The sequence below is a fragment of the Scyliorhinus canicula genome, chromosome 19 (assembly GCF_902713615.1).
Source record: "Scyliorhinus canicula chromosome 19, sScyCan1.1, whole genome shotgun sequence".
NCBI lineage: Eukaryota > Metazoa > Chordata > Chondrichthyes > Carcharhiniformes > Scyliorhinidae > Scyliorhinus > Scyliorhinus canicula.
Genome location: NC_052164.1, coordinates 25,815,945 through 25,960,123, shown reverse-complemented (window position 1 = coordinate 25,960,123; position 144,179 = coordinate 25,815,945). Strand labels below are relative to the sequence as shown.

Genomic DNA, 144,179 nt, shown 5'->3' with positions numbered 1-144,179 from the left:
CAAAAGGGCAGCACGGTAGCATGGTGGTTAGCATAAATGCTTCACAGCTCCAGGGTCCCAGGTTCGATTCCTGGCTGGGTCACTGTCTGTGCGGAGTCTGCACGTCCTCCCCGTGTGTGCGTGGGTTTCCTCCGGGTGCTCCGGTTTCCCCCACAGTCCAAAGATGTGCGGGTTAGGTGGATTGGCCATGCTAAATTGCCCGTAGTGTCCTTAAAAGTAAGGTTAAGGGGGGGTTGTTGGGTTACGGGTATAGGGTGGATACGTGGGTTTGAGTAGGGTGATCATTGCTCGGCACAACATCGAGGGCCGAAGGGCCTGTTCTGTGCTGTACTGTTCTATAAGTCACATTAATGTTATAGTTTGAAGAATAAGATTTCCCTTATTTTCCAGTCGCTACCTTCATAAGGTTAATTCACAACATTCAACAAATAATTTCAAAGTTCTCTTGGATATCTTTTGCTTGGGTAATGGCTGGCTTTGGAAGCAACTGGCTGATGGGAGTTATTCTGTGTGTTGACTGTCTCTGCATAACTCACCCAATAGCAAGGCAGAGAGTTGGGTGGCCAATATACAGCCCTTACAGTTCTTTGGTTACTAGTTTCTATAACCAAAAAAATCACAAGAGTCGCACTGACCTCCTGCCCCATTCTTCATCAGCTTTCCCACGAATTAAACCTTGATCACCTATTCCTAAATTTACCTCGGCAATTCTTTCGAAGTGTTCCTCTCAAATAGATGTCTACACTCTTGAAAAATATTCGCAAGAAGTCAATGGGGGAACAGAAGAAATAAAAATAATTTATTAAATCTCATTCTTTGCAATTGCTTTTTTGAAGATGACTGATAACAACAATGAGGATGGGATCTACCGGTCGCATTTGCGCCCAAAAAGCAGCGCGCATGGTGCAACGCAACCAGTAGAGGCCAAGGGATTGCACTTCCAGATCTACCCAGCTCACCATGCCTTGGTCGATCTAACAAATCCCACAAGACGTTGCGATGTGAATCCTGCCCATTGTGGGCGGGATCACATTCTGGCAAATCTGCATATTAGAGTGTGACAGATAATCTCACTCTAATATGCACTCCAGAGGTCTAATCAAGGCATGGGATCTAACCCCTTTGCTTTGGATATTTTGGGCAGGATTCTCTGACCCCCGCCGGGTCAGAGAATCGGCGGGGGACGGCGTGAATCCCGCCCCCGCCGGCTGCTGAATTCTCCGGCACTGGAGATGTGGTGGAGGCGGGAATCGCACCGCGCCGGTCGTCGACCCCCCCCCCCCCCCCCGGCGATTCTCCGGCCCGCGATGGGCTGAGTCGCCCCCCCCCCCCCCCCCCCTGTTTTCGGCCAGTCCCGCCAGCAAATACCTGGTGTAACGTACGCCGCCGGGACCTGGCTGCACGGGTGGCCTCCATGGTCCTCGGGAGGGCGCGGGGGGATCTGGCCCTGGGAGGTGCCCCCACGGTGGCCTGGCCCGCGATCGGGGACCACCGATCCGTGTGCGGGCCTATGCCGTGGGGACACTCTATTCCTCCACTCCGGTGGCTGTACCGGTCCGCCATTGTCGGAGCGGAGACGAACCCCTCTGCGCATGCGCTGGGATGACAGCAGCACATGCTGGTGCTCCCGCGCATGCGCCAACTCGCACCGGCTGGCGGGGGTCCTTCGCCGCCGGTTGGCGCGGTGCCAAGCCCCTTCCCCGCTGGCCGGCGTCGCGCAAACCACTCCGGCGCGGCCTAGCCCCTGAAGGTGCGGAGGATTCCGCACCTTTGGGGCGGCCTGACGCTGGAATGGTTCATGCCACTCCTCGGCGCCAGGACCCCCCGCCCCGCCGGGTAGGGGAGAAACCCACCCCTTGGGTGAGCACCGTTTAGTGCTGGTCTCCACAAATGGGGATCAGACAGAACAGCACACTTGGTGATCTCTCAGGGGATTGGAGGCCCCTAGGTGCATGCCCTCTGGGCAGGTGGTACCTTAGCACTGCTGGTGCCACCTGGGCAACTTGGCACTGCCTGCATAGCACCCTGGCAGTGCCACCTGAGTGCCTGCCTGGTGGTGATCGGGCCGAGGGGTGTCGTGTGGGGGAGTGCAAAGGAGGGGCAGGGGGGTGGGGATCCCCTTATCGTGCGTTGGGTCTTGAGGAGGCTGAGATCCAATAGCCACGCGGCCAGAGGCCTCCACGGCCATGGGGAGTTAGGGTTGGCCGATGGGACAGGCGGGCTGTGGCTGGGGTTGCTCCAGGAATGGGACCACGCGATCGAGGGGTTGGCATGGTGGAACCATGGGCACTGAAACCCCCACCCATCCATCCCACTCACAGCTGAGGGCTTGGGCAGACACCCCCCTCCCCGTTCCGCAACCTCCACCACCCGATTCTGCCACACCCCAACCAAGGCTGTCCCCCGGGGGCTCCCCCAACCTTTCCGAGCACCAGGGTAGCAATCCCAGAGCCTTTGGTCTCTATACTTGTGAGCGAAGATGGTCACCCACCTCCTCGGGACCTGCATCAGCCCTTCCACAAACTTCATGTTTTTAAAAAGGATTATTAATCAGCGTCCACGTGACCACTTGTTGGGGAGGCCATTAGATCATGGGAGGTCGATGGATAGGGGGTGGCTCCCGTTAATTGTATGGAAATTGGGCTTAAGTGGTGATTATTGGTTTCTCTCCACACTATAGCGGGTTCTGATTTCGCCAATGGGGCGGGCTGGTTAGATCGCAAACTGATCGGCACCCGTCGAGGTTCTCGTTTTTGGCCTCTCTCGCGATTTAATGGCCTTGTCGCGCTCTTGCTTAAATGCGACAGTCATTAAATCATGCCCAATGCTATTGAATGTCAAGGAACAATGGTTAGATTCTCGCTATTTGGAGATGGTCATTGGTTGGTACTTGTGTGACCCATACGTTACTTGCCATTTGTCAGCCCAGCAGTGCACATACAGATAGCTCTGTTGCCAACGTGTCCTCCAGCTTTCTATCAATGTGTTCCCATGTGCCTAGTTTAAATAAGTGAACCCGCAATGTGTTTACACAATCCATTGTGAAAGATTGTTGCCTTCATATCATTATGAAAAGACTATGTTACCTTCTTAAGACTTTGTAAAGGTGAATAATGAAGAACCCATACAACATTCACAGCTGCAGGCACACATCAAACGATCAGCTGTTGGCAGGAATAATAAGGCTAAGAGCAGCCGTAACTACTGCAGAATATTTTGACTGAGAATATGGGATAGTTTCTATTGATAAGCGCATTGTGCAAAAGCAACAAAACAGTGTAGAAGGCATTTGAGGTTTAGAAATGTAGCTGGGTCGCAATGAAGATTGTCACTCTCCTCAAGACTTATTGCACATGGACCTTCCAAACATACACAGCTGAAAAGTAAACTACTCTACCAAGCACTGCTCCAATAAAGGCAAAGGGGAAATCCTGCAAATGCTGAAAACCTCAAAAACACCACTTCAACACTCTCGCATTGGAATGGCTTTACCTCCCAGCTCTTGGCTATGTGAAATGAGGTATTTTTCCAGCCACATTCAGAAATGGTAGTCTTCCAAATGGAGGAATGAAGGAATTGAACCCATTCAAGACTGCATTTATCCTTGTTTTTGGTGGACTCCAGCCAATGTGAATTTTCAGGACTGAACAGGCATATGTCCAGATTGGCAATGCCAATGTTCTATCTCCAATCTAAGCCCCATTTATTCAGTGACTCCAATTAACGTATTTTGGGCATTACCGTCTGCCACAGGGTATTACAGTGACCTCCGAGGCTCATTGCAAAGACATTCACAATTGTTTGTCTGGCCAAACAGCCAGGCCCGAATTTGTAAATATAGTCCACACTTATTTGGGAGTTCAGAGTCTGCATCAGAGAAAGAGAGAGAGATCAGTCAGGATGTACGTTAATAAAATGATCAGAGAATCATAGAAACAGAATGGCACAGAAGGAAGTCATTCAGCCCAAAATGTCTATCGATCAACGAGGATCTCGATAACCACCCGAATTCAGAAATTATAAATATAAAGTATGTCAAAGTTTGGGGAAAAAGAAGAGAAACATTTTCTGATTCTGTTTTATATGTTATCCTATCAAACCCCAGAAAGGTAATAAATTGAAAAGTAGATAGGTAAATTGGAAGAAGGAAAAATCTGCAATGCTGATAGAAGATAGCAATGCTGAGTACAGTTGAAATTGAGAGTTACGTTGTAAAGAGCATCCTCATCACAGATAAAATCAGAAACTTTAATTCAAAAATGATGAATATTAATTCTTGATCTTTGCAAAGTTACGTTTCTTTATAGTCAGAACAGAAGTTGTCACACGATGACTCCTGAGTTATCCTTACATCAGTTATAAATTCACGCGGCTGTTTTATTGTGTACTGAAGACCAGTGACCTGAAGACCAATACCATCATAAAATATTGGGCTTAATAAACACTTGCATTGAAATGACATCACTCTGAAACATTAACTCTGTTCTCTCTGCAGATACTGCCTTCCCCACTGGGCGACTTTCAGCATTTTCTGTTTCTATTTCTGATTTTCAGCATCCGCAGTATTTTTACTTTTGTTTTCTTTCCAGTAGAGTTTCAGTTGGACTGATGACTCATTTTCATTGTAGGCAAATGCTCATTAAAAGAAGCCTTACGTCCCCTGCTAAACACAAATGCGTTGTCGATTAATGTGGGCTTTAAATTTCACATCCTTCTCTTTGCATTGGACATTCCAATATTGGACAAGATGCTGGAACAGACTTTCCCCTGGGAGAGAACTGACAAGATTTGGGGTCAGATTACAATCCTCAGGGGTTCTCCATTTCCAGTTAGCTTTTCCACAAGCCAAAATTAGGATTTTAATTCTCAGTCTGCAGTTGCTTTTAATCAATTTGTTCTTTCAATGATTGATATGAAGAGCTGAAAATGTTTGTGTCAATCACTTTGTGAGCTCATTCCTCCTGCTTCGATCCCCCGACCTCCCAATCCTTGTGGCTCTGACCTCTTGCGCACTATCCTCCTTTGCACCACTCCACAACTTCCCCCCCCCCCCCCCCCCCCCCCCCCTCCCCCCCAACCACCAAATGACACTCAGGAATTCTGACCCTAAAGCTCCTACTCCCTCTCCTTCTTAAAGATCCACCTTAAGAACCATGCATTTGGTTACCTCTCCTACCTCCTTCTTTGGCTCAGGGCTCCCCCCAACCCCTGACCCCACGCCCTCTCTGACCCCCCACATTTTATGCCATTGGAATTATCGTCTCTGAAATTCCAACCTTGATGTGGACATAAAATGGAGGGTGGCATGTGCAGCACCCCTTTGACACCCTAAGAGGATCATTCTTTTCATTGAAGTCATTTGAAAAGGAGGCACAGGGAGAATGTGCAGACTCCACACGGACAGTGATCCAGGGCCAAGATTGACTCCGGGTCCTCAGTGTCATAGCAGCAGTGCTACCCACTGTGCCACTTGATAAAGCTATTGAAGAATTACGTTTGCAGATTGTTAATGGCTTTATTGTACTGCTGGCTGTTCTGGGAGCCATGTGTTTGCTTGCTGTTGTCTTTTTTATTTCTGTGGCCTGGAGCAAGGAAAGGGAGGAAGTCAGATGAGCTGCTGTTGGTGCTGGAGGAGGGGAAGAAAGGGTGGCGACCTGATTCAATTGAGCAACTTGCTAAAGGTTTTGAAGAAATGCTGTTGCAGATTTCTGGTAACATTACTGATCTGTCGATTGTTTATTGTTTAATATCTGGAAGCCATGTTGATTGCTGGTGACTTTGTTGTATTATTGACTGTTCATTGTTCAATGTCTGGAAGCCATGTGTTTGCTATTGTAGTGTTGATTGTTTAATATTTAATGCCTGGAGGCTGTGTGCTTGTCTGCTGCTGCCCTTCTTTCTTCTGTAGCTTGGAGCAAGGGAATGGGTGGCAGTAAGGTGATCTGCTGCCAGTGCTAGCAAAGGGAAAGGGGTGCTTGTTCTTTCTTCTGCCTTGCTCAGTGTCAGTGTGACTTTCCGATGTTTTGTTACACTACCCTCCACTATAGCAAGTCTACTTCTGGAGCTACGGGAAAAAGTTATTGTGCTGGTGACTGTGTAATGTTTACTGCATGGAGGCCATGTGGTTGTCTGCTGCAGCCGCTTTTGCTTCTGACCCCTGGAGTATGGAACTTACTGCCACTGCCTGAGAGAGGTAAAGGGTGCTCTCTCACTCTTCTGTTGTTCTCTGCATCTGTATACCTTTCCTGTGTATTGTGTTACCACTGAGTTGTTTTCTACTGATGCGAGTCTACTGCTGGGAGCTGCGGGAAGGGGAGAGAGCAGTAGGTTGATTCAGATACTGGCGACTTCATTGTACTGTTGACTGTTTAATGTGTGTTTAGTTTTCTTTGTATGAATGTACTGTTGTAGTTTTGTGTTTACTGATATTCTGTAGCGGAAAAGTGCCTGTGTGTATGTGGCACGGTGCCTTTCCTTGTCACTTAATGGTTATTGTGATGTATGGACTGTTCAGTAGTTTGTTTTTATCTGTTCGTATAAAGTTATTCTTGACCGTTTAATAAACAAAATATTATCAAATGGCTTCTCATGAGTACACATGCCATATCTCAGACGATGATTACTGCATCACATTTCAATCAAACTTTGAAGGCTGAAAACTTTGTCTGACCTCTGGAAGTGTCAGCACCAAAGAGACAGCAGCCAACATTCAAACACTCAAGAGCCGGGCTTCAGCACTGGGGGTAGCCTCGTGAGCGAAGGATGAGTGTGTGGATCAGGGGAGGACGCCTGAGAACGGTCTCCCTAATGTTCCCTGCCAGGGTCTGGGGTCTAGAGTCTCCTGATGTGGCCAGGGGGGGGTGAGTGTGCAGAGTGAGATTTTCCAGCACAGTTGGCTAGGTAGATGGCACTCTGAGAGAAGGCGGGACATGTGAGGGATTTGAGCCTCCCGGGGTGATAGCCCTAACTGATTGTCAGTCACTCTCCTCCAATTCCTTAGCGAGGCCACAGTGGCTGGTGTTGTTGATCTTGCAGAGGATGCCCTCGCAGTGCTCGTGGCAGTCCAGGTGGCCATAAGAAGGCAGCAACGTCGACGCAGTCTGGAGGTGACTCCTCATGTGCAGGGGGCAGCCGCACACCCTGAAGACCCAGCGGCCAATCAGGCCAAGGGGGACGGCTCAAAGTGTGGACGTGGCACCCTGTGGAGGAGGAGGACACCCTCTCCTGGTGGCCGTGAATGTCACCGCAACCCTGAACTTTTATACACAGGTACATTTCAGTGCTCCAGCAGGGATTTGTGCGGCATTTCACAAGCTACAGCCCAAAAGTGCATCCGTTATGTCACAGATGCCCTGTGTGCCCGGGCATCAAGCCCACCAAGATGCCCGGGCTGCGGGATTTTCCATCATCGCTGGGTGCCCAACAGGTGGTAATTATAGAACATAGAACATAGAACAGTACAGCACAGAACAGGCCCTTCGGCCCTCAATGCTGTGCCGAGCCATGATCACCCTACTCAAACCCACGTATCCACCCTATACCCGTAACCCAACAACCCCCCCCCCATTAACCTTACTTTTTTTTAGGACACTACGGGCAATTTAGCATGGCCAATCCACCTAACCCGCACATCTTTGGACTATGGGAGGAAACCGGAGCACCCGGAGGAAACCCACGCACACAGGGGGAGGACGTGCAGACTCCACACAGACAGTGACCCAGCCGGGAATCGAACCTGGGACCCTGGAGCTGTGAAGCATTTATGCTAACCACCATGCTACCCTGCTGCCCCAGGCATGCATGTCACCTTGCGCGCACCGGGGCAGCAGGGAGTGTCCTTCATTAGCAAGAACGGATTCCACTCCCTTACTGTTCAACTTGTGTGCAACCACCACCTGTCTTGCACATGTGTGCACGTTTCCCAGGAAGCATGCATGACAGCGAAATCCTGGGACACTCGGGGATCCCCAGTGATGACCACCCCATGATGTGGCTCCTGGGGAATAAGGAGTACCCACTGAGACGCTGGCTGATGACACCACTGTGAAAGCCGGAGACCGAGGTGGAGACCTGATGTAATGAGGCCCATATTGCCACAGGTGCTGTTATTGAGTGGTGCTGAAGCCCGGACCACTCTGGTGGTTCACTGCATTACACCCCCCAGAGGGTCTCCTGCTTTGTGGCGGTCAGCTGTGCCCTCTACAATCAGATACAGCAGCGTGGCAACATGCTGGACGAGGAGGAGGAGGGACATGCGGCCTTGCCTGAGGAGGATGAGGAAGAGCCAGACTACAAAGGGATGAGGGAAGAGCCCGGGGAGGACCCGCAGGAGGAGCCAGAGGATGGAGGGCAGGTGATGACATGCACGGAGGACCAGGGAGGCCCTCATCCTCGCCCAGTTCTCATAGGATGAGGCTTTGACCGTCAGCTCTATGTCCAGCACTAAAGGCCATTTATTACGTGCTGCGATCTTGGTGTGACCATAGGGAAACACTCAGACAATCATGCCGGGAATGAAACTTACAACATTTTCGTTAAATTACACCCAAGGTACGAGCCAAGCAAGTGCCAGACAATGTAAGCAGTCTAGGCTCTGGCTGGAACCCATATAGTAATACGCCAAAATCTTCCAGCTGTTCCCGCTGGCGGGATTTAACAGTCCCGCCGACATTCCCACCCCCTAACTGCCGTGGGCTCACCGGCAATGGGTGGAGGGTGCGGACGACAGGAAAACCCATTGACAGCCGTGGGAGCGGAAAATCCCACCGCCGGCCAATGGCAGGCCACCTCCATCAGGACTGGGGGGTGGGAGATGGGAGGGTCGCGGAATGTTCGGATCAGTTACTATTGAGTAAAACATGAACCATTTCCTTTCAATTCGACACCTAATTGTTTTTGTCACCACATGTAGAAAATATTTATTTGTATCAATAGGTGTGGCCTATTTATCAATCACAATCAAATGAATCAAATACATGATAATAGTTGGTGATAAAACCAGATAATTAATGCAGGAGTTTAGGCAGCCTGCTATGCAGCACTCAACTGGAGGGCTGTTGATCTTGCTGACTCTTCGAGAGTGGGGGAAGTGGTTGGAAAGGGTAAACAATGATGTTTAACTCGGCCAACTTACCAGCGTGGGAATAAATGTTTCAGTTAAAATGCAGTATAAGACAGTGATCCTTAATCTAACTGGGAATTGCGAATTCCATCATGCCAGTTTTATTTTGAGTTTATGAAGCTCAGTGAGAACATTCCAAGCCAGAGGGAATCCGCTCTGAAATAGCAGGCCCAGGTAAAATCCGATCGAGTAAATGGAAGAATTCCGTCAACAACAGCTGTCATATCTTTGATGTGACACGTTCCCCCCCCCACCCCCAATCCCCCCCCACCCCCCACCGCCAACCTCCCCGGAGGACAGTGGTAAATTCTCTTAGATACTGTAACAAATAAAGAGTTGTGGACTTGTTTACTGCCCTGAAGAAAATCAGTTATGCAGATACGTTTAAAATAATGTGTAATCAGCTCTGTGTTTTATTTTGTCCTTGCAACGAAGGAGCCTGATGTACCATCAATCGGACACGAGTCGTGAAGAAGTTCCATATATCAGGCTTTAATCAACTAGTTGTGTGCCCGACAGTCGAATTACAGAGAAAATCCGACTGCCGGGTCCTACGGGTTCTTATACCCCGCCTCATAGGCGGGACTACTTGCCTCTCGGCCAATGGGTGAGTAGTCACATGACTAGCCTCAACCAATCAGCAGAGAGGCACGTGACCGACCTGAGCCAATGGGCAGCGAGTGCTCTCCACCAATGGCAGATGGGTACCGTAATCCTGCTAGTTATACCACCACATTCACCCCTTGTGGAGAAAGAGGCCGGGGGGGGCAGGAGTAAGGGGGGGGGGCTGTAGGACTGGTGGTATGACTAGAGAGAACGAGGTGTACCGAGGTAAATGGTGGCTGCCCACTGGCTCGCGACGACTGTGCAGATACAATGAACAGCAATGAACAGTACACAAATAGAAAAAAAACGAAAAAAAATGTGCAACTTGTACATTGGAACTCTGAATGACACAGGGAGTCTGATAAAAGTCCAGTGGAAACATCAGATCGACACGATCAGTCTGTCGGGCGCCCTCGATGTTCTGCTAGACCGTCGCAGCGGTGCCGGTGACGTCGGGCCGGTGGCCATCCTTGACTCCGGGAGCGGCGGTCGTGATCCTGTGTCCGTACCCCTGGTCGGTGCTAGCGAAGCTCTGGCCGGGGGACGGAGTTCCTGTGCGCTGGGTTGCGGGGGCGCCGGGGGGGAGGGGGGGGGACTGGGCGGAGGGTGTTGATGTGGGGGGTTGGGGCTGCATGCCGGCGGGTGCCAGGTCTCGAAGGGACACCGTGTCCTGCCAACCGTCGGGATACTCCACGTACGCGTACTGCGGGTTAGCATGGAGTAACTGGACTCGTTCCACCAACGGGTCGGACTTGTGCACCCGCACATGCTTCCGGAGCAAGATGGGCCCGGGTGTGGCCAGCCAAGTTGGGAGAGGGGATCCTGAGGACGACTTCCAAGGGAAAACAAGAAGGCGTTCATGAGGCGTTTGATTAGTGGCATTGCAGAGGAGAGACCGAATTGAATGGAGGGTCATGGGGATGACCTCTTGCCAGTGGGAGACAGGGAGATCTCTGGATCGTAGGGCCAGTAGGACGGTCTTCCAGAATGTGCCATTCTCCCGCTCGACCTGCCCGTTACCCCGAGGGTTATAACTGGTCGTCCTGCTAGAGGCGTTGCCCCTGCTGAGCAGGAATTGATGCAGTTCGTCACTCATAAAGGAGGACCCCCGGTCGCTGTGGATGTACGCGGGGTAACCGAACAGGGTGAAAATGGGGAGGAGGGCCTTGATGACGGTTGTCGTGGTCGTGTCGGGGTAGGGGATGGTGAAAGGAAAGTAGGTGTTGCAGTTGTTGGAGGGGAGGGGACCCCTGAAGTCCATACTAAGACGTTCAAAAGGGCGGGACGCCTTAACCGGATGCGCTTGCTCGGGGCTGTAGAAGTGCGGTTTGCACTCTGCGCAAATGTGGCAATCCCTGGTCGCGGTCCTGACCTCCTCAATGGAGTAGGACAGGTTGCGGGTCTTGATAAAGTGATAGAAGCGGGCCACCCCCGGATGGCAGAGGTCCGCATGGAGGGTGCGGAGGTGGTCAATCTGCGTGCTGGCGCAGGTACCGCGGGACAGGGCATCAGGAGGCTCGTTGAGCTTCCCAGGACGATACAAGATAACGTAATTATACGTGAACAACTCGATCCGCCATCGCAAGATCTTGTTGTTCTTGATCTTGCCCCTCTGTGCATTGTCAAACATGAAGGCCACTGACCGCTGGTCTGTGAGGAGGGTGAAACTCCTGCCGGCCAGATAGTGCCTCCAGTATCGTACAGCTTCAACTATGGCCTGTGCCTCCTTTTCCACCGAGTAATGGCGGAGTTCGGAAGCGTGGAGTGTCCGGGTGAAGAAGGCCACGGGTCTGCCAGCTTGGTTCAGGGTGGTCGCCACAGCTACGTCAGACGCGTTGCTCTCGACCTGGAATGGGAGGGACTCGTCGATAACACGCATCGTGGCCTTCGCGATATCCGCTTTGATGCGGCTAAAGGCCTGGCGGGCCTTCATCGACAGTGGAGTCGGGACCCCAAGATGGCGGAGCCCATGGCCCGCACGTGGGATCGGGGCCCCAAGATGGCAGTGCCCGGGACCCACACGTGGCGTCCGGGACCCAAAATGGCACCGCCCGTGGTTCAATCGTGGTGGCTAGAGGCAGGGGCAAAGAAGGCCGTGGGTCGCTCGTGGTGGCCGGGAGAGGGGGGCAGAGAGGCCTGTGTGGGGTCCTGGAGGGAGGAGCGCGGGGGGGGGGGGGGGGGGGGGGATCCACGGTCGCTGCGTGGAACAGCAGCGACCGGCTTTGATTGGCAGGCCACTGATTAGTGACCTTTCTTACCGCAGCTCTTACATACTGCGGAGCGGGCCAGACAGCGTGGGCGGGGGTGCTTGGCCAGGCCACAGAAGTAACAGCGGGGCCCCGTGAGCTTATCGTGGCACCCCGCAGCGCAAGCCTGGGGTGGGTCGGAGTCGGCGGGCGACAGGGGGGTTGCGTGCCACGTTGCCCAAGGGGCTGCCGCGCGGCCAGGGGCATATGTGTGGGCGTTTCGGTCGGCAAGCTCCAGGGAGGATGCGAGGGTCCATGCCTCAGCGAGGCTTAAAGTGTCCGTTTCTAATAGTCGCTGGCGTATTGCAGAAGGTTGCATGCCTGCAACGAAGGCATCCCGAATTAACAGTTCCGTATGTTCTGCCACAGTAACCTGCGGGCAGGCGCAGTTTCTCCCCAAGACGACGAGGGCCCGATAAAATTCATCAAGGGACTCACCGGGGAACTGTTGCCTTGTAGCCAGGAGATGCTGTGCGTAGACCTGGTGAACAGGCCTGAGACAATGTCCTTTCAGAAGGTCCATGGCCGCGTCATAGTCTTGTTCATCCTCAATCATCGAGTAGACGGCGGTGCCCACGCACGAGTGGCGGATGTGGAGTTTCTGCTCCTTGGTGGGTTGGCTGCCTGTGGTGGAGAGGTAGCTGTTGAAGCACGCCAGCCAAAGTTTAAAAGTTGCTGACACATTTGTAGCATGCGGGCTGATGCGGAGGCAGTCTGGTTTGATCCAAAGCTCCATTTCAAAATTCTAGTTGATTAAATTGATGTACCATCAATCGGACTCGAGTCATGAAGAAGTTCCATATATCAGGCTTTAATCAACTCGTTATGTGCCCGACAGTCGGCTTACAGAGAAAGGCCGACTACCGGGTCCTACGGGTTCTTATACCCCGCCTCATAGGTGGGACTACTTGCCTCTCGGCCAATGGGTGAGCAGTCACATGACTAGCCTCAACCAATCAGCAGAGAGGCACGTGACCGACCTAAGCCAATGGGTAGTGAGTGCTCTGCACCAATGGCAGATAGGTACCATAAACCTCCTAGTTATACCACCACTGAGCCACAATCGTTTTCCTGGGGAAGTGAATCAGATGAATGTCTCCAACGTTAACGTTGATTGCTACAGAGACCATTGCAGAGAAAATGTGTTTGTTTGTCCCAATCCAACCTCTTCATTTCCACACAATGCAAATTATAAACCTCCATGTTGAGGCACACTCACTCTATCTCTCTTGCAATTACAAATCTGCACCTCTATGCGGGGCTGCTGATGAAGGCTTCCAGTATATGGTGCCTGCCCCCCATCCTTAACTGGAAGCTGAGCTCGCCCCCTCCCATTAGTTGCCCTGGTCCTTTAAAAATCCTAGTGGGCGTGTCTGGAACACATCACCCAGGACCCCAAATTCAAAGTGGCAGCCGGGTTTCCAACATTGAAAATCCAAAGCAACTTATCATGTCGACCAGCCGTCATTGGGACTTTGTTCTCTCAATCTGGCTTGGGTTCAAGTCAAGGCCTAAACGCAAAAGGAGTATACTCATCATATAACCCAATGGAACAAAGGCAATTTAATTCAGCTAAATTAACTTAATTCCGCACTAAATCCTGTGCACCAATGACAGACAACAAACAAATTTGAGCATGGCATGCTGCAAAACCCTCTTTTAGATGACCCTACGTCTTTGCTAATCAAATAAACAAACACAACAGTTCAAAGTTTTTTTTTTTATTAAGGGGCAATTTTAGCGTGGCCAATCCACCTACTCTGCACATTTTTGGGTTGTGGGGGCGAAACCCACGCAGACACGGGGAGAATGTGCAAACTCCACACGGACAGTGACCCAGAGCCGGGATCGAACCTGGGACCTCAGCGCCGTGAAGCGGTTGTGCTAACCACTGGGCCACCGTGCTGCCCTTAGTTCAAAGTTAAAGCTAAACACTGGGCAGAGTTTTCCACTCTAGGGACTAAGTCTGGTGGCGGAAGGGAAAGTCAGAGCAATGGGAAGTGGGGCAGCTGAACACAAAAGATCTTGCGCTGATTAGCTCATGTGTAGCCGCGATCACCACGTGGCATCTGGTGATGCAGCAGGCAGTGCGTGGTCCACCCCCGCGCCACCTGATAGATTTCAAAGTCCCGATGACATATTTGGCATCCAGGGTACCATTTGCTCTTTCATTCCGCTCATTTACTCCCAACCTCAGTCCTCCCCCCTCCCCGTGGGCAGCCTTAGCGTAGCTCATGCTGTGGGCAGCTGATACCTGTCAGTGACGGAGTGAAAGGAAGGCAAAAGCAACGTCTACTGACCTGAAAGGGGGGGGGCGGGGGCAGGGGAGGAGATAATCAAGATTCTGTTGTGTTGCCATTTTGTTGACCACTCACGGGATGCGAATGGAGTTCCTGGTATAATTCAGCGGGACCTCAACCCGTTGTTTCTGCCTCCATGACAGTGGAAGAACAAGATTCAAAACTAATTTCCCAACATTGGGAAGGGGTAGATTTAGGAATAAAAGGTAGATTTAGGTATAAACCTATATTCTAGGTTATATACAGGAGCTCCTGCTTGCAGACACAAGGAAGGGCCTGCGGACAGATAACCTCAGGCCATTGCTATGGCAACAGATAAAACTCACAAGGATTTGTCGCAGAAAAAATGCATGCACACATAAAATTAATTGGTATCAGGCAGCTGCCACTCACGTGATCATCATAGAACACAGGACAATAGAAGGGAGTCTGGTATCTATAGCTTAGGCATATTCTTCAGCTAATAACTGTCCCCAAACTGTCTGGAAGCTTGTAGATAAGTAGAGATACCTTTGCGCCTGACGATATTATAATATTATGTACGTGCCTTGATTATGATTGGTAACTATACACATGTGCAATGCATTACTTCACAGAATTTCACAGAATTTACAGTGCAGAAGGAGGCCATTCGGCCCATCAAGTCTGCACCAGCCCCTGGAAAGAGCACCTTACCTAAGCTCATACCTCCACCCTATCCCTGCAACTCCACCTTACCTTTTTTGGATCCTCAGGGTAATTTAGCATCGGCAATCCACCTGTCCCTGCACATCTTTGGACTGTGGGAAGAAACCGGAGCACCCAGAGGAAACCCATGCAGACACGGGGAGAATGTGCAGACTCCGCACAGACAGTGACCCAAGCCGGGAATCGAACCTGGGACCCTGGCACTGTGAAGCCATTATGCTAACCACTATGCTACCGTGCTGCCCTATTATGTAATCCTTATGATTCATTGTGAGTGGACATAGATAATTTTTGAACAAGTGTATTCTGTTGATTGGTGTATGTTAATTACTTCAGATAACAGGGAAAAGTATAATTGACTAATATTTACAGTGCTCTGGGAAATGGCAAGTCATCTCGTGATGGCTCAGCGACTTGCTATAGCTTGCAATAATAAGTTAAATTGAACTTCAACAAGTGTCGTCTGATCAGTTTGAGAGTGAAGTACGCTATAGTTGAATAGCTACCAGGTGAAACTCCCACAACGAGCCTCCCACAAAATCACACTCCCCTACCCACCACGCTTCCCACTGCTAGCGAGACTAGAACAATCTGTCCATTGACTTTAACAGCTGATGGTAGAGTGTGAAAGGTTTGTTTGAACTGGTCCACAAGCACAAGATCTAATGACACATTACTCAAATTCATAGTTATGGTGCGTATCTTTGTCAGCGAGCAGAGGGAAGAGAGTTAGAGAGGTGGAGAGGATCAGGCATCTGAAGGCAAAAAGAAGGGGAGGACGGTAGAAAGAGGGAAAATCGACCGTGGATATCTAAGGAGATAAGGGAGAGTATCAAATTGAAGGAAAAAGCATACAAAGTGGCAAAGATAAGTGGAAGACTAGAGGACTGGGAAATCTTTAGGGGGCAACAGAAAGCTACTAAAAAAGCTAGAAAGACGACTAAGATAAATTATCAGAGTAAACTTGCTCAGAATATAAAAACAGATAGTAAAAGTTTCTACAAATATATAAAACAAAAAAGATTGGCTAAGGTAAATATTGGTCCTTTAGAGGATGAGGGAGATTTAATAATGGGAGGTGAGGAGATGGCTGAGGAACTGAACAGGTTTTTTGAGTCAGTTTTCACAGTGGAAGGCACAAATAACATGCCAGTGACTGATAGAAATGAGGCTATGACAGGTGAGGACCTTGAGATGATTGCTATCACTAAGGAGGTAGTGATGGGCAAGCTAATAGGGCTAAAGGTAGACAAGTCTCCTGGCCCTGATAGAATGCATCCCAGAGTGCTAAAAGAGATGGCTAGGGAAATTGCAAATGCACTAATGATGATTTACCAAAATTCACTAGACTCTGGGGTGGTCCTGGTGGATTGGAAATTAGCAAACATGACACCACTGTTTTAAAAAGGAGGTAGGCAGAAAGCGGGTAATTATAGGCCAGTGAGCTTAACTTCGGTAGTAGGGAAGCTGCTGGAATCTATCATCAAGGAAGAAATAGCGAGGCATCGGGATGGAAATTGTCCCATTGGGCAGACACAGCATGGGTTGATAAAGGGCAGATCGTGCCTAACTAATTTAGTGGAATTTTTTGAGGACATTACCAGTGCAGTAGATAATGGGGAGCCAATGGATGTGGGATATCTGGATTTCCAGAAAGCCTTTGACAGGGTGCCACACAAAAGGTTGCTGCATAAGATAAAGATGCATGGCATTATGGGTAAAGTAGTAGCATGGATAGAGGATTGGTTAATTAATAGAAAGCAAAGAGTGGGGTTAATGGATGTTTCTCTGGTTGGCAATCAGTAGCTAGTGGTGTCCCTCAGGGATCAGTGTTGGGCCCACAATTGTTCACAATTTACATAGATGATTTGAAGTTGGGGACCAAGTGCAATGTGTCCAAGTTTGCAGATGACACTAAGATGAGTGGTAAAGCAAAAAGTGCAGAGGATACCGGAAATCTGCAGAGGGATTTGGATAGGTTAAGTGAATGGGCTAGGGTCTGGCAGATGGAAAACAATGTTGACAAATGTGAGGTTATCCATTTTGGTAGGAATAACAGCAAAAGGGATTATTATTTAAATGATAAAATATTAAAACATGCTGCTGTGCAGAGACCTGGGTGTGCTAGTGCATGAGTCGTAAAAAGTTGGTTTACAGGTGCAACAGGTGACTAAGAAGGCAAATGGAATTTTGTCCTTCATTGCTAGAGGGATAGAGTTCAAGACTAGGGAAGTTATGCTGCAATTGTATAAGGTGTTAATGAGGCCACACCTGGAGTATTGTGTTCAGTTGTGGTCTCCTTACTTGAGAAAGGACGTACTGGCGCTGGAGGGTGTGCAGAGGAGATTCACTAGGTTAATCCCAGAGCTGAAGGGGTTGGATTATGAGGAGAGGTGAGTAGACTATGACTGTACTCTTTGGAATTTAGAAGGATGAGGGGGGGATCTTATAGAAACATATAAAATTATGAAGGGAATAGATAGGATAGATGCGGGCAGGTTGTTTCCACTGACGGGTGAAAGCAGAACAAGGGGGCATAGCCTCAAAATAAGGGGAAGTAGATTTAGGACTGAGTTGAGGAGGAACTTCTTCACCCAAAGAGTTGTGAATCTATGGAATTCCTTGCCCAGTGAAGCAGTTGAGGCTCTTTCATTAAACGTTTTTAAAATAGAGATAGATAGTTTTTTGAAGAATAAAAGGATTAAGGGTTATGGTATTCGGGCCGGAAAGTGGAGCTAAGTCCACAAAAGATCAGCCATGATCTCGTTGAATGGCGGAGGAGGCTCGAGGGTCCAGATATCCTACTCCTGCTCCTAGTTCTTACGTTTATCAAAAGTTTTTCTCATGATTCAGGCTTCTGAAAATTCCCTGGCGCTGTGAGGCAGCAGTGCTAACCACTGTGCAACCCTCAGTGTATCTTTTTACCAGTTATGCCACCTTCCTTATATATAACGGTGTACTTTATCGAGAGCTTTCCACATCTAGACATGCTGAAGTTTTTTTTAAAAAACATTTTATTAAGGTATTAAGGTATCGGTGGCCTAGCCCGCGATCGGGGTCCACTGATCTGCGGGCGAGCCTGTGCCGTGGGGGCACTCTTTCCTTCCGCACCGGCTCTGTAGGGCTCTGCATGGCCGGCGCAGAGAAGACACCCCCCTGCACATGCGCAGGAACACGCCGGCCGGTCTGCGCAAGCGTGGAACCACGGCGGCGGTTCTGCGCATATGCCAACTCGCGCCGGCCCTTCGGCGGCGGTTGGCGCAGCGCCAACCTCTCTGGCGCTGGCCTAGCCCCCGGAAGTGCAGAGGCCCGACGCCGGAGTGGTTCGCGCCACTCTTGGCGCTGGCGTTGGGCCATCCGCCCAGCTGCGGGAGACTCCCGCCCTCTTTTTGTCCAAAAATATATTTTAACTTCTGTATCACATTCGTATTGTCATCGCGTGTAGAAAAGATTTATTTGTAGCAAGCAGTGTAGCCTATTTATCAATCACAATCAAATGAATCATAGAAATGATAGAAGTTGGTGATAAAACCAACTAATCATTGCAAGACTTCCAGCAACCTGCTATGCAGCCCTCAGCCTGAAGGCCTGTTGGTCCTCCTGACTCTTCAACCATAATGGAGAGTGGTGGGGGTGGATATAAAAGAGTAAACATTAAAGTTTAACACTATTTGTCATCTGAGCAGCCACTATACCCCGCTGAACATCAAAGTGGGCTTTGAAAATATATTAAATGTGTTTCCTGTGTAAAACCATTAAGCTAATTTAGACATCAGTTTCCAATTTGCATTAAAAGACACGTAAACTTTAAGAGGAATGGAAAACCTTTGTGCTCGAGTGCCTCCATTTTCTCTTCCCACATTGCTTTTCAGCTCACGCCTAAAGACATTAATTTATGTTGGACTAAAGTTCCACCGGCATCAGCTGCTGTCTGGAATCTCACCCAGATGGCATAATGAGTGACTGGTCAGGTAGGGTGGGAGAGGGAGGGGCAGTTGGGTGAGGGACATCACAGAAAAACCTGTCCACCTCCAAAATACACATATGTGCGTTTCTCCGCACAGGTATTTAGATAGCAATCAGAAGCAGGTACCAAGTCTGCACTAAGGCTAACTGTTCTCCTTCTGAACTGTCGGAGCCACTTTTAGCAACCACAGGTGAGTCCGAGGTGAGTGGACATAGAAGAATTAGCTTTATTACAAAATAATATATGCAATATGTGATGATATGTATAATGTAGGGAGTGTAAAAGGTTAACAAGATGATGTTCATGTATCTCAACACTGGATGGCACCACAGAGTAGTCATACAAATATACTGTGACTACTGGGATTCGGGGAGGAGGTGTTAGTGGCAGGTTAAGATAGGTTGTTCATTGTATTAGAGAGAGGTAAGCCAGCATAGTTAGATACTATAGATTTCTGTAGCATAGATTTAATACTGTTCTTTTCTTAACTATTACTTAGTAAGGTGTGCAAATCATTTAAAGTAGTGTAAATAAACTAGCTCTGTTTGAAATACATAGCTTGATGTTCTTTGTCAGCACTATGACTTTTAGCCATCTTGAGGGACTCCACAGATCAACATCATACAATACTCTGCAGATCCGTGTTTTATATCAAAGGTGACTAGAGTGTCCATGGGCTCCCTGCCCCTCAGCAGGGGAGCTCATACTCAATGACGCTCATGGGCAGACTAATTTGTTCCGCCCCGGAGGTCTTGTGCGGATTATAACATTCCATCCTCGTTGCTAGTTTAGTGACCACAGACAAGTCAGATGTGAGATGGTATAGACAAACTAGTTTTATTACAAAGTAATATTATGTATAATACTACTCAGATCCCAGCTGGGTCTGAGGTGTTGGTTCCAAACCTGGCCGACTTTTATATCAACGGTCATTAGAGTGTCCAGGGGCTCCCCACCGGAGTTCATACTCTACAAGGTTCATGGGAAGACTAATTGCTTCTACCCCTTCGGTCTCTTGCGGGTTATAACAGCACTGAAGCTGATTGCAATGTTGCGACTGCTGCTCCAAATAATCTCAGCACAGGTTTAAAATCAATCCTGAGATTTTCCAGCTCTCTCTGATGCTATTTATAAGGGGCAGGATTCTCTAAAAATGGGGCGATGTTCCCGCACCGGCTGAAAAACCAGCGCCATCGACTCCGGTGTCAACGGCCCCCGAAAGTGAGGAATTCTCACGTTTCTAGGGGGCTAGGTTGCCGCCGGAATCATCCCCGCAGCTGTCGCCGGCGGGGAACGGCCCGCGTGAGTCCGCGCATGCGCACATCAGTCAGCAGGATCTCGCACATGTACAATCCTTTGTACAGGTTTGGCTCATTTTGGGTGTAATGATGATGTAAAAGCCAATGCAACCCATCAGAAACCCCAGGCACATTGTGCGTTAAAGTTAGTTAATCAGTTCCAGAAAATATTTGAGAGGCCCGGTGGGGTACTGAACCCCTTAATTAAACAAAGCTATTAAATTGTTACTGAATTCGGAAAACAACATTGGATCTGTGGTAGAAATTTCCAACCCAGCTAATATCATTCTGTGCACAGCTAGCAATCTGCCTGTGAAGTTTCATTGCGCTGTTGGATTTTCCAAGAATAGGTGATGTTTGAAACAATGTGCTGTAATGAATTTTCCCTTGTAGTCCAACTGCAGGTCTGCATCAAAGTCCCTCAGTAGAATTCCCTGTTCCTGTCACTTTACCGGAGTGTATGCTTATGAATCAGTGTACGAAAACCATCTCCTTCACAGCCACTGATTATATTCATCTTCGTTGTCTAGAGTAATGGGTATTTAATTTATTTAACTACAAACACTAAATTAAGTGCCACCTCCATTTACTTCAACCTTTTCAAAAAAAAACTCCTGTTAGTAAATCTACTGAACAGATGTTCGGTCAATGGTCCATTTTTATGTTATTTTTCCACATTCATATTTCCCCTTTTATATTCATATTAACCTTACTTTTGTATAAAATGGGAATTATGTCTTGGTGCCTTCATACTGATGATGTTAGCAATGCCCTTATACAGAGGTGTACTTCACACAATGTTCACCCAGGACTCCATTGTATCTGCTTTCCTCATCTGCATTCTTCAAAATTCCGAACATGAAACGACTTGCTCGTGTGAGTGCACATAATGAAATGGATTTTGTCAGTTTCTTCCTAATATGGGTTGCAGACATTTAGCCATCTCAGTTACACTTAATTAAAGGACTGAAAAAAGCAGGAGAGAAATATAAACATAGCTCACCTGAGTGCTGTGCTTCAACACAAGCAAAGGTTTTTCCTGACTTATGCTTTATTATGTTCTTCTGACATCAAAGAATTCGGATTTTTTTTTCACCTACTAAGGTTTTACCCGAGTGCAGAGCGGGTGGCGGGTGCACTGAGCTCACTGGGCATGTAAACATCATGGCGGGATTCTCCGCCCCCTCGTGCCACGTTTCTGCCCCGACCAGCCAGCGAGATTCTCCATTATGCCAGCCGGTCAATGGGGTTTCCCATTGTGGGGCAGCCCCACGCCATCGGGCAACCCCCGGGTGCCGGCATGACGAAGAATCATGCCGGCGGAGAATCCCGGCCCATGGCTACAGTAGGGTTCAGATCATGGAGAGTTAGTTTGCAGGGCTTCTCTGCAAGGAATTGACAAGGAAGAAGAAAAGTAAGCATAGCAGGGACTTTTCTGCTTTGGAGACCAAGGGCGTGATTCAGGGGCCTCATTGTGCCTGACTTGGTGTCGGAACGAGGCTGCTGAATCTAACGAGAGATTTGCGATTTTTGAACAGTCTCACGCGATTCAACAAAATTTCACGAGGTGTCACGATCTGGATCTCGTTGGGCTGGATTCACCCTGTGCCCAGTACTCAATAGCCACGCCCGCGAGACCTCACCATGGCGCCTTTAGTACTGGTCCCCAAATATGTGGACCAGACGCAGCGGCGCATGGGGGTGTCTCCCAGGCCATTGGAGACCTCCGGGTGGTCAGGCACAGGGCAGAGTGGTACCTTGGCAGCTCCTCTGGCACCTGGGCATCTTGGCACTGCCAGCCTGGCACCCTGAATTACCACACAGGCAAAATGGCAGTGCCACTCTGGCTCTGCTATTGTGCCCAAGTGGCACTGCCAGGGTACCAGACTTGCAGTGCCTGGGTGCCAGATTGGTACTGCCAGGTGTGGTCTGGGGGTGCCTTGTCAAGTAGAGGGTGAGGAGGTCACACAAATGGGGTGACCTGAAAGTGGGTGCCTTACCGACGAGTGCATCGGTAACCTCTCGGGTGGATTTATGAGCAGATGTTTGCCACATTGGAACCCTGGTATGAGCACCTTGCAAAGATGTTGAGGGCAGCAGGAGGCACTTCCTAAAGAATGCTGATGATGGAAGCCACCACATGCCTTCACAAGTAAGGCATATTTTGCTCATCTGCAGATATGAGAAGCATCTTTGGTACACTTTTGATGGTGTCAAATGACTCAATGGATTGTATCTGTCAGCCTTGGCTTCTGGGTCTTTATGTGGCTCTGTTGGTCCATGTTCCTCAGGGTACGGTTATTCCCTTTACTCAGCCTGAAAGTGACGGGCCTTCTCCTCCTTCTGAGTTACTTGAGTGCCAGGAAAAAGGCAGAGTTGCTTGCTGCATTAATTCTCCACTCCTGCTCATCATGGTAGCACAGTAGTTAGCACTGTTGCCTCACAGCACCAGGGTCCCAGGTTCGATTCTGACTTGGGACACGGTATGTGTGGACTCTGCACATTCTCGCCGTGTCTGCGTGGGTTTCCTCCGGGTACCCTGGTTTCCTCCCTCAAGTCCCGAAAGACGTGCTGTGAGGTAATTTGGACATTCTGAATTCTCCCTCAGTGTACAGGCGCCAGAATATGGCAATTAGGGGATTTTCACAGTAACCTCAGTGTCATGAAATGAAATGAAATGAAAATCGATTATTGTCTCAATGTGAAAAGCCCCTAGTCGCCACATTCTGGCGCCTGTTCGGTGAGACTAGTACAGGAACTGAACCGTGCTGCAAGCCTGTTTTGGTCTGCTTTAAAAGCCACCAATTTAGCCTTGTGCTAAACCAGCCCCATGTTAATGTAAGTCTACTTGTGACAAGAAAGCTTAGTATTATTATAGAAACATTAAACTAAGCATGACTGAACATAATCCTGCAATGATCACCTTCCAATTGCAAGCCAGGGAGTCACTGTGAAGCCCTTGGATTGCCCTCATTCCAGGCATTCCAGGCCCACATCATCCCTTGCAGCTGTAGCACAGCTTTGAGCATCAATGAATGTGATGCCCCCGCCACCACGTCTCCTCCATGAGACCATCGTGTGCTGTTCACTGTATTACCTATTCCCCATCTACAAGCTGCAGATGCCTCTCCTGATGGTGACTGTGCCATCTGCAGTCCAGTACCAACCTAACAACCCCTAGAACTGATGTTTGTGGGTGAATGATCATGCCCTGCAAACCACACGAGGCATGACTATCACAGAACAGACAGGTCCTTCCCCTCCCTAGACTGGGCCCAGGACAGTCTTGTTCAGCACAGCCCTCTAATTTGGTGCGCTATTGCCCAGGACAGTCTCCGTTTCTGGCCGCGACTAACTTCCCTTCCGTCCCTAACCAGTCATGTGTCTCTGTGCGCCCTTCCACAGTCATCGCCCCAGTCTGTCCACCCTTCTTCCCGGTGTCCCGTCAAACCCACCTTGGCCCACCCCAGTCAAGAGTTTGCCTTTCAGCAGCACTGCACCCCCGACCTTTCCACTGGTCTTGCCTGAGCAGCCATGGCACAGAGTTGAAGCAACTATGAGCACAGCGCTGTGAAAGGTAGGCGAGCGTTGTATGTACAAACCTTGAGATCATGAGTGCATGATCGCTTATACCGAATTATGATTCATGCCAGTCTATTTTGCCGCCAGTGTGTCCATTTGATCTGGAAGCGTGACTGCAGCCAGCTGGATTTCTAATGAGCACCCATAAAATCCAAATCCATGGAAATACCTCTCCCAACATGGCTTGGCGGGCGACCCAGCCTGCTGAGAAAGTCAGGAGTGGAAAATTTCAAACTATTTCAATGTCGGCAGAAAACTAACTTTTGGCTACATTCCAAATCCTCCTGTCTTTCCCACAGCGCTAATGGGACCAGGAATTCTGACCATGAATCAACAGATCCCAGAAGCAGCCTGAGGCCCACACCATACACAGGGAGCTTAATAATGCATCCAACATCAGCAGAAATTACTCATTAAGAGCCCAGAAATAGTTTAGTTTACAGGTACGCAACCTATTCAAAGGATTCCAAGGAGACCAATTCTTTAATGGCATTGTTGTACCCAACCCATTAAAGTAAACAAATAGCAGCACCATTCTGGGACTGGCATTTGCCGTTCCAGTACTCACCTATAAACCAAGCCCAACAGATCATAGGCTACCCGTCAGGACTATCACAGGAAAATATTCACACCCAGGATGAGTTCATTTCAACACAGGCGCAATATCATCCCCACATGTGTGATTGAATCTCCAGCGATGTAAACTGATTGAAATTATAACCGTAAAGGACTTGTGTTTAATAAATCTGATATAGCCGATAACACCACAGGACAAAGGAGCAGGAGTAAGGCCATTCGGCCCATTGAGTCTGCTTTGCTGTTCAGTGAGATCATGACTGATCTGATAATGCTCAACTGTTATGGGCCAGGGTTTAGAGAACCCCAAAGTGTATCATGGAGTTCACCTGACCCACAACTTTTGCTCGATTGTGGTTATGGGGAGCACACGGCCCACTCTACAGGTGTGGTACAGCAGAAATGTTAAAGTACTTTTTAAAGCAAAACAATGTTTATTCTATGAACTTCTTTTTAAAACAAACAGTGAACATCTGAGCAACCATTAATTCAAATACAACCCCCAAAGAATACAACATTAAGTAATCCGTAAGCTGTCCTTTTAACATCCAGAAGACTTAAAAAACCAACCTTTAAACAGAAGCACATTAGGTTAAAGTCACTGCTGCGAGCAGTTATTCATTTCAAATCACCAAAGGATTGTTTTATATTCTTTAGATTACAGAGGGAGACTCTAATACACCTTCTGGCTGTGACTGCAGCAATCCAGCTCTGAAAATGAAACTAAAACACACAGCCGAAAACCAAAATAAAAAGCTGACAGACAGCCCAGCCCTACCCACTCTCTGACATCACTTCAGCTGTAAACACCCATTTCGTAAAGGTACTCTCACATGTCACCTGCCACCAAGAAAAAAAAATAAACCATCAACTTCAAGATGATTTCATTTTTCACTTTTTCACCATCCTTTAAGAAATGCACACAGTAAATATACTTTATCGTTTCAAAAAACAACACACGCAAACAGGTATAATAATATAGACCATTTTTCTTTCTTCATCCAACTGAAATCCAATTGACAGTCTCTTTGAACAAGAAGGTCTCTGCACGATCTGTGCATTTCTCTGCCCCTCAGCATTTCTCTTTAAAGTCAGATACTTTAGTTCTATCTGCTCACAGAGTTCCCTGTAATTCTCCAACACAGGAGCATTGGTTATCACAGCTTTCAGGCTGTCAAATGGCTGTTGAAACTCCGCTGTCCATTGGAATTTGTTGCGCTTCTTGAGCAAGTCCGTCAGTGGAGCAATCACGCAACAAACATTTTTCACCAATTTTCGAACAAATCCAGTCACGCCAAGAAATTGCATTATTTCCCTTCGTCTTGAGGGTATCGGAAACTCCTCAATAACTGTTGTCTTCACATCCCGTGTGACCATTCGACCCTGCCCATTTGTATGGCCAAGGAAAGTGACTTGGGCTTTTCCAAATTCACTTTTGGCTAGGTTTATCACCAAACCCCCATCCTGAAGTCGATTGAATAATTCCATCAAATGTTTTAAATGTTCCTTCCATGTCTGGCTGAAAATTACAAATCGTTGATGTATACCACACAATTGTAATCCTAAAACGACTTTGTTAGTTAACCGTTGAAATGTGGCTGGGGCGTTTTCATGCCAAATGGCATAACTTTGAATTGGTATATACCATCTGGAGTCACAAAAGCTGAAATCTCCTTCGACCTTTCGGATAAAGGTACCTGCCAGTAACCTTTAAGTAAATCCAGTTTGGAAATAAAAGTTGATTGTCCCACTTTCTCAATGCAATCCTCAAACGTGGGATAGGATAAGGGTCCGTTCTTGTAACTGCATTAACCTTTCTATAGTCCACACACAACCGTTGGGTACCGTCTGGTTTTGGTACCATCACTATGGGTGAGCTCAATTGGCTGCAACCCACTTCAATTATGCCATTTTTAAGCATACTCTCAATCTCTTTGTTAACCTGTGCCAATTTTAAAGGGTTAAGTCTGTATAGATGTTGTTTGATTGGAACTGCACTTCCCATATCTACATCATGTATAACCATTTTAGTACTTCCCAATTTATCTCTACAAACTTGCCTATGTGATATCAATAACTCTTTCAGGTCAGTTTGTTTTTCCTCAGGAAGATAACTCATAATTTATCCCAATTTTTAAGAACATCCTGGTTTTCCAATTTAATTTGAGGTGTGCCAACTTCACAGTCATCTGGATTTGGATCGTCACTTTGAGTTAGAATCATTAAAACCTCCTCCTTTTTCTCTCCTTCCCTTACAAAGTACCTTTTAAGCATATTCACATGACACACTCGGTGAGTCTTCCTTCTATCGTTTTTACCACATAATTCACCTCACTTAATTTCCTTTCAATCTGATAAGGGCAACAAAACTTTGCTTTTAATGGTTCACCAACTACTGGTAACATACTAAAACTTTATCTCCACTGGCAAAACTACGAACTTTTGATTTCATGTCCGCTACCCATTTCATCACATTTTGTGCAACTTTTAAATGTTGTCTAGCCAATTCACCTGCTCTATTTAATCATTCCCTAAATTTGACATGTAATCCAATAATGTAATTTCCGATTTCTCACTCACCAATTTTTTCTTAATCAATTTAAGTGGTCCTCTTGCCTCATGACCAAACATTAGTTCAAAAGGACTAAATTTGGTTGATTCATTAGGTGCATCCCTAATTGCAAACAGTACAAATGGAATTCCTTTATCTCAATCCTCTGGATAATCTTGACAATAAACCTTCAACATTGTCTTTAATGTCTGATGCCACCTTTCTAATGCTCCCTGCGATTCTGGATGGTATGCAGTTGATTTAAATTATTTTATTCCTAAGCTATCCATAACTACTTTGAATAACCTTGAGGTAAAATTTGATCCTTGGTCCAATTGTATTTCTGCGGGTAGTCCATATCTAGTAAAGAATTTAAGTAACTCCTCCACAATCTTTTTAGCTGTAATATTATGAACTGGAATGGCCTCTGGAAACCTAGTAGACACATCCATTATAGTCAAAATATATTGATTCCCACTTTTTGTTGTAGGAAGCGGTCCTACGCAATCAATTAGGACCCATGTAAAAGGTTCCTCAAATGCTGGAACAGGTATTAAGGGCACTGGTTTTATCACTGCTTGAGGTTTCCTTATCACTTGACATGTGTGACATGATTAACAAAATTTAACTGCATTTTTATGTAGTCCAGGCCAATAAAAATGTTTCTGGATTTTAGCTTGAGATTTCCTTATTCCCAAATGACCTCCCACTGGTACCTCATGTGCAACTCGCAACACCTCCTTTCTATACCCTACTGGCAATAATACTTGATGAACTTCTGCCCACTTTTCATCCGCCTGCATATGTAAAGGTCTCCATTTTCTCATCAAGATATCACTTTTACGGTAATAACACTCTGGTATACACCCAGATTCCTCTTCCGTGTATGCTTTCTGATACATCCGTTTTATTTCTACATCTTTTTGTTGTAACTCCACCAATTTTCCTGAACTAAAAATATCCGCCTCATCCTCCACCTGTTCTTGTTCTTTTTCAACCATCTGACCAAAAATCGTTGCTGATAATTGCACTTCAACTTCTTCTTCGCTCTTTGATTTCTCCTCTTGTCTTAACCTGTGACTTTGCGACCTTGTTACTACACAATCCAGAAAAATCCCAGGATATTCATCTTTCAATACTTCAGTTGTCTGATTTTCCACTGGCTTATCAACCACAGTAGGCATCACTCCCACCTGCGATCCAGCTATGTCATTACCCAAGATAAACTGTATTCCTGGACAAGATAGTTTCTCTATTACTCCTACTACCACTTCACCACTCTTCATTGGACTTTCCAACCTTACCTTATACAATGGAACACTACTCCTCTCACCCTGAATTCCACATATTAGCACTTTTTCTGGCAACATTCTTCCCAAACTACATAACTCCTCATCTCTTACCATTAAAGATTGACTAGCTCCCGTATCTCTTAAAATTGTGACTTCTTTACCTGCTCCTCCTGATACACATGAGTAAACTTTACCCACAAAAGTAAATTATTTAAAAGAGATGTGGCACCTTCTTATCAATCACCTCTTGATCAGGCTGTACAATCTTTTGCACCTCAGTCGCTTTACCACTGTAACAAACCCCACTGTCTTATCCTGTTTTATCATATCAGCCTTCCCAGTGCTTTTCTTCAACCGCCAACACTGTGACTTTACATGGCCTAGTTTATTACAGTGAAAACATTTGAAACTTTTCATTCCTTTTCCACCCTCCTGGATTTCTTTTTTAATGTGAGGTACACACTGCTTATTATCTCCCATCAGATCACCTTTACCTTTACCACTTGAGTATTTCTCATGTCCCTAGTTTCTATCCCTCACAGGCTGAAACTGATGTCGGAAACCAAGTTTTGATTTTTGAACTAATTCATAATCATCTGCTATATCTGCTGCTAATCTCGCAATTTTAATCCTCTGCTCTTCCACATGAGTTCTCACTACATCAGGAATTGAATTTTTAAACTCCTCCAAAAATATAATTTCTCAGAGAGCTTCATATGTTTGATCTATTTTCAAAGCTCTTATCCACCTATCAAAATTACTCTGTTTGATCCTTTCAAACTCTATGTATGTTTGTCCAAATGCTTTCCTTAATTTTCAAAACCTTTGTCTGTAGGCTTCAGGCACTAGTTCATATGCATCTAAGATTGATTTTTTCACCTCCTGATAGGTCTCAGATACCTCCTCCGGTAATGATGCAAACACTTCACTAGCCCGACCTACCAGCTTTGTTTGAATCAGTAATACCCACATGTCCTGTGGCCATTTCATTTGTTTAGCCACCTTCTCAAATGAAATGAAAAAGGCTTCTACCTCCTTCTCGTCAAATCTTGGCAATGCTTGGACATATTTAAATAGATTCCCACCAAGCCTTCGACTATGACGTTCTTTCTCACTATCCTCATCACTATCCGCCAACTGTACGTTTCCCTTTACGTCTGCCAATTTTAACATGTTTCATGGCCATTTTCTGAAGTTCAAACTCTCTCTTTATCTTTTTCCCTGACATCTGCATCTCCCTTTCTCTTTCTTTTTGTTCTGCTAGGGTTATTCTTTCCGTTTTCCTTTCTTCACTCTCTTTTTCCTCTCTCTCTCTTTCTCTTTCTTTTTCCTCTCTCTCTCTTTCATATTCAAGCTGCTTTAATTCTTTCTCATGTTCCATTTGTTTAATGTGTAACTGAATTTTTGTCATTTCCAATGAATCAAACTGTATCTCAGGCAACTTTAAATGCTTCGCCACCCACCATAATTACCTCATCTTTTCATATTTTGTCAGGTAATGTTAACTGAAATGTTTTTGCCAAATCTAACAGTCTGCTTTTGGTTTCTGTCCGTAAGGTACTGCGTGTGACCGTCTCCACCCCCAAAAACTTCTGAGCCTCTGAAAGAGATATTGTCCACAACATGCTCCCTACTTGAACTAAAATACCATACCTGAAAAGCAACCACAATATGCTCACCCCTCACTGTCTTTAAGTTCACTAAGCCAATCCAATAGATAGACTTTTATCTCCCTCGAGCCCCCAATTTCTTATGGGCCAGGGTTTAGAGAACCCTAAAGTGTATCATGGGGTTCACCTGACCCACAACTTTTACTAGATTGTGGTATGGGGAGCACACGGCCCACTCTACAGGTGTGGTACAGCAGAAATGTTAAAGTATTTTTTAAAGCAAAACAATGTTTATTCTATGAACTGAAGTTAACCTTTTTAAAACAAACAGTGAACATCTGAGCAACCATTAATTCAACTACAACCCCCAAAGAATACAACATTAAGTAATCTGTAAGCTGTCCTCAACAGAAAGCAACATTTCACCCAGGCCTGTCTTTTCATTCAGCAAAAATCTAACTGGGCAGAAAATTAAATTCAGCTGCGTAAATATATCATTCCATTGGGTGGGATTCTTCGCTTTCGAAAAAAGTGGAGAATTGGGACTCCCCCAAAGGGAGAATTTTGCCCAGTGTGTGTGTTAGCATACAGAGATGGAATATCGCAGATTGAGAAACAGAAAAAAGGAAGATTGGAGCTTGGAGCTGTTTCAACATTGAACAGGATATGAGCTGGCTGTGCTGGGACTGGGAGGCATCGAGCTGCTTAAAACCAGTTCCTCCATTCCTATTTTTTCAGCTCTATCTTTTCCGAGACAATTAAGTGGTTTTGTCATCGTCAGCCTTTGGAAAAGTTGCATTGTGTGGGAGACCTGCATCGTGTGTTGGTAAATCTGTATCTGGCAAATTAAGGAAAAATGAAGAACTCACTGCACATCAAATTTCAAATCTGAATTCTGGAATTATAGTGCCTCAGACTTCAAGCGCATAATTATTAAATGCTTCTTTGGTTTAGCTGGGGAATGTTAATAATAAACAGATAACGTAACAGCAGGCATGCAGTTTTTAGCATTTTACCACTTGGATTTCATTTATCACTTTCAGCTGTACAGTATAATTAAGAACAGGCCATTTTATCCGTTCTGTTTTATGCACCACTTTTGTCTATTTATCTTTCTGTATAAACATTATGTATGTTATAAGAATGTTTTCATGCACTAAAGGCTTCTTGTGAGGAAGTGTGGTTTTGGTAGGGGGCTCCTATCATGAGTGGCTAGCTCTCCTTAAAGGCAGCCTACACCTCTTAAAAGGGGGCGGGGGGGGGGTGCATTGAGGCTGCAAGAAGTGGTGGGAAGGTTTTGAAAATTCTGAGCTCTGACATTTTGAGGATAGCCTGAATCGTGTGAGATATCATGCACCAAAGTTTCCTGCAATGCAGCTGGAGGTCTTGGTGTATGCAAGAAGCAGAGATATCCTGCGCCCATGGCCTGGGGAAGGGAAAGAGGAGGGTGGTGGGCGGGTGTTGGGATGGGGTGTTAGTTGGTAGACAGGAAGCCCTGCAAGCATTTTCCCAGGAGGAAAGGAGAATAATTAGTGGAGGAAACCATACCAGAAGTGTTATCCAAGAAAGGCAGCACGGTGTCACAGTGGTTAGGGACCCGGGTTCAATTCTGGCCTTGGGTTACTGTCTGTGTGGAGCTTCCACTTTCTCCCTGTGCCTGCGTGTGTTTCCTTTGTGTGCTCCGGTTTCAGTCCAAAGATGTTAGATTAGGTGGACTGGCCATGCTAAATTGCCCCTTAGTGTCCAAAGTTTAATTGGGGTTACAGGTTATAGAGCTAGGGTGGAAGAGTGGGCCTAGGTGCGGTGTTCTTTCACAGGGTCGATGCAGACTCGATGGGCTGAATAGCCTCCTTCTACACTATAGGTATTCTATGAATAAGGAAGAAGTTTAATGATCTGTCACGGGTTTTCAAGGTGAGGGAGTTAATCTTCGAATGGCATACCTTATCAATTGCACTACAACCACTGCTAAATTCATTCATCTATCTTCTGACAATTATTATCAATCCATACTCAACCCTTCAAATCATGTGTTTTACCTCACTCATTCATACTCAGCACTCTTGCAAGCCACGTAACCACAACCTTCAGCTTGCAAATGTGGAGCAAAATGTAAATGTCGGATCACATGACTGAGAAGTAAGAGATCGCGAAGTAGGAGGAGCTCCAACTTCGTGGAGAGGTCCAAATGCGCAAATACTTGCTGTAAATAAAGAGCTACGGCTTTGACAAAGTGCAAACTTGAGCAGCATAACTTGGGAGGATAGACAATCCCCAAAACCCCCATCTAGACCCCACGCAACAAAAGATGGTGGCAGCAAGTAAAATACTCAGCAGGCCGTAAAAAGAAGATACAAGGATGGCAAGGTGGCAGCCCCGGAACTGGAGCAACTGGAGAAAAAGGTTCACAAGGCACAGAATCTGCTTCAGAATTACTCAAGAAAGATCAAAAAGACCAAGTCAGTACACTAGGCAATAGGATCTATCGCTGATGGCAATAATGGTAAGGATGCAATTGCTGAGACTTCAACCTCTTGTGGAGACTCCCGCAAGCTTTCAACTCTTAGTTCAATGTCCGTCAGAATTTAATAATTATAAAAGCTAAATTAAATGAAAGAAATCAAAGACCAGATGAAAGCACGGCCTCTTTAGACTGACAGGAAACTGCGATTACAGAATCTTAAAGGTTGAGCTGATTGACGACAGAATCGTAGTCAGGGTCCTGGTCCGAGATGAAGTGCTATCAGGATCTCTTAGAGACAAGTGGACAATAACAGTGAAAGCAGTGCAGATTTGCAAGGCAAATATAACTCAGGAAACAGAATTGTGTGTTTGTGCGTGGGGAGGGTGAGGTCCCATGGAGAAGATCGAGTGGGAACGTTCAGTTTGTAGGCCGAAAGAGGGAATGAGTGCCAAAGAATAAGCCCACCGAAGCGGGGGAAATGGTGCCAATCGCCATTTGGAAATGTCTTTGGTATGGCGAGAACAAACCACACGGGGGGGAGGGGTGGGGGGCTGCAGAGTGTCACAACTGTGAAAAAATTAGCCATTTCAAAACTGTTTGCCATTCAAAAATGCTGACAAGCAGTAAAAAGAGGGAGAAGATTTTATAACAAGCCCCACACAAGCAGTGGAAGAACCACAAGCAAAGAAAATAAGCTTCCTGGGGAAGGTGAGCGACATTGAAAACAAGTATTGGAGAATTAAACTCAAAGTGGATGGGTACCTAACAGAGCTTTTTTTAAAAATGAGATACGTGGATTTCTGTTTTATCAGATAAAGCCAAGTGGCTCAAATTGATTACATTCCAACACTCAGCTATTACATTACAAGTTCCTGGGGAGACAGCTTTAATGTGAACGACCAACTCACGGCAAAGTTGAAATATAAAGACCAAGAAATCCTCAAACCTCTCTGTCATTCAAAATCAAGAGTGCTCTCTACTTTTACCCAAAACTGAAATTAACCTATAAAGTGGATGAAGTTGCTGATGAGAACTACAGCGGTAAATTTCAAAATGAATTTCCAAAATTGTTCAACGAGCTAGACAAGTTAAAGACCGAGCACCATATCACCCTACGAGCTGATGCGAAACCAATTTGCCTCTTTACACCGTGGAATATCCCTCACCCACTCGTGCACAAAGTCGAGGGTGCAATTGAAAAGATGCAGCAGCAAGGAGTTTTCACAAAGACCACAATGCAACAAAATGGTGTTCAGGAATAGTTAGTCCCGGAAGGCTCCGGAAGAATCTGTGTGGATTTAACACATTGGAACAAATCAGCGGAGCATGAATTTACTCGATGGCCTCAGTGGATGGGAACCTTGCCAAATTAGCCAAGTGTATTCTATTTACCAACTTAGAAGCAAACAGTGGATTTTGGCATTTGCCACATGATAAAGATTCCAGGTTTCTGATCACGTTCATAACGCCATTTGGTTATTACTGTTTCAACAGATTGCCCTGTGGAATAGCATCCACTCCAGACATTTTCAAGAGAACAATGTTCCACACTCTAGAAGGCATGGAAGGAGTAATATGTCATATGGACGTCACACTTGACTCCATAAGAGAAGAGCATAATCGCAGAGTCAGTGAAGTGCTGATCGTCTTACAGGATGAAGGCCGAACGTTGAATGAATAAAGTGAGTTTGCCAAACCTATGGTTAACTTTCTAGGGCCAGAAATTTAGGCTTCCCTCCCCCCGTGGGTCCTGAGGCAGAGGGTATGGGTAGGAAGTGTGAAATTGCATGTTCAACGTTCTCTCAGGGATTCCCACCCTCCCCGACCAAGACACACGGTAGAGCTGGCAGGGCCTCAGGCATGAAGCCCATCCCTGCCTCTATTAAGGCCCTTATTAAGGCCCTTATGCAGTCACTTAATTATCCCCTAAGGGCCATTTCCCGCCCAATCCTGATTTTTAGGCTGATGGGCACCGACCGGTCGGGGTGGGAAACTGAAAACGTTGCATCTCGGGTGGAAAGTAGGGGGTGAGGAAGGGATGCCTCCATCTGAAAGCTCCTTCAGATTTGGAGAACCCTTCCCTCTGGAATTTGGAAGCTGCAGCTCTCCCCCCATCCACCCACCCATCCCCCAATACCGAGAGTTCCCCTTTACCAACCCCCCAGGGCATCCTCTAACATCCTGCCCCTCGTACCCCCAGAACCTACTTGAAATGCAGTCCAGGGATGTCAATGAGCCCTTGAGACAGCTGTTGAGATTGGTCAACAGTGGTGCTGGAATGTAGACCAGCAAAATGGGCTGGTTTAGCACAGTGGGCTAAACAGCTGGCTTGTAATGCAGAACAAGGCCGCAGCGCAGTTTCAATTCCCGTACCGGCCTCCCCGAACAAGCGCCGGAATGTGGCGACTCGAGGCTTTTCACAGTCACTTCATTGAAGCCTACTTGTGACAATAAGTGATTATTATTATTATTATTAAATGCTTTCGAAAGGATTAAATAACTTGTAACTTCTTCTGAAATCTTGGCACATTGCGACCCATAGTAACAGCAGATGCATCATCTATAGGACTGGGGGCAATTTTATTTCGAGTGCAGAGGGACAGCAAGCGCAGACTATTTGACTATTTCTCTATGTCACAACCAGAGTCAGAACAATGATACACCGTGACAGAAAAAGAAACACTGGCAGCAATGTGGGCGTGTGAATAATTGTCTGACCATGTTATGGGATTGCATTTCAAAATCAAAACAGACCACAAGCCACCAATCATTCCTTTGAACATTGGGAAATCAGGAAGATTCCACCCAGAATCCAGTGGTTCCGATTTCGATTGTTGACCATCGCTGTGAAATATCGTTTCCCACCAATTGCAAAATCTAACAACTAGCTTTAAATCCTACTCTCTGCTTTCTGTTTTCTAGCTAGCTTGCTAATCTTTGCTTTGCAATACCTTACAAAAAACATTTTGGAAATCCAGATGTTTTAAGTTTACCCGTCTCTAATCTTTCTATTACTTCTTGAAAAAGTTCAACGAGGTTGGCCAAATATGCATTCCCCTTTTAGAATCTCACTTGGTTATAATTGTTATATTTTCAGTTCCTGTATGTTTTCTATAACATCTTTGATTGGAGATTATGGTATCTCTCCTAGCTGGTGGCCATTCACCAACCGCACATGGAGAGAGTGGGATCACTTGCAGTTCATGAAAATGGCCAGGCTGTCATGAGACACATGCAAGGCAATGCGTAAGTGGTCAATGACTCTCTGCACCATGCAGTCTGAGGAAGCCCTGTGGTTGCTCTTTCTGCTCCTACCTGGCAGGAGGAAACTGTCTGTCTTTGTCGAGAGAGCCTCAGTGACTTCCATTATCCAGTGGTGCACTGCAAATTGCAAAATGCTGTTTATATCTCCCGCAGCAGCCTGGAGGGAAAACAGAGGCTAAGGTGGCAGTATGGCCCATGTGGTCCTTTCCCTGCTTTGAGGTTGCAGTTGTTGCTGCAGTAATTGGCAAATTTCAGTCACAATCCCTTTATTGGTGCGGGGATGTCTCAAACACTGATCCTCACTGAGGTTCAGGGAAAGTAATTGATCGCTAAGATATAACATCCGTCTGAGAGTTCCCCACCCCACCTCCCGCCCCTCACCCCACGCTTGCTGCCTCTTCCAGATGTTTATTCTGCTTTGCTAGGCCTCCGTTGATTCTCTCAGCCATACCTAATTCCAAAAGGAAGGTCTACCAAGCCTGGAAGCAACACATTTTGGCACAAGCGCTTAAATCAATAAAATAAATCTTCAGCACCAGCCAGACCTCTTCTTGTAGACTGTTGACACATTAGGCAACAACAGGGAAGCTCCGAAAAATGTACAACTGCACCAGCAGCCAAAAGAAATAATGTAGTAATTAGATTATTGTTCATGATACCTTAAGGTAGCAGCAGTGTGGGGGTTCCTCATTGTTTAAGTTTGTGTTTAGCTGTACAGGTTTAAGATAGGGCACAGGCTGGAGTGTGGCATTCACAATGGTCACACGGACAGTAAAAGCAGCATGAAAACCGCTTGACATCATCATTTATCTGCTCTACAAAACTGTGTGCCAGAAAATCCTATTGACAGATTGCATCTGATGGACTTTTTCTCAATGTACACACGCATCTTGGACGCCATTTTCTAATATTAGGGGGCTGCACTAAAATTCCAGCACTAGAAATTCTAATTTATCCTCTGTGATGCTCATGCATACGTTTCATTTTACTACTCCAATATTTCCATCTTTTAGCAAGAAATTCTGCATAACATGATGGCTCTGCTGTTCTTGTCATAAATTCAACTTGTCAGGAAGGATTAAATGTAGATTTGGTGAGTTCTGAATCCTTGAACTTGTAGCAGTAAATATCATGGGTGTTGTAAAGGGCTAGCACCTTATCATCTTTCAATGGTATTTCCTTTCTATTTAGTGGTATTACCCAAAGGTTAGAACATAAGAAAACCAGAGCAACAAAGTACCATTCAACAAATCAAGTCTGCACCTTCCAGTGTCCAAGTATGATTATTCCCTCATCCTCTTCCCTCCAGCATCCCCTGTCAATCCCCTACTTCAGATTCATAGAATCATAGAACAGTACAGCACAGAACAGCCCCTTCGGCCCTCGATGTTGTGCCGAGCAATGATCACCCTACTCAAACCCACGTATCCACCCTATACCCGCAACCCAACAACTTTCCCCCCTTAACCTTACTATTAGGACACTACGGGCAATTTAGCATGGCCAATCCACCTAACCCGCACATCTCTGGACTGTGGGAGGAAACCGGAGCACCCGGAGGAAACCCACGCACACACGGGGAGGACGTGCAGACTCCACACAGACAGTGACCCAGCCGGGAATCGAACCTGGGACCCTGGAGCTGTGAAGCATTTATGCTAACCACCATGCTACCGTGCTGCCCTAAAGATTCTTATCGAAGAACAAATAATAATTTTTCAGGCAGTTGATCGCTGCTCTGACTGGTATCTGGAGAAGAACACGAGCGGCACGGTGGCATAATGGCCACCAGGGACTCGATTCTGGCCTTGGGTCACTGTGTGGAGTTTGCACGTTCTCTCCGTGTCTGCATGGGTTTCCTCCGGGTGCTCAGGCTTTCTCCCACCGTCAAAAGATGTGCAGGTTAGGTCGATTGGCCACGCTAAAAAATTGCCTCGTAGTGTTCAAAGATGTGAAGGTTAGGAAAGGGGAGTGGGCCTAGAGAGGGTGCTGTTCAGCGCTCAGTGCAGACTCGATGGGTCAAGAGGGGGTTCTATGGATCAAGCATTGTGGGCCAGCTATTTAGTCATCTCAAGTGAAACGATCTTGAGTCGGAAGTTGTTATCTCTGACTGTCATCCTGTCCAGCAGTCAAGGCATTCAGACTTAATTTAGGTTCAAAATAAGCAGGTCATAATTGATGCTGAAGGGCATCATATCCCGTTGAAGCTGCTAAATATTGGCATTGGCTGATGGCCAGTTTAATGAATGAAATGTTTTACTTTTAGCCAACGAGCTGAACTGTTTATGTGAATGGGATAGACCAAAAAAGTCAAAAGGACATGTTTCCCATGGTTCAGCCATTCTCCAGTCAGTTTAAAATTCAAAAGTGAGGAAACAGAATTGAAATTAAATGTGTGAGTGTATCATGTACACAGGCAATAGAATGTTCGTGCATTTAGAGATCAAGAGGCAGGATCCTGATGCCTGTCCCAATATCAGAGCCCTATCTAATTAACTCCCATTAATTTGTAACCTGAGGGTCATTTGGTTCAGAACGTATTCAGCTTTGCAGTCAGGAAGGTTCTGTGGACCTTTAAAAATGGCACAGATATCGAAGCCCTGCCATCATTTGTGAAAGATCCATTTTTTGCAGGCAGGAGAAGGGGAAGGGTGTGATTCACACAGGAAGGTCAGCAGGGACATTTGAACTTAGTGACAAGTTCACTAAGGGGCTGGTTTAGCTCACAAGGCTAAATCGCTGGCTTTTAAAGCAGACCAAGCAGGCCAGCAGCATGGTTCGATTCCCGTACCAGCCTCCCCGGACAGGCGCCGGAATGTGGCGACTAGGGGCTTTTCACAGTAACTTCATTGAAGCCTACTCGTGACAATAAGCGATTTTCATTTCATTTCAAGTTCAAAAAGATTTCTCCCACAGTATGGGAGTAGCAAATTGATGGCGTGGATGTGAACACTCTTGAGGTGCATATCTGTTTGAGTGTCGTCATATGAAATTTTATGAATCTCAGTGAAGCTGTCAGTGAGAGTTTAAAAAAATGGTTGCTCGACTGCTTTGGTAGACAGGCTATTTGGTGTAGGTTAGAAAAAATTGCCATCTGTTCATGTGGTTTCAACAGATTTCTTTGTTTACATTTTCCATGGGCTATTATAATAACATGAGTGCTTGGCTGAGTTTCAACAGCTACAATTATCTCAGTTTGATTGACAGTTTAAAGAGGCTATTAAATGATTAGTTGTCTTTTATGTGGGAAATCAATAGAAGTTTGCTTTTCTAAGAGATGGAACACTTGAGAGATTTAAAAACTTTGAATGGATTTCATGATTGCAATTTTGGTTCACTAACAAATGTGTATGAACAAAAGCTGTAATAGATTAATAGAAGTATTTTTTTTTTCCATATCCACCTGGTTCCTGCGGTCTGCCCATCGTGGATACTGGGTTAGCGGCTGTGGAAGGGTCTTGGAGATATGAGGAACCATGGCCATTATGAGTGGGAATCGGGACTGGGTGCGGGTACATGAGTGATGAGAGGACCGAACAGCCAACTGGAACAAAGCCCCTGAGAACTGAAAGGGGCCTCCTGACCATCCCACCTTGGCACTCGCCAGCACTCGTGGCCACCTGGCATTTGCTTTCGGTGTCAGCGGGTCCTACTCAAATTTTACTTCCATTTCCTTGGAGTAAAAATTGTGTCTAATTGGGCGCTTTGAACCAAGCTGTGTCTACTGAGTCAGGAAAGGTCTTTCTTGGTTGCAAAACTTCTGCCCTATGTCTTGTATTGGTGGGATGATGGCAAAGTCTTTCACATTGAACTTTGTACAATGTCTCTATGCACTTTTACTTCTCATAGGAAGGCATGATGAGACACATCTAAGTTAATTGCAGAATGAGTTCTATATATTTATTGTTGGCTTCAAGTCTCTTCCTAATAACTCTTACATAATTACAGGCATTCCTTTACAAGAATACTTGTGTAAAGCAAAACCACATCAAAGGAAATCATTATCTATGTTTCCTCACTATCTGTGTTGCGTATATAATTTGCAAATTCTTTTAAAATCCGCTACCATGCTCTTGCTGTTTGTTGTGTATGACCCTGTATGTACTTTGTTAGATTGCTTGATATTTCAGGGATTTATTGGGATTAAACTAAAAATGGAATCCCTGTTTGAAAAGGTTATGAGAGCAGAGTTCTTTGAGTTTAATCAGGATCTGGAAATGTATGGCTTAGCTTGAAATCCAACCCAAAGGATCCATCTGCATGGGACTTGAAAAAGCTGGTAGAATGAAGAGACTCTGGAGAGAAATATCACTGTTTTACCTAACGATTTAGGATAACTTGAGGAGGGAGTCATGGGATCTGTGCCAAATTCCTAAAACCTCCTCCATGAAAAAAATGGAGGAGGAGATCATCCCAGCTATCACTGCTACCTCCCACCAGATCGCTCCTCAAGGAGAGGATGGTTCTAGCTGGACAGTTCTTTGCTGGTAAGCTGCATGGCTTCACTACATTAACATGCACATACAAGGCTCACAAAGGAAAATCACTCATTGACACAATTGATCATCACTGAATCTAAGCAGCATTTTTTGTGACAGGAATGCATTCAGGTCATCAAAAAAACCTTTGTATCTATTCTTTCAGTGGCTGGGGTTCTAACTGGCTGATATTTCCACTGGGGATCCTGTGAAATGAATTAGCTTTATCTCCATGAGCAGGCTCCATCTGCTGGATGCGTTTGCAGTTGATTTAATGATAAATAACATACACTGGATCCAACGTACTTATTGATCCTGAAGTCCAGAACTGATTGAAATGCAATGTAACAAACAAGAACTGCAGCAAAAAGCTCCCATCAATAAATGTAGAAGGCTGCACTGCAACAGCGCAATCACAGTTGCCTTATTTTCATTGGCATGGGTGATAAAAGGTGGTGTCATGTGTTGTATATCTTAAACAAACATCGGGCTACTTCTCTTCTCGGGTCTAGTTACAGAACTAAATTGAATGGATTCATCCTCTGGGTTTAACCTAACTCCATGTGTGCCCAAAGACCTTGGGCGGGATTCTCCCCTACCCGGCGGGGTGGGCCGTACCGGCGCTGAGGAGTGGCGTGAACCACTCCGGCATTGGGCCGCCCGGAAGGTGCGGAATCCTCCGCACCTTCCGGGGTTAGGCCGGCGCCGGCGGAGTTGGCGCCGCTCCAGCCGGCGCGGAAGGGCTTGGCATCACGCCAACCGGCGCTGAAGGGCCACCGCCAGCCGACTCGGGTTGGCGCATGCGCAGGAGCGCCAGCGTGTGCTGGCATCATCCCAGCGCATGCGCAGGCGGTTCTTCTCCGCGCCAGCCATGGCGGAGGTTGACAGCAGCTGGCGCGGAGGGAAAGAGTGCCCCCACGGCACAGGCCCTCCCACAGATCGGTGGGCCCCGATCACGAACCAGGCCACCGTGGGGGCACCCCCCAGGGCCAGATCCCCCCGCACTCCCCCGGGGACTCTGCAGGCTGCCCGTAGAGCCAGGTCCCATCGGTACGGACCTGGTTTGATTTATGCCGGCGGGACCGGACAAAAACGGGGGGCCGCTCGGCCCATCACTGCCGCCAACCAGCGCAGCGCGATTCCTGCCCCCGCCAAAACCCTGGCGGGGAGTCGGAGAATCCTACTCAATATTACTTATTGTGTCCATTTATTTTAAAGTATTTTTTTAGTCTCCTCCTTTTTCACATTTTCTCCCAAATTTACACCCAACAATAAATAATAATCAATAACGAATGTAATGTCAATCCCCATATCAATAACAACAATCCCATCCTCCCACCAAACCCCCAAACAGCAGCCTGGATGTTAACATAAACAAATAATAAAGAGGAATCAGGAATCACCCATAGTCACCATGAACACATACAGTCCCCCTCCCCACAACCCTCCCAGCCCCCAACCCCCCTAATGTTCGATGTGATCCAATTCTCGAAGGTGCATAATGAATAACGCCGATGAATTGTGGAGCCCCTCCATCCTTCCCCTCAGTTCAAATTTGACCTTCTCAAGCGTCAAGAATTCCAGCAGGTCCCCCCGCCACGCCAGGGCACAGGGTGGAGAGGTTGATCTCCACCCTAACAGCATCCAACTTCGGGCGATCAATGAGGCGAAGGCTACAACATCTGCCTCCGCGCTCGCTTCCAACCCCGGCTCTTCGGACACCCTGAATATGGCCTCCCCAGGGCCCGAGTCCAGTTTCATGTGCACCACTTTAGAGATTACCCTAAACACTTCCTTCCAGTAATCCTCCAGCTTTGGACAGAACCAAAACATATGAACATGGGGCGGAATTCTCCGACCCCCCGTAGGGTCGGGTAATCGCCCGGGGCCAGCGTAAATCTCGCCCCCGCCGTGGCCGGATTTCTCCGCCACCCGGGAATTGGCGGGGGCGGGAATCGTGCCCCGCCGGTCAGCGGGCCCCCGCGCCAGTCAGCGGGCCCCCCGCGGCGATTCTCCGGCCCGCAATGGGCTGAAGTCTCGCCGCTGTCAGGCCTCTCCCGCCGATGTGGTTTAAACCACCTCTCGTGCCGGCGGGAGCAGGTGCCGCGAGCGGGCCCTGGGAGGGGGGGGGCGGGGGGTGCCCCCACGGTGGCCTGGCCTGTGATCGGGGCCCACTGATCGGCAGGCAGGCCTGTGCTGGGGGGCACTCTTTTTCTTCCGCCGCCACCACGGCCTCCACCATGGCGGAGACGGAAGAGACCCCCTCTACCACGCATGCGCCGGGATGACGTCCGCCGCCGCGGAGTCACGCCGACCGGTGAAGGCCTTTCGGCCAGCCCTGACGCCGGTCGGCGTAGCGCCAAAGGCCGTTGGCGCCAGTCGGCGGAGCGGGAGCCACTCAGGCGTGGGCCTAGCCCCTAAAGGTGCGGAGAATTCCGCACCTTTGGCGAGGCCCGAGAACCACTCCGGTACACCGGGACCCCCCGCCCCACCGGGTAGGGGAGAATCCCGGCCATGGTTTGCGGTTCCCCCCGACAACATTCACATACACCTTCTACCCCTCAAAGAGCCAGCTCATTCTCGCCCTTGTAAGGTGCACTCTATACACCACCTTCAGCTATATCAGCCCCAACCTCGCGCACGAGGTGGAGGAGTGTCCATTTATTTGATGCACAATTAATTCGAGAAAAATGATTTATTGGTTTGCACATCACACATCACACATCATTAGAGTTCACATCAAGTTGCCAAGCTTGGTGAAATCCTCTGTCTAAAACTATTATTTTAAACTTAAAGAGAGCACTTTTTTATTTTACCATAGTGGTGTTAACTTCAGGATCAAGCTGTTCCTAAGTCACCATGCCGGATTAATTAGTGGAGTATGCGCTGGCTCTTCTGAGCTCTCAACTGGACTGAGTCATCTGAACCACCAAGGTGGAAGGGGGTGAACAGAGATTTTACTGTCTTACCCCCAAGGGACAGACTAACCCATGGAGTCACAGAATACAACCAGAAAAAGTGTAGGCGGCCACAACACAGTTACCAAGCCTCGCAAGGCACGGCAGATGTGAAGGAATAGGGAGGGTGGGTGACGGCTGTAAAATAGTTGAGAAAAAAAGGGACAAAATTATGAAAGGATTTTGTGTGAAGTCATAAAGATGTTCGAAAAATTATAGTCACCTTTTTCTTTTATGATGTCACGTTTTTAAATGAGGCGATGGTGCCAACATACACCCTGTAGTTTGCAGATTTCCGGAGTTGGTATGCCTATCTATTTACGGAGAAAAGGAAGTCGGGCTCCAATCTCAGCCACAAAAAGGGCAATTATTTACAGAATGGTGATTTCCTGTCTTCAGAAAAAAATGTTTTAGCTGCATAACTTGTGTTCCTTTAAGCATTAAGGAAGATTAGTTCTCCCGTAGGGTCACAGTTCACAGATGTGGACTATGCTCAACCCCTCAGGATTAAGGTAGAAGGCATCATCAGCTGTCCACAGACAACTGTAATAACAGTCATTAACCAGCATTGCCCAGACTTCTGGTGAATCAGGTAGGGGCAGAAATAAGTAGCGCATTGGCTGGGGTCCAAAGGCACAAACATTGCAAGGAATAACTATTGCCGAAAAGAAAAAGTTAAACAGCGTTTGGCACAACTAAGTTTTCAACAAAAGTGCCCATTTTAAAATGTAACGTTCTCCCCCCCCCAGACAAATTGAGGCCCTCGTCTGCTTCTTAGCTAGATTTCATGTAATTTCTAATCCTAGCTGCACAAACTTAGAGAATCTATGCACTGCTATTAAATTCAAAATGGAACAACAGACACTCAGCCAGGAACATTCCTAAGTTCTGACTCAATTATAAATCGCAGCCCTCTTGTAAACTCCTCAAAATAATGTAAAAGAATAATCAATGGTTTTAGGGAATCATAATGCCATTTAATATATTAGACACTTAACAACTTTTCTTCTAAATGTGGCATGCAGAATTTTCTTTCTTTGCTTAAGTTATTTTCTTCATTTGCAAACTGCTCCTGACCCTTTCCTAACCGCAAAGCTAACTGCTCCAGGCAGAAGACACAGATTCCACTTTATATGCATTCTTATGGATTTAGTAATATAACATTTTGAGGGATGGAATAGAATGGGTCAATTTCTCTCTTGATCGATGGTCAGTCAGATGAGGAAATGATGCAACTTAATTTTTTTGTTTTATTCATTTACGGGATGTGGGCGTCACTGGTTAGGCCAGCATTTATTCCCCATCCCTAGTTGCCCTTCAGAAGGTGGTGATGAGTTGCTTTCTTCAACTGCTGCAGTCCCCGTTATGTAGGTACACCCACTGTGCTGTTAGGAAGGGGGATCCAGGATGTCGCCCCAGCGACAGTGAAGGAACGGCGATATATTTCCACAACAGGGTGGTGAGTGACTTGGAGGGGAGCCTCCAGGTGGTGGGGTTCCCTGGTATCTGCTGCTCTTGTCCTTCTAGATGATAGTGGTCATTGGTTTGGAAGATGCTGTCTAAAGAACCTTGGTGAGTTACTGCAGTACATCTGGTAGATAGTACACATGGCTGCCACTGTTCGTTGATGGGGGAGGGTTTGAGCGTTTTTGGAAAGGGGAGCTATCAAATGGGCTGCTTTGTCCTGTATGGTGTCGAGCTTCTTGAGTGTTGTTGGAGCTGCACTCATCCAGGCAAATAGAGAGTACACCATTACAGTCCTGACTGTATGGATGGTGGACAGGCTTTTGGGGGGAGTCAGGAGATGATTTACTCGCCATGAGATTCCTAACTTTTGACTTGCCCCAGTAGCCACAGTATTAAGGTGGCTAGTCCAGTTCAGTTTCTGATCAATGGTAATCCCCAGGATGTTGATTGTGGGAGATTCAGCGATGGTAATGCCATTGAATGTCAAGGGGCGGTGATTATATCCTCTCTTGTAGGAGATGGTCATTGCCTGGCACTTGTGTGGCGTGAATGTAACTTGCCACTTGTCAGCCGAAACCTGGATATTGTCCATGTCTTGCTACATTTGGACATGGACTGCTTCATTATCTGAGGAGTCACGAATGGTACTGAACAGTGTGCAATCCTCCGCAAACATCCCCACTTCTGACTTTATGATGGAAGGGAGGTCATTGATGAAGCAGCTGAAGATGGTTGGGCCTCAGACACTACCCTGAGGAACTCCTGCAGTGATGTCCTGGAGCTGAGATGATTGACCTCCAACCACTGTAATCATTTGCAGTAACAGGAAACATAACAGTGTATATGACAAATGTAAATAGCCTCCGACCACTAGGTTTCATGCAAGAGGAACAGGGCACTGGAACCAAAAAAAAAACCATTCTTGGTCAGAATTACAGGGACTGTTAGTAATATGGTTATTAGCTCCAGTTTGATTAGCAATATTTTAGTCTACCCACAGTTTATTCAACATTAAATACCTATTCTTGAACTAGATGTTCTGTCATACACTGATTCATTTATTATCATAGTACATAAACATAACATGGTACCAAGAGGTATTGAACGGCACAGTCATCAAACAAAGAAGAAACATTGCTGCAAGAAAAACATGGTTCTTCAAATGGAAAGTCTGAAAGCTCAACTTACTGGTAATGTGGATGCAAATTGGCATCGTTTAAGCAGTACTTCACGCTGTATGTCTCAGCTATCGACTTGCAGGCACAGCCGAACGAGAGAAAAATTGCATTATTGTTCATGGGCAGCAAACCCACCGGCGATTGAAATATATAATACATTCACTTATGAGCAAGGGGAAGAAAGTAAGAAATCTGATGCTGTGATCAAACAATTTGACGAGCATTGTACACCTAAAAAAAAATGAGACATGTGAAAGGTTCATTTTTTGAATGCACATGCAGAAGACTGGTGAATCATTCAATAGTTTGCTTGCCGACCTCAACCTGAAAGAGCAGACGTGCAACTTTGCAACTCTGAAATCCTCCATGATTAGAGATCAAATTGTTTTTGGATTGCATGATACTAAGGTGCGAGAGCATTCTTTACGAGAAAAGAAGCTTCAATTAGAAGATGCCATACAAATTTGCAATGCTGACGAACTAGTTGCGCAGCATGTTAATACATTTAATGCAAGATGTTTTCGCACAAATATTGCAAGCGATGTAGTTGGTGTTGTGACGTAGTTTGAAAACGAACATGGGGCGGGATTCTCCCAATGGGAGACTAAGTGCCGACGCTGGAGTGAAAACAGAGTGGTTCACTCCGGCATCGGAGGCCACTCCTCGCCCCCTATTATCCCACCCCCCGGGGGTGCTAGGAGTGGCGCCGCGTCATTTACGCATACCGGGCCTTGGTACCGTGTAAAAGCGGCGCAGCGTAAATTACGTGGCCAGTGCCACGTAACTTATGTCACCCGTGCATGCGCAGGTTGGCCGGTGCCAACCCGCGCATGCGCGGTTGCCGTCCTCCCCGCGGGCGCCCCGCAAGAAATGGAGAAGTGATCTTGCGGGGCGGTGAAGGAAAGGAGTGCGTCCTTCAGAGACGCTGGCCCGCCAATTGGTGGGCATCAATCACGGGCCAGACCCCTTTTGAGCGCCCCCCCCCGGTGCTCGATCCTCCCTCCCCCCCCACAGGCCGCCTCCACAGCGTTCGCGTGCTGTTCACGCCGGCAGCGACCAGGTGTGGTTGGCGCTGGTGTGAACACATCGTATTGGGCAGGCCGCTCGGCCCATCCGGGCCGGAGTATCGCCGCTCGCCCGTTACAAACGGCGAGCGGCGATTCTCCAAGTGGCCTGCCGTAAAACTCGGTGCCCCATTTTGGGTGGGGTGGAATATCGCTTGCGGGTGCCGGAGCGGCGTGGCGGGAGTCGCCCGGTGCCCCCGCGATGCTCCCACCCGGCATGGGGGGGGGAAGAATTGCACCCATGGTCTCAACAGCCATTCTAAACAGTCTGAACATACAACCATTGCATATAAATCATTGGGGTTATACACACCAACCAAGGCAATGTCCAGCTTCTGGCAAAATATGCACAAAGTGCAAAGGGAAGAATCACTTCGCAAAACACTGTTTCTAAAATAAGAAAATTAATGCAAGGCAGTCGATTAACGTGATCGATGACACTAATTTAAGTGACACATTTTTCATTGACCTGTGATCGGATGAAGACACAGTAAATGAAACAATACCAAATAAAATGCCGCCTACGAGTATAAGGAGTGCTGAAAGTGATATTGCAGCAGTAACAAGGGAAAAATGGCTTGTATCTTTGACCATCAACCGATCGCTAATTACTGTTAAATTAGATACTGGTGCAAAGGCAAACCTAATCAATATAAGTGATATTAAGACCATGCAGTTCAAGCCGAGAATTCAAAATAAGCTGGTCTTATTTAAAGATTACAATAGTAAGAAGATTGACACTTTGGGTGTGTGCGAATTAATTTTTGCTGAAGGTCGTGAATCAATATTTGGTGATGAAGCATGTGAGGCACTGGAATTGGTTCGAAGAGTCTACAGCACTGACTGAGCACTGAGTACACACAGTGGCTCAGTGGAGTCCATTGTACAGGCCTTTCCAAACATATTCAAGGGCTTTGATGTCTTGCCTTTCACATGTAAAATACAATGAAGAGAGGCTGCTCAACCGGTGATACACGCTCCTCGATGAGTTCCTGCACCATTGCATGAGCGTCTCAAGGCTGAGTTTGACAGGATGACACAACTTGGAGTCATAAGGAAAATAGAAGAGCCTACAGATTGGGTCAACTCAATGGTCTGTGTGAAAAAGAAAAATAACGATCTCAGGATTTTTGTGGATCCCAAGGATTTGAATGCAAACATTAAAAGGGAGCATTATCAAATTCCAAAGAGGGAAAAGATCACAAGTGAGATGTCTGGTGCAAAATATTTTACCAATCTCGATGCATCGCATGGATTCTGGCAGCTCAAGCTTGATGAAGAAAGTACCACGTTCTGCACATTCAATACTCGTTTTGGCAGATATTGCTTTCTTCGCATGCCCATGGTATTATATCTGTGTTCGAGATATTCCACAGAGCTATGGAACATATCATTGAGGGAATTGTGAAGGTCCAGGTCTATGTAGATGACATCACCGTATGGGGTTCCACGTTAGAGGAACAAAATGACAGACTGATCAAGGTCTTACAAAGCATCAGGCGGAACGAGCTGAGGCTCAATAAGGCCAAAGGCCAGTTTGGAGTACAGGAGATTAGATTCCTTGACAACAAGCTTTCTATTCACGGAATAGAACCAGATGAAATGAAGATTAATGCCATACTAAACGTGTCCCGACCCACGGAATAAAAAGGAGTACTACGAATAATGGGCATGAGCAACTTCATAGGGAAGTTAATTCCCAATCTCTCAGTCAAAACAGCGTGTCGCAGAGACATCCTACGGAAAGTGAATGATTTCACTTGGGCAGAGCAGCATAAGCAGGAATGTAGCCAACTAAAGAAAGTTCTTAGAACCACACGCGTGCTGATGTGTTTTGATGCAACAAGGAACACCAAAATATCTACTGATGCATCAAAAGGTAGTATAAGTGCAGTATTGCTGCAACAAGAAGATGGAAACAACTGAAACCCTGTGACATATACTTCACGGTCAATGACAGGGTCTGAGTGCAAATAGGCATGGATTGAAAAAGAATGCCTAGGACTGGTAGTTGGCTTGGAAAAATTCCATGTCTATATATATATATATATATATATATGGCATATCCACATTTACCTTTGAGACGGATCATCAACCATTGGTTGCAATCATTAAAAATAATCTCCACGAAATGTCTCCATGACTCCACGAATACAGTGTTTCATGATGAAGCTTCAAAGATACGACTTTGAGTTGATATACACGCCTGGCAAACACATAGTGGTAGAAGAAGCATTATCCAGTGCTCCAGTAGCACACAAAGTCAGCTCTACTGGAGAAGGTGCACACGCTCACATAGACATGATCACTGATGCACTGCTGGTATCAGATGCAAAATCGAAACAAAGGTCAAAGAGATAGCAAAAGATGAGAGGTGTTGCAGATGGTAATACAAACTTTAAGAATGTTTGGTTTAAAGGTTCATGCACAAAATATCATGAAATTAAATCCAAGCTGAGGGTAGTAAATGGACTACTATTAAGGCAAGAAAGAATTGTGATTCTGCAGTCTCTCAGCAGGGATATGCTGAAACCTCAGGTGTGAGAAGTGCAAACAGAGAGCCAGGGATACTGTGTATTGGCCGTATTTAAACAAGGATGTACAAGACATGATAGAGAAATGTGAAACTTGTCAAACGCATCAGTACCGGCAAGCAAAAGAACCAATGAACATAGTTGAAATACCATCAGCTCAGTGTAAAACTTTAGAATGGATTTATTCTACCTCAATGGCAAGGAAACATCCTCCTCCCATCTACAAATCTGCCTGACTTAATTGTCAACAAACTTAGATATACAAATCACTATTCCTTCATCCATGTTATTTATAAAAATGGTGAGAATCTGTAGCCCCAAGGCCAATCACTGGATAGCAACAGATACCCAATCCTGCCAATCAGAGAACATTCTTTTTACCCCTATTTTGCAGTATGAATTTTTGCTGCCAATGTGAGCAGCTTGAGTCAGGAAATGTCCCGTTTTGATGGACCTTCCTCCGTTTAAAGGACCCACTTGTGCCCAATTTCCATTCCAGGGAGGCGGCTCATATGTGGGCAGTGGGGTGGGTGAATTCTCAAGCAGGCTGGTTAGAAGGCCCTCCTCAGTTCTCTGGACTTGGTCCCAGTATTTTAGTAGCTCTTAGGCATTCTAGCTCTCACACCGTGCCCTCGCCCACGACCCACTCCGCATTAACCCTCCATGCCTGCCATCCCCCCAGCTACCCTCCATGCTTCCATGCCCTCTCTATGCTAATTCATACCCCCAAGGCACCCCATAGCCACTCTACCAGTATTCCCCACGGGCAGACCTCAGGAGCACTATGGAGATTAAATAAATTTAAACTTCAGCCAATCTAAAAGAGCTCCCATTCATGCAGACTTGATACTGGAAAAATCTTGCAATCATCAATCCCATTATCACATCATGTATTCAATCTGTTATTAAATCAAACAAACTTCTTCGGCTAAGTATTACATTTTAAGTGATACTAATCACCATGTTTATAATTTAAAGTATCAGTGAAAGGCATATCATGGTACCCTGGGCTAGTGCCCGGTCAATTCCAGCCCACATGACCCAGAGTTGCAACATAGGAGAAATTAGATTTTATTTCAAGTACCCAAGGTCCTCGGTTCAGCCCAATAAACTACAGTCACCAGGTTTGTAACTTAAAATGTAAATAACCTTTTATTATGTATGGTATTATGATTAAACAGACAGAAAATGTAACTAACTATCTACTACCCCTTTCCAACCCTCTCCCCTCTGCTTCATAACTTGTCCCACTCTCTACACATAGACAGACAAACAAATCAAAGGGGAAAGGCTAGTGGAAAGGGACATAAAAGAGTAAGTATCTTTGATGCACAGTGATGACTTCCAGTCAATATCTTTCTGAAGTTCACGCTTTTGTTTTGATACTTCTTCCTTCTAGGCTTAAGATGGTTTTCTCTGGCAAGGTTGTCTACTTGCTCCACAGACTCAGCATCATTTCACGTTCACAACAAAGGATGTGACAGGCTCTCACTGCTGTCAGAACAACAGAGTAGTTCTTTCACATCGGCAAGCAGGAGTGAGAGAGCATTCCGTTCACTTCCAAGGACTAAACATTTCTGCCTGGCTCTCTCAGAAAGCATCCCACAGGAACCAATCATGGACCGTTGTCAGGCAGAATACTGTTCCTGGCTAACTCACCATTTTCTAGTTAACTAATCAAACCAACTCCCCCCAAAGCTTGTTCCCAAGATCCACTCAGTGCCGAAGAGTCTGGCTTCTCCTTTCCAAAGTACAAAACCTGGGAACACAATGTCCTGCAAGCAAGTTGTTTCAGCTTTGAATCTTCTGCTTAAAGACACATCCCAGTTAATTTAAGAAGAAGAAATTGGAACAAAGGCAGATTTACCAAAGATATATTTGCACAGGCAGTAAAATGCGCATGGAAAAAATATGCAGTTTGAAGATAAAATGCCACATGATAAAATCTAAGGCTAACTAGTGATCATCTGTTAATTTGATACCTAGCATCATTCAGCATATATTCTAATGTGCGAAAGCTCAAAGTACAACACTGACGTCTCAGCATTCTGTAGGATGGAGTTGGAGGATTGCAGAAATCCTGGCAAACTGAGTTTCCAACCTCAACCAGGCACTTCCACTCATAACAGTAGAGATTCCTTCACTGGAGGTTAGTCTCAGCAGTGGTGCCCGACCGAACATTCCTATTGATGGAAACCTGGGAGGAGACCTACAGCTATAAAGTCAGCCCTGAAAAAGTGTATAAGGTGAAGAGAAATTAAGAAAATAGCTAAATTTGAAACTTTGGAAAAATCAAGTAGACCACTAGAATGGGAGTTCATAGATATAGGTTGAGAAGTGATAGATTTCAACTGAGATGAGGAGGAATTACTTCTCAGAGAGGGTGGTGAATTTGGGGAACTCGCTACCCCATAGTGGGGTGGAATCTGAGTCAAGCGACCAGCTATGATCTGATTGAATGGCAGGCTTGAGGGGCTGAATTTCCTACTTCTGCTCCAAATTCCTATTGTCCTATATTAATTAATAGTTTATCACTAAGCTTTTTTTTAACTATAATAATAAATGATTTTTGTTATCTTTTGTCGCAATTATGAGGTGTAGCAGTTGTATAATCGTCATGAGGGTTATGTATAATCTTAGAGTTCTAGTGCCCATGTCAGGAAAACAAAAGAAAAATAACCTAAGATACAGAAAAGTAACCTCAGGTTTCACTCACTATCCATGCAATTTTTAATGACCTCTACTGGAGATATCACACACATATAAACACATACCATATAAAATATAGGAAATGTATGTGACTATATATCTCATAAAGGCTGTTCTTGGAATTTATCTTCACTGTCCATAACTATTTTTTGCCACTCAGAATTCTCCAGCGCCAGTTTTCGGGCGGGGGCGAGGTTCACGCCACGCCGGTCGGGGGCCGTTGGCAGCGCCCCCCCCCCCCCCCCCCCCCGGACAATTCTCCGGGCCCCGATGGGCTGAGCGGCCGTCCATTTTTGGCCAGTCCCGCCGGCATGGGTTAGGCAGGTAAGTCGGCTGGGGCAGTCCTCGGGGGGGGGGGGGGGGTCCGACCCCGGGGGGTCCCCACAGTGGCCTGGCCCACGATCAGGGCCCACCGATCTGCGGGTGGGCCTCTGCCGTGGGGGCACTCCTTCCTTCCGCGCCAGCCCCAGTAGGGCTCTGCCATGGCCGGCGCGGAGAAGACAACCCCCTGTGCATGCGCAGGACCACGCCGGCGGTTCCGCGCATGCGCAAACGCGCGCAGTCCCTTCAGCACTGGTTGGAGCAGCGCCAACCACTCCGGCGTCCACCTAGGTTTGTACTTTGGAAAGGAGAATTCCGCACTTTCGGGGGCTGTTGATGCCAGGATGGTGGGTGCCGGTTCTCCCGCTGGCGTGGGGACTTAGACCCCAGAAAGGAGAATCCCGCCCCATGTTCCTTATGTATAAAATAAACAGCTAAACGTAGTTGTGTGCCGTTACATGTATTTTATTTTTTTTTAATATTTTTTATTCTCCTTTTTCACATTTTCTCCCAAATCAACACCCAACAATAAACAATAATCAATAATGAATGTAATGTCAATCCCCATATCAATTACAACGATTGCATCCTCCCACCAAACCCCAAACATTAGCCCAAATGTTAACATAAACAAATGACAAAAAGGAATCAGGAATCACCCATCGTCACCATTAACACATACAGTCCTTCCCTCCCCCAATCCTCCCAGCCCCCAACCCCCCTAATGTTCGATGTGATCCAATTCTCGAAAGTGCATAATGAATAACGGCCATGAATTGTGTTACATGTTTTTTGAACAGCAATTTCCATTTCCATCTTGCCTTCTGTAAACTTGGCTGTTGCTAAACTGAAAAATACATAAACAACCATGGGTGGAGCACACTGGGTGGTTGGGGGCGGGGGGGTATGGTGAAAAGGACAGTTGCCCTGTTTAACTACTTGAAAGGGCGACATGGTTGCACTGTTGCTTCGCAACGCCTGAGTTCCAGGTTTGATTCCCGGCTTGGGTTACTGTCTGTGCGGAGTCTGCACGTTCTCCCCGTGTCTGCCTGGGTTTCCTACGGGTGCTCCGGCTTCCTCCCACAAGTCCCGAAAGACATGCTGTTAGGTAATTTGGACTTTCTGAATCCTCCCTCTGTGTACCCGAACAGGGTGCTGGAGTATGGCGACTAGGGTACTTTCACAGTATCTTCATTGCAGTGTTAATGTAAGCCTACTTTTGACAATAATAAAGGTTCTAAAAAAGTGGAGGCAATCCACCAATCCGGTCTGCACCATCCAGAACTCCGGGCAGCAAATGCACAAAAAGGCTTTCAGACTTGAAGGAAATATCAAAGATAAAACAACCCACCAGTTTCTTAGATCAGGCAGATGGGCAAAGCATGCATGCCGCAGATATGTTTGCCCAACATGCTTGTTACCTGTACAATATGCCCTAACTGACTGAAAGTCTTTTGATCACTTCCCTTGTCTGTCTCTCTCGCAATAGCGAGGCAATTATATTTGGATCGTATCAATTAAATGTTGGCAGTCCGACACCCTAAAAGGACTTCACAATGATATAAATTGTACCTTGCATGTTCATATATTCAGTCATACAATGGGCTGCAATAGGCCACTCCAACAACATTGTATGTGATTGTTAAAACTTTGAGTTTGTGCTAAGTATTTTCTTACATAAATCGAGGGCATTCTCCCCATGATTTTTCATCTTTTATTATTTAATCATCTTTTATTAATACTGGTGCTTAAGGTAATCTCAGGGCCCAAATACCATTCCATTACACTTCTAGTTACATAAAATCCCTACAGTGGAGAAGGAGGCCATTCAGCCCATTGAATCTGCACCGACCCTCTGAAAGAGCATCCTACCTAGGGCCAATCCCCCACTCTATCCCTGTAAACTCACCGACACTAAGGGGCAATTTAGCATAGCCAATTCACCTCACCTGCACATCTTTGAAAGGTGGAAGAAACTTGGAGCACCTGGATATATAATTTTACATGAGTTTGATGCACATCTTAACCTCTTCTTGGAAAGTCTCTTGAGGAAAAGAACATTGGGATACTTACACAAATTCTCAGTTTGTGTTCCCAATGAGGCTTCACGTTAGGGGTGTGGTTTCATTATATTAATCATTCATTTGCTGATTGCATATTTCTGCAATAATTTCTGAATGAGGCTCACAATTTTCCTCTGTGCCATGGGATTTCTTTCACGTTTTTACAGCCATATTTTACTCCCATGGCTCCCAAAGGCATTAATAAATAAAATGATGATTAATATGTCTTGTATTGTACATGTCTCTAACCAAGGGGCTGGTTTAGCTCACTCAGCTAAATTGCTGGCTTTTAAAGCAGACCAAGCAGGCCAGCAGCATGGTTCAATTCCCGTACCAGCCTCCCTGGACAGGCGCCGGAATGTGGCGACTAGGGGCTTTTCACAGTAACTTCATTGAAGCCTACTCGTGACAATAAGTGATTTTCATTTCATTTTATTGAATTTAATTTGGCAATTAAGATGATCTGTACAAAATGCTTGTTCTATTTAATGAGATTGCAAAAGAAGATAAAACTTGCAGTCATACAGAGAATGTCACCTTAAAGTGCAAAGTTCCAATTGTTCCTGTAAAAGTTAAGTGTAAAACATACAGGCAGTTCATTTCTCAATTAAATTGCTGACATTAGCATCTTTACAATTCTGCAAATACTAAACATCACAGAAGCATCAAAATAGTTGGAAAGGGTGGCATGGTGGTTCAGTGGTTAGCACTGATGCCTCAAGGCTCCCAGTACCCGCGTTTGGTCCCGGCCCCGGGTCACTGTCCGTGTGGAGTTTGCACATTCTCTCCGTGTCTGCGTGGGTCTCACGCCACAACCCAAAGATGTGCAGGTCTGGTCGATTGGCCACACTAAACTGCCCCTTAATTGGGAAAAAAAGAATTGGGTACTCTAAATTTATATTTTTAAAAAGCTGGAAAATGTTTCTGCAGGGAACACTTTTCGAGTCAATGTAAAATTTGAATTTAAAGCACAGTATTTGAGAATAGGTATAAAGTTCTACTGTATGATTATGAAGCACAGGCATTTGTAGGATTTCCTGCAGAGATAAACCAGTTAAGAGCACCATTTCACATTATATTAAACTGCATGTTTTATAAAAGTTAAATTGGCAGCCTTTTAACTGCAGATAGGAAAAAGTGTTAGAAAGGAATTTTAATGTTGTCTGAAAACACTTCACTCTGATGCCACATCTACAGTGAATCGCTAAAAGCAGACAAACCACCAGAACTGGCAAACAAAATACACTTCTACGTCACAAAGACATGGATGAAGACAGTTTTCAAACACAGTCTAGATAAGTAAATATTTGTCTGCACAATGTGAAACATGCACATTTAACAAGTAAAATGTTAAAGAGATGACAGTAATAGATAATACCAGATAACTAAGCTGATTATCATTTGTCCAAACCATATTGAGCAACATCTCAAGTGCAGGCATGTCATAGGCCTTAAAGTTTGTCATTGGCTGATTATTAGTGGACTTATGGGTGATCTGAGGTACATGTGTGAGGTCCAAAGCTGATTCAAAGTCCATCTTTTAGAATTTATTGGAATGTCTCCAATTTAAATAATTTAGGCTTTGCATACCACTCACTGGCAGGTTCAAGCAAGTGCAGCCTTAGATGTTCTTTTCACCACCGCTATGACAACTGGAAAGAAAACGCTTTAATGTTGCTTTAAAAAAAATCAGAAATAGAGTGTAAACCTGAACACAGAATTCGTCCGCAAGTCGGGTTCCTGACAGTGCTGATAGTATCTTTGCACAATCATAAGTGACTTGGAATTTAAACAATTGTCAATTTGAATATGCACACACATCTCTTAGGATACTTTCGAAAACTTGGATACAACGTTTTTGCTGTCACTTATATTTTCACATTTTTCATTATAGTTAGTTACATTTGGTTACAATTTTCTTTTTCATATTTGAGGAAGCAATTCCTTTGTGTGATAGGTGCAACAGAATAATACGATGCTTCAGAACGGTTTCATGATTTTGCACACATGGAAGAAACCTTCCCCTCGAGATTTAAATAAACGATCACATTTTTAAGCATTTCATTTCACAGCCAGAATTACAATGGACTCAATTTGTGCAATACTGGCCTTGAAAGTGGAACTTAGTTGTGAATGAGTTTTCATTTGCAAATTAAAACTAACTTCAGTAAAATAGGACAAATGCAAAGATTGTAGCCGAGCTTCAGCTGATATTCACACACAGTTAATTCCCAGAGTACTCTATACTTGCGTCTGTCCACTAAACTATTAATTTTAATCAAGCAAACTATCATGATCCCTCTTTGAAATATTACTTCTATATCATGTATGTTTGTTGCTTATTACCTGACTTCATCAATTTTGATTAAAATATTAGACATCATTATAAAATGACAAAAATACAGCAGTAATGAGCTAGAAATGATTTTGCCACATTGTCTGTAGATGTATGGCTCTGTTTTGCTTCCCTCCTGTATTGTATCCCATTTGTTAACTGCCTTTAGGCAGAAATTCATTCCAAATAAACTGGGATATACCACCTTTCACTGAGTAAATATCCAAAGCAAGATTAGCCACAGGCTGCATTGAACTTCAGAGTGCTGTGGCATATTATTGCACCAGTGTAGACAGGAACAAACTTAGTATCTATGATCTCAGTAGTATCATCCTGATTAAAATGCAAACCAAAAAGTAAGTTAAGATTCTGTCGACTTTTCACTCAAAAAATATATATATTGGGCTGGATTTAATGCAGCCATGCCACAGCAGGAAGCGTGGCTGATGGACTTATTTCATTGCAAGAGGGGAGCTGTGCCAGTCCCCCAGTAGCGGCAAAAACCTCCCCCAATTAAGTGGGAGGACGGAAGGGACTGAAGTAAGGATGCCGGCCATTGGCAGAGTGTGGTAAACTACTGTTGCACCTCTATTAGAAGATGTATGGTAGGACCTGTACTACAGGTACATTGGTAGTCCCTGAGTATAAATATGTGTGTCCTCCATGCTGCAGCCATTTCGGCAGCTGCTGTGGGAGGCCACACATCTTAGAGCAATAAAGCCTCAGTTGTATCCAACTCAAGTCTTTGTGCTTCGTGCATCACAGAGGGATGTCAATTAGACTCATTAATGAACCAATTGACACCCATTATCCCTGAGCTCCCTCCATTTAGCCACCTTCCTGAACTGCTTCCTGGAGGGCAGTAGCTATGGTGAGAGGTTGAATAAACTTGGTTTGTTCTCACTGGAACAACGGAGGTTGAGGGGCGACCTGTTAGAGGTCTACAAAATTAGGAGGGGCATAGACAGAGTGGATAGTCAGAGACTTTTTCCCAGGGTAGAGAGGTCAATTACTAGGGGGCATAGGTTTAAGGTGCGAGGGGAAAGCTTTAGAGAAGATGCACGAGGCAAGTTTTTTACACAGAGGGTAGTGGGTGCCTGGAACTCGCTGCCAGAGGAGGTGGTGGAAGCAGGGACGATATTGACGTTTAAGGGGCATCTTGACGAATACATGAATAGGATGGGAATAGAGGGATAAAGACCCCGGAAGTGTCGAAGATTTTAGTTTAGACGGGCAGCATGGTCGGTGCAGGCTTGCAGGGCCGAAGGTCCTGTTCCTGTACTGTAATTTTCTTTGTTCTTTGTTCTTTTGCTACAGTCCATGTGCATTAGGTACACACACAGTGACGTAAGGGAGAGACTTACAGAATCTTTTCACCCAGCAACAGTAAAGGAGCAGAGATATAGGCCAGGATTTCCCATTGGTGGGGTCTTCTGGTCCATTGTCTTTGGCAAATCTGGAAACCACCAAAACCTCTACAATCACAGCAAGAGCCAATATTGAACATTCCAAATTCTCCCTCCGTGTACCCGAACAGGCGCTAGAGTGTGGCGACGAGGGGATTTTCACAGTAACTTCATTGCAGTGTTAATGTAAGCCTACTTGTGACACTAATAAAGATTATTATTATTATTATTGTTATTAACAAATCAATGTACAACTAACCGGTAATGAAATGTTTACAAACTATCAACGGAATCTTCCTGCTGCACAACATGGTTTCGGCTGTGCAAGGTTAAGAGAGGACATTAACTGGAGCACTGAACTCCAAAATGGTAGTGTTGGCGTCAAATCATATATTTCCAGTGGACATTCCCTGAATGCTTGCTAACACCTTCAAAATAGCACCTGTCACAAGTGTGCACAGACACCACTTTGGAAGCACAATGGCTTTCATAGTGTCAAAAACAGGTTCCTAAAGAGTTAAATTTCATGGCATAGGAGCCTTCCTTGGTGAAAAGAAAGTGATCAACTTTTTTTTAAAATTCCTGAATTTACTTCTGATGTGAGCCAATCTTCCATTTGCTTAAATTCAATGGTGTCGAAGATTTATGACCCTTCCAGCATATTTATGCTCTAACTTTGGAGAAGGAGTCCAGTCAATTAGGCCGCAGCCCAGTTACGTAGGATCACAGCTTAACCATGGGAGTTTACTCTATGTCCTGCTGGGAGAGGAGCCTCCATCCATCCTAAGTGTGGCCACCAGCACAGGAGTGCGTGGAGTCATGGTCACGTCCTCCCTACATCAGGAGTTTTTGCTTCCTCAGCTCTCGAAGAGATTCAGCATGGTGCTAGCAGAGGTCTGCTGGAAGGGTCATAAATCTTTGGCACCATTGAATTAAAGCAAATGGAAGATTGTCTCATATCTGAAGTAAGTTAAGGAAACTTTTGTACTAAGTTGATCACTGATAGCCTGATATGACTAATTGACTGGTTGCCCAATGATGGATTTGTGATTGTGAGATGAACTACCAAAAAAACATCAGCAGCTTTTGTTTTCAGATCATTTTGCAAGGCAGAAGCCAAAACGTTCACTGATCCAGGAACCTCCACCAAATGTTCTGCTACATTCCCCAGGGCTGACAAATAGTTGCCTCCCTTGTGGGTCATGGTGGAATCTCCCCTAACCCTGGAAAGTTTGCCTGGCCTTTACTTTTGGGGAGGAGGGGTCAGAGTTCTTAAGATAAAGGCTATGTCCTGTGATAAGTGACTTCCACATGCCTTGCTATTTTAATATGTTTCCAGGGGAATAATGGTGTTGATTTTAACCCTACCTTGCCAGGCTGAAACTTGACCGCGAGACAGTCCAGATGGTGACTTGCCTGCCAAGGCCCTTCCATCCTTGATCTTCGCCAGCTCATCTGAGCAGGCAGAAGAAGCATCCACCTGAAGCCAACAAAGTCTATTCTTGGGGTCTGATAATGTCAGTGGATAGCGACAGCCAATTAAATTCTGGTCGGACCGAGGAAGAATCTTTTCTGTCGGCAGAGTCTCTCTTATTTCTTAGGCATGCAAACTGACACCATTATTACATCAGTGTCATGTACAGCACTGTTTAATTTCCCGCTAACCTTCTGAGGTTAATCCTTGAGCCTTATTTCTATGCAATTAATGGCAGCCACCCAATATCCAATGGTCTCCCGCGATGCAGCGGCCTCGCCAACAAGTGATCACGCTGACGCCGATCATTTCGTGAACCTGGTGAATGAGCTGTTGCGGGGAGTTGAGGAGGTGAAGAGCCACCTTTGCTTAAAGGTAGTGAGCCCGGCGGATCATTTAGTGTTCCCAATTCTTTTTTTCCAATTAAGGGGCAATTTAGAGTGGCCAATCCACCTAACCTGCACATCTTTGGGTTGTGGGGGTGAGACCCACGCAAACACGGAGAGAATGTGCAAACTCCACACGGACAGTGACCCGGAGCCGGGATCGAACCCGGGTCCTTGGCGCCCAGAGGCAGCAGTGCTAGCCACTGTGCCAACGTATAGAGGCGACTCAATTGAGATTTTCAAAGGGGAATTGGATTGCTTCCTGAAAAGAAAGAATGTGCAAAGTTACGTGGATAAGGCAGGGGAGTGGGACTAGGTAAGAAGCTCTCTCAGAGAGCCAGTGCTAACGTGATGGGCTCAATGGCTTCCCTCTGCACTGTAAAGATTCAGTGATTCTGTAATGGCCAGAATTTTCGCAGCCCTGTGGAGCTGGGAGCGGGGACGAAGGGCATGGAAAATCAGGTTGATTGTCCAATGTGCTCCCATCTCCATGTACTTTTCCCAGAGGTAGGTTCCCAATGGCAACAACTACTCACCCAACAGCAGCAGGATGTCCATTAAGGTCAATACATGAACCAGCATACACCTGGGCAGTGTTATTCTGCTGGAGGTGCAAGAGACTCTTGGTGTGTCATGAGCTTGACTTCTCACAGGAGACATGAGCACAGTGGGAGTTCAGAGCACCCAGAGACAATTCTGCAGATTTATCCTGAATGTGGAAGCACATTTTATTTGACATGCCCACAGGTAAATGTTTGCCATTGGAATTGTTTTCCCTGTGGATGGATCCACCTAATAGTTCTGCTCATTAGTATTTTGATGCTAGTTCCGCCATTAAAAGGGCACCTCCATCTTGCGGTCCTCTCCATCTACCTGAATAGTGCACATCATTCTCATTAGACTGACAGCCTGCCTTCCCTTCAGCCCCTCTGATTAGCTTTTCAGCATCAGTCTGGCACCTGCCATCCCTAATTCAATGGTGACTGCGGAGCTGACCTACTAACCCGGGAGTGGTCCTGAGGCCAAGAATTTGATAAGTCTGGACAATTTCGGCCAATGTGCCCCTTACAAACAAACAGGTTCACTGTTTGAACAATTATTAAGCAGATGATATTAGATTCCATGTACTTTCTGAAAACCAGGAATTCTCCCCGTGTCTTGCAAACAATCCTCCCTCAACCAATATCATCAAAATAGATTCATTAGTCATTCCATACATTGGCTGTTTGTGGACAAATTGTCTCCATAATAACAGTGACTGCACTTTATGAAATTATTAATTAATCATTTGGTAGTACAGAATTTGAGTATTGCTGAAAAAAGAGACATGCTGTTGAAGCTTTTCATCTTGTACTCAACAGGGCAGTTCGCAAGATTACCAATAATAAAGGGAGAAACAATTTATACTGCATGAGAAGAGAGTGCTGAATGGTTGGCAAGTGGACTCAGGTTGGTAGTGGTGTTGGCATGGAGAATGTACCATGGAACAGTTAACTACCAAGCTTTTGTTCAAATTCAAACCAGGCAGGTCAACTCTGATTGGTCAAGGCATTGCCATGGGGAATGAACCAGCTAATGGCTGACCCTCAAGCTTGTACTACAAATTACACTGAGAACAAATTTAAAATTATTGGTTCAGCTTGCAGTGTGGCATACGTACGCATGCTAGAAGCTACATTTATTCAGACACTGGGCTCTGAACTTTTCAGGCAAAAGGAGCTTCCGACAGTCTTTTTCAACTAAACAAAACCCAATTTTCCCTTTTATTGATCAACCACTTCAGCCTCATCTCTTGTACTGTCACACAATGTGAAAAACCACCAGCACTGAGGGTTAACAGTTCTTTCACTGTTTTGGAATTGGAGTTAGCTCGCTAATTCTGCTAAGGTCAAAGTTGGTTCAACACTATTTGCATAGAGTAATTTAAATCAGTTTAGGTCTCAAAATTCAAAACTATTCGGGGGTTTGTCTTGTTTTGTTTTCACCATGTAAAACTCTCGCTAGTCACTTGTCTCACATTTAAAACAAAATAGTTTTTGTTTGTTTTTTTTGCTTTAAACAAAACTTCCAGCCCAAATTTGCCAGGCAGAGTCTGGCATTTTCACTTCCACTCGCAACCAGTAAGAAGCTAGATTTTAGGCAAAAATAATTTCCTGATTCCTATTGGTGGTGAATTTAAATATTGAAATAAAGGGGATAGAGTAACCAACAAGAAACCACGCCAGACACACAAAAGGGCGTACTTTTCAGCCCAGTCAGGGTTCACCCTTGATCAGCAGGAAACAGCATCCGCAGCCATTTAATAATCGATGCGTGAAGCTAAGCGGGAGTGTAAAGCTTGTTTCAAAAATCTTCCATTTACAGAATCGTTTAGGAGCTGGGTATATGCTGAGACGTCCATACTACTGGCAGTAATGTTAGCTCGGTTACAATTTTAAAAGAAATAAATAAATTGATTGCAGAGCAATAAGATAAAAAAGGATATTCTTATTTCAAATATATGTCTGACACCCAATGTACATATGTACGTACATGTGTGGTTACTATTTTTTGCTGACTTGCCCTTTTTGTTTTGCTCACTGTGCAGAGCTAAGAGAAGGTGCTGTACTGTGAGGCAGCAAAGCAGCCCAAGTTTTAAGTTCCTTGATCCTCCTTCTGTACTCGAGCCAACTTTGGAATTGGAACCAGATGTGTGCTTTGGCTGCAGCACAGATGTGAGCATGAAGTTTGGAGCAGGACCTGCTGAGTGGCTCTTGGGAGCTTCGTACAAAAGAGAAAGAAATCCAGATACTGGGAAATGAAATCCAGATGTGTTCTCTTTCCCTCGCTTCCCTTGGTGTGGTGCCTTGTTCCACATCACTGGCTGCTGCAGATAAGAAAATCGCTTTCTTATGAGGAATATTTTACAATTTCCAAATATGGCATTTATTTCAGTTTACAGGAAATGCCACATTATGATTGGCTTGCAAGGCAACTTCAGAAATTAGGTTATGATCTTATTTTCAATGCAGGACAAGCAAATAGCTGGAGCACGCACGGTCAAAACCAAAGAAGACAAGACAATCCCCCAAATAGTTTCGAATTTTGAGACCAGGATTGATTTAATTACACTATGCAAGCAGCATTGAAACCTACTTCAGGTGCTACTATTATCAGTCACAAAAATGTCTCTGGGAAAGTATTTTACCCATTTAGGAATATTCAGGGAAGATTGAAATCAATAACAGATTTAAGCGCCACAGTTGGTTTGAACATAGGCAAAAGTTCCCTATCTGATTTAATTAGTATAATAAATCTGATGTTAAGTTGTCTCTGATTATCATGTATTTAAACATCGATTTCTTCCATTTTCTTGTCCCCTCAGTTGTCACTCTGTCTGTCTTCAAGGTAGATAGTTTGCAAACTTCACTATGACAACCAAAACAAACAGCATTCTGTTCAGTCAAAATAAAGTGAGACAAGAACCTCCAGCATCCACTTATTTCCCCTTGAAGGCCCCCCGATTTTGGCCGACAGAGTACCCTGGCTGTAATGTTAGTTTAAATTATTTTCCCATGTACAACCCCTCCCTGGGTCAGAATTTTTCCTCCCCCTCGCCTTCAACTCTGCTGAGTTAATGACTGCCCAGGGAAGGGGATAACTGGAATTGGAAACTTCTCCACACAGGGCTAATCAGTAAAATGCAGAAGCAAATTATTCCTCTCCTGTACTCTTCATCAGAAACCCGTGGCACTGATTCTACCTTCAATAGTGTGACTAAAAGTTTTTAAACCTGGAATTGTTTTTGCACAATAATGGGGTATGTCTATCGCCATAGATTTTGGCAGTCACCACTGCGGGCTGAAGTAAGATAATGTAATTTGAGACAGTGGAAAGTTGACCAATTTTTGGCTTTGCGTTTCTATAAAACCTCATGAAGAAGAGGCCCCATTGGAGGTAACGTTCAACCCTGCTGCCCTTTGCTAAGTTTTTTTTTTAAACCACAGCTCTCTGAGGAGACCTGCAGATGAACCACCCCTTCCTAAAGAAAAATGCCAGCGAGTAGCCATAAGATTAAATATAAATCAGTGGCACTACTTATTACAGAGTGGCCACTGGCTTTCATGTGTTTGCAACCAGAGGTAGCATATGGGCGGCCTGCTGGTACAGTGGTTAGCACTGCTGCCTCATATCTCCAGGGACCAGGGTTCAACGGCGGCCTCGGGTGACTTTGTGGAGTTTGCATTTTCTCCCCATGTCTGCGTGGGTTTCCTCCGGGTGCTCCAGTTTCCTCCCACGATCCAGGTTAGGTGGATTGGCCATGCTGAATTGCCCCACAGTGCCCAAAAGGTTAGGTGGGGTTACTGGGTTGCAGGGATAGGGTGGAGGTGTGGGCTTAGTACGGTGCTCTTTCCAAGGGCCGGTGCAGACTCAATGGGCTGAATGGTCTCCGTCAGCAGTGTAAATTCTATGATTGGATTTATCTGTATATACATAGTACAGCACTTCTTGTGCGTTGTTAAGTGGCTGTGGCATCTTCATTTATCACAAACATCTCAGTGTCACAAGCTGTGATTTAATGTAATGCGTAACCAAGAAGACAATGCAGGTGACATGGTCAGAAACTGAACACTAACACAATGAACGTGATTTAATGTGCAGACGATAAAGTCCCGTTTTGGGTATGTATAGCAGTATGTTTCGCGGCGCCTGTAGCACTAAAAATGACCCTGCTATAAAACAGGACTCTAGTTTTTTTTCTGGCCTAAGTCAGGAATACCCTACCAAGGCTACACTTACCTCACTTGCTGCACTAACAAGATTGGGAAGCCATATTTAAATACTTCCCCGATCTCTCGACCCCCCTCAGAACCCCACCATGGCCTTCAGACCCCCTAATGCCCCAACTTACCTCTTAGGGGTTCCTCAAGTCCCCTACCCTCACCACTTAAGGGCAGGGCACCACCAGGCATGGTCCCTGATATGGGCAACCTGGCACCTGGGCACCTTGGCACTGCCAGCTTGGCAACGCTGGCCACCCCAGCACGCTGACACTGATAGCAGGACACTGCCAGGATGTCTGGGTGCCACCGGGTGTGCCAGGGTACCACCCTGCCCTGTCCCTGACCACTGGGGCCTCCAATGGCCTGGGAGACCCCCTCAGGTGCAGATTCGCCTGGTCCACATGTGGACCAGTGCTAAATGGCACCATGGTGAGGTCTCCCAGGCGCAGGCGTTTATTCCCAGGCCCCGGGAGAATTGAGTGCAGACATATTTAAATGAGCCTAATGGATCCAGATCACGATGTCTCGCAAGATTTTGTGAGATCGTGCTGGGCATTCGGAGCGTTAGAAATCTCATGAGGGGCCTCTCGCGAAATCCTTCACCGAGTCGGGCGTGATAAGGCTATTCGATCGCTTCCAAAGGAACTGATGCACTCATTGCAGGCTAATCCCCCACTGATAATAGATAATGGGAGGTGTTTATCCTCATCAAGTGCCTGCTGGGGAACAAAGGGATATTTTAATTACAACCTAAAGCTTAAGAATCAATCTGAATTAAAGTCAAAAGCAGCAGTGACAGGATGTGAACACAAGTCATGGCTGAATTATGGTGCGGAATTGCAGGATGCTGCATCAGCACTCCAGAATATACTCTGGCAATGCATTGTGCATGCGGAGTACTATGTGTCTAGAGGAGAACAGTTGTACCCGAGCCAGGGTTACACTGAGCACCGTCAGGTAACAAATACAGGGCGGGGGCAGATGACCCGGGCACAACTGCCATTAAAACAATTAAATAGACGTTTCAAAAATCCAACAGTGTTTCTGGATTGAGGTAGTTTATGAGGCAGGTACTTTTGACAATTCACTGCTAAGTGGTATATTTCAGAAGAGGTTTTAAAAGCCTTTAAGATACATTAATTCGCTCTGCACACACACATACACGGTAGGCAATGGAGGTGGAAGCTGCCTGCTGGAGAGCCGGCAAGAGCACCTCATCATCTATTTTTTGGGAAGGCCACCATATCTTGTTTCACTGAGGCACTGAGTCCAGTGGCAGACCCTCCGCCCAGGCTCAAGGATTCCGTTAGCTCTACTGAATGCCAGAAGCACCAGGAGGTGGTGGTTGCTGCTGAAATGACACAAACCCAAGGCCTAGGATCATTGCTGTCCCAGGCCAGAGATGCGTGATGGTGGGTGGGGCCGCATGTGGAGGGTCACGGGTGGAGGGATCACAAGGAAGCGCAGGTTAGTGGCTCTTGACAGGCCTCCATTTTCCTGATGCTGGTTTCCTCGATCAGGCACTGAATACTTCCCCCCCCCCCCCCCCCCCCCCGACCCATAATAATACCACGCCCAGTCCACGTGCAAATGCAGCATGACCTGGACAATACCCACTGCACCATCTAGAAGGACAAGGGCAGCAGATACATGGGAACCCCACCACCTGGAGGCTCCGGAACAAGTAATTCACCATCCTGACTTGGAAATATTTTGTCCTTCCTTCCTTCACTGTCGCTGGGTCAAAATCCTGGGACTCCCTTCCTAATAGCACAGTGGGTGTATCGACACCACATGGACTTCAGCGGTTCAAGAAAGCAGCTCACCACCACCTTCACAAGGGAAGTTAGGGATGGGCAACAAATGCTGGCCTAGCCAATGAAGCCCACATCCCATGAAAAAGTAATTTTAAAAAATGGATTTGCCTGTCGTACTCCCTGAGTGACAAGAGCCCTGGCCACTGCTGGGTTAATACCAGCAGCAACGGGGTGAGGCCCTTTAGTAGGTTTGAATCCCTCCACTTAAATGCCTCAATTGGCAGCAGCCGTGGGGAGGGGAGGGGGGGAGCAGGGCTCCACCTTCCACTTTTCCACCTGAATAAATGCCTACCCCCGCCACCAGACCCACCACAGCAGAGGGCGCAAGATGTCTGCCACAGATTTCACACAGCAATAAGTGGTTTACTCGTGAAATAAAACATTTGCTCAATAATTCTGAATCCTCTAATCCTCTAACATTTGTATACTTCAATAGTTCAAAACCCTCAATCAGTGCGATCAGGTTTGGGAGATTTTATTACAGTTGAGGAGACATTATTTGAAATAATTGTGACAGTCGGTGGCTGAATCTCGTAATTTGTGTAAAGGTCTTGAAGGCAAAATAAATCCTGAAGAGGGAGGTGTGTAACCTGAGAGCACAACTTTTAAAGGAACAGTTGAGAGAAAGCATTGCTTAAAGATGATTTGAAGTTGCATCGCTTTTAAAGCGGAGTTTGAAATCATTCATGTGGAAGGTGGAGTTCAATGAGGCAAGGTGGCTCATGTTAATCACAGAAATACACTCCGGTTCAGAGGGGAGTGTATTTGACCACAGCCAGCCTGTGTCGAAAAGGGGCTGTGTGTTACTGAGACCATTATAGCATAAGATGCCCTTTGTAACCATTGTTAATCCTAAAATCTGTGTGTATTTGTGAAGCTAAGGCAGGGGGAGTAAAGAAGTTTTATATCAATCAAATTTTTAATGTTTCATAAATGTTTTTTTCTTGTTGTTGAAACGAATTAGTAGCCCTGTGACTCTGTTCCTCCGCGGTTAAAGTAAAAGTTACGGGGCAGGATTCTCCATCGGCTGACGCCCGAATCGGGAAATGCGATTGGGCAGAGAATCGTTTTTAACGCCAAAATGGTGTCACGCAAATCGCAATTCTCCGGTGCCTCGACAGTGTCATCAATGCGTTTCAGAACGCACATGCAGTAAATGCCGTTGGCATATCTTTATATGCCTGACCCGGTATTCTTCAGGGCCGCCGCAATTCTCCGCCTCCACTGGGGTGAATTTCTGATGGCGAGGTTCACTTGTGCTGTTAAAAATCATGAAACAGGCGTCAAGGCTGCTGAGGGGGAGGGAGGGGGGTACAGAAAGTGTCCAACACCGTCATAGTTTTCTGACAGTTGTGCCGCTGGCCAGGGGGCTTCTGCCAGGGTAGGGGAGAGTAGAGGGGGCTGGCCAGGAGGCGGGCATTGGGGCCAGGGTGGACGGGCATGGAATACCATTGCCGCAGCCAGCAAGGTAGCCATACAGCTGCACATGTCCCTGACTGCCCACTGTGAACTTAGGGCCCCCTAATGGTGTCCCCTAGGGCACCCCTATAGGTGCCCTCTGGCCCTAGCCGACCATTCAGCAGGATGGGCGTGCTCAAGCGCAATAAGTGCCATCTTGTTATCTGGGATGATGTGTGTGGGTTGTGAAGAGTTTATATGCGGCTGCAGCTTGTCAGCCTCCTGAATGTCAATCATGGACACGGTGAATCCCACATCATTTCTCATTGGAAGCAATTGTATTCCACGTGGCGGCAGTGCTAGCCCATCCAGGGTCGCTGAATCGATCCAGGTGAGGCACCAGTTTTGCTGTCGCGGAAGTCCACGAATCCTGCCCCGGTATCAACACTTAGTCTCCAAAAGGGAGAATCCCGCCAGAGACTTTTGAGTCAGTGCTCCCTTCTGGGATCTTCCCCTCCAGTTATAACACCAACTGCGATCGTAATAGCAGCAGAGTTCCAACCTATTTAACATAGTCATAAAGTGGTTCACTTGCACTGACTCGAAGCGGCATACAGGGCTGGTTTAGCACAGGGCTAAATCACTGACTTTGAAAGCAGACCTAGGCAGGCCAGCAATACTATTCAATTCCCATACCAGCCTCCCCGAACAGGCACCAGAATGTGGAGACTAGGAGCTTTTCACAGTAACTTCATTTGAAGCCTACTTGCGACAATAAGCGATTTTCATTTCACCTTCATACACAGGGACCCGTTCTTTGCAAACAAAAGGAATATGTTCAAGCTAAAATTCCCTTTGAGCTTGGGAAACCGATAGTTTTCCCATTTCTTTTCCCTGTGGCAATGCCAAGGACGATCAGACTCAAATTGCCAACCAAGCAGTACCCCTTTCTCCTCCGGTATAAATTGTTGCAATCATTTGAAATTTGGCATTCTTGCATCTATCCTGCTAGATGAAAAGCTTTAGCAACATGCCTATCTTTTCAGCAATATTCGTGTAACAGAGTGACCAATGTGATATTGAATTGAAGAAATGGCATTGCCTTGTTGCATAATAGTAAGTGCCTTCAGCTGTCAAGTGATTTTATAGAACTCAAGTCCCAGCACAATGTGATTCATTTGTTACTCCTCATCGAGGCAAGACAGTTTTTTGCCATTTGTAACAGAGTACTTTGAGACTCCTTGCTGATCGGCTAACATTCAATGGTCATCATCTAGGGTAACTTAGCTTTCAAGTATTTTTTAAAATAATAAACAGAATGGCTGATTTAAGCCTAATCAGGAAAGTAAATACAGAACTCCAAATCAATTGGTCAGTCAACGTGAATTTGTACCGCGTGGTTGTCAACAGCTAATTACTCTCCGGAGCTGACTATCTCGTAATTCTTTTGTATCTCTGTGACAGTCTGCACTCTATTCCTGCCAAAATAGATAACATCAGTGTGTTGTAGCTTTTCTGAAGTTACAGTGGACTTTTCAATTCCTTTTATCACTGTACAACAGTTTGTGAAAATGGAGGTATTTCTGCTCTTCAAAAAGTTGATCGTTCTGAAAATTAAACGCAGCTTGCTTCAGAAAGCACTGTGTTCGTGTTTTGAATGCTCGCAAACCTGTTGCCCAGCAATCAAGAGAAATTGCCACTCTGACATTGCGACAGAATTTGCTTAGAGTTGTAATTGATTTTAAAGTGGATCAATAGTTTGAGGGGCTCATTACGGAGATGAAGTGTGGTTGTTGCGTGTGCACCCGATGAATGGAACGCCATATAAATTCTAACAGATATAAAGGTGACTGTGCAAACAGAGCAAACCCTTGCTGCAGCAATTACCTTTCCATTAACATCAGATGTTGGATGGTTGCTTGTTGAACTAAACGCTTACTATGTCATTGAGATTACTATTACGCTGTTGATTCAGCCGAATGGGCCTGGACAGAAATTGATTACTGCAAGTGCAAAGTTACATATAATTATGGTGGACCTCTTGCAAAAATGTGATTTTAATGTCATCAATGGAAACCACTACAAAAGCTGGAAATTAATAATCGTAAGTTCAATGATTCTTGGTGGCACAGTGGTTAGCACTGCTGTCTCACAGCTCCAGGGTCTCTGGTTCAATTCCGGCCTCGGGTGACTGTCTGGAGTTTGCACTTCTCCCCGTGTCTGCGTGGGTTTCCTCCAGGTGCTCCGGTTTCCTCCCACAGTCTAAAGATGTGCAGGTTAGATGGATTGACCATGATAAAATTGACCCTTAGTGTCCAAAAGGTTTGGTGGGGATAGGGTGGAGGCTTGGGCTTAAGTAGGGTGCTCTTTCCAAGGGCCAGTGCAGACTCGATGGGGCAAATGGCCTCCTTCTGCGCTGTAAATTCTATTATTCTATCCACTATATTATTTGAGAGCCTTCTCCTCGAGCTTTTACAGTTCCTCACTTGTCTTAGAACTCAGACATCCATGTGGTAGTGTTAACTTTTTTAACATTCATTTTGTGCGCTGAAATTCTAATTTACAAATTAGTGAAAGATTAGTTGCCATTGAGTACGGTTTGCCACAGGAACTGTCAGGAATGGCTCAGCCACCCAGGACCTGACAGTCTCAGAGGGACCCTTTGCTTTTGTGAAAAATTCAACCCATCTGCACCTTCTCTACTCAAACTCATTTGCTGTTCCTCACTCTTTTTGCTTCAACAGACCGTGTGCCCATATTTCAGAAATGTACATTCCACTGGTTGGTTTTAACCAGTTCTGAATGAGAGCGCAGGGATGACCTCCCTCTGTGTGTGGGTGAACCAGCATCAAACACTTTGCAATTACATAGAACAGGAAAACACAGAAATTTAGCGAGACATTAAAAACAGCCTTGCTTCGGTGCCACTTTGATCACTTTAGCCCGCTTCCAGATTTCCCCAAGCCGGCTTCTTAAAACATGTGACTGATATTTTTAAAAGGAAATTAGATGATTGTGTTTTTCACTATAAATTATTACCTCTTAACAATATTATTGAAGTTCACTGCCTGAAAGCATACACCTGTTGACAATGTGATTTCATTAGCAATGGTAACAAGCTTCACTGTTTTTCGAACATCGAATGAATCATTAAGGAGTGTGAATGTTGCGCCGTGTTCAATGTTGATCTGAATGGCTTAACATTTGTGGTCATTGTCCCTTTAAGGGAAACACAGCAGGGTAAGGGTCACCTGACCTGCGTGACCAACCAGGACTCTGAGTGGGGAATCACCCCATGGGGAGGAGCTCTCCGAGGCAGAGGCACTTTGGAATTAGCTGCAGACATGCTGTTGACTGTGATGGGACTGGAATATCCCGCCGCCGGCCAATGGCAAGCCACCTCTGCCGCCGGAAAGCAACAGGACTGGAAAATCCCTGCCCTACTTTTCCTGGTCAGTATGGCTCAGTACTACAACAAGCAGTTCCTTCACCCACTGAGCCACCAAGTCAACTTTGCAAATTTCATAATATTAAGCATTTGGGTTGGTTGGCGAAATATTTGAATATATAATCAAAAACAAACCAAATGCAAAATCTACTGCCATTGCCTTAGTATCACATAACAGTTTATCAGAATTCATCACCTTCACAGGCCTTGTTGTAGTGTGGTCCATGTTCAGTTTCTTGGCCTGAATTTTTTGGATGGCATGGCCTTGTTTCCGACCATCCATAAAGTCAAAGGGAAGCACATCCCTGTGACTCCAACTTTCCCGCAGCCAATTTCCGCTCCAATTAGCATGGACTGGCTGCAGGCGGGACTTCTGCCCCCGACTCAGGAGGAAGTCCTGCCCGAGAGAGCTGCCGGCCAATCTTATTGGCCAGCAACTCTCCAGTCCCTGCAGCAACAGCGCTGCAGTGGACAGGAGAGGAAGTTTACAAAGTGACTAAATCCAGGAACCAGAGGCTCAAGTAGGTTTGAGGGGTTCCTGGGGAGGCGAGGGAAAGCTGGAGAAAGCGGGAGGTTAGGGGGTGAGAGTGGAATCTCTGAGGAGATCGGGAAAGGGAGGGAGGCCTGCAAACCACCAGATCTTAAGTGGAGGGGGGGGGGGGAGAAGTGTCCCTTGACTTCAGAAGGGTCCCTTAATTTCAGAAGGGTCCTTCTGATGGAGGAGTCCCAACCCATCCCAAGATATCACACTGTTCATTATTGCTCCTCCCCCACTGAAGTTTAATCTTCCCACCAGCCTCAAAAATTCCTGCCAGCCCTTAAGTTGCCCTATTATGTATTTTCTTTTATTTCCCTTTCTTTTCATGTACTTAATGATCTGTTGAGCTGCTCGCAGAAAAATACTTTTCACTGTACCTTGTGACAATAAACAAATCCAATCCAATCCAAGTGTCCATTAATCGGCCCCTTAAAGGCCTCAATTGAGGCAAAGGTGAGTTTCCCGTCTGAGGCCTGTCATAATATACACCAGTATATCATGGTGCAGACACACACTGGTGGACACACACAGGGACCAATTAACATGTACATACACCACAGCCAATCACCAGTTTGAATACACACACTATAAAGGCAGAGGGCACCATGGTTCCCGCTCATTCTGGGTGCTGCCTCTGAGTGTAACAAGAACTCATCCAGCCCAGCACAGACTTACAACACGTGCTGAGAGAATCAACTGGTTCGGACAAGGCTTAGGTCTCTAGTTTAAGTTAGCATCATTTAGACCCACAGTCATCGTGTGTTAGTTAGTTAGAAGCAGTTAATAAAATTGAGTTGAACCTTCATCAGTGTTGGAAGTGTCTTTTCATCTCTCAAGTCTACACTAGCCAACATTTCAAGGCCTTGCCCGCCACGGCATAAGATCATCACGTGCTGGGGGCAGGCAGGGACCCAGAGGGAATCCCGCCCCTTCAATTTTACATTCTCCCCCCCTCCCTATCTCCTTGTCTAAAAACCTCCCGGTGGGGGAAAATTCTGCCCCTTGAGTGCATTTCCTGTCCAGGCCCCTTTACATCTTTATTGCGATAAATACATTTGATTAATTGTGCATTCTATTCACGGCAAAGGAATGTCACAAAATGAGCTAAGAAGACAATGAACTTTAGATAGCACAAAACTGAGAGCTCGTGGCTGAGCCAAGAATTGTTTTCATACAGGGCCAGCCTTGTGGGAGTCATCAAAACTTCATAGACTTAACAGTTGCAATGAGCCTCTGAAAATAATATCAGGTGTTCTAGAAAGGTTACCATAAGCTGGATGGACAATAAGCAGTTTAATATGGACCCTTGTATACAAATCCAGTTGGAGGGAGCTTTGAAAGAATTCTCCACAGGAAGATCTGGTTCCATCCTGCAAATGAGAGTGACAACGCGAACGTTTATGTCGGTGTGGCAGTGAATGGGTTAATAATGTCGTCTCCTCAGCTGTAAATACTTGCTGTGGAATTCCATTAAATTGCTTTCCCGCGCCGTAAATCACAATCCCTGTCAAACAATGATGAATCCTGCTGCAGCCCCATGCAAAAGAAAAACATTCTTCAGCGTTTCAGCTCTGTAGGTATCATTTTTCTCTCCAGCAGTGTACGAAGGTTAAATCATTGAGAGCAAATGAGAATAACGTCCTCAGAATAGCCTGACTGGTTAAAATTCAGGACTTGGGGGTGGTTCTTTCTCATCTGCGATTGGAAACTTGGTAGATTATCAATGGAAATCCTCAAAAAACCGCATTAAAAAGGCATTTTTAAAAAACCAGCTTAAACTATTTCCCCTGGAGTTCCACTAATCTCCCACTGGACGAATCTCTGCACAAATTCCCGGTTTGGGTGTTTAAAGAAACACTGAGGACGAACAGTTGAAAGTAGCTGCAGATTTTGAGAACGTTCCCTAAAACGTGTTCTAAAATGCTCCCCGAACTGTTAATGTGTCCTCAAATGAGGAAAGAGTAATCAATCCTTATTTCATACCCACACCAATCGGGTTTCCTCCGGGTTCCTCCCACAGTCCAAAGATGTGCAGGTTAGGTGGATTGGCCATGCTAAATTGCCCCTTCGTGTCCAAAAAGGTTAGGTGGGGTTACTGGGTTACGGGGATAGGGTGGTGGTGTGGGCTTAGGTAGGTGCTCTTTGCAAGGGACGGTGCAGACTCGATGGGCCGAATGGGATCCTTCTGCACTGTAAATTCTATGAATCTAGCCTGGATTGGGTCTTTTGATGATGCTGCATCAAGGCTGGGGGAGATGGACGGCAGCCAGAGGGATGAAGCTGCCTAAAAGTGAGTGTATGCAGGAACATCATTTGGGGATATGAGAAGTCTTTGGCAGGTAGGATCAAGGAAAACCCAAAAGCTTTCTATAGGTATGTCAGGAATAAAAGAATGACTAGGGTAAGAGTAGGGCCAGTCAAGGACAGTGGTGGGAAGTTGTGTGTGGAGGCTGAGGAGATAAGCGAGATACTAAATGAATACTTTTCGTCAGTATTCACTCAGGAAAAAGGTAATGTTGTGGAGGAGAATGCTGAGACCCAGGCTATTAGAATAGATGGTATTGAGGTGCGTAGGGAAGAAGTGTTGGCAATTCTGGACAAGGTGAAAATAGATAAGTCCCCGGGGCCTGATGGGATTTATCCTAGGATTCTCTGGGAAGCCAGGGAAGAGATTGCTGAGCCTTTGGCTCTGATTTTTATGTCATCATTGGCTACAGGAATAGTGCCAGAGGACTGGAGGATAGCAAATGTGGTCCCTTTGTTCAAGAAGGGGAGTAGAGATAACCCCAGTAACTATAGGCCGGTGAGCCTCACGTCTGTTGTGGGTAAAGTCTTGGAGAGGATTATAAGAGATACGATTTATAATCATCTAGATAGGAATAATATGATTAGGGATAGTCAGCATGGTTTTGTGAAGGGTAGGTCATGCCTCACAAACCTTATCGAGTTCTTTGAGAAGGTGACTGAACAGGTAGACGAGGGTAGAGCAGTTGATGTGGTGTATATGGATTTCAGTAAAGCATTTGATAAGGCTCCCCACGGTCGTCTATTGCAGAAAATACGGAGGCTGGGGATTGAGGGTGATTTAGAGATGTGGAACAGAAATTGGCTAGTTGAAAGAAGACAGAGGGTGGTGGTTGATGGCAAATGTTCAGAATGGAGTTCAGTTACGAGTGGCATACCACAAGGATCTGTTCTGGGGCCGTTGCTGTTTGTCATTTTTATAAATGACCTAGAGGAGGGCACAGAAGGTTGGGTGAGTAAATTTGAAGACGACACTAAAGTCGGTGGAGTTTTAGACTGTGTGGAAGGATGTTGCAGGTTACAGAGGGACATAGATAAGCTGCAGAGCTGGGCTGAGAGGTGGCAAATGGAGTTTAATGTAGAGAAGTGTGAGGTGATTCACTTTGGAAAGAATAACAGGAATGCGGAATATTTGGCTAATGGTAAAATTCTTAGCAGTGTGGATGAGCAGAGGGATCTCGGTGTCCATGTACATAGATCCCTGAAAGTTGCCACCCAGGTTGATAGGGTTGTGAAGAAGGCCTATGGTGTGTTGGCCTTTATTGGTAGAGGGATTGAGTTCCGGAGCCAATGAGGTCATGTTGCAGCTGTACAAAACTCTGGTACGGCCGCATTTGGAGTATTGCGAACAGTTCTGGTCGCCTCATTATAGGAAGGACGTGGAAGCTTTGGAACGGGTGCAGAGGAGATTTACCAGGATGTTGCCTGGTATGGAGGGAAAATCTTATGAGGAAAGGCTGATGGACTTGAGGTTGTTTTCTTTAGAGAGAAGAAGGTTAAGAGGTGACTTAATAGAGGCATACAAAATGATCAGAGGGTTAGATAGGGTGGACAGTGAGAGCCTTCTCCCGCGGATGGAGGTGGCTAGCACGAGGGGACATAGCCTTAAATTGAGGGGTAATAGATATAGGACAGACGTCAGAGGTAGGTTTTTTACGCAAAGAGTGGTGAGGCCGTGGAATACCCTACCTGCAACAGTAGTGAACTCGCCAACATTGAGGGCATTTAAAAGTTTATTGGATAAGCATATGGATGATAATGGCATAGTGTAGGTTAGATGGCCTTTAGTTTTTGACTTCCCATGTCGGTGCAACATCGTGGGCCGAAGGGCCTGTACTGCGCTGCATCGTTCTATGTTCTATGTTCTCGATTTGGTTGTCTCTTCGAAGGCTGTAGAGAGCTCAGTAATTTCTGACAGCTGTTGAGAAGCTTTGTGGAGTATGACTCCCAAAGCAAATGTGGCGGCAGAAAGTGGAACGCATGAGGTGAATTTTCCACATACCGCCCCACCAGCTGGGTCATGCACAAAGTGGTAACCTATCAGAAAATTGCAGGCAATTTTGTCACGATTTTCTGTCAGTTGAAATCAAGGCGTGCAATCAACCAAAGGCTGCTTTCCAATCAGCCATAGACTGACAGTGCACCATTGTAAAATTCAACCCAATAAGATAAAGGAAGGTGTAAGAGAGCATTAAAATCCCTTCTTCAATGGGTAACAACATTGAAATGTTGCAGTGTGACGTTAATGCAAGGGGGATTACTATCTGTTTTTATTTTACGAGCTTAGCTCTCTTCCATACTAAACTTTCTCTGCCTTTACTTTTTGTCAGTGATTCTTTGCTGGTTCTGAAGTCTGACCAATCTTCTGACCCACGACGCTTTGGCGTTCTTGGGTATGCTTCTCAAGGAATAACAATGTACCTTCCCTGGCAGGAGTTGGTAGCCAAAGTCAACACTGTCTGCATGTACCTCAGAGAAGATGCAGGTGATGAGCTTTTGCCAACCTTGGAACAGGTAACCAAAACATAAAACAGTAGCCAAGAAGAAGATTGCTCAACTATTTATTAGTTATATGCTGTTAAGCGTTACTTCTCAACTGGTTCTAGATCTACTGCTGGGATTAAGTACTGCTGATTTATTTTTTTCAATTTACCATACAAGCCCGTTTCCAGCACACATTCAATTTGCAACTTACAGTGGAAAACCTTGACGCATTCATGCCTCAAAACGTGTCACACGTTAAATCATTGAAGACAGCCCCAGCCCCATGGTTATTTACATACAAAATGGATTTCAGCCCATCTGTCAATCGGTCTGTGCTCTTTCAACTTACAAACGAGACAGGGTTGATTAAAAAATAGATGAGCTATAGGGAAAGGAGCCAAACTAGTTCAAAAGTGATTCAGAGAAATGAAAACTCTGTGAGAAGGATCCATCACCTGTGGCTAAATAAGGGAGTTAAGTATAGTTTCAAATTGAAAGAAACATTGGGGTGATTTCTTGGCTGGTGGAATTCTCTGTTCTGCCGGCAGCCCACCCCCACCCGTGGGTTTCCCGGTGTAAACGGGTGGCCACAATGGGAAATTCCACTGGCCGGTAACGGACAATCGCGCAGCTGGCAATGGTGCGCCGCCAAGGAACACGCAGCTGGGGGGTCAGAGAATTCACCCACTGTCTGCAAAGATTAGTCGTGGGTCAGAGGATTGGTCAGACTTCAGAACGAGCAAAGAATCACTGACAAAAAGTAAAGACAGAGAAAGTTGAGTATGGAAGAGAGAGCTCGTAAAATAAAAACAGATAGTAAGAGTTTCTTCAAGTACTTGATATAGGAGAAATGTAACTAAAGCTTGCTTTGGTTCTCTAAAGAATTAGTCCGAAGAATTGTTGATGGAAAACAAGAAATTGGCAGAGGAGTTGACAGGTATTTTGTGCATATCCTCACTAACTCAAATACACTTGGCATGAATCCCGCCCCCGCCGGCTGCCCAATTCTCCAGCGCTGGGGTTTTGGCGGGGGCGGGAATCGTGCCACGTTGGTCGGCAGCCGCTAACAGCGGCCCTCCAGCCGACTCTCCAGCCCACGATAGGCCGAGTGGCCACCCATTTTTCGGCCGGTCCCACCGGCGTAAATCAAACCAGGTCCGTACCGACGGGAACTGGCTCTACGGGCGGCCTGCAGAGTCCTCAGGGGGGTGTGGGGGGGATCTGGCCCCGGGGGGGGTGCCCCACGGTGGCCTGGCCCGCGATCGAGTCCCACCGATCCGTGGGTGGGCCTGTGCCGTGGGGGGCACTCTTTCCCTCTGCTCCAGCTGCTGTCAACCTCCGCCATGGCCGGCTGAAAGAAGAACCCCCCTATGCGCATGGACTGGGATGATGCCAGGACACGTTGGGGCTCCCATGCATGCGCCAACTCGTGCCGGCTGGCAGAAACCCTTTGCTGCCGATTGACGCAGCGCCAAGCCCTTCCGTGCCAGCTGGCGCGGCGCCAACCCCACCGGCCGAGCCCTTAAACGTTACATGTGGACAGAGTTAATTTAAAATAGCATTTTAGAGCAGCACGGAGGCGCAGTGGGTAGCACTGCTGCCTCACGGCGCCTGAGTCCCAGGTTCGATCCCGGCTCTGGATCACTGTCCGTGTGGAGTTTGCACATTCTCCCCGTATTTGCGTGTGTTTCACCCCCACATCCCAAAGATGTGCAGGGCTGGTGGATTGACCACCCTAAATTGCCCCTAAATTGGAAAAAATGAATTGCGTACTCTAAAATTTAAAAAATAAAATAAAATGGCATTTTAGCTAACAGAATCTGACAGCGTAGTAATATCTGTGACAAAAGCCTGGGCAGCACGTGGCAGAGTGGTTAGGACAAAGAAGAACAAAGAACTGCTGCTTCACAGCACCAGGGGCCCGGGTTTGATTCTGGCCTTGAGTGACTGTGTGGAGTTTGCTATATCTTCTCCCCGTGTCTGCGTGGGTTTCCTCCGGGTGCTCCAGTTTCCTCCCACAGTCCAAAGATGTGCAGGTTCGGTGGATTGGTCACGATAAATGTGCGAGATTACAGGTATAGGGTGAGAGGGTAGGCCTCAGTAGGGTGCTCTTTCATAGGGTCGGTGCAGACTCGATGGGCCAAATGGCCTCCTTCTGCACTGCAGGGATTCTGTGGGTTTGTGCATAATAACCAACGAGCTGCAAAGCAATGCTGCAGCTTCAAACCGATTGGCCGACAGATCAGGTCACTTCCTACCACCGTTTTTCTACCATGTCATCCTCAAGGACATTCTTGTAGCTATTCGGCAACAAGGTCTGCCTTGCCCTTTCTAAAGTTTTAATCGTGTTTTCTTTTGCTGTGGATAGAAACGAAGAGAGTCTCTGGTATCCCTGATTATCCAATCAGAGCGTTCTGCCTGAATGGCCAATCAGGACGCTGAAAGGCAAACCAATCACGAAAGCAAAATACAATCAAATGACAAAGTTTGTTTGGGAGAATAAAATTAATTTAATTCGCTCCTTGGTGTATCTCCTTTCATTTTGTGGCCATACCCTAATCATGGAGTGAGCTGTATTTGGAGTACTTTAAAACTAATTGCCATTTTGACTTGTCAACCACCATCAGATTCGACAACTTGCATTAAGATGCTTGGTTGCTCCCTGAATTCCTGTGAAAGTCTGCATTGGAAGAACTTTTATTCGTATCTCCGCTTTCTTTTAACTCCTCCCGTATTGTTGAAGCCTTGCAGACGCTTCAAGGACAAATATATTTTCAGTGAAATGTCTTTAAGCTCCTGTTACGGGAAAAAAAGGACAAATATCTTTTCAGTGAAATGTCTTTAAGCTCCTGTTACGGGAAAAAAAAATCTCTAAAATTACATTTTAAAAACAGATGTGAGAAGTTCAGAAGATAAGCATAGTGCAAAACTGGAAAATGAAATTAAAAAGCTAAAAGGCCTCTGGCCTTGTAAGTGCTCTGTTGCATGAGAAACTTCATTAAAGACCGTTCCAGATGGTGAATGCAAAATTGCTGAATGTTTATTTTAAATGTGCAAGTGAAGCCCATGCCCGTTTTGGGCTGATCGCTAGCTTTATTTCCAGTCCCACACCGAAAATCCAGGGATTAAATCCAAAATAGGAAGTGACTTTTTTTTTGATCAAACGTTATGGGCAAACGCAAGAGTTTTTAAAGGGAGGAGACGGGACTGTTAAGGGTGATGCTGTGCTTGTGTGAAACCCTTAGAGGGCAATTCTCCAATATGGAGCCCAAGTGTTGCGCCATTGTGAACACCGTTGTGTTTCATGATGCCGTGAACTGGGTCCGGGTGTGACACGGGGCCAGCATGGCGCTGGAGCGGTTCACGCCACGCCAACCTGCGCATGCGTGGGGGACTTCTTCAGCGCGCCAGCCCCGACTCAACATGGCGTCGGTGTTCAGGGGCCGGCTGAGCCAGAAAGTAGGCCCGGGGGGGGGGAGAGACCGGCCCGTCGATCGGTGGGCCCCGATCACGGGCCAGACCCCATCGGAGGGCCCCCCCCGGTGTGGGAGTCCCCCTCCAATCCCCACAGGCCGGCCCCCGACCGTTCGCGCAGAATTCCCGCCGGCAGAGACCAGGGGTGAACGGCACCGGTGGATCTCTGTGGGATCTGCGCGGTCGCTCAGCCCATCCGGCCCAGAGATCAGCGGCCCCGCCGATTCCACCGGCCCATGGCCGGTGCTGCGCCAAATGCGCCGCCGCAAATGTCGCTGATTCTCCGCACCTCGGAGAATCGCGCACCGGCGTCGGGGCGTCGTGGAGCAGTTGCGGCAATTCTCCGGCACGGCGCGGGGCTTGGAGAATCGCCCCTTAAAATCTGGTGGAATCATTCTGAAAGGACACGTGTTGAGCCTCCTTGGCTTAACTTGTTATTTTCCTTCACTTATAGTCCTGGGTTTGAATTACATTGGAATCTAAAGTGCTGTCACAAAATGCTATTAAGGAAGCAGGCACTAAACCCTTTGCAATAAGCACTGCACAAATGATTGCATTTCTTTGGTGCTTGTGTCCAGCACTTGCAGTCCAGTGCATGTTGATGCTTTCTGGCAGTCCAGTACATGTTGACACTCTTGCAATCCAGTGCATTTTGATGCTCTCTTGCAATCCAGTGCATGTTGTAGCTGTCTTGCAGTCTAATGCATGTTGATGTTCTCTTGCAGTGTAGTGCACGTTGTAGCTTTCTTGCAGTCTAGTGCATGTTGACCTCTTGCAATCCAGTGCATGTTAATGCTCTCTTGCAGTGTAGTGCATGTTGTAGCTTTCTTGCAGTCTAGTGCATGTTGACACTCTTGCAATCCAGTGCATGTTGATGCTCTCTTGCAGTCCAGTGCATATTGATGCTCTCTTGCAATCCAGTGCATGTTGATGCTCCCTTGCAACGTGCACAGGACAAATTTCCACAGTCTCTGCATGGGGTTTCATTTTGTGGTTTTACTCAGTCTCACCCCGCTGCCTGACAGATTTCAGCTTGGCAGCTAATGCTTTTAAGTTGCCACGTCAAAGTTTTTTTTCAGTTACATAGAACGTGGCTGCAGTCCAAATATCTGTGTCAATTCAAGTTCACATTTCTGGTGGAAAATTAAACATGCCAATTCTTCCATTCCAACTTTTTTAATATTCCTTTCGCCTCCTCCCTTTTAGGTCCCTGATGCCACACAGCTTTTACCAGCAGAAAAGGAATATGAAACCATAGTCTCTGGTCTCAGAAAACAACTCTCTGTAACTGATGGTCAGAAGATGTTCAACAGCAAGCCCTCCCCGCCTGGTTAATGGCCCTCTGGTCATCCCTTCTTCCCTTTGAGAATCTAATTAGCCTGTTCATAATCAGTGCTTTGACAGTCAAGTTCAGAGGACTCGCCATGCAGGGAGCCTACATAATTGCCCACTAATTGTGGGTTTTGGCTTTATGTGTTTAGGCTGGAGGTGCTGTTTCAATCAAAATGCATTGTGCTTTGCACAAAACCTACCCAACAGCTCTTGAATGCTTATTGTACAACGCCATGCAGGGAAACAATTAAGCTAAGAATTTTGTTTGTTAGCACCTTGCTAAGCTGTGCTATGCCGTAACTGATGCAAAAATAAACCAAGCAAACTGACTGGCAAATAATGTGACAGTCTAAATGTATCCGGAACTCTCCCTAAGATTCAATTGCTTTTTTCCTCAGAGTGGAGAAGCCTGACCCCTGCTGGAGAGTTTCCGGTTGTACAATAGACTATTTCTCTTCATTAATTGTGACAGCCTACCAGACGCAGCTATGTTTCAAAACAATTTTATGAGAATTTGGACATACAGAGTGACTTATTCAAAACGGAAAAATGAACAATTGTTAATTTACCCTTTTCCATATGATAATAAAAAGGTTTTGCAGGAACTTACTTCTCTGTTGCTCTCAGATTTAAATCAGTGGCATTGTCTCACTGGGTTATCTTAAGTTATGGATTCTAATCGTAATGTATTTGATTCTGAGTTTTGGACAATCAAATTCTCTGAGCCACAGAAGATTTGATGAATGCGTCTTTCTTGCTCAGTTTGATTTTTAAATCTATGTTTTCATTTAACGGAATTTTTAAAAATTAAACTAAAATCTATTTAAGAACATAAGAATTAGGAGCAGGAGTAGGCCATTTGGCCCTTCAAGCCTGCTCCTCCATTCAGTGAGATCATGGCTGATCTTTTGTGGACTCAGCTCCACTTTCCCACCCCAACACCATAACCGTTATTCTTCAAAAAACTATCTATCTTTACCTTGAAAACATTTAATGAAGGAGCCTCAACTGCTTCACTGGGCAGGGAATTCCATAGATTCACAACCCTTTGGGTGAAGAAGTTCCTCCTAAACTCAGTCCTAAATCTACTTCCCCTTATTTTGTGGCTATACCCCCTAGTTCTGCTTTCAGCCGCCAGTGGAAACAACCTGCCCACATCTATCCTATCTATTCCCTTCATAATTGTAAATGTTTCTATAAGATCCCCCCCGCATCCTTCTAAATTCCAACAAGTACAGTCCTGTCTACTCAACCTCTCCTTGTAATCCAACCCCCTCTGGAATTAACCTACTGCACACCCTCCAGCACCAGTACATCCTTTCTCAGGTAAGGAGAACAAAACTGAACACAATATTCCTCACTAACACCTTATACAATTGCAGCATAACCTCCCTAGTCTTAAACTCCATCCCTCTAGCAATGAAGGACAAAATTCCATTCGCCTTCTTAATCACCTGTTGCACCTGTAAACCAACTTTCTATGACTCATGCACTAGCACATCCAGGTCCCTCTGCACAGCAGCATTATTTAATATTTTACCATTTAAATAATAATCCCTTTTTCTGTTATTCCTACCAAAATGGATAACCTCACATTTGTCAACATTGTATTCCATCTGCCAGACCCTAGCCCATTCTCTTAAACTATCCAAATCCCTCTGCAGACTTCCAGTATCCTCTGCAGATTTTGCTTTACCACTCATCTTAGTGTCATCTGCAAACGTGGACACATTGCACTTGGTCCCCAACTCCAAATCATCTATGTAAATTGTGAACAATTGTGGGCCCAACACTGATCCCTGAGGGACACCACTAGCTACTGATTACCAACTAGAGAAACACCCATTTATCCCAACTCTTTGCTTTCTATTAATTAACCAATCCTCTATACATGCTACCAATACTAATTGTTTGCGCGGGCCCATAACAGCTGATTTCTGTTATCGTGCGGGGCGCAGTGGTTGCTGAGTGAATGCTTGCTAAGGGAAGCACTGAGTGGCTCAGAAGGGAATGGGGTGAGCAGGAGAGCAATAGTTATTGGGGACTCGATAGTTAGAGGGACAGATAGACGGTTCTGTGGCAACGAAAGAGACTCACGGATGGTATGTTGCCTCCCGGGTGCCAGAGTCCGTGACGTCTCAGACCTTGTTTTCAGAATCCTTAAGGGGGAGGGGGAACAGTCACAAGTCGTGGTACACACAGGTACCAATGACAGAGGTAAGAGAAGGGACGGGGATTTAAAACAGGAATTTAGGGAGCTAGGGTGGAAGCTGAGAGCCAGGAAAAACCATGTTGTCATCTCTGGTTTGTTGCCGGTGCCACGTGCTAGCGCGTTGAGGAACAGGGAGAGAGGGCAGATAAACACGTGGCTGCAGGGATGGTGTAGGAGGGAGGGTTTCAGTTATGTGGATAATTGGAGCACATTCTGGGGAAGGTGGGACCTGTAAAAACAGGACGGTTTGCACCTGGATCAGAGGGGCACCAATATCCTGGGAGGAAAATTTGCTACGGCTCTTCGGAGGGGTTTAAGCTAATTTGTCAGGGAGATGGGAAAACGAGCTGTAGTCCAGAAGCCAGTGTTGAGAGTAGTGAGGTACTGAGGAGGGCATCAAGTTCGCAGGCGTGTACCGGTAGACAGGAAGGTGGGTTGAAGTCTGTCTACTTCAATGCAAGGACCATACGGAATAAGGTAGGTGAACTTGGAGCGTGGATGGTACATGGGACTATGATGTTGTGGGCATTACGGAGACATGGTTAGAACAGGGACAGGAATGGTTGTTGTAAGTTCCAGGGTATATCTGTTTCAGTAAGAGTAGGGAAGGTTGTAAAAGAGGTGGAGAAGTAGCATTGTTAATCAAGGATAGTTTAACCCCTGCAGAAAGGCAGTTCGAGGGGGATCTACCTACTGAGGTAATATAGGCTGAAGTTAGAAATAGGAAAGGAACGGTCACGTTGTTAGGAGTTTTCTATAGGCCCCCAAATAGTAATAGAGATGTGGAGGAAGAAATTGCAAAACAGATTATGGGTAGGTGTGGAGATCTCAGGGTAGTTATCTTGGGTGACTTCAACTTTCCAAATATTGATTGGAACCTCTATAGGTCGAACAGTTCGGATGTGGCAGTTTATGTACAGTGTGTGCAGGAGGGTTTCCTGACACAATATGTGGATAGGCCGACAAGAGGGGAGGCCACATTTGATTTGGTACTGGGTAATGAACTGGGCCAAGTGTTAGATTTGTTTGTGGGAGAGCACTTCGGAGATAGTGACCACAATTCGGTGCCTTTCACTATTGCAATGGAGAGGGATAGGGCCATACGGAAGTGCAAGGTTTATAATTGGGGGAGGGGTAATTATGATGCGATTAGGCAAGAATTAGGGAGCATAAGATGGGAACAGAAAATGTCAGAGGATGCCACAAATGAAAAGTAGAGCTTGTTCAAGGAACAAATAGTGCATTTCCTTGATAGGTATGTCCCTGTCAGGCAGGGAGGAAATGGCCGTGTGAGGGAACCATGGTTCACAAAAGAGGTTGAATGTCTTGTCAAGAGGAAAAAGGAAGCATATGTAAGGATGAGAAAACAAAGTTCAGTTGAGTCGCTTGAGGGTTACAAGGTAGCAAGGAATGAGCTAAAAAAAAAAGGGCTTAGGAGAGCTAGGAGGGGGCATGAGAAGTCCTTGGTGGGTCAGATCAAGGAAAATCCCAAGGCTTTTTACTCTTACGGAGAAATAAAAGAATGACCAGGGTGAGGTTAGGGCCGGTCAAGGACAGTAGTGGGAACTTGTGCATGGAGTCAGAAGAGATAGGCAAGGCGTTGAATGAATACTTTTCTTCAGTGTTCACCAAGGAGAGGGGCCAAGTGTTTGAGGATAAGAGTGTGATACGGGTGGGTATGCTGGAGGAAGTAGATGTTCTGAGGAAGGATGTATTAGCAATTTTGAAAAACCTTAGGGTCGACAAGTCCCCTGGGCCAGATGGTATATATCCTAGTATTCTTTGGGAGGCAAGGGATGAGATTGCAGAGCCTTTGGCTTTGATCTTTGGGTCCTCACTGTCCACGGGAATAGCGCCAGAAGACTGGAGAGTGGTGAATGTTGTTCCTCTGTTCAAGAAAGGGAATAGGAATGACCCTGGTAATTATAGGCTGGTGTCTTACTTCGGTGGTCAGTAAGTTAATGGAAAGGGTCATGAGGGATAGGATTTATGACCATTTGGAAAGATGCAGCTTAATCCGGGATAGTCAACATGGATTCGTGAAGGGTAAGTCTTGCCTCACAAATTTGATTGAATTCTTTGAGGAGGTTACTAGGTATGTAGATGAAGGTAGAGCAGTTTATGTCGTATACATGGATTTTAGTAAGGCGTTTGATAAGGTTCCCCATGGTCAGCTCAGGAAGAAAGTAAGGAGGTGTGGGATTGAGGGAAATTTGGCCAATTGGATGAGTAACTGGCTATCACATAGAAGACAGAGAGTGGTGGTGGATGGAACATTTTCAGGCTGGAGACCAGTTACCAGCTGTGTACAACAGGGATCAGTGCTGGGTCCTCTGCTAGAGGTTGAGGGCTGTTGTAGGCCGCAAAGAGACATTGATAGGATGCAGAGCTGGGCCATAAAATGGCAGATGGAATTTAACCCTGATAAGTGCGAGAATTTGATAAGGGAAAATTTGAATGCGGATTACAGGGTCAACAGCAGGGTTCTGAGGAATGTGGAGGAACAGAGAGATCTTAAGGTTCATGTCCACAGATCTCTGAAGGTTGCCACTCAATGAATGAAGTGAATACAAGTGGATAGAGCCGTGAAGAAGGCCTGTGTGTTAGCGTTTATTAACAGGGGGCTGGAGTTTAAGAGCCGTGGTGTTATGCTGCAACTGTACATGACCCTGGTGAGACCACATTTGGAGAATTGTGTGCAGTTCTGGTCACCTCACTATAGGAAGGATGTGGAAGCATTGGAAAGGGTGCAAAGGAGATTTACCAGGATGCCTCCTGGTTTGGAGAATAAGTCTTATGAGGAAAGGTTGAGGGAGCTAGAGATTTTCTCTTTGGAGCGGAGGAGGATGAGAGGCGACTTAATAAAGCTTTATAAGATAAAATGAAATGAAAATGAAAATCGCTTATTGTCACGAGTAGGCTTCAATGAAGTTACTGTGAAAAGCCCCTAGTCGCCACATTCCGGCGCCTGTTCGGGGAGGCTGGTACGGGAATCGAACCGTGCTGCTGGCCTGCTTGGTCTGCTTTTAAAGCCAGCGATTTAGCTCAGTGAGCTAAACCAGGTGAGGGGGATAGATAGAGTGGACTTTCAGAGACTATTTCCTCGGGTGGATGTAACTGTTACAAGGGGGCATAACTATAAGATTCAGGGTGGGAGATATAGGAGGGATATCCGAGGTAGGTTCTTTACTCAGAGAGTGGTTAGGGTGTGGAATGGACTGCCTGCTGTGATAGTGGAGTCGGACACTTCAGGAGCTTTCAAGCGGTTATTGGATAGGCAGATGGAGCACACCAGAATGACAGGGAGTGCGATAGCTTGACGTTGGTTTCGGTCAAGGCTCGGCACAACATCTAGAGCTGAAGGGCCTGTTCTGTGCTGTACTGTTCTATGTTCTATGTACTTTACTCTTAACGCCAAGCATCATTATCTTATGCACAAACCTTTTGTGTGGCACCTTGTCAAAGGCTTTCTGGAAATCCAGATATACCACATCCATTGGCTCCCCATTGTCTATCGCACTGGTAATGTCCTCAAAATATTCCACTAAATTAGTTAGGCACAACCTTCCCTTCATGAACCCATGCTGTGTCTGTCCAATGGGACAATTTCCATCCAGATGCCTCGCTATTTCTTCCTTGATAGATTTCAGCATCTTCTCTACTACCTACTACCTACTGGCCTATAATTACTTGCTTTCTGCCTACCTCCTTTTTCAAACACTGGTGTCGCGTTTGCTTATTTCCAATCCTCCGGGACTACCCCAGAGTCTGGTGAATTTTGGTAAATTATCATGAGTACATTTGCAATTTCTCTAGCCGTCACTTTTAGTACCCTGGGATTCATTCCATCAGGGACAGGAGACTTGTCTACCTTTAGCCCCATTAGCTTGCCCATCACTATCTCCTTAGTGATAACAATCATCTTAAGGTCCTCACCTGTCATAGCCTCATTTCCATCAGTCACTGGCATGTTATTTGTGTTTTCCACTGTGAAGACCGACCCAAAAAACCTGTTCAGTTCCTCAGCCATTTCCTCATCTCCCATTATTAAATCTCCCTTCTCATCCTCTAAAGGACCAATATTTACCTTTGCCACTCTTTGTTGTTTTATATATTTGTAGACACTTTCACTATCTGTTTTTATATTCTGAGCAAGTTTACTCTCATAATCTACCTTACTCTCCTTTAGAGCTTTTTTAGTAGCTTTCTGTTGCCCCCTAAAGTTTTCACAATCCTCTAGTCTCCCACTAATCTTTGCCACTTTGTATGCGTTTTCCTTCAATTTGATACTCTCCCTTATTTCCTCAGATAGCCACGGTCGATTTTCCCTCTTTGTACCGACCTTCCTTTTTGTTGGTATAAACTTTTGCTGAGCACTGTGAAAATCGCTTGGAAGATTATCCACTGTTCCTCAACTGTTTCTCTCTAAAGTCTTTGCTCCCAGTCTACCTTAGCCAGCTCTTCTCTCATCCCATTGTAATCTCCTTTGTTTAAGCACAAAACACTCGTGTTTGATTTTACTTTCTCACCCTCCATCGGTATTTTAAATTCCACCATATTGTGATCGCTCCTTCCGAGAGGATCCCTAACTATGAGATCATTAATCAATCCTGTCTCATTACACAGGACCAGATCTAGGATCGCTTGTTCCCTCGTAGGTTCCATTGCATACTGTTCTAGGAAACTATCGCGGATACATTATATAAACTCCTCCTTAAGGTTGCCTTGACCGACCTGCTTGAACCAATCGCCATGTAGAGTAAAATCCCCCATAATAACCGCAGTACCATTTCTACATGCATCAGTTATTTCTTTGTTTATTGCCCGCCCCATCGTAATGTTATTATTTTGTGGCCTATAGACTACTCCTATCAGTGATGCTTTCGCCTTACTATTCCTGATTTCCACCCAAATGGATTCAACCTTATCCTCCTGGATTTAATCCACAAAATCCTATTGTAGTGACTTGAGAGAATGTCTCTTGAATAAAAGGTCCATTCAATGTAAGTCTTTCAATCAGAACCCAGTAATCATTAAGTGGGGAGATTTTGACTTTGCATAATAATGCAAAATCCCCATTTCAGATCTCTCTAGGTATTTCTTTGAGTGTGAGCTCCATATCACCCCCCCCCCCCCTCCCCTTAGTAGCTGACATTATGTATGTATGTGTTGAGGTCTTGTGGCAACATACGCAGAGTCCTTACCATTGGGCCAGAATCTCCAGGTTCAAGTCCCACCTCACGACTTAATGGGCACAGAAAGTGGGTTTGTGGCATGGCAAAGCAGATTGATTGATTGTCAACCTGTAACTCCTTCCAGTACACCGACAGAAAGGTGGAAAGAGCTGGTCAGCCAGGAGTGCGAGCGGTAGCTTCAGTGCAATAGTATCTCCATGTTTAAAGACTCCACGCACAAGCTCTTCCACAGGCGCTGTGAGAAGCGTCCTCCTTTTTTCAAAGGATAGAGAGAGAGATGTACGCAGCACGGTAGCACAGGGCAACAGGCTAGCACAAGTGGATAGCACTGTGGCTTCACAGCGCCAGTGTCCCAGGTTCGATTCCCTGCTGGGTCACTGTCTGTGCGGAGTCTGCACGTTCTCTCCGTGTCTGCGTGGGTTTCCTCCGGGTGCTCCGGTTTCCTCCCACAGTCCAAAGACGTGCTGGTTAGGTGGATTGGCCATGATAAATTGCCCTTAGTGACCAAAAAGGTTAGGAGGGGTTATTGGGTTACGGTGGAAGTGAGGGCTTAAGTGGGTCGGTGCAGATTCGATGGGCCGAATGGCCTCTTTCTGCACTGTATATTCTGTGTACGCAGCAGATCCCAAAGTGATTTGTAAAAACAACATAACAGTACAAGGGGCAAGAACTGCTTTACTTGAAACATTTTTCCAGTTCCCATTCTCTTTGCCAAATGTGGTAATGTGGTCTTGAAGGAAATAAACTTAACTTTGAGTCATACCATGTAGCACTTCCGAGCTTGTTACAAAGGTAGTTTTGTATTCACTGCCTTGGGTTTCCACTAATAAATGACCTGAAGAGATTCCAGATATAGATGTGGTTTTGAAACAAGTTCTCACCAAGGTAAAGGACCACATAGCAATCTAATGCCAAGGAAATAACTGCTTGTGCATGCACTTGAGAAACAACTTGCAATATAATTGATTCTGAATTCTCAGAAAACGAAACAAGAAAGCAGAACAATGGTAAGCACAAGGCACTTGAAACAGTGGACATACTTACATGGGAAAGGCTGGACCGGAAATTGCCGCCCTTAAAGGCAACAGATTTTTGGGCGCTCTCCAAATTCTCCAGTCCCACCTGCAATAATTCCTGCCATTGGAAAATCCTCAAGTATAATTATCAAGAGGTCGATATATCAGACCTGTGACTGTGTTTGGCATTGAACCTATGGGCATAGTTATCATTAGCAAAGTAATAGAGAGATCATTGGGTCAATCAGAGCTATCATCAGACCAATGAATTGAACCTCATCAGTGTCATGAATGAATCTATCATTAGCCAATGTGCTGATGCATGAATAGCTCTATGAGAAAAGCTAAAATGTGTCCGTGAATTGAGGATCACTGGATCCATGAGTTTAATTCTCATTGCCTCTATGAATCAATTTATTGGAATCATAGAGGAATCATAGAATTTACAGTGCAGAAGGAGCCCATCGAGTCTGCACTGGCTCTTGGAAAGAGCATCCCACTTAAGCTCATACCTTATCCCTGTAACCCAGCAACCCCATCTAACCTAAGGGCAATTTAGCATGGCCAATCCACCTAACCTGCACATCTTTGGACTGTGGGAGGAAACCGGACTGCATGGAGGAAACCCACGCAGACTAGGGGAGAACGTGCAGACTCCTCACAGACAGTGACCCAAGCGGGAATCGAACCTGGGACCCTGGCGCTGTGAAGCCATAGTGCTAACCACTATGCAACCGTCAACTTTAACCCTCAGCTGGCTTCCAGCAGGAAACCCCAAGAATTAGTTAATTTAGCATCCACACATGTCAGATTCAGTTCAGGACTATTTTCATCACTGAGCGAATGAACAAGTAACCAGCTGACGTCTCACCAGTTCTGAGCAGGATTCAGAAAGCAAGGGTCGAATTTTAACACCATTGAAGAGGATTCCACTGCTGGGCCTGAAAGCAGGAGCTGACAATGCACCAGGGGGCATTTGACAACGGCAGCCAATTAAGATTCCACCGCAAGGTTCAATGTTCAATTGAAGGTGCCCCACTTGCCAAAGCCGCCAACTCAATCATGGCCAGCAGCCTCAGTAGCTCCATCAGTGCCACCACTAGAATTGGCCACTGCTGAGGCTTCATGCGAGGAAGAGGATGCCTCCATGCTGAGGTGCCCTTGACACCAGCTGAAGATTTAATTCAGCAAGCTAAGGCCAGGCAGGTAGACCCGGTCAATTGAAGGGGAGGACCAAGTTCCAGTGGTGCTGCCTTATTCATGGGCATGACCATTCCCGCTTGGGGGGGGGGGGGGGGGGGGGGGGGGGTCCCCCGGGTCCCCGGGTCCCCGGGTCCCCGGTCCCCTCTATGGGTCATGAGCAGCCATAAATTAGAGTCCTCTTTGGAACGCATTGGGAGGCCACCCAGGTTTTCCAAGCAGCCTCCCCACGTGACTGAGGCCTCTTGCCAATAAATTGCCTGAGCATGCAGAAATCGGCCCTTAATTGGGGTCAAAATAACCTTAACAAGATTTCTGCCACTGGTAATATGCCATGACCAAGGGGAAAAAATCAGGAGCACATTCTTACACTTTCTCCCAACCATACAGGTAGGGCAGCACGGTAGCATTGTGGATAGCACAATCGCTTCACAGCTCCAGGGTCCCAGGTTCGATTCCAGTTTGGGTCACTGTCTGTGCGGAGTCTGCACATCCTCCCCGTGTGTGCGTGGGTTTCCTCCTGGTGCTCCGGTTTCCTCCCACAGTCCAAAGATGTGCGGGTTAGGTGGATTGGCCATGATAAATTGCCCTCAGTGTCCAAAATTGCCCTTAGTGTTGGGTGGGGTTACTGGGTTATGGGGATAGGGTGGAGGTGTTGACCTTGGGTAGGGGGTAGGGTGCTCTTTCCAAGAGTCGGTGCAGACTCGATGGGCCGAATGGCATCCCTCTGCACTGTAAATTCTATCTATGTAAAATATACTGCCTCACTGCCCCTCTCCAAAGAGCTGGTAAAATCCACCTTCTGGCCTCTGGAAAATTGGAGGACTCTGAGCTATTGGCCAGCATTTAGAGGTGTGAGGTTGGGGGAGTCAGGGGCCATCCCTGGCTGGGGTGAGGGTGCTACACAGGGCAAGAGCGGCCTAAACTTTCACTGTGGATATTAGTGAAGCATTTTTGCACCTCCTAAGTCCAAAAAGGAAATTAGAAATGACCTGTTCTGCTTCCGATTCTCTTCAAACAAGCCTTGAGCTACAGTGGCTTCCTCCTCAAACTGGAATGGCAGTATGGTGATCAGATACTGACTTGTATATTCAAAGAATGAACCCACCACTTTGCAAGTGTTTGTAACCCCCCCACCCACCCCCCGCCCCGACTCCCCCAGCAAACACCACCGTTCCTTGGTTTCCAGCACATAAATTAAAAATGATCTTTCTCATCAGGTACGAGTTGAGTTTGCTCATTACTATGAGTAGAGCTATCATTCTGTTCTATGAGTTGGGTTATTAATGAATCTGTGAGACATGATGGGTTCTGTCAATTTTAATCTAGATTAAATAATTTAGTCACCAAATTTAGTTTCCATGTTCAGGGTTCCTCTCGAGAGGAAGCCGAGAGATTTCCGACACTCGGGAGGCACTTCTTCTTATTTGTTTTCAAATCCGATATTTGAAAGTAAGAGTTGGTTAGCGCCTTACATAGAAAATTCCTGTGGGTGCAATACGAAGAGAATTTTGTAACTGAATGAATGTGACTTGTTCACGTTATGTGAATAAACATTCAGGCCACTGCTAACTTGCTGCTCACAGTAAAGTGAAAGGTCTACTTCAGAGAAAGGCATTTGGAATATTTACCACTGAAACCACTTTAAAGACATCTGTACCTTAAAAACATAAATAAAATCCCAGTAGGTTCCTTACTCTAAGAAGTTTACCTTTATGTCACTTTCGTTTTCCTCAGTCTCTTTGGCAATCCTGCAGTTCAAACCCTGCTAACAACAAGACCTTCCTGTCTGCACTCACATCACTGTGTCTGACTATTGGTATAAGAAACCTCTGGGTGGCCTACATGAAATTAGTCCTGCCCATACCAATAGACTGGATGTGAGCTTTCATCAAAGCTCAATGCATTCTAATTATAATAAATTGTGACTGAATTTCTTCACTTAACATGCCCAACCCAGTGAAATACACAATGTGTAAAGACAGTCTGTTTTTTTATTTGTATTTTACACTTGTATAAATATTTTTAACTTACAGTATAGTTCCTGGAAATCACATTCCTCATGCTTTTAAGGACCCATTTTTGCACAAAATGAATTATGTTGTACAGCGGTGAGAATTTAACTTAAGATAAAAGGGGTAAAACTGGTTGGTACCAGCAGTTCAAAAGAGGCTCGGAGCCAATAGGCAGCCAAGCATTTACCGCTGCAGTTTTTCCCATGGAAGAATCTCGTAGAATTCCCACAGTGCCGAAGAGGGCCAATCGGGTAGCACCAACCCTCCGAAAGAGTACTCTGCCTGGGCCCACTGAAAGGGGCCCCAGGATTTTAAAGGGAATGCAGGAACACTAGGGGGTGCATATACGCAAATGTTTGAAAATGGCATAACAAGTTAAAGAAGGCTGTTGTAAAATCACATGGGATCCTTGGCTTTCTTAATAGAGACACAGGGTGGAGGCTAATGATTGTGATGGGGGGAGGGGAGGGGAGGGGGATGGGCGGAGGGAGCCTGTCCACCGGCTGGAAAACCAGTGCCAATCCCTCCCCGGTCAATATCAGGGGCCCGATAGCGGGGATATAGCTGCTTGCATCAGACTTCTTAGGTCCTGTGACGGGCATCTCCCCACCCTCCCCTGCCTCCCCCACCACCCACCAGAAATCATGGTGCTGTGTGGATGGCCCATCTCTGAGAGCTGCCAGTCAATCAGAGGTTGGCAGCACCCCTGGGAGTACTGACCAGTGCCAGAACTGCAGTGCGGCCTACACCAGATATCATCACTGGAGCATTGGGAAACAGGGGAGTAGAGTAATTTCACTAAGGCCAGAGAGGAAAGCCCGGGCAAGGGGCAAGGCAGGTCAATTTAAAGGGCTTAATTCTAGATCCCTCCAGTTCTCCATTCCCACTGACAGATGTCTCCGTCAGTCAAGAGTGCCCAACAAGGAGGAACCAACCGCTGCCCCTTCCTACCAAGCCTCACTTACCACTTAGCAAAATCAATTCACCTCCAGCTGAGAGAGCCGTCCTCAAGCCTTCCTGTCATCGACTTAATCAGAGGGAGGCAGGAAGACAACAGTATCTTCACCAGACACCTTCCTGCATGATCACAGTGGGTACAAGTGTGGGGAAGCCATGTGATCAGGCAGGAAGAAAAGTCAACGCCAGGTAACATAAAGTAGTACAAGGAAACCAAAGTAAAATAATCGTTAATGAGGTGTTGTAAGTTAAATAGGTTTTTACTCTCCAGTTGGGAGTCTCCCTGCTAACAATGGTGTCCGTTAATGGGAGTGGTATGAGAGGGTTTTCTGCAACTTATTGCAACAGTTTTTTTAAGAATGAGCTTGTGTTTAGTTTTATTTTGTTAAATGTAGGCTTTAGGATAAGTTATTTTTTGCCACTGTTCCATTTGCTTTTGGGTGTGGTTAATTGTGCTGCCGTTTTTTGGGTGGGGAGGGGGGATGGGGTTTTAGTGTTAGTTTGCTGATGGCGTCTGCTGGTTTCCTTTTTTCAAGTCATCTGACTTGGCTCAGTGGCCACCTTGGGTGGTCTTTCTGCTTTATCTTCTGGTTTAGTATCCTGGTTTAGTATCTCTCTCTGGGAATGGTTGTCTCCGGTTTAAAGAGTGGTTGGAGACTTCCAATCCGTCTGCTTACCCGGAGTGTTAGGGGTTTGAGAGGACCAGTAAAACGGTTGAGAGCATTCGTTCACCTTAAGAGCCAAAACTTTGATATGGGGCTGGATTCTCCGATCCTGCGGCTGTGTCCGGGCGGCAGGAATGGAGAATCCCGCTGCCAGCGATGGCGCGCTGCCGAGAAACACCCGGCTTGGGAGGGGGGGGAGGGCAGGAGAATCCAATTTAAGTCAATTATATTGTTTTTTTCATCTAATTTTTGTACTCTTATGTTCTAATTGCTTGTTGGTTCTTATGTAAAAACGTCAATAAACATATTTTAAAAAAATAGTTGGTTGAGTGGGCATAAAAGTGACAAATGGAATTCGATCCGTAAAAATGTGAGGTAATGCACTTGGGGAAGGAAAACAAAGCAAGGGTATGCTCAATAAACGGGTATATATATCTCCCACTTTCTCTGTCTGTTAGCTTTGACAAAGAGTCATCGGACTCGAAACGTTAGCTCTTTTCCTTCCCTACAGAGGGGCTGAGAAAGTGAGAGACCTTGGAGAGCATGTCCACATGTCCCTGAAGATGGACAAGGTGGTCAAGAAAGCATATGGAATACTTTCCTTTATTGAGTGCGGTATGGAATACAAAGGCAGGAATGTAATAATGGGACTGTGAAACACTGGGTAGGCCACTGTTGGAATTTTGTGTACACTTCTGACCACCACACTACATGAAGGACATAATTGTTCTGGAGAGAGTGTAGAAGAGATTTACAAGAATGCTGACAGGGCTTGAAACTTGCAGCGATGAGGAAAGTTTGGACAGGTTAGGATTATTTTCCTTCGGACAGAGGCGGCTGAGGTGTGACCTAATTGAGGTTTACAGAATTATAAGGGGTCAAATAGGGGAGACAGGAAAGACCCATTTCCCCTCACTAAGGGATCAATTACTAGAGGACATAGATTTAAGGTGATCAGTAGAAGGATGAGAGGTGACACAAGCAATTTGCCAATTTCATTCCCCAGGCTGTGGCTGGTTCAAATTTTCCACCTTTGGATATAGGTCCACCTGTGTTCAGGTCTTTTGTGCGTGGTACAGTTTGTCAAACATTTTTGAAAGGAGGTGTAGAAATGAGAAAACTGGGCCCTCAAGCTGTTTTTTAGTCTATAACCGTTACTGAGTGGAAATACAGCAATCTTCAGATGAGAGTGTTTACAATAGGCTGTCTGGCAAGAAACCATTAGAGTTCATGCTGGAGAAATCTGAAAGTAGTTATAGCCAAGGCTGCGATCAAAATGCTTCAAAGTCAGTCAGTGCCTTTCGTGACATCTGCAGTGTTGCTGGAATGTGATTACAGCTGAAGAGGTAAAAGAGGCCCAGGGAAAAGAGCTTTAGAGATATAAAATGGAAACTAAGATTGAAATCATAACAAATCAAAATCACACGGCATCCTAGCTGGGTGAAGTCTAAGTAACCCACACATTTAGGTAAGAGTGGAGGCAACGTAAAGGTTTTTTGTGATATTTTAACTCTCCAGATGATCTCAAAATTCACAGTTAAAGCTGCAAAGCGCTGAACAATAGTCACAAGTCGGTTAAAGTCACTCCACGGGCATCCAAATGGAAATTGACGAATAAGTCTGTCTGAAGTTCCTCTGCCCACCATTTGAACAAAGGCAACGCCACATTTAAGGGCAGCAGTGTGCACAGATCGGAAACTAACTTTCCACTCATTTTTTTAAAAGTGCATAATTTCCCTTTACTTTCCAACATTTTACAGAACCTTTCTATCCTGTCACACCTACCAACATGAACGAATCACGTTGAAAGCAAGCTAATGCAATTCAAGTTGCAGCATTGACACCAGTTCAGTGCAAATTTATCTCTGGATCAGAATCTGTTTCAATTGAGCACGGAAACGTAGAAACGTTATGGCGCAGAAAGAAGCCATTCAGCCCATCCTGTCTGCGCTGACCAAGAAACAGAGAAGAAAGAAACAAGCCGCTCATTTTAATCCCACTTTCTAGCACCTTGTCCGTAGCCTAGCAGGTTGTAGTGCTTTGGGTGCAGATCTGGGCACCTTTTAAATGAGCAGAGTGTTGCAGCCTCAACTACCTGTTCAGGCTGTGAATTCCTGAAGCCCACCAGCTTCTATGACTTTAGGTGCTATGTATATGAACCGGCCGAGTTTAGTTGCGTAGAGATTCTGTGGCTCACCCTCGCGTGCAGTAGACTTAACTTCTGTTCCTCTGTCGTTTCGGCTGTGCTCGCTTCTGCCAGGTAGGCCTTAAGGCACCGCAGCCAGTGGGAGAAGATTTCTTTTGCCTCTGCATCCTGCGGGTCGAGTTCCAGGCGTCCAGGCTTGAGGGCTGATTCCATGATCGATCTTGACTGTTCTTAAGTAGATTAAATTGATGGAACCATCAATTCACCAGACACGTGTTTTCCGATATGAATATAGGCTTTAATCTACTTACTACAGAGCCAGCCTGTTACCCGTTGATGAACTCTCAGTGAACTGCAGGCTGACTCTGGACAAGGGTATTTATACAGCAGCACAAGGGGGAGGAGTCATGGGCGGAGCCAAGGGTGGAGCCCTGTACAAACTCCTGAGCATTCCCAGAGCTACTCCCCCTAGTGGTCGGATAACCCTACTGCGCTTACAAAGATACAGTGTGAATTACCATGTTACATTCACCACAAAACCCATGCAGACAAGGGGAGATTGTGCAAACTCCACACATACAGTCTCCCAAGGCCGGAATTGAACCCGGGTCCCTGGCGCTATGTGGCAACAGTGCTAACCACTGTGCCACCATGCTGCTCCCAAAGGTAAAGATAAAGTCACCAAATTGCCAGATGGCCATAGGCTGCTTTCCACTTTGAGGGGGAGAGCTGAGGATCAGGCGAGGGGCAAGGTTGAGAAGGCAGGGCTTTCATGAATAACCTCCTAAGGTGTTATGTACCGTACTATACTATTCAAGTACAACTTCATAATGGGTACTCTTGATTGGTAAGTTGCTCTTATAAAACAAAAGCACAGTTGCAGCCAAACAATTTTGACCAACTGCTGTAGAGCCTTTGCTTATTAATCAAAGATTAATTAGGGCAGCACGGTGGCCTAGTGGTTAGCACAGCTGCCTCACGGCGCTGAGGTCCCAGGTTCGATCCCGGCTCTGGGTCACTGTCCGTGTGGAGTTTGCACATTCTCCCCGTATCTGCGTGGGTTTCGCCCCCACAACTCAAAAAAAAATGCGCAGAGTAGGTGGATTGGCCACGCTAAATTGCCCCTTAATTAGAAAAAATAATTGGGTACTCTAAATTTATAAAAAATCAAAAAATCAAAAAAAAAATCAAAGATTAATTGAAAAATTACAGGAGAATAATTGATAAATGCTAGAATTATATTTAAGATCAGAGTGATGCTGGAGGTTTCTAGTAGATCAGCTCTGAAGAGAAGACAGTTTAATATTTGAGGCCAGAAATCATTGTGACACTGCTGGGCTACCATACATGGGGAACTTCCACGCAGCAGCCAGCCCTGCCATAGCCCTGTTCAAAACCTTCAGACGGATTCATTTTCCTATTAGGGACAGTCCTCACTCGTTGTCACCACTAAAGGCATCTGCGTTTCAGATTTGGCAGGACTACTGAGTGGCACCTTTCTATTCCTACGGATGAGGCCAAAGGCCATTCTAGCTAATGATGAATGTGTAGAAATTAATTCTGGTGGGTGACACCAGATGGGGGAATATCAGCTCTGCACTTGGCTGTAAAGGAACTGAATGTGAAGAGCTGTGCACAGCGGGTGGCCAAGTCAATATCAGCTGTTTAATACCACCATTCGAGACACATTTCTTCCCGGATAGTCTGCCAGTCTAGTTTCTCTATTGCTGCTCCCTCACTATTAGGTCCCATACTCTGGTTGCAAATGATCCCACTGGCACTGATTGTAGTAGGGCAGCATGGTCGGCACGGGCTTGGAGGGCCGAAGGGCCTGTTCCTCTGCTGTACTTTTCTTTGCTCTTTGTTCTTTCTTTGATTGCAATTGGAACACTGCATAATGTGACCCAAATAGAGTCTTGCATTTGTACCAGCTTCCCGCAGGCGAATGTACCACTGGCCGTGTATGTAATTTAATTGGTGTGATTATGTGGAGCCTATCCTATCAGGCAAAAATGACAAGAAGTGCTTGTATACCCTTCACCACACTCCACCCAGGGGTTTCTGATGGAGCAAGAAACGCAACAGAGATGAGATATGCCTCAATTTCCATCTGATAACTCCAGGTGGATTGGTTCCTGATCCAAGAGGAATCAGAATTCTGAGAAAATATCTCAAACTGAAGCAACTACCAATCCCCTTTTTTCCTTTTTAAATATACACGCTTGCAGCATGTTCTCATTTTATTTTGTGCCTCGTCAGTATAGCATGAAATAATTAATTCTGTGTGATCTCTGTGGCTAAGTTATTTGTGTTACTGACTGGACAGGAACATTTATTTGCAACATGATCAGGTGGCAAAGGAGACTTGCATCAGCAGTCATTTCTTTTCCATTGACTGATAGAAGCCATCCTGAACTTTCAAAGTACTTTAGTCGGAGCCTCGACCTCATCATTGCAGCATTTGACCTTCAAAATTCAAATTCATCTTTGCAAAACTTTAACGCCATAAATCTCATTCTTACAAAAGGCCACTTGAATGTGAAAACGTACGTCCTATTCAGCACCAAGAGTGCATGTCAAAGTCAAAGCATTTCAACATGCAGCTATTATCTTCCACAGAGTTATTGGACATGTTGAAAATAATACTGCTGAAAATTGTTTCTAGGTCACTATAATGGAAAACGGTCCTGGAAAGCTCCAGGTTTATAGACTGATCTACAAGTGGAACAGCTTTGTACTTCAATGTATAAAATCATTATGTCATGCCTTTAAATTGGTCTTTTATCCAATTAGCATGTGTTGGTTGAAATTAAGCCTCTTCTCTTTTTTCAAATTTGGATCTCAGTAAATGCACAATTTTACAATATAACGCTAATGATGATCAGCACAGTTGGAGCTGGAGCAAGTTTTCTGTTTGAATGATAACTCCGTCAATATTAAATGTAAAGCCTCAATCTGTTCTGGTTTAGGAATGGACGGGTTGTCTTGTGAGGAAAGGTTGAACAGGTTAGAAACATAGAAACATAGAAAGTAGAAGCATTCAGCCCTTCGAGCCTGCTCCATCATTCAACATGATCATTGATGATTATCAAATTGAATACCCTGACCCTGCCTTCCCCTCCATATCCCTTTAACCCCAAGAGCTGTATCTATTTCCTTCTTGAAATTACACAACGTTTGGCCTCAACTAATTTCTATGGCAGTGAATTCCATAGATACACCACTCTCTGGGTGAAGAAATTTCATCTCATCTCAGTCTTAAAAGGTTTTCCTCGTGTCCTCAAACTATGACCCCCTAGTTCTGGACTCCCCCACCATCAGGAACATTGTTTCTGAATCTACCATGTCTAATCGTGTTAGAATTTTATAAGTTTTTATGAGATTCCTTCTCAATTGTCTGAGCTCCAATGAATATAATCCTAACTGACTTTGTCTCTCCTCATATGACAGTCCTTCCATCCCAGGAATCAGCCTGGTAAACCTTTGTTGCACTCCCTTAATAGCAAAAACATCCTTCCTCAGGCAAGGACACCAAATCTGCACACAATACTCCAGGTGTGGCCCCACCAATGCCCTTTACAAGTGCAGTAAAGCATCCCTATTCCTATACTCAATACCTCTCGCTATGAAGGCCAACATGCCATTTGCCTTCTTCCTTGCCTGCTGTACCTGTGCGCTTACTTTCAGCGACTGATGAACAAGGACACCAAGGTCTCGCTGAGTATCCACCTCTCTCAATTAACACCCATTCAGACTTGCATCCGCTGGAGTGTGGAAGTGTAAGGGGTGCTTTGATTGAAACCTTTAAGATCCCAAAGGATCTTGACAGGGTGGATGTGGAGAGGATGTTTCCTTTTAAGGGAGAATCTAGAACTAGGGGTAACTGTATAAAAATAAGGGATTACTCATTTAAGATGGAGATTAGGAGAATCGTTTCTCTCCAAGGGTCGGGCTCTTTGGAACTCTCTTCCTCAAAAGGCAGTGAAGGCTGTCTATTTTTAAGGCAGAGCTTGATAGATTCTTCCTTAAAAAGGGAGGTGAAAGGTTATGGGCGAGAGGCAGAAATATGGAGTGGAGGTTGCAATAAGATCAGCCTTAATCTTACTGAATAGTGTAGCAGGCTTGAGGGACCAAATGGCCTATTCCTGCTCCCAGTTTGTATGTTCGTAAGGAACATATAGCATAACATTTACAGCTGAAAACGACTCAGAAAAGACTGTGAACCAAGTTGATCATCCCTTGTGCTGCAATCTGCTTATAAATGGTTACACTTAAAGAATTAAAGTGCCGAGCCTCACTGAATCTGAGCCAGAAAAAATGCAGTCAGATATAACTTTGGTTGAGCTTCTCAGTTATTTTCCGTCTGTGAGGAACTAAAATTAGTTAGGGTGCCACCACAAACCTGGAATTTTTGAACTATAAATGTGAATGTTATGTGGCTCAGTGCTGGGTGGACCCTCTTATCCCAGGCACGTCCCTCCAAATATTACTAACATTCTCCTTAAAAAGAAAGCAATGACATAACAAAATAGAAAAGAGGCTGTAAGTTAATCTGTTTCCTATGAAATATTTTTTTAAAAGTGCTGGTCCTTCAATATGAGAGGAAATTTGCACCAAAATATTTAAGCAACAATTTTCAGTCCCATCCGTGATTCTGGTGGCAAATGCACAATCCCAAACGCATTATGATCCTGTTAGGATCTGTTAATGTTTCGAAATAAATGTGAACACCCAGCAATTAACCAACAGTACTAAACCACAAGATTTCAAGTTTTTTAAAACAGAAGGAAATGCTATTGTGTACAAGGAGAATTAAACAAAACAAGCTCTATTAACTTAACATTACACTTTATAATTACTTAGGCTATGAACTTAGTTCCACTTTTTACTTCCCTTAGGATTTCTTTGTTCATTATGACAATTTTGAATGTTCATTCATTTCTTTAAAGACAAGCCCACAAGCTATGACACAGCCCTCTGGAATTCACCTTAATTCACTTCAGTGTTCCAACTACTCTCTGAGCTAATATTTTATAGGGATCCGTCTATTAGATTTTTGGTCAAGCAGCCCTCCAACTTTTATTTAATACCACATGACTGTGAATGCCACAGCTCCATATTCTGGTTTCCAGCAGAAACCCAACAGCTTCAAAGATGACTCCTTTTTGTTACCAGGCTCTGTGAGGACTACTGTAGATTTATTCCTCCAATCACAAGCTGGAAAAAATCTTCAGCTGCTTTGTCCCTCATGAAATCCAAATTGAGCTTAAACCCCTCCGCTTTCTGCGTGGTGAATGATAAAGTTGGTATTTTCTCCATTTGAAGTTAAGGCCTGACTAACAATCATTTCCTGTTGGCTCTCTTTCATTCCAGTGTGACGAAATCTACACCAAAGCAAAACTGCAACTGCCTCTCTGTTCCCCAAACTGAACTTTGCTTCCATCAGCAAACAGACACAGCTAAATTAAACATATGGACCTTCTGATCTCCACAGCCCATCTTCATGACAATATGGCATGCTTTGGGATATTCAAACAGAAATGCAAACTAATTATTATTGTCTTCAACACAACCCGTTGATTCTATAACCTATATGAATAATTTATCTCCCTAACAGATGTAATTGCCCTCTCTCCAAACTCCTTGATTCCACAAAGAGCTTCAGATATGGGTCACCTGTTGATTAAGTTCTTTTTCACAATTTTTGCAAGATAAACGCAGGATACATTTTAAGTGTAATAAATCCAGGCTTGTTTGAGTTGCATTTACATCGAGTTGTATTTACCAGTTTCTCAATCTGATGCTCCCATTTATCTACAGTTAAAATTGTAATTCCTAAAACTAGTAGATATTTTCTAAAACATGAAATGAAAATGAAATGGAACGCAAAACGCTTAGTGTCACAAGTAGGCTTCAAATGAAGTTACTGTGAAAAGCCCCTAGTCACCACATTCCGGCGCCTGTTCGGGGAGGCTGGAACGGGAATGCATATGAATACATATGAATTATAAACTAGATTTTCACAACCTGTGGAACAGCCATAAAAAAAACAAATATGCCGTTGTACATTGCCAGTAACATTACAACTTCCAGATGATAACAGAATAGAACCAATTGTAGAAAAGAATTATTTTACTGTTCAGACATTGTAATGGGCAATATAAAAAATGTTTTAAATGTTTTCATGAATAATGCTCAACATACTGCATCAGAAATGGTGTGTTCTATTGTGCAGGGCAGATGTGTGAATTGGAGAATGGTCCTCTCAAGCTTGATTGTGTGTTGGATGAGCTGGTCTCAGCTGGAGTGACTTCAAGGATACAACCATGAGGGGGGAAACATCTGGGGTCCCTGAGGCTTGTGACCACCCTCCAGCGACCCCTGTTCGAGAGTGCATGCATGTGGATGCCAAGTGAAAGAGGTTTCAGTGTTGATTTATTGACAACTATCCTGACTATTTCTCACTTCAAGTTCCAATGTACCTGCCTTTCTAATAAAATAAATCAATAGATTTTCAGAGAACTGAATAACATTGGCTGGACATCTCCAGCCAATGGGATGCTCTGTTCCCGCCGGCAGTGCACTCTCGTCCGTGAATTTCCTGGCGGTGAGGGTTGGCTTCAATGGGAAATCCAATTGACAAGCGGCAGGAGTAGGTAATCCCGCCGCCAGCTAACGCCGCGGTGTTGAGAAACAGATGGCTGGGGGACAGAAGAATCCAGCCCACTGCACCTAAGCAATTTCAAATAAGAGCAAAAAAGGGATGAATATTGCTTATTGCACAATAATAAGGGTTGTGATATTTTTTTTTAGATCGGACATTTGAAGTTGAGTGAATTGAGGGATATTTCTTCAGTACTCAGAGCGGTGAGTGTGCTCACTCATGGTCACATGAACTGAATTTAGAATATATGAAAATCCAATTTTAGTCTCCACAGAGAAGAAAACCTGTTTGTCAAGAGTTGGTGACACAATTTATTAGATTACACATCGCTTTTCACTTGACTCCTCTGGATTTCTGGGGAGGTAACCAGTGTTTGGCAGTGCCATAGACCTATATTAATGTGTGTTGGTCCCCATTGGGTCCCCCCCTTTCCTATTAGTGCTTATTGTCAATCACTATTGTTTCGGAAGATGGTTGAAATTACACCGGATGTTATTATTAACAAACGCATTGACCTATTCATAGAAAATTCCTTCATTTTGTATTTTATAAAGGTCGAAACCTGCTTTTATTTCTTGAGGCAATATCTTTTTTTTAAATTTAGAGTAGCCAATTATTTTTTCCAATTAAGGGGCAATTTAGCATGGCCAATCCACCTATCCTGCACATCTTTTGGGTTGTGGGGATGAAACCCACGCAGACACGGGGAGAATGTACAAACTCCACACGGACAGTGACCCAGAGCCGGGATTCGAACCCGGGTCCTCAGCGCCGTAGGCAGCAATGCTAACCACTGTGCCACCGTGCTGCCCTTGAGGCAATATCTTACTTAAAAGTAGTGAATAGAAAGTTGATGCAAATGTGTTAACTTGTTTGTTTAGTGGATGTCTGGGGTAGACAGATTTTGGTCTCCCGGGCAATTAAGGGATTTGGAGGGCGGCATGTGGCACAGTGGTTAGCACTGGGACTGCAGCACTGAGGACCCGGATTCGAATCCCAGCCCTGTGTCACTGTCCATGTGGAGTTTGCACATGCTCCCCGTGCCTGCGTGGGTTTCACCCCCACAATGCAAAGATGTGCAGGTTAGGTGGATTGGCCACACTAAATTGTCCCATAATTGGAAAAAAATAATTGGGTACTCTAAATTTATATTTAAAAAAATTAAGGGATTTGGGAAATGCGTGGGAAAACTGAGTTGAAACCCAAGGTCAGCCACGATAGTATTGAATGGCAGAACAGGCTTGATCAGCCTACTCCTACTTCTTGTATATTATATAGGCAACTTCAACCCAAATCTGTCTTTGCAAATCTTAGCTGAATGTCTGACTAACCTTTCCATTTGCATTTAACTTATACATTGAATGCGTTGAATATTCGTTAAATATGTGCTTTCAATAAGTGAGTCATCTGCTTGTCCTTTAGTTTATCGTGTAGTAGCTACAGAAAACGGGTTCAAAGACATGGGCCGGGATTCTCCAAAATCCCGGCCAAGTGTTGACGCCTGTGTAAACACCGGAGTATTTCATGCCGGCGTCAACGGGCCTCTTGGCCCAGTGATCCAGTGGGCCACAGGAATGGCGGCGGAGTGCTGCGTGCTGCTCTGACGCTGATCTGCGGCCCTGCACTGCTGGTGAAGGTACGCGCATGCGCGCGGCGGCCCTTTCCTTCCGGGCACATGCGCGTGGTGGCTGTTTCTCCACTGGTGCATGGGTGTGGTGGCCGTTTCCTCGCCGGCGCCACGCAACATGGCGTAGCGACACAGTGGGCCTGCACGGAAAGAGGTAGGCCCCCTCCAGATCACCCACGCCCGCCGTTCGGTAGCCATCGATCGCGGGACTGGCTGTCGTGCAGACCCACCCCCAGAGTCTGATCCCCCCACCAGAACGGCCACCGCGGCCGCGGGTCTGAGCACCCGCCGGGTGCCACCAGCTTGGAACCACGCCGGCAGAACTCGGTGGGAACTTGGCCGATCGACTGCGGAGAATCGCCGCGGGACCAGCGCCGCTGATTTTCCGGTCGCTGGACAATCGCGTCACAGTGTCGGAGCGGCAGGAATTTCCAGCATCACCGACGATCCTCCGACCTGGCGCGGACTCGGAGAATCCTGGCCTTGGACTACTGGAGGGTGCCTTTGTGATAGGAGGGTAGGAACAGCTTGGGGCAATAATAGACTTTTCCTTATTCCCTGGGCTCAGAAACCATCACAGCTATAAACAAAAGACCTTTAATGAACTGACAAAACTATGGTTAGCAGGTTTGTTCAACAAATTCAGAATTTGATGAGATAATGAGGGAAATCAACCTGCCTATAATTTTAGGCGCCGGCACGCTGGAACAGTGGTTAGCACTGTTGGTTCAATGCGCCAGGGTCGCAGGATCGATTCACAGCTTGGGTCACTGTCTGTGGTGAGTCTGCATGTTCTCCCCGTGGGTTTCCTCCGGGCGCACAGGTTTCCTCCTTCAAGTCCTGAAAGACGTGCTTGTTCGGTGAATTGGACATTCTGAACTCTCCCTCTGTGTACCCGAACAGGGTGCTGGAGTGTGGCAACTAGGGGATTTCCACAGTAACTTCATTGCAGTGTTAATGTAAGCCTACCTGTGACAATAATAAAGATTATTATTAAAGGTTATTACTATTATTAGTTGAACTATTGCACCTGAAGGGAGTTACATTTCATGGGGGGAATCTTTAAGGAGCAACGTTTGCAAGAGAGCTTAATGCTGGTCTCCGAAACACTTCAGCTATTTTTGTTTTTGAACCAAATTAGGGAAAGCATGGAAAGATACAGCATTGGCAATGGAACAAATAAGAATAGCCAGTTTAAATTCTCTTTGAGGGGTGCTCTACACCCCGTTTAGATTAGACTTGCACTTACAGTAATAGCAGTGCCGCAAGCCTGGCTCTTTCTGATACATACAAGACTGTGCTTTTGTGGTCTTTCAGACATACTGTCAGCATGTTTTTTTTAAATGTTAAACGCAAGCTTGGTGATTTGCATGGATCGCTTTTGTTTGGACAAACTACTTTTACAGTTGCCCCATGAGGATCGGGTTCTTTGTTCTACAAAATGTTCAAGAATGTCCATAGGAAACAAATCTTTGAGATTTTTCATCTCTTTAATCAAGATCTACTACTGGCATTTAGTAACAAAAATACCGGACCTTGCCTGCAAGTTTGAAAACTTTTACCTTCACAGTTCCTTTTTCACAATTGCACATATGTTTGCTATTTAAAATAGTGCTGCCTCCAGTGGATGCCACAACAATCTGGAAGACTGGGAGGGAGGCTGGGGGGGGGGGGGGGGGGGGGGGGGGGGTCGACTACTTTTTCTCTCCTTCCAATCCCAAGTGAAGAAGTGTTTTGCTTCCAAAAGCAAAGCACAAGAAATAATTTACTCAAATATGAGTTACTCAGATGTGTACAATTTAGAAAAAAGTTGTCCCAAAATGACATTACTTTATTTTTCTCTATGGAGATAAGGCCATGAAGCGGTGGGTAGGACTGTATAATGGCCAGGAGGCAGACACATGCAGTATATACAAAGCCTGTTGCATTCCCACGCCACTGTTCAGTTTTCTGACCAATGCTGCCACCCAGTGGCTACAGATACTAAAGGCGCAGGCGGCGGGATTGTGTGCTGAGACCTCTGTAGTGATATGCATCACTGTATACACATCACGTGAACAACAAAAAGACTATGAAAGTCAACCCAGCTTATTTGAGCCACCAGAAGAAGACTATGAAAGTCTACCCAGCTCATTTAACCAACGAGAAGATACTGAATGTCTACCCACTGTATGTGAGACAAGTGACGAAGAAATCACAATTCCCATACAAGATCACAGCAAGCTGGCAACCTTTAACTAGTGATCTAGTCTGTTCTGGGGCCACAATTATTTACAATATATATTAATAACTTGAATGTAGAATGTGAATACACTGTTGCCAAGTTTGCAGATGACACAAAAATAGATGGGAAGGCAAGTTGTCTCATTGGCATGATCTCATTGAATGGCAGAGCAAATTCGATGGGCTGAGTGGTTTACATCTTATGGTAGCGGTCATGGGTTTGAAGATGCTGTATATGGTGGCATGGTGAATTCCTCCAGTGCATCTTGTAGGTGGTACATGCTGCTGCTATAGTCCGTCGATGGTGGAGGGAGTAAATGATGGTGGAAGGGGTGCCAATCAAGCCGAGCAACTTTGTCCTGGACGGCGTCAAGCCTCTTGAGTGTTGCTGGAACTGCACTCATCCAGGCAAGTGGAGTGTATTCCATCACATTCCTGACTTGTGCCTAGCCGGTGGGCAGGCTGTGGGGAGTCAAGAGCTGAGTCACTCACCACAGGATTTCTAGCCTCTGACCGGCTCTGGTAGCCACAGTATTTTTACGGGTAGTCCAGTTACTGGTCCGTGGTAACCCTCAGGATGTTAATAGTGGGGGAGTCTGGAAAGGTAATGACATTAACATTATTATTTATCTCACTGAAAGTTCCAAAATCAATATTTTGATTTGATTTGATTTGATTTATTATTGTCACATGTATTAGCATACAGTGAAAAGTATTGGGTGGGGATTCTCCGACCCCCCCCCCCCCCCCCCCCCCCCGGCCGGGCCAGAGAGACGCCAGGGGGCGGCGTGAATCCCACCCCGACGCCGACTGCCGGATTCTCTGTTCGCAGCGGCCCCTCCCCCAGCAATTCCCCATCCCTCGATGGGCCGAGTGGCCGCCTGTTTCCGGCGGGTCCCGCCATGTGTAAAATGCACCAGGTCCGTACGGTGGGACCTGGCTCTGCGGGCGGCCTGCGGAGTCCTCGGGAAGGCACGGGGGGATCTGGCCCCGGGGGGGGGGGGGGGAGACCCACACGGTGGCCTGGCCCGCGATCAGGACCCACCAATCCGCGGGCGGGCCTGTGTCGTGGGGGCACTCTTCCCCCTCCGCACCGGCCGGTGTAATGGTCTGCCCTGGCCGACCTGGAGAAGAACCCTCCTGTGCATGCGCTGGTATGACGCCAGCACGCGCAGGTGCTCCTGCGCATGCGCCAACTCGGAGGCCCTTTTGCACCGGTTTGTGCGGCGCCAACCCTGCCGCCGTCAGCTTAGCCCCTGAAGGTGCGGAGGATTCCGCACGTTGCAGGCGGCCCGACGCCGGAGTGGTTCCCGCCACACCTCGGTGCTGGTACAGCCCGCCCCGCCGGGTAGGGAATAAACTCGCCCATTGCTTCTTGCATGCTATACAGACAACGCATACTGTACATAGGGAAGGAAGGCGAGACTACAGAATGTAATCTTAATCATAACTAAGGTGTAGAGAATAGATCAACTTAATACAAGGTAGGTCCATTCTAAAGTCTGATGGAACAGGGAAGAAGCTGTTCTTGAGTCGGTACGTGACCTCAAACTTTTGTATCTTTTTCCAGATGGAAGAAGGTAGAAGAGAGTATGTCCAGGATGCGTGGGGTCCTTAATTATGCTGGTTGCCTTTCCGAGGCAGCGGGAATTATAGACATAGTCAATGGATGGGAGGCTGGTTTGCTTAATAGACTGGGCTACATTCACGACCTTTTGTAGTTTCCTCCAGTCTTGGCAGAGCAGGCCTGTGTCGTAACCTTCGGCGCAACCAGACCAAGCTGTGATACAACCAGAAAGAATGCTTTCAATGGTGCATCTGTAAAGGTTTGTGAGAGTCGTAGCTGACATACCAAATTTCCTTAGTCTTCTGAGAAAGTAGAGTCGTTGGTGGGCTTTCTTAACTATAGTGTCGGCATGGGGTGACCAGGACAGGTTGTTGGTAATCTAAAAACCTGAAGCTCTCCACCCTTTCTACTTATGAGTTTTGTAGGAATAATAGTGTTGAAGGCTGAGCTGTAGTCAATAAATAGGAGTCTGACATAGGTGTCTTTGTTATCTAGGTGTTCTAGTGTTGAGTGCAGGACCAGGGAGATGGCGTCTGATGTGGACCTGTTGCAACGGTAGGCGAACTATAGTGGATCAAGGCAATCCAGGAGGCTGGAGTTGATTTGTGCCATGACTAACCTTTCGAAGCACTTCATAATGATGGATGTCAGAGCCACTGGGTAATAGTCATTAAGGCATGCTACTTGGCTTTTCTTTGGTACAGGGATGATGGTCGTCTTCTTGAAGCAGGTAGGGACCTCAAATTGTTGTAAAGAGAGGTTAAAGATGTCTGCGAATACCCCCGCCAGCTGATCCGCGCAAGACCTGGGTGCTCGTCTGGATACCCCATCCGGGCCAATGGCTTTCCATGGGTTGATCTTCGAGAACGCTGCTCTGACATCTGCAATGGTGACCTCAGATCCAAGTTCATCCGAGGCTTTCAGGGTGGAGGGCGTTCTCTCGCTGACCTCTTGCTCAAAGCGGGCACAGAATGCATTGAGCTCATCAGGAAGGGGTGCGTTGGAGCTGGCAATTTTACATGCCTTCATCTTGTAGCCTGTTATGTCTTGCAGACCTTGCTATAGTCGCGGGGGTCTGTGGGGCTAGCCTGGGACTCGAGCTTGGTCCGGGACTGTCTTTTGGCATCTTTGATGGATTTCCTTACATCATATCTGGCTTTCTTGTATAGGTCAGGGTCGCCTGACGTGAACGCCTCAGACCTGGACTTCAGCAAGTAGTGGATATCCCTGTTCATCCAATAGCATTCAACTTTAATTCATAAAAGTATAAATGAACCTTGATAGTAAATCAACCCCGCTCATTTTACACCATGTACAATTTGCAGTCAACAAGTTGAATACAAAATTGGCCAAGGCAAATTTTCATCCCATAATACATCTGCATATATGCTCCCCTCCTCTTTGGAATCTCCACATTTAAGCCATTATAATTGCATAAAAATTACTTAGCTGGCTGCAAGAGTTTTGAATTTTAATACTATTTGAGTATTTCATGTTTCGGCCACGTGTTACAACGTTGGTGATCCTGGCTCTCCAACTCTCCTAGTTTTTGATAGGAGCCAACATCTTGGTATTGTTCTCAAATCTTATACCCAGACAGCTTCTTAAGCTGTTGCTGTATTATCTACTTTGTCATCCTCTTTCTCTGCTCCCCTCAGTTTTACCTGTTACTGTTACTGTTCCTGTTTCATTCATTCATTTCATTTCATTTCATTTAATTTCATTCATTTTCATTTCATTTCATTTCATTTCATTACTATCATATGCTCTTGTTTCTCCTAAGTGTGTGGTCAAAGAATTGCAGTTGCCTCATAGTGATCAGCTGGAAAAATTTATCTCATGTGCCTACTTTCCTCGAATCATCCTCATCAATTGTGTACGTTGTCCAACTAATTCTCATCATACATCTCAGAAACATCGGCTGGGATTTTCCAGTCCTTCCTGCCAGCGGGATGTTCCGGTCCTGCCGAAGGCAACAACCCCCACCCCCCTAATCCACAGCGGGTCCTCCAGTGGCATAGCCGGTGAGCAACGCAAATGGCCATTGACTTCAGCAGGACAGGAAGATCCCACCGGCAGCCAATGGTGAGCCGCCTCCACCACCAGAAACCACTCTGCGGTAAGGACTGGAAAAACATGGCCATCTCCGGTCTTGTTTATATTCTGACTTTTGCATCCGTACCGTAACATTGACCCAATGTAGCATTTTGGTAATCGCATTCTGCTTTCCATAGAGATGTTTATTTTTGACCCATTCTATCCCCACCTTCCACATTCTGATACCTCTGATGAAAACTCATTGTTGCATGGTGTATCGAAACAATCCCTCTCTCAGTGCCAGAAAGACCAAGGAACTAATCATCGACCTCAGGAAGTGCAGCATGAACCCCACCCCACCCTCATCTACATCAATGGCTCCAAAGTGGAGATAGTCAATAGCTTTAAGTTCCTGGGGGTCACCATCACCAACAGTCTATCCTGGTCCACTCACATTGATGCAACAATCAAGAAAACCCAACAACGTCTCTACTTCCTACGGAAACTAAAGAAATTCGGCATGTCTGCATTGACTCTCACAGACTTCTACAGATGTGCGATAGAGAGCATCCTATCTGGCTGCATCACAGCCTGGTATGGCAACTGCTCGGTCCAAGATCGCAAGAAACTGCGGAGTGTGGTAAACTCAGCCCAACGCATCACACAAGCTTGCCACCCTCCCATTGATTCTTTATACACCTCCCGCTGCCTCAGGAAGGCAGACAGCATTGTCAGAGACCCCCCACATCCAGGCTTTTCCCTCTTCCAGACCCTTCCATTAGGCAGAAGATACAGAAGTCTGAAGACCCGCACATCCAGAAATAGGAACAGTTTCCTCCCCACAGCTACTAGACTCCTCAACCACTCCCCCTCGGACTGATCTGTTCCCTATAAGAATACTATTCATGATGCCCTATGCTGCTCTTGCTTTGTTTGGCCCTTGTTACGCACTGTAACCAATTACTATTTGTTGATGTACTATTTGTCAATGTACTCTGTTGATTATTCTTTTTGTCTACTATGAGCGCACAATGTGCATTCCCTTGGCCGCAGAAAAATACTTTACATTGTATTTCATTCAGTACATGTGACAATAAATATCAATCAATCCATAAATCAACTAATTCCATCCTACAGAACATTTGTTAATCTGCAACGTAAAGCCAATTACTTATTTTTGGGATGCCAACATTTAAGAATTGTGTTTTTTTTCTTTTATTGGCAAGCTATTGTCTATATTTTATGGAGTAGTGTATGCACTAGTTTCTCCTTGGGTGAATAGAAAATGAGATTTCCTCTATTGCGTACCTTTTATTTTCTAATATAAAAACTATAAAGAAAAATTAGGTCACAAAGCAGGCACACTTGATCTAAACAGATCAGAATAGCTCCTGCGGTAGGGCAGCACGGTGGCACAGTGGTTAGCACTGGGACTACGGCACTGAGGACCCGGGTTTGATACCCGGCCCTGGGTCACTGCCCGTGTGGAGTTTGCACATTCTCCCCGTGTCTGCATGAGTTCTTTTTTTAAGTTACAGTCAGATCGGCCATGATCTTATTGGATAGCAGAGCAGGCTCAAGGGGCCTAGTGGCCTACTCCTACGCCTAATTCTTACGCTCTTCTACAAAGGATGGAAAGGAATTTTGTATTTTGTTTTGCATTCTTTCAAACGATGTATCGTTATTACATGTATTAAAAGCCGCACTGTTAATTGCTAATCTTTGGGTGCTACCAATAATCAAGCGCACTGTGCTGTTATCTAGTGAAGTCTATGGTTTTCAAGCAACTTGGTTTGTGCCTGCTTTAACAGACATGGGTCATCAGGGCAAGAGGACATCTAGGAACACTTGGGGTGGGTGAGAGGAGGCATGGTATTTTGAAACAAGATATTTTCCTCATTGTAATGCTCTAACCCATGCAAATACAATCAAATATCTAGTTATTAAGACTATTGTTATTCTAACTGTGTCTGGGGAAAGTCATTTGATATCCACTAACAGTCTAGTTAGCAAATGTCATCGACGCAGATGATCAACTCATTGATTATAATGACTATTTTTTGTTCCACAGTATTCACACCTGGAAGAAACAAACACCCTTCCTTTGTCATTGGAGCTGCCAAATAGAATCTACTACTGCAGATTCAAGCCTGAAGCACCATCTGCTGGCAAGATTATTGTACAGCAATAAGAGCTGAGGGACTCCATTTGGGATCTACCAATTAGTTAGGGACGAATTGGAGGTGGATGTGCTAAAGATATGTGTCAATGCTGCCAAAGTATCTTCCAAATTGGCAACATTCTTGTGTCAGCTGTGAGTGTGGGCAGCTTGTTCATCCGCTTGGTCATAGATGATCCGAGTTATGTCCTCACCGGACCCCCATTTCTTGAATGGAAGGGGGTCAAGAGTAAAAATCCTGCCTGTTTTTTTCCCATCTTGCCTCCAAGAGGTTTGTTGTTGAATGTGGTGCCCACACTCATGGTCCTGGTTGTTGAACAGCTAACACACCAGAGACTTTCCTTGACTATAAAACTCGGTCATGTACTCGTTCACATTCCATTGACTCCCACTGTTGTGTTCTTGAAAGAATGCTAGAAGTCGTTCAGCAGTTGAAGGAAGCTTTATTGTGCTACACAATAAAGTGACTACATTAGCTTTGACTTACAGAACTTCAATTGTAACGGTAATGCTTCTCTATGCTCTGCAACTAGGCCTGACCACTAGCAGCCCTGAGCTCTGCTTTTGTGCCTGTCCTCCTCACCGTCTCTCTAGCCAAAGTGAGGGGGAGGGCCTTCGGCGTCACTCTTATGTGTCCCCGTACTGCCCGCTGGTGGTGCTTCTGTACACACTCAAGTGAGGATCACTACACCCACCATTGGTGGCCCTGTCTTCAGCTGTCTCAGCCCTAAGCACTGGAATTCCCTTCCTAAATCTTCCCCTCTTTCTTCTTCTCATACCTCCTTCAAGGTCCTACTTATTTGATCAAGTGCCGTTCCCACTATATCCTTGTGTGGCTCTCAAATAATTTTCACGGTAGTCATACAGGCACAAGAGGATGTGTAGCTATTCGGTGTGTTCCACGTCCTCAAAATATCCCAAAGTGTTTCACAGCAAATTAGTATTTTTTCCTGTTTGGTGACTGTCGTTATGCAGCCAAACAGACGGCCAATTTGCTCAATGCCGATAGACTGTGTTTACTTTTAAGCTGACACACAAACTGAATCACAGCTATCAACGGTGATTACGTGAAAACATTGTGTTTTAATGCAACCACAGAATCGAGCTGTAGATGAAGAAATACAAAATGGCCAGGTTTATCTGGGAACAAGTTCCCAGCCACAAGAGGGCGATAACATCATGACCTCTTTCTTTTTCTCTTCCAATGCCAAAAATATATAAAACCTAGGAAAGTTCAATCGATGCAAACAGCTTCTTCAGCTCAAACTGAAATCTTAAACGAATGTAGATGTTCATAGAATGCATTGCCATTTTTAAAAGGTCTTTGTGAAAGATATTGGTAATGATAAAAAACATTATGCATACTGGGCATAATGTTTGACATACACTCATAATCACAAGGTGGGTATACCCTTCTATGCAAATAATAGCATTAATGCTGAAGAATAAAATCTGCTAAAGTCCTCCCTGTCAAGTTGAGCATCCTGAAGCAGGCATCAGGAGAACGGGGCTGGTGGCACAGGTTTAGTGTGGTGTGTTAAAAGCTAGTGCGATAGAGGCAGGGGCCTGGATTGGGTCAGGCTGAGTCAGATGACTGTAGGAAATCAGGGGTCTGCACCAGACAGCACAGTGCAGGATTGACAATAGAGACTTGGTTAGAGCCCTGGGTCAGGGAACCATCGCAAGGAGTTCAGGGATCTGGCTGGATTAAATGTTCGGGGACAGCACTGGGAGACTTGGCATAGGCCGTGGAGTTTGCATCGCTGACAGCACTGAAGCTGTGGAATGAAGCTGAGCAGATAGAAGGACTATCACTGGAAGAGTGATCAGAATTCATAGCAGTGTGACAGAAAAGGACAAATATAGACCAGGAGTAAAAGTTCTCAATTGGGGAAGGCCAATTTTACTGAGCTGTGATGTAGTTTAGTGAAAATTAACTAAAGATGACTTGAAAATAAATCAGTATGAGAGTGATGGGTAGGATTCAGGGAATACATAGTAAGGGTTCAGAACAAAGAGAAAAAGAGTGGGATTTCCAAGTCTAGAGACTAGATATCAAAGAGGATACAAGAGGTTAAGACTAAAAGGGAAATCTTAGGTCAGATACCAAGTGCAGGGGAGAAATTAATTAGGCAACTCAGAAAGCAAAGAGAGGGTGTGAAAATATTGGTGAGAAAAATCAAGGAAAGCTCAGAAATGGTTTATAAATACACAAAGAACAACAGAATAACTAAGGAAAGAGTAAGATCAATTGGAGACAATAAGGATACGAATAGTATGATTGTCTTCAAACATTTGAGTTCAGGAATGTGAAACTTCAGATTCGAGAAACATAGGGAGGAAGTATTAAGGGACTTAGCATCTTTGAAAGGAGATAAATTACCAGGCCCAGATAAAATGAATCCTTGGGAGGAAATAATGAAAGCTCTAACCATAATTTCCAAACTCTCCCTGGCTACAGGTCCGGTACTGGCAGACGCAAACATTACATTGTAAGTTAAAAACAGAGAATGGAATAGAAAGGCCAGTTAACTTAAATTTGGTTTGGTAGAGATCCTAGGGGTGTGTGTGTGGGGGTGGGGGAGGGGGGGGGGCTGCCTTTAGCATTCACAGTCACCCACCCCCACCTGTTTTAAGGTGATCAAATTTATTGATCATATTCACCTATTTTAGAACTGACACCAAAAAAGGGTACAGGAGGGGCAAGGCAAACCATACCACGGTCTAGAAATGGAATTAATTGTTTTCCTCAGTGACATGACGTGTCTAACAAAAGCAAGGGAGAGTGAAGCTATTCCTTCCTGTGACTATTGTTGGGCATATTTGATATTCTGGTTTATGTCCATGATAGCTCAGTCGGTCGCGCACTAACCTCCAAGTCATAACGTTCCAGGTTCAAATCCTGTTTCGGGCTTTGAGCACAGAATTCATCACTGATACTCCAGTGCTGAGAGAGAGCTGCAGTGTTATCAATGCTGCCTTTTGGATGAGACACTAAACCAAGACACCACCCACCTGTTCAGATGGATGTTAAACATCCCATGACAATATTCCAAAAGAAGAGCAGGGGAAATATCCCTAGTGCCCTGGCCAATATTTATCCCTCTATCAACAGTGCATACTATAGATTACCAATGTTAAGGATTTGACCCAGCTAACGCAAAGGTTAATGAAAAACTTGAATCTTTGGCAAGGGCTGAAAGAGACAATATTATACAAAGAATGCAAAGGCCTCAAGGAGGCTTTTTCCAGACAAGGCCTTGAAACTATTTACAACAAGCTGGAGGTCGCGTGCAGTCAAACAAATACATTTTATCCTGCAAGAATTCTCAAACAAAGAACCCTTGAGGGTAATATAGACAATGGTTATGACATTTTTAAAGCAACAGATTTTCTTTAAATTGTGTCCTTGGGCAAACATCTGTTCCAAACTTTTCTCCATGCACTTTAAACCTATGTCCCCGAGTACTTGACTCTCCTACCCAAGGGAAGTGCATCTGACTATCCACTCATAATCTTGTAGACCTCTATCAGGTCACCTCCGTCGTTCCAGTGATAACAGACCGCGCTTATCTAATCTCTCCTCATAACTAATATCCTCTATACCAGGCAACATCCTAGCAAACCACTTCTGTACCCTCTCCAAAGCATCCACATCCTTCTGGTAGTGTGGCGCCCAGAATTGTACACAATATTCCAAAGGAGGCCTAACAAAGGTCCTGTACAGCTGCAACATGAGTTGCTAATTTTTATACTCAATGCAACGATCGATGAAGGCCAGCATGCCGTATGTCTTCTTGACCACTTTATCCACATGCATTGCCACTTTCAGTGACCGGTGGACATGCACGCCCAGATCTCTCTACCTGTCAATACTCGCAAGAGTTCTACCATTTACTGTGTAATTCCTACATGCATTGGACCTTCCAAAGTGCATTACCTCACACTTGTCCGGATTAAACTCCATCTGCCATTTCTCCATCCAAGACTTCAGCCAATTTATATTTTGCTGTATCCTCTGACAATCCTCTTCACTATCTATTCACTTATAGATGGATTTGTATTTTGCATTTATATTTTAGATGGATTAATTATGAAGGTTTCTGCCTCTATTACCATTTCAAGCAGTGAGTTCCAGGTACCCATCATCCTCTAGATAAAAACATCTTTCCTCAATTACTGTTTAATCCTTCTGCCAGTCAGTTTAAATCTATGCCCCCTGGTTTTTGACCTCTCTGGGCCCCTCATAATTTACATAGCTCAATTAAATATTCCCTCGGCCTTCTCAGTCCCAAAAAAGACAACCCCAGCCTCTCCAATCTTACCAAATTCTCCACATCAAGCAGCATTCTTGTAAATCTCCTCTGCCCCCACTCTAACGTTATCTCATCCTCCCTTTGATGCAATGACCGAACTGCTGGTTTAGCATGGTGCTATGTCTTTTCGTCCGACGTCATTTCGTCCAACGACACTTCGTCCACGTCTTTTGGTCCAACGTCTTTTTGTCTGCACGTCTTTTGGTCCTACGTCTTTTTGTCCGATTATTTTTTTCGTCAAAGACTTTTTGTGACTTGTTACGTTTTTTTGTCCGATGATTTTTTTTGTCAAAGACTTTTTGTAACTTGACTTTTTGTAAATAGAAATCAAGGTATAATATCTTCTCTAACGCACATAGCAAGGTATAATATGTAATAAAGGATTTTTATTACCGGTCTCTTTCCTTTAACGAGCCTCGTTAAAGGATAGTTATTATCGTTCTCTTTCCTTTAACGAGCCTCGTTAAAGGATAGATATTATCGTTCTCTTTCTTAATTCGCCCATCCCGAAATGGCAAAGTTCATTGTGTCAAAGAAGAGCAAAAGGAAGGTAGCTGATGAAAGTAACTACATCTACGATTTTCATTCAAGTAGTACAAACCTAGGAAAAGAATACTGGAGATGTGAGAAAAGAAGGCTGTGTTCAGTGCGGATTCACACGGTAACGGAAAACAATGAGCCGAAAATTATTTATTTTTCTAATGAGCACCTTCATCCAGCTGATGTTGATTCGTTAAATGCTAGAAAAGCAGTTGCAGAAATAAAGCATGAAGCAGTGGAAAACATAGCAGCAAGTTCGCGTAGCATACTAGCGGCCAAGTTTACGCAGCTATCAGAAAATACCTGCTCTCAACTTCCTAGGTTGCCCGTCGTCTCAAGGACTATTCAAAGGTGCCGACAAAAAAATTCTGGATTTCCCGCTAATCCAGTGGCTAGACACGGTTTTGAAATATCTGACAAATATTGTAAACTTGACAATGGCGAACAGTTTCTGAGATACGATTCGGGCGCCGAGGATCAACAGCGCTTACTAGTATTCGCATCAGAAAGTGCTCTTCAGGATTTAGCATCATATCGTCATTGGGCATGTGATGGAACATTCAAGATTGTGCCACAACAGTGGTTTCAACTGTTCTGCATTCATGTACAAGTTAAAGGTAGCAGTTTTCCACGGGTCTTTGCATTACTGCCGAATAAAAGAAAGCAGACATACAAATTATTTTTTGACCAATTGAAAATTATGCAACCTAATGCAGATCCGATTGATACCATGGCAGATTTCGAAGTTGCAGTTCACAAGGCAATTAATTCATCATTCCTTAATTCATCTGTCGTGGCATGTTTGTTTCATTTGAGCCAATCAGTGTTTCGAAAAATTACAGATTTAGGCCTCAAAGAAAAATACAATACAGACTCTGAATTCTGTCTTAAAATTCGATGTTTTTCAGCATTAGCTTTCCTCCCCGTTGAAGATGTCGAAGAGGCTTATGAAGATTTGATAGACGATGAAGAAATACCTGCTGAATTCATCGTTTACTTCGACTTGACTTACATAGGCATTGTGAGAGGACGTGGTGCTAGACGAAGGAGAGAACCACCTACATTCCCGACAGCTGTATGGAATGTTAATCAGCGTGTTCTACAAGATCTGCCAAGAACAAATAATGCTGCTGAGGGGTTTCATTCTGCGATAAAGCGTTCGGCGGGTGGAGCTCATTTGAATATTTGGAGGTTAATCAAAACTCTGAAGGAAGAGGAAGGGTTCATAATAGGCAAAAAGGCTCAAATTCTTCAGGGAGATCAGTCGACTTCATGTACGCGATATAAGAAAATAACTGAACGCCTCAAAAGATTGGTCGTTGAATATGATTCTACAACAAAAATTGATTTTTTTGAGGAATGTTTTATACAATTTGCATCAATTTTAAGTAATTAGTAAACTTTTAGATTTTTTAACTGCATTTTTCAACTTTTGCTGTATTTTACTTGCATTTTATCAATTAAATTCTCATAGTAAACTTTTAGATTTACTTGCTGTATTGTACTTGCATTTTATCAATTAAATTCTCATTGAAGATATTATACCTGGTTTTCTACGGAGTTTATTTGTAATTGGATAATTGGACAAAAAGACGTTGGACCAAAAGACGTGCGGACAAAAAGACGTTGGACCAAAAGACGTGGATGAAGTGTCGTTGGACGAAGTGACGTCGGACGAAATGACGCGACACGGTTTAGCATAGTAGCTGGACAAATAATTTGTGATGTAGAGCGAGGACGTCAACACAGGTTCAATTCCTCTTCTGGCTGAGTTATTCATGAAGGACCTGCCTTCTCAACTTTGCCCCTCGCCTGAGATGTGGGGATCCTCAGGTTCAATCACCACCGGTCAGCTCTCCCCCTCAAAGGAGAAAGCAGCCCATGGTAAGCTGGGACTATGTTAACTTTACATAGTATTCCAACTGTGCTTAATTTGTGTCTTATACAATTCTAGCATCTCCCCTGTTCTTATATTGCATGTGGCAGTATTTGCATTCTGCCTTCAGGGGTCTGTTGACATGCACTCAAAGCCCCCTTTATTCCTCTACACTTTTCAGAAACCCACCATTTATTGCGTATTCTCTTGCCTTGTTTACCTTCCCCAAATGCATTACCTTCCATTTCTCTGTACTGAATTCCATTTGCCATTTTTCTGCCCATCCGACCAGTCTTTCTGCTGTTCCTGACTATCAAACACAAAAAATTCTTATCGTGTCCCCGACATTTAAGTTGAAATCATTGATATAGATAATATATAATAATATATATATTTATGTACACCATGCAAAAGTAAGGGACCCAGTACTGAGGAGTCACACTAGAAATAATCTTCCACTAACAAAATTATCAAAATCAAGACCATTACACTTTGATTCCTGCCTGTGTCTTCTCACAGAACTCAGGGCAAAATGGAGTTCTTCGTGTGACCCGCCTTTCTTCCGGAATATTCCAAATGGCTCCAACCAATCGCAAGGGAAAACAGGCAATGTCTCAGAATTCCAGACTCACTGATTGCCTGCTTGCCAAGTCTATCAAACTGATAACAGGGGCTCCTCTACAAAACATAAAGGTGAAGTCTGGACGAGTTCATTACACCATTTGGGTTTGCCTATAGTCAGTAGCAAGTAAGCAAAAATCCCAATATTGCAGCAGCTAGCAGGAAGACTGGAGAATTAAAAAGCAGGAATTAAAAAGGAAACACAGAACAGCCAAAGGTTTTTGGCAGGATCCTTATGTTCAAGAAAAGCATGAATGTAAAGCTGGAGGGGTTGAAGAGTGTTTACTGATTAAAAATGAATCAAATACTTTCCTCAGCATTAACAATACTGCTGGTAGTTTGACAGTAGAGGATCCTCGAAGTTTGGATAAACATTCAATGGACAATCAGAAAAGATGGCTCTATTACACGAGAGACAGAAAAAGGCAGAAATGCGGGAGAAACTCATTCAGGGGTCCTCTCTAATTTGTACAGTCAGAAACCTGAAGATATCAGGGGGAGTTCTAAAACCAAAGATGCAAACCTATCAACAGAAGAACAGAGAATACATAATAAAGATACTAAAAGAGAATAGACAAAATAGTAGAGAAACATGAGGGGGCACTCCATTAACTAATTATGATGTAGACATAAGAACCTCTGAACCAATAAAGCCACATCCGTCTTGACTAAATACCGGCTCAATTAGACGCTGAAATATAGTGCATGTTGGACATGTTGCGGAAACAAGCGAAAACACTGTGGTCCACAGAATGCCTGGTGGAGTTTGAGAGATTGAAGGTCATGTTAGTGGGCGAACCATTGCTGACCACCCTGGGCTTTTGCAGGGCATTTTAAATTGCCACAGATGCCAGTGACCTGGGACTAGGGGCAGTGCTACTACAAGACGGCGATGCAGGAATAGAGAGGCCAGTAGGATTTTTTTTTAAATTAAACTCATGCCAAAGAAAGTCTTTGCCCATTGAAAAGGGTGCCTTAGCCTTGCTACTACCCTGCAGCACTTTGAAGTATACATCTGACATGACAACCAATAAAGCTTGGTTTATACTGACGATAATCGAGTTGCATTTATAGAGAAGTTTAAAACCCAAAATACAAGGTTATTCCATTGGAGTTTATTACTACAACAGTTCAATGTTAAAATTGTACACATTCCCGGAAAGGATAATGTGATTGCGAAGGCTTTGTCACATGTTTAAGGGCTGACTAGTTACCAATATAAAGACTAGGAAGGGAACTTATATAATGGGAATGGATTGGATAAATATGTGTTTGTGATTTATGTCTTACACACCTCATAATGACAGGTCCATGCCCTTACATTTCATTCGGGCTCTTCCTGCTTATTCCCCATTTCCCCATTCTTTAATTTTGTTGTTATCATTTTTGATCCATGGGTGATTAATGGACATGTATCATTAAGTCAAGCAGCAGAGAGAATGTGGAATTCAGAAGTTACAGGAGAGAACACTCTGCTAGTCTCTGGTAGTTTCAACAGGAGCTTCAGGCTTTCGGCACCAGAGAGAGAGAGAGATAGGGTGGGACTTGGTTTGTTTGATTGACTGGTGGTCAATGAATTGGCTGCACTCTGCCCGCTAACATGTGGTGATTGGATCCTTTCCCAGTAGGATGGTTCTCAGAGACCTGAGGGAGCAGTTGAGTCCTGGGCACAGAAAGACAAATGCCTGCTTTCTTTCCCTCTCCTGAAAAGCTGTGAGTGCTGTATTTCTGAAGCTGCAGAGAATGTGAGTCAATGAATCTACAGGGGAACTATTACCGGTTGCAAACAAAGACAAGAAACTACTCTCTCTCTAGAAAGGCTGTGAGTGCTGTATTTCTGAAACAACAGAGACCTGAGTGAATCTCCAGTAAAAACCTCAAACTGAAAGCAAAGTTTGAAATGAAGAAAGGTGTTCAAATCTGTCATCTGAAGCTAAGCGTCTTTTCCCATTTCACTGATAATTTTTATACCCCTTTCTCCCCTTCTGTGTTTGTCTATCTTGTGTGTGTGTGTGAGAGCAAGTCACAACGTAGAATTAGGAATTAGATAATAGTGTAACCAGTTGTATTTGCTGCACATGTCATTACAGTTCTTGTTATTAATCAAAAATGATTGTATTTACATTTACAAACCCATTGACTGTAATTATTGGGCAGCCAAGGGCCAAAGATGTCGGGTATTTTTCTCAGAATCATTGGTTAATTCACTTGGGTTGTGACTCCAGGTCAAGTGAGGCTGGAATTGACCACATACTTTCCCAGGGTGTTGTAACAGTGTGGACTGAATTGTGCTGAATCTGAATGAATACAAATTTAAAATTTGATCCAGAAGTGCCTTGGTCAACACACTTGTTACAGATAATTATATGAAAAGCACAGTCTGAGTTTTAATTTACCGATTGTGCACCACCTTCCTAATTGTTAGGCTTTTGAAGCAACAATAATTTGATTTCTATTGCTTCAGAAATGTTTCATCTGATCATATCTTTCCCAGAATCACTGACTGAATCACCTGAGCCTCCTCTATTGACCAGAGCTATTCATTGTTGACCCATATCTAGATTTCTGAAGCATAACCTAGACAAATCCATGCAGAGATAACAGGAACAGTTTTCAATTACTTGCGCCCGATTTCTCACGAATGATCAAGAGTTTGTTTTGAGGGCGGGGGAGTGGGGGAGGTGCAAAGGGAGGAAAGGCGAGGCAGCACGGCGGCGCAGTGGTTAGCACTGCTGTCACACGGCGCCGAGGTCCCAGGTTTGATCATGGCTCTGGGTCACTGTCCATGTGCAGTTTGCACATTCTCCCTGTGTTTGCGTGGGTTTCGCCCCCATAACCCAAAATGTGCAGGGTAGGTCGATTGGCCACACTAAATTGCCCCTTAATTGGAAAAAATTAATTGGGTACTCTAAATTCATTTTTTAAAAAGGGAGGAACTGCAGGCACTACAGCCTCTCCACTGATGCTCAAGGCCTGCCTTGATGCACTTTCAAGCTGACCTGTAAATGGGTGAGCAGCATACCTGCCTGTTCCTGCTGAAAATCTACAACATCACACACTTACTCTGGCCAACATCTTGAAATTGTAAAACATTACAGTTTGAGCAAAGTGTTTCTTTATTCAAATTGAAGGATGGCCGAAGGGCCCGTACTGCGCTGTAGTGTTCTATGTTCTATGTTCTATGAAATTGAGTTCTTAAAATGTATCCTTCCTATTGCTACTTGTAGCACATTATCACTGTTGTTTCACAGCACGAGGGTCCCAGGTTCAATTCCCGGCTTGGTCACTGTCTGTGCAGAGTCTGCACGTTCTCCCCCGTGTCTGCGAGGGTTTTCTCCCACAAGTCCCGAACGACGTGCTGTTAGGTGAATTGGCCATTTTGAATTGTCCCTCTGTGTATCCGCACAGGCGCCAGAGTGTGGCGGCAAGGGAATTTTCACAGTAACTTCATTGCAGTGTAATGTTAGCCTACTTGTGACAATAATAAAGATTATTATTGTTCATTTTGTAGGCATTTTGGGCTTCTCAATGGTTCAATTTAGATCAGTTATGTAGTAAGCACTACAAAACACCCTGCTTAATTTCTCTTGCATAGCTATGGGACCGCCAGGAATCCAGACACAGGTTAGTGTGCTGTTGCATTTTCAATACTTTCATAAAACCCACTTCCGTAACAATAAAAGAAACAGTTCAGCAAGCGATGCTAAGAATAAAATATTTGCACTGTTGACTTCTTATGTTTCTGTACACATGCAATATCATTCAGCATGGTTATGGACCAGGGCTTAGAAACTCTAAAGTGTATTCTGAAGCTGACCTGACCTATAACTTTAATGTTGAATTTGGCTAGGATGAGCGCGAGAGCCTTCACTTTAGGTGTGATTTGTCAGACTTCCTAGGGCTTTTCTCAAAACAAAGTTTATTATAAGAATGTAATTAACCTATATAAAACAGTTAGCAAGAAGTTGTTGTCAATTACAAATATGAAAAAACACACAATAGCTACAGTAATCTATGTATATAACTTTTAATGAATCTCCCTTAGTAGCTGTTCCAATTCAATACAAATTCAATTAACCAAAACCCATTTCAAGGGCGTGGCTCAGCACACTGTAATCTCACTTGAATGGGACTGCTTTGTTCCTTGAGATCCAGCCTCCAACCAGCAGATTCAAAACTCCTTCCGGAAAGCAACTCTATCTTAAAAGTTACCAAGGCAGTTTGCCACACCCAATGTGCTTTCAGTTCACTGGAACAGCTTTAAAATAAAAACAGAGAAAACAGGGAAACACTGCTTTTGTTCTGCAATCCAAAGCAATAAACCGAAACTGAAACGCATAACACTAAAACCCCTTTCACCTGACAGCCACAGTCCAGCTCTACCCACAAATGACATCACTGAATACATGCTACAAGCCATGTGGTCAAACAAAACCTTTCTCAAAGGAACACTCACATGACAGCACAAAGGAAGCCATTGGCCAATAGTAGCAGCACCAACTCTTTGAAAGTACTGTTCGAGTGGTCCCACTCTGCTGCTTTTTCCCAATAGTCCTGTAATTTTTTTCCCTTCAAGTATATATACAATTCCCTTTTGAAAGTTAAATTGAATTTGTTTCCACCATCTTTTCAAGGAGTGCTTTCCAGAACATGATAACTCGCTCAATAAAATAATTCCTCCTCATCTTGTCTTTGGTGCCTTTACTAATTACTTTAACTCTGTGTTCTCTGGTTGCTAGCTCTCCAACCAGTTGAAACAGTTTATCCTTATTTACCTGATCAAAAGCTCTCACAATATTGAACACCCCCATTAAATCTCCCCCTAACCTTCTCTGCTCTCAATACCAGCTTCTCGCATCTCTCCGCATAACTAAAGTCGCTCAAACGAGAGAAGAAAAATTATTTAAAAATAGTTACTTGGTAGTACAGAACTTGAGTAGTGCTGCGAAAGGAGACATGCTGTCAAAGTTTTTCAACTCGTACTCATCAGGGCAGAAACAAGAACACCAAATTTCAAAGGGACAACAATTTATACTGCATGAGAAAAGGGTGCTGATTGGTTGGCTAGCAGACTCTGAGGCATTGCTGTGGAAAATGCGCCAGGGAACAGTCATGTCCAGAGCTTTCATTTGAATTTAAAACTGCCAAACCGGCTCTGAATGGCCGAGGCGTTGTCATGCAGAATGCACCAGCAAATCACTGTCCCCCATGCTTTTGTTCAAATGACAAAAATACAAATCCTGGACATGTTCTTTCTGTTTGCAGAGTACAGGACCCTACCTATGAATATACATAGTTTTTGGCAAGTGTAAGCGAACCACATTGCAAGCCCCTTATAAATTAGTACTCTTGCATCTGTCTCAGAGAATCTTGGATCTTTAGAAAAGCTTGCTAACCTTTGCGGCAATTATTGATTTAGCACGGTAGCACAAGTGGCTAGCACTGTGGCTTCACAGCGCCAGGATCCCAGATTTGATTTCCCACCGGGTCATTGTCTGTGCGTAGTCTGCACGTTCTCCCCATGTCTGCGTGGGTTTCCTCCGGGTGCTCTGGTTTCCTCCCACAGTCCAAAGACGTTCAGGTTAGGTGGATTGGCTATGATAAATTGCCCTTAGTGTCCAAAAAGGTTAGGAGGGGTTATTTGGTTACAGGGATACGGTAGGCGTGAGGGCTTAAGTGGGTCGACGCAGACTCAAATGGCCTCCTTCTGCACTGTATGTTCTATGTGTACTTCCAAGAAGGAGCTGGGCCAGACGCTGATAGGGAAACTCATCACACAATGCAAGAGCTAGGTACCAACTAGCAACAGTTATGGTTGATGTGGTATGCTGTGTGGGGTTCTTTGTGATTCTTATTATCAGGATGGATATCGTAGTGTTCGCAAAGACCACAGAAGCTAAGTTCAATAATAAAGCTCCCATTTATTACACAACTTATTAAAGTTCAACCACGTACTCCTATAGGAATCTATAATCCACAGACTAACACTAGTCTCTACACTCTTTCTGTAACTGTACTCTGCACTCTCTAGACCTCTCCTCTGCACTCTCTCCAGTCCTCTCCCAGAAGCCTGAGAGTAAGTGCTTTATATAGTTCTGCATCTAGTTCCATCTAGTGGTCAATTATGATATGGCATTAACCCTTTATATTCTAGACATTCTACATAATGTCACATGCTGGACTACCTTTGATCATCTAGAAAGATTGGAGGAGAATTCTGCAAATTCCTTTCCCTGAATTAGCTGTAAGATTTTGATTTGATTTTTCGTCTCTCCCAAGTGTCGAATTGTCACCTGGGAATGTGGAGTCTCCTGCCCTGCTACATACAGCATTGCAACTTTAAGAGACAGGCTGCATGGACCATCTGCTCTGTACATGTCTGATACTTCCATATAATCAAATGGAAACACAAAAACCTGTTAATATATTTGAAGAGATGAAAATCTGTGAATTTATTAGAAGGAAGATGAACAGTACAATTGGCAACAGCCGCACTGACAATCTATGAGGTTCTAATTTGTGATTTGTACTAAAAATATCACAATCTCACACAAGAAAGATTGTAGCTCAAAAATGTACCATCCACATGTCTGTTGCAACAATCCATCAAACAGTCAGCAAATATAAAATAATTATATATCCCATCTAGATTTAGTGATATAAGATAGAAATTCATGCCTTGGTCCTTTACAATATTCATTTTTTCCTAAATCACCCTTCAAAAGTAATTATGTTTGAATTATTTGTATATTGTGATCAGTTGAAATATTTAACACAAAGGTTGGGATTCTCCGCTCCCATTTCCGGAAGACAGGAATGCCAGTGATGGTGGAGAATCCAATAGATGTCCCCCAAATAGCTGTTATGCCAGTGGGGTTTCTCGTTTGCTGTCCCTACCATGAAAGGTCAGGAACCTCATTGCCATATATTCACATTTCATTAGTGAGCTTCCCTGTTTTATTATACTCCCACATTCAGAATTCCCCCTCTTGTTTACAACAGGCCTGGACCAACGGGGTCCTGGCAAATGGTCTCCGCCAGGGGCGCACAGGTACGTACAGCCCCTGTGGGGGTCGGGGGGGGGGGGGGGGCAGAGGGTCATACCTGGGCAATGCGGTGACAATGCCTGGGCATTACCCTGGCACTTCCCAGAAAGTGCTGCTAGTATATCCCCCTGGCAGGGAAATGCCAGGGTGTGGGGGGGAGGGGGGTGGGGGGGGGGGGGGTAACCAGTTGGGGAAGTTCGGGATGAAGTGGTCCTCAAGGATGGATGATGCGGTCCCATGCCTATGGGCGGATTCTTAATTATTTTCTTTTGATTGGGGTTCCCTTTAAAAATGCCGCCCGATCTCTCAAAGCTGAGGTTGCTGGAGGGCAGGCTCATCCTGCATGACTTTGTGCGGTCCTGCCTCCAGGAATTGTTTTTTCAAAGTGTCCAAACATTCGGCGGGAAAAGCTGGCATCGCAGCCAGCTGGCTACACACCACTTTTTCCGCCCGAGTTGCCACCCTGGCAACAAAGGGAAAATTCCACTCACCATCTTTCGTTTGATTCATTTTATGAGTGCATAATGGAAGAAAATCTGCACTTACCACATTCAGGTGATTTCTTCATTCAGATTCTTTAACCATGGGATTTTTGAGGAATGCAAAGGTCATTCCCCCTTTGGTAGGCCTGAAGCCATTGGAATGCAAAATTGGGCATTCACACAACGTTTAGTGGAAATTACCATCAGCTCGTACACTTAAGAGGTCGGTTAGCTTAGATGGCCACAGTTGGTGCAGAATAATGCTAACAGCATGGGTTCAATCCGGGTTCCTGCTAAGGCACTTTCTGGGATATGACTTTTGGCCCTGCCCTATAGCGATAACATGGCATAATCCATGATTGGCAACCCTCAGACAATGAGGACAGTACAAGAAATCAAGAGAGTGAGTTACATTTTAACATTTAACACATTATAAATGCATAAATAGATGTGATAGTTTTAAGTTATTATTCATTCATGGGATGTGGGTGTCGCTGGCTAGACCAGCATTTATTGCCTATCCCTAGTTGCCCTTGGGAATGTGGTGGTGCCTTGCCTTCCTAAACGTCTGCCGTCCTTGAGGTGTATGTACACCCACAGTGCTTTTAGGAAGGGAGTTCCAGGATTCTGACTCAGCCACAGTGAAGGAATGGTGGTATATTTCCAAGTCAGGATGATGAATGGCTTGGAGGGAAACTTCCAGGTAGTTGTGTTCCCATGTATCTGCTGCCCTTGTTCTTAATCAAAGGCATGTATGATCATTATTTTTGCAATAAATTTTGAGCACATTATGGCATGATGTGCAACTAATATTCCCATTGAAAGAACACAATTTTCTTCACCTCTTGTAATAATAGGAAGCCTGGTATTCTGACATGTTAAAATCAAATATATACCACTGAAAATGAAGGATAATTTGTTTTAAATTTCACATTATTTGAAATCTGTAAAAGAGTTTTGCTTCTTATTAGAAGGAAAGTTTAGTAATAGTACGACTCGCATTTTTAAAAACAGTAACTATGCAATTAAAATAAGGAAAAGAGGTGCTGTTGCTTTACATGTTGTAGGTGAACAGGAAAAGGTCTCTCTGACTCAATGCTTCTCCAGCATTGACAGCGTTCTTTGAACTTCATGAGTCATTGAACCTTTCGGCAATTTCTGTGACTGTTCAATATATTCCACAGGTATAGAGTGCCAGCTAGGAGATTTTCACAATAACGTTATTACAGTGTTAATGTAAGCCTACTTGTGACATTAATAAAAATTGTTGAGATTAAATGATTCTACTTACAGGGATGCACTTTACTAAAAAGCAGGTGCCAATAAAATAACTGCAGTTATCATTTATTTCTTTGACTTTCTGAGTTATATCATTTTAATTGAATCTTACTAACATTGGGATGCCTGGCTAAGACCTGGATATTTACATACCTCATTCACCTGGAGCAGGTGGATTGGAAAGGTGCAGAGAACCTGAAAGCCAGGTTTTACCAACAGAATATCTACGTGATGCCATTGATAAGAAGCCATTCAGATTGACAGGCTGTCCAGTCAGACAGGGAACTGGCTGGTGAAGGTTACAGGAGCAGGACGGTTTGCACTGTAAGGGTGGCAGGGAGGGGTGATCTTGGAGGTGGTGGTGGAAGGGGAGGAGACATTGTCTCACGGGGGTTGGGGGGGGGGGTATAATCCTGGGGGGTGAGCGACAAAGAGGAAATCATGGAGGGGAGACGAATGCAAGTCTCATATGCGGGTAGAGTGGGTCACTGGGGGTGAGTTTGGGGATGATACCTAGAAGGTTGCCAATCATGGGATCTGGGGCCTAGCTTGGAGGGAGGTCAGGAGACTAATGAGGAGGTCAGGCAGAGGTCAGGGACCGGAGAGAGAGGAAGTCAGGGTGGGTGAATCGAAGATCTGCAGAGAAAGTTCACAGAAATAGGGAAACCATTCAGCCCATCGTGTCTGCACCGACCCTCTGAAAGTGCACCCTACCTAGGCCTACTCCCCCGCCCTATCCCATAACCCAATAGCCCCGCCTAACCACATCTTTGGATGCTAAGGGCCAATCCTCTAGCATGGCCAATCCTAAGGTGGCACGGTGGCGCAGTGGTTAGCACTGCTGCTTATAGCGTTGAGGACCCGGGTTCAATCACAGCTACAGGTTACTTACTATCTGTGTGGAGTTTGCACATTCTCCTCGTGTCTGCATGGGTTTCACCCCCACAACCCAAAGATGTGCAGGTTAGGTGGATTGGCCATGTTAAATTGCCCCTTAATTGGAAAGTAAAATAATTGGGTACTCAAAATTTATTTTAAAAAAGCATGGCCAATCCAGCTAACCGGCATATCTTTGGACTCTGGGACGAAACCCACGTAGACACAGGGAGAAAGTGCAAACTCCACACAGTCACCCAAGGCCAGAATTGAACCCTGGCTCTGTGAAGCAGCAATGATAACCAATGTGCCACGGTGCCGATGAAAATGAGAAAATTAATTTATGATGTTTCTTTAGTACTCTCCTACCTCATCTGTCTCATCAAGTGGAAGATAAATATAAAAGGGTTAACCACAACTTGCAACATAGAAACAGTTGGCAATAGTGAATGTATTCAGCACACACTGACTAGATAGTCGACACTATCAGATCAGATTGTCCAATTCTGTCAGACAGGTAAGATTATTTCAATAGCAAATTAGGAGAGGAAGGTACCAGGCTGGTTCTCAGCAGGCATAGAGGCCTACACGCACAGGCTCTCAAGCTAAGACTGATAAGCGTAGGAGAAGACAAGCAAAGAGAAGACATGCCCATTATTTATTAAATTAGCTGTCATATCAAGGGAAGGTTTTAAAGGTCTCAGGTCTTTGGGTCGGTAGCTGAGTGAGTGGTGGGGTGGGAGTGGGCAGTCGGACTGGGTGGCAGTCAAGTCAGGGAGGTCTGGTGGGGAACGTAGTTGGGTTGGGTGATTGGTGAGAGAGAGTTGGGGTGTGTCTGCATTAGTCAGGTTGGGTGTTGGTGGTTGGAAGGAGGTGGGGTGGGTTGGGGGTGGTCAGGTCATGGGGTGGTGGTGGGAAAAAGTTCAGAAAGTTTGGACGGGGGGGGTGTCAGGCCACAGATGTGAATCAGGAGGCCAGCTGGGTCAGTGAGATTGTTGGGTTGTGGGATCGGATTAGGGTAATCAGTTTAGGGGATAGTCAGTTTGGGGGAGTCATCGGATCACAGGATGCCAGGTCGGGAGTCACGTGCAGGGTAGGGGGTACGGGGTCAGGTATGGTTGGGGGAGCCAGGTCAGCAGTAGTTGGGCCAGGGGGTTAGTTGGGTTAGGAGGAGTAGTCGGGTCAGAGGTGTCGGTCACGGGGTTGATGGGAGAGGGAGTCAGGTCTGATTGCGGTTGGTGAGAGAGTGATAGGTTGGGTCATGTTAGGTGGTTGGGGGGGTGGGGGGCACTGTACTGATTCGAGGGTTTGGTTGTGGTTCTCAGATCAGTTTTGCTGGCTAATTTCAGTTACACCAGGTATGAACCACCCTAGCATTTCCAGGGTAATTTTGCAAGTATTTCCTGCGTACCTGGCTCAAGTCTCTGAGTTTGAGCTCAATGTCAGAGATATTCACGGAGGGTCCTGGGCAACAGAAATCCACCAACGCTGAAAGTAAGCTGGTACGTTCCGGTACCGCGTACCAGTAAGAAACTGGTCCAAGCATTCATTGCAAATTGGAAAGACAGTCAACACTAGTTAAACACCCCTTTAGTTTTGCATCCATTTTGGAAGTTGTTTATCCTTCTAGCAGGGGGTTGAAGTCACTGCTAGCTTTGAATCAAGTACAGTGAGATCAGCGTTCACATCTTGCTGATTTTGTTGGAGTTAATTCAATTAAAATAAAATTTTCAAACATTGGGGGAAAGGAAAGGCTTAGTATCATGGTTAATGGGAAGCAAAGCAGGAGTTAGCATATGGAAGGTGGGTTCAACTCCATGGAAAATTATTTTAAAAAAGTTATAGAGAATAAGAACTCAGGCGACGTTATTAATGGAGGTGTTAGGATTCAAAAAGAAGGTATTAAAACTAGCATAAAGGCACTTTTCCTGAAGGTTCATAGTATTCGAAACAAGGTCAATGACTTGATGGCACAAATCATCGTGAATGAGTATGATTTAATGGCCATTGCAGAGACATGATTTCAGGATGGACATGCCTGGGGATTAAATATCCAGGGGTATCAGACTATTCGAAAGGACAGACAGGAAGATAAGGGGGGTGGGGTAGCTCTGATATTTAAGGATGACATCAGGGCCGTAGTGAGAGATGATATAGGTTCTATGAAGAAAAAGGTTGAATCCATTTGGGTGGAAATTAGAAATAGTAAGGAGAAGCGGTCACTGATAGGCATAGTCTATAGGCCACCAAATAATAACAACACGGTGGGGTGGCAATAAACAAAGAAGTAGCTGATGCATGTAAAAATGGTATGGTAATTATCATGGGGATTTTAATCTACATGTCGATGTGTCAAACCACATCAGTCAAGGCGGCCTTGAGGAGGAGTTCATAGCATGTATCCACAATAGTTTCCTCGAACAGTATGTAATGAAACCTATGAGGGTGCAAGCTATCCTAGATTTGGTCCTGTGTAATGAGACAGGGAGAATTAATGATCCCATAGTTAGGGATCCTTTCAGAAGGAGCGATCAAAGTATGGTTGAATTTAAAATTCAGATGGAGGGTGAGAAGGTAAAATCCAATGCTAGTGTCTTGTGCTTAAACAAAGGAGACTACAATGGGATGAGGGAGGAGTTGGCTAAGGTAGACTGGGAGCAAAGACTTTATGGTGGGACAATTGAGGAAAAGTGGAGGACCTTCAAAGTGATTTTTCACAATGCTCAGCAAAAGTATATACCAGTGAAAAGGAAAGACTGTAGGAAAAGGGCTAATCAGCCATGGATATCTAAGGAAATAAAGTAGGGTATCAAATTGAAAGGAAATGCATGCAAAGTGACAAAGATTAGTGGGAAAGGCGAGGATTGGGGAAACTTTGATGGTCAACAGAAAGCCACGAAAAAAGCTACAAAGGAAAGTAAAATAGATTATGTGATAAACTAGCTCAGAATATAAAAACAGATAGCAAAAGTTTCTACAAATATATAAAACGAAAAAGAGTGGCTAAGGTAAACATTCGCCCTTTAGAAGATGAGAAAGAGGATTTAATAATAGGAAATGAGGAAATGGTCGATGCATTGAACAGTATTTTGTTTCGGTCTTCACAGTGGAAGACACAAATAACATGCCAATAATTAATGGCAAGGAGGCTATGGCAGATGAGAACCTAGAAACAATCATTATCATTAAGGAGGTAGTATTGGGAAAGCTAATGCGGCTAAAGGTAGACAGGTCACCTGGCCCTGATGGAATGCATCCCAGGGTACGAAAATAGATGGTGGGGGAAATACCATCGGCGCTTGTGGTAATTTACCAACATTCGTTGGACTCTGGGGCAATTCAGGCAAATTGGATAACAGCAAAGGTGACACCACTGTTTAAAAAAGGAGATTGACAAAAAACGGGTAACTATAGGCCCGTTAGCTTAACTTCTATAGTGGGGAAAATGCTAGAATCTATCATCAAGGACGAAATAGCGAGACATCGTGATAGAAATTGTCCCATTGGCAGATGCAGCATGGTTTCATGAAAGGCAGGTCATGTTTAACAAATTTACTGGAATTCTTTGAGGACATTACGAGTGTGGTTGACAATGGGGCCGGTGGATATGGTGTATCTGGATTTCCAGAAGGCATTCGACAAGGTGCCGCCCAAAAGGCTACTGCATAAGATAAAGGTGCACAGCGTAATGTATTAGCATTTATAGAGGATGGGTTAATAAACAGAAAGCAAAGAATGGGGATTGCGACAGCAATTGTTTACACTTTACATAGATGATTTGGAGTTGGGGACCAAGTGTAATCTGCCACATTTTGCAGATGACACTAAGATGAGTGATAGAGGAAAGTGTGCAGAGGACACTGAAAGTCTGTAGAGGCATATAGATAGTTTAAGTAAGTGGACAAGGATCTGGCAGATGAAGTACAATGTTGGTAAATGTGAGGTCATCCATTTTGGTAGGACTAAAAGCAAAATGGACTATTATTTAAATGGTTAAAAAATTGCAGTATGCTGCTGTGCAGTGGCCTGGGTCTCCTTGTTCATGAATCGCTAATAAGGCCATAAGACATAGGAGCAGAATTAGGCCACTCGGCCCATCGAGTCTGCTCCACCATTCAAACATGGCTGATATTTTCTCATCCGCATTCTCCTGCCTTCTCCCCATTGTGGTGATACAACCACTGTAGATATGTGTGCTTGCAGTAGGGGGATGTATGGCCGTACCTGTAATACAGGTTTCTCCGGTTAGCCCCTGCCGGCTAGCTCCGCCCACAGGGAGCTTGTGTATAAATATGCGCTAGCTTTACTGAGATACCCTTACATCTCTTCAGCGGACTCTCCCCCAACGGAGACTCAAAAATGACAGCTTCTTTACTCAAGACTCAGCTCCAGCGTCTTTCCGCTAATTCGAGATGCGCCTGACTATGCCAGGGCCATGGAACTGCTCAAGGAAAACTACGCACAGTCAACGAACACCCTGTTTGCGAGACATCTACTCTCTACTCGCGTCCAACAGCCGAGTGAGTCGATTGAGGACTTCTGGAGGGCCCTTATACCTCTAGTACGAGACTGCGACTGCCAGGCCCTCACGGCCACGGAACATTCAAACTTACTCATGCGGGATGCCTTTGTTACGGCCATTGCATCGGACCCCATCTGGCAAGAACTGCTGGAAGGGGCCGCCCTCGATCTCGCGACTACAAAGACTCTGGCGCTATCAATGACGGCTGCCTCCTGTAGTGCGCGATCCTACCCCGCTAGCCACTCGGCCCACCCATCCTACCCCTCGTTCAACCCGTAAACGGCCGCCCAGGCCTACCCATCCTACCCCTCATGGACCCCGCAACCGCCCCCCCCCCAGCAGCCACCCCCGCGCACTACGCCTGCGCTGCTCGCCGCACCGCGCACCCCGGGGGTCCCCAATGCTACTTCTGTGGTCAGCAGAAGGATCCCCGCCAGCGCTGCCCGGCCCGCACCGCGACCTGCAAAGCTTGTGGCAAGAAAGGCCACTTTGCAGCGGCGTGTCAGTCCCAGACGGTTGCCGCTATCGCGCCCGCATTCCCCCCTCGCCTTAGCTGATCACACAATGGGCCCTGCCGTCCCCTGCCCCCGACCCCACGTGCGATCAGTGAGCGCCGCCATCTTCCGCCGCCCCCGCCATGTGCGTACCATGGGCGCCGCCATCTTCACCCCTCGCCTCCATGTGCGTTCCATGGGCTCCGTCAACTTGTCCCGCCCCCACAACGTGCGCTCCATGGGCGCCGCCATTTTGTCCGCCGACATCTTCTTCCTCGCAGGTACTCCACACGCCGCCATTTTGTCCTCCCCTCGGGACGGGACCACGGGACCCGGGTCGCTGCCGCTACTCGTCGGACTCGTCAGTCTCGTCGGCCGATCGCCCGCTACTCGCCTCCGTTACGCTCGACCAGTCCCGTCCTCACAACCTGGCGCTCTCTTCCACGACGGTGCTCGTCAACGGCCACGTGACCTCCTGCCTCATCAACTCCGGGAGCACCGAGAGCTTCATTCACCCGGACACGGTAAGGCGCTACTCCCTTGCGGTCCATCCCGCCAACCGGCAGATCTCCCTAGCCTCCGGTTCCCACTCTGTCCCGATCCGGGGCTTCTGTCTGGTTAAACTTACTGTACAGGGCATGGAATTCGACCGTTTCTGCCTGTACATTCTCCCCAACCTCTGCGCACCACTCTTACTAGGCCTGGATTTCCAGTGCAACCTCCAGAGCCTCACCCTCAAATTCGGCGGACCCCTACCTCCCCTCACCGTTTGTGGCCTCGCGACCCTCAAGGTCGAGCCTCCCTCCCTCTTTGCCAATCTGACTGCAGATTGCAAGCCTGTTGCCACCAGGAGCAGACGGTACAGGACCCAGGACAAGGCCTTCATCAGGTCCGAAGTCCAGCGGCTGCTTCGGGAAGGTATTATCGAGGCCAGCAACAGTCCCTGGAGAGCCCAGGTGGTAGTGGTTAAAACTGGGGAGAAGCACAGGATGGTCATCGACTACAGCCAGACCATCAACCGGTACACGCAGCTCGAATCGTACCCCCTCCCTTGCATATCTGATATGGTCAATCAGATTGCACAGTACCGGGTCTTCACCTCAATTGACCTGTAATCCGCCTACCACCAGCTCCCCATCTGTAAATCGGACCGTCCCTACACTGCCTTCGAGGCGGACGGTCACCTGTACCAATTTCGTAGGGTTCCCTTCAGCATCACAAGCGGGGTCTCGGTATTTCAACGAGAAATGGACCGAATGGTTGACCGGTATGGACTGCAGGCCACTTTTCCGTACTTAGACAATGTCACCATCTGCGGCCATGACCAGCAGGACCATGACACTGATGAGCCATCAATTGCACGTGAGACGAGTTGCTGTACAAAAGTTAGGCTTTAATAAGCTAGAACTTAGCCCTGCGGTCGACTACAATAATGGACGACCGCCGGGCGTTCTATTTATACCTCGGTATGGAGGCGTGGTTAACTCAGCCTCTCGACCAATCGGAGAGCCGTCACATGACTGGTCTCAACCAATTGGTCGAGAGGCACATGACCGACCAGGGCCAATGGTAAGCCGGTGTTCTGCACCAATGGCAGACAGCTATGCAAATCATACCACCACAGACGCCAAACTTGCTAAATTCCTCCACACTGCATCCCTCCTTAACCTCACATATAACAAGGAGAAGTGTGTGTTCCGCACAGGCCGTTTGGCCATCCTCGGCTACGTAGTCAAAAACGGACTACTAGGGCCCGACCCTGACCGCATGCGCCCCCTCATGGAGCTCCCCTTCCCCCACTGCCCCAATGCTCTCAAACGCTGCCTGGGGTTCTTTTCTTACAACACCCACAATACGCGGATCAGGCCCGCCCACTAATCCAGTCCACACATTTTCCTCTCACGGCCGAGGCACAACAGGCCTTCGCCCGTATTCGCTCTGACATAGCCAAGGCCGGGATGCACGCAATAGATGAGACACTGCCTTTCCAAATAGAGAGCCACGCTTCAGATGTCGTCCTTGCCGCCACACTGAATCAGGCAGGCAGACCCATGGCATTCTTTTCCCGCACCCTCCACGCCTCCGATATTCGACACTCCTCTGTTGGAAAGGAGGCCCAGGCAGTCGTTAAAGCGGTGCGGCACTGGAGGCATTACCTGGCCGGCAGGAGATTCACTCTCCTCACTGACCAACAGTCGATAGCCTTCATGTTCAACAACACGCAGCAGGGCAAGATCAAAAATGACAAAATCTTGCGGTGGAGAATCAAGCTCTCCACCTATAACTACGAGATCTTGTATTGCCCCGGCAAGCTCAACGAGCCCCCAGACGCCCTCTCCCGAGGTACATGTGCCAGCGCACAAGTGAACCAGCTCCGTGCCTTGCGCGAGAGCCTTTGCCATCCGGGGGTCACTCGTTTGTACCACCTAATCAAAGCCCGCAATCTGCCCTACTCCGTCGAGGAAGTACGGACATGCACCAGAGACTGCCAGGTCTGTGCCGAGTGCAAGCCGCATTTCTACCGGCCAGATCACGCGCGCCTGGTGAAAGCGTCCCGCCCCTTTGAATGCCTCAGCGTAGATTTCAAAGGGCCCCTCCCCTCCACCGACTGCAACACCTACATCCTTAGTGTGGTCGATGAATTTTCTATGTTCCCCTTCGCCATCCCATGCCCAGATATGACGTCTGCCACCGTCATCAAGGCCCTGGATTCCATTTTCGCTCTGTTCGGTTTCCCCGACTACATCCACAGTGACAGGGGATCCTCATTCATGAGCGATGAGCTGCGTCAGTTCCTGCTCAGCAGGGGTATCGCTTCCAGCAGGACGGCCAGCTACAACCACCGGGGAAATGGGCAGGTAGAGAGGGAGAACAGGACGGTATGGAGGGCCGTCCAGCTGGCCCTACGGTCCAGGAACCTCCCAGCCGCTCGCTGGCAGGAGGCCCTCCCTGACGCGCTCCATTCCATTCGGTCACTACTGTGCACCGCGAATAACAGTACACCCCATGAACGTGTTTTTACCTTCGCTAGGAAGTCTACATCCAGGGTGTCGCTCCCAACTTGGCTCACGACTCCGGGCCCAGTACTTCTCTGTAGGCATGTCAGGCACCACAAGGCGGAACCCCTGGTGGACAAAGTACGCCTGCTCCACGCCAACCCCCAGTATGGCTACATGGAGTTCCCCGATGGCCGCCAGGACACAGTCTCGCTCCGGGACCTGGCTCCCTCAGGTGCCGATCCCAAGCCCTTTTTCCCCCCCCGCGCCACCCTCCTTTTCCCCGGCGCCCCCGTATTCGTCCCCACCGGGTCCATTCCTCGTCCCCCTGCCCATACTGGAGGACACGGAAGATTCTGGCTCGCTCTTGGAGTCATCCCGCCACTGGCCAGCACCAACACCACCAGCACCTGCACCGTCGTCGCCAACACCGCCTGTGCTGACGTCGCCACCACAGCTACGCCGATCACAACGGAACGTTCGACTGCCGACTCGGCTCAACCTGTGACCTGCTAACCGGATTGACTCTTGGTTTTCTATTGTATGGACCTTTTGTACATAGATCACCTTTTGTATTATAGTTCCACGTCACCCCCGCCGGACTCATTTTTTACAGGGGGTGAATGTGGTGATACAACCACTGTAGATATGTGTGCTTGAAGTAGGGGGATGTATGGCCGTACCATACATTTATGGTATGACGTTTATGTGACCAACAAACCGTATAGGGTTCTCCGGTAAGCCCCTGCCGGCTAGCTCCGCCCACAGGGAGCTTGTCTATAAATATGCGCTAGCTTCACTGAGATACTATTCTACAGCTGCCGCCGGAGGAATAGCATCTCACAGCAATAAAGCCTCTCTTGTACTTCACTCGAGTCATTGTGTACAATTGTTAGCGCCACACCCATAACCCCTGATTCCCTTATTAATCAAGAACCTATCTATCTCTGTCTTAAAGACACTCAGTGATTTGGCCTCCACAGCCTCCTGCGGTAAAGAGTTCCACAGATTCCTCCTCATCTCAGTTTTAAAGGATCGTCCCTTTAGTCTGAGATGGTGACCTCTGGTTCTAGTTTTTCCTACAAGTGGAAACATCCACTCCACGTCCACTCTATCCAGGCCTCGTAGTATCCTGGAAGCTTCAATAAGATCCTCCCCAAAGTCTCCCCCAATGGTCTTATAGTTGGTTTGCAGGTGCAGCAGGTAATTAAGAAGGCAAATGGAATTTTGTACTTCATTCCTGGAGAGATGGAGTTTAAAAACAGGGAGGTTATGTTGTAGCTGTATAGGGTGCTGGTGAGGCCACACCTGGAGTACTATATACAGGTTGGTCTCCTTACTTGTGAAAGAATATACTGGCACTGGATGGGGTGCAGAAGAGATTCACTAGGTTGGTTCTGGAGTTGAGAGGATTGGCTTAAGAGGACAGACTGAGTAGACCGGGACTATATTCATTGTAATTTAGAAGAATGAGGAAGGATCTTATAGAAACATGTAAAATTATGAAGGGAATATATAAGATAGAAGCAAGGAAGTTGTTTCCACTGGCATGTGAAACCAGAACCAAGGGGCGGGGGCCATAGCCTCAAAATAAGGGGGACCAGATTTAGGACTAAGTTGAGGAGAAACTTCTTCACCCAAAGGGTTGTGAATCTGTGGAATTCCCTGCCCTGTGAGGCAGTTGAGGCTACCTCGCTGAATGTTTTTACGGCAATGCAGACAGATTTTTGAATAGTAAAGGAATTAAGGGTTATGGTGAGCGGGCGGGTAAGTGGAACTGAGTCCACAAAAGGATCAGCCACTCCTGCTCCTAGTTCTTATATTCTAATGTTCTTATTTGAAGTGAAACGTTCCATTGACCAATAAAGATCAGCCGTGGAAATTTGCAGCATTGTTCTCAGTTTGCAATGACTGCTGGGCGAAGAATTAAAAAATGAACAAAATGTTTAACACTGCTGAAAGTATTCCATAATAGGGTTTAAAACTTTTAAGGTGATTGGACGATAATAATTGGAAGATAGGATTTTTATACAAAAATGCAACATTTCTTAATCGAATAAATGGGGAGGTTTAAGTTTAATCAGGTTTCTTGTTTTAAAAAGATCTAAATGGCAGCAACAATGGTCAGGGCAGAAGTTCACTTTTTTATTTAAAGATTGTTTAAAACAATAGCTACATTGGAGCAGGAAAGAATCATAGAAAGTCATAGAAAGTCAACAAGGTGTTTGTCACAACAGACCAATTGCAGACACAGATGTCGCACAAAGCCAAAAGTGATGAGTGGGACATTCACACCATGGAGTTTAAATCTGGTGATGTGAACTTCTCAACTTTGTAGAACTGTGGTCCCATGGTGTAATGGTTAGCACTCTGGACTTTGAATCCAGTGATCCGAGTTCAAATCTCGGTGGGACCTTTAGCTTGTTTTAAGGAACAATCATTTTAAAAAGATTAGTAATCGGGATTTTCATTCCTGTGATATCAGTGGAGAACTCAGTAGCTAGTCTGTAAATAGTTAATACTCCGCTACATGCCACCAGACTGTTGGGGGAGGTGGTGAATTGTTCATATTTATAAATATTGGCCACTGCCATCCTGCTGCATTAGTTTTTTCCTATTCACTCATGCAGGCATCGCTGACATGTCCAGCATGTGTTGCTAATCCCTAATTGACCTTGGGAAGGCAGTGGCGTGCCGTTTTCCTTAACCACTGCAGTGTGTTATGTAGTTACAAATGCCGTGCTGTCGGGTTGTGAGTTCCAGGATTTTGACTCAGTGATATGTGGAGGAACCACGATTATGTTGGATCTTGGGTTGTTAGTCAGGGAGCACTTCAATTAACACAGTGCTTGTGTGTGTGGCAACTGGCTGCTTTCTGACGGAAACTATTCCCGTAAAAAATAATCCCAAAGTACACTCCTGTGTGAACTTCTCAATATTGTAGAACTCTTTAGTATTCAACGTGGTCCCATGGTGTAATGGTTAGCACTCTGGACTTTGAATCCAGCGATCCGAGTTCAAATCTCGGTGGGACCTCAACATGTTTTAATGAACAATAAATTAAAAAAAGATTAATAATCCGGATTTTCACTCCCGAGCAGATCTCAGTAGCTACTCTGCAATGTTAATACTCCGCCACATACCACCAGGGGAGGGAGGGGGTTCTCATATTTACATAGATTCTCATTTTTGAAGTTTCTGTTGTTAAATTTCATTTCAGAAGTTTCTGTTTTTAAATTTCATTTCAGAAGTGTCTTTAAAATTGGGCAGAGGACTCTGTTAATATTGGGGCAATTGCCTTTTAACCTTTGGTACGTTTTAAAAGTTTCTGTGTTAACATTCATATTATGCTCATTTCAGAAGTTTCTGTTTTATAAACTTTTACTTTAGAAGTTTATTTTAAATTGGGCCGTGTTAAAATTGGGGCAGTTGTCTTGTAACCTTTGGTACGTTTCCGAAGTTTTTGTGTTTACATTGTGCTCATTTTAGAATGTCTTTAAAATTGGGCAAGAGGTTTCTGTGTTAAAATTGGGGCGATTTCTAACTTTTGGTGCGTTTTAGTTTAAGCTTCCAGCAAGTTTAATTCAACGCATTTTTTTTTGTGTGCGGCGGCGGCTGGTGCTTATTTCCACCCAGAGACAAACTGGGGGCCAAACTCACCGCCAGATCCCACCAGTGGAATTAAAAGAGGCAGCCTTTACTGAGCGGGGGAAATGAGTGCCCTGGCAGTCTATAAACCCGGGCAACAAGCAGAGAGGGTGGCAACAAGGAGTCGTTTTGTAAAGGTGGGGGGGGGGGGGGGGGGGGGTACAGGAATGACAAAGAGGCCGGTGCAACAGCATGGGAAATCGCAAAAGAAAAAACAAACGCCAGGCGTTGGTGGATTAATGTCACGGTTACTATCACAGCTAATTTACCCTGAGATTGCCTGAGCGACCTGCCGAATTCTGGGCGGGTTGATGTATAAAAACATGTTGAGGTCCCACCGAGATTTGAACTCGGATCGCTGGATTCAAAGTCCAGAGTGCTAACCATTACACCATGGGACCATCCTGTCAGCCGCTGTGGAATAGGCGCTTTAATAGGCGACGTGATCATCTGTCCTTCCGCAGCACGTCATGACGATCGTTGTTGCAACGTTGACGTCGAACGTCAGGACTTTAATGAGGGGATTTGTACCGTTTGTGGGTTTTGATTCCCCCGCACCCATTGCCCCGCGGAGCCCGAACCTGCCGTTCCCCCCTCCCTTCCCTTCCCTTCCCCCCACCCAACAACCCGAGGTCACAGGGCCGCTCGGCTCTTTCCGGAAAGGAGGCGGTGCCTAGGCCTCAACCTCGCGCGTGCGCGAGAGCTCAGCGAGCGGCCGCAGCTGTCAATGGCGGCCGGCCGCTGGGCGGTTGTTGAGGCAGTTGCTAGGGGAGCGGGTCAGTTGTTAGGGGAGCGGGTCAGTTGCTAGGGAAGCGGGTCGGTTGCTGAGGCAGTTGCTAGGGTAGCGGGTCGGTTGCTGAGGTAGTTGCTAGGGTAGCGGGTCGGTTGCTGAGGCAGTTGCTAGGGGAGTGGGTCGGTTGCTGAGACAGTTGCCAGGGGAACCCTGCTCCCCCCCCCCCCCCCAACCCCACTCTATAACGGCGAGAGGCATCCTGCCACACCATCGGAGCCAGTGTTCCTGACCACCCTGGACCTGTGATGATTCAAGCACAATGGCGCCATCACATGGGCGAACCATCACCTGGGGAGGTTGTTTCCTTCCCAACTCACTCACCATCCTGACTGGGAAATACTACGGCCTTTTTGTTGTGGTTGGATCAAAATTCTGCCCCCCCCCCCCCCCCCCCCCTCAACCAAAAGCACTGTGGGTGTAAATGTTTTTTCATCCATTCCATGGGAAATGGCCTTGCTAACTCAGAAATGTTATTACCCGGCCCTAATCCATGAAATGCCTACAGTGCAGAAGGAGGTCTTTCGGCCCATCAAGTTTGAACTGCACGCTCTGAAAAAACCCTCTACTTGTCTCACTCACCCCACCCTATCCCCGTAACATTAATCATGGCCAATCAACCTAACCTGCGCATCTTTGGGAGGAAACCGGAGTGCCCAGAGGAAACCCACACAGACATAGAACATAGAACACTACAGCGCAGTACGGGCCCTTCGGCCCTCGATGTTGCGCCGACCTGTGAAACCATCTGAAGCCTATCTGACCTACACTATTCCATTTTCATCCATATGTCTATCCAGTGACCACTTAAATGCCCTTAAAGTTGGCGAGTCTACTACTGTTGCAGGCAGGGCGTTCCACACCCCTACTACTCTCTGAGTAAAGAAACTGCCTCTGACATCTGTCCTATATCTATCACCCCTCAATTTATAGCTATGTCCCCTCGTGTTGGTCATCACCATCCGAGGAAAAAGACTCTCACTGTCCACCCTATCTAACCCTCTGACTATCTTATATGTCTCTATTAAATCACCTCTCAGCCTTCTCCTCTCTAACGAAAACAACCTCAAGTCCCTGAGCCTTTCCTCGTAAGACCTTCCCTCCATACCAGGCAACATCCTAGTAAATCTCCTCTGACCCCTTTCCAAAGCTTCCACATCCTTCCTATAATGTGGTGACCAGAACTGCACGCAGTACTCCAGGTGCGGCCGCACCAGAGTTATGTACAGCTGCAGCATGACCTTGTGGCTCCGAAACTCAATCCCCCTGCTGATAAAGGCTAGCACACCATATGCCTTCTTAACAGCCCTAATAACCTGGGTGGCAACTTTCAGGGATTTATGTACCTGGATGCCGAGATCTCTCTGTTCATCTACACTACCAAGAATCCTGCCATTAGCCCTGTACTCTGCATTCCTGTTACTCCTTCCAAAGTGAACCACCTCACACTTTTCCGCATTAAACTCTATCTGCCACCTCTCAGCCCAGCTCTGCAGC

General features: G+C 45.6%; 3 non-coding genes across 3 annotated transcripts; 2 read left to right on the top strand and 1 right to left on the bottom strand.

The window, feature by feature from the left end:
* Positions 1–140,588: 140,588 nt before the first annotated feature.
* trnaq-uug lies at positions 140,589–140,660 on the top strand. The gene has a single exon. It is a non-coding gene; the product is annotated as a tRNA-Gln (tRNA).
* A 548-nt stretch (positions 140,661–141,208) lies between these two features.
* trnaq-uug lies at positions 141,209–141,280 on the top strand. Its single transcript has one exon. It is a non-coding gene; the product is annotated as a tRNA-Gln (tRNA).
* Positions 141,281–142,221: 941 nt separating this feature from the next.
* trnaq-uug lies at positions 142,222–142,293 on the bottom strand. The gene has a single exon. It is a non-coding gene; the product is annotated as a tRNA-Gln (tRNA).
* Positions 142,294–144,179: the final 1,886 nt, after the last annotated feature.